Below are 144,179 nucleotides of genomic sequence, written 5' to 3'. Positions count from 1 at the left end.
TGGTGCAGTGTATAGAGAGGTTACTATATCGGTGTCCCTGGTGGTGTAGTGTATAGAGAGGTTACTATATCGGTGTCCCTGGTGGTGTAGTGTATAGAGAGGTTACTATAAGTGTCCCTGGTGGTGTAGTGTATAGAGAGGTTACTATATAGGTGTCCCTGGTGGTGCAGTGTATAGAGAGGTTACTATATAGGTGTCCCTGGTGGTGTAGTGTATAGAGAGGTTACTATATCGGTGTCCCTGGTGGTGTAGTGTATAGAGAGGTTACTATACCGGTGTCCCTGGTGGTGCAGTGTATAGAGAGGTTACTATATCGGTGTCCCTGGTGGTGTAGCGTATAGAGAGGTTACTATATCGGTGTCCCCGGTGGTGCAGTGTATAGAGAGGTTACTATATCGGTGTCCCTGGTGGTGTAGTGTTATAGAGAGGTTACTATATCGGTGTCCCTGGTGGTGTAGTGTATAGAGAGGTTACTATATCGGTGTCCCTGGTGGTGTAGTGTATAGAGGGGTTACTATAGGTGTCCCTGGTGGTGTAGCGTATAGAGAGGTTACTATATCGGTGTCCCTGGTGGTGTAGCGTATAGAGAGGTTACTATATCGGTGTCCCTGGTGGTGTAGTGTATAGAGAGGTTACTATATCGGTGTCCCTGGTGGTGCAGTGTATAGAGAGGTTACTATATCGGTGTCCCTGGTGGTGTAGCGTATAGAGAGGTTACTATAGGTGTCCCTGGTGGTGCAGCGTATAGAGAGGTTACTATATCGGTGTCCCTGGTGGTGTAGTGTATAGAGAGGTTACTATCGGTGTCCCTGGTGGTGCAGTGTATAGAGAGGTTACTATATCGGTGTCCCTGGTGGTGTAGTGTATAGAGAGGTTACTATATCGGTGTCCCTGGTGGTGTAGTGTATAGAGAGGTTACTATATCGGTGTCCCTGGTGGTGTAGCGTATAGAGAGGTTACTATATCGGTGTCCCTGGTGGTGTAGTGTATAGAGAGGTTACTATATCGGTGTCCCTGGTGGTGCAGTGTATAGAGAGGTTACTATAACAGTGTCCCTGGCGGTGTAGTGTATAGAGAGGTTACTATATCGGTGTCCCTGGCGGTGTAGCGTATAGAGAGGTTACTATATCGGTGTCCCTGGTGGTGTAGTGTATAGAGAGGTTACTATATCGGTGTCCCTGGTGGTGCAGTGTATAGAGAGGTTACTATATCGGTGTCCCTGGTGGTGTAGTGTATAGAGAGGTTACTATAGGTGTCCCTGGTGGTGTAGTGTATAGAGAGGTTACTATATCGGTGTCCCTGGTGGTGTAGTGTATAGAGAGGTTACTATCGGTGTCCCTGGTGGTGCAGTGTATAGAGAGGTTACTATATCGGTGTCCCTGGTGGTGCAGTGTATAGAGAGGTTACTATATCGGTGTCCCTGGTGGTGCAGTGTATAGAGAGGTTACTATATCGGTGTCCCTGGTGGTGTAGTGTATAGAGAGGTTACTATATCGGTGTCCCTGGTGGTGCAGTGTATAGAGAGGTTACTATATCGGTGTCCCTGGTGGTGCAGTGTATAGAGAGGTTACTATCGGTGTCCCTGGTGGTGTAGTGTATAGAAAGGTTACTATATCGGTGTCCCTGGTGGTGCAGTGTATAGAGAGGCTACTATATCGATGTCCCTGGTGGTGTAGTGTATAGAGAGGTTACTATACCGGTGTCCCTGGTGGTGCAGTGTATAGAGAGGTTACTATATCGGTGTCCCTGGTGGTGTAGTGTATAGAGAGGTTAGTATATCGGTGTCCCTGGTGGTGCAGTGTATAGAGAGGTTACTATATCGGTGTCCCTGGTGGTGTAGTGTATAGAGAGGTTACTATATCGGTGTCCCTGGTGGTGCAGTGTATAGAGAGGTTACTATATCGGTGTCCCTGGTGGTGCAGTGTATAGAGAGGTTACTATATCGGTGTCCCTGGTGGTGTAGTGTATAGAGAGGTTAGTATATCGGTGTCCCTGGTGGTGCAGTGTATAGAGAGGTTACTATAGGTGTCCCTGGTGGTCCAGAGTAGTGAAGGGCTAATGTTAATGTTATGTCCTCTTTGCAGGTGTGTGGTGTCCCGGTAGAGGAGGGGCCGGTATTTCGGACCGGAGCCGTGGGCGAGATCCATTCTGTGTATTTCCGGGATCCTGATCAGAACCTGATAGAAGTTTCCAACTATCCGGCGGATGTCAAGAAACCCTGAGTGTAGCGGCGCCTCGTGGGGAGGTACATCCCGTCCCCCACTTACACCCAAACCTCAGGGAGATGAGACTCTGCTGCTAAACAGATGCAAATGTTCTAGGGGCTCAGGTGCAGAGGGTGGAGGTTCCTCAGGGGCGGAGCCTCACGCGTCATCTCACAACAGCCAATTAGCTTTTACTCCCTGAATGACTGATGACACAGCCGCTGTATGGGGAGACCTGCAACCAGTGCGCTCCACGAGAGGCCGGGCGGAACCGAACACTGGACCGGAACCATGGACGCTGCAGGACATTGGTCTGCTCTGAATAAAACTGCTTTGTATTTATCTGTGTCATGTACATGACTGCAGCGCCGCCCTGCTGGACATTACTGAGCCTGCACATACATAGAGAATATAGCACAATAATCACCGGCAGCTCCGGCCCCATCACACCCAGAAATAACAATAACCCTTCACTGTCTGGTGATCGGGCCGCATCGGGATACACGGGGTGTCAGCTGCAGCCAATAGCTGACACCCCAGTGTAACACCCGCAGCCGGACTGGACTTTGATTGCGGGTGTTTAACCTGTTAAATGCAGGGGTCAGCGCGACCATTGCATTTAACGTTTTCGTACTGTCTTCGGGGAGGGGGGTGGCGTCCATCGCTGTCATGGCAGCCCTGAGGTCTGAAGCAGCACCAAACCAAGTCCCAAAACTTCAAGGGGATCCTGATGGAATTCAAAGGACCTAAACCCACCCCCAGATCCCGACTTGGGCAATCCCTGAGGGCCAGAGCCTTCTGGAAATGGGTCAACAGAACCCTCTTGTCAAGGACTTTCCTCGACATGGTCCTGATCTCCCACATTCCCAGACCCCACCGGCGAATCACCTTCAGAACCGGGGTAGCGTAAGCCGGAAGATGCCCATGCGGTGTGCGAAGATCCTTCACTTGTCCTCCTGTCTCCCATTCCTGGAAGAAAGGCCGAAACCATCCCCTGCAGGAGTATACCCACGGAGGAGCCCATCCCCTGCAGGAGTACACCCACGGAGGAGCCCATCCCCTGCAGGAGTATACCCACGGAGGAGCCCATCCCCTGCAGGAGTATACCCACGGAGGAGCCCATCCCCTGCAGGAGTATACCCACGGAGGAGCCCATCCCCTGCAGGAGTATACCCACGGAGGAGCCCATCCCCTGCAGGAGTATACCCACGGAGGAGCCCATCCCCTGCAGGAGTATACCCACGGAGGAGCCCATCCCCTGCAGGAGTATACCCACGGAGGAGCCCATCCCCTACAGGAGTATACCCACGGAGGAGCCCATCCCCTGCAGGAGTATACCCACGGAGGAGCTCATCCCCTGCAGGAGTATACCCACGGAGGAGCCCATCCCCTGCAGGAGTATACCCACGGAGGAGCCCTCTCTTTCCAGAGTTTTGCTACATTGATCTTAAGAAAGGTATTCGCTAGGAACACCACAGGGTTGACCATACACAACCCTCCTTGTCTCCTCGTGCGGTAAGTAACCTCCCTCTTGATTAGGTTCAGCCTATTCCCCCATAACAGCTGGAAGAACAGACTGTAGACCCGAGTCCAGAGGGGTTCTGGCAACATGCACACACTGCCCAGATAAATCATCAACGGGAGTAGGTAGGTTTTGATCAGGTTAAACCTTTCTCTGAGGGTCAAAGACCAACCCTTCCACTGGTCCACCTTCTGAGCGGCGATCTTAAGCCTGCCGTCTCAGTTTTGCATGGGGTAATCCCCCTGGCCAAATTCGATGCCTAGAACTTTGGCGGAGTCCTGGGGCCCTGGAAGAGTGTCCGGGAGATCAAAGCCTGGATCCCCCTCTCCCAGCCAGAGACTCTCACACTTATCCCGGTTGATCTTGGACCCAGAAGCCTCTGAGTAGCGGTCGACCTCTGACATCACCCATTGCGCCTCCCCTCCCGAGGACACGAAAACGGTGACATCATCGGCGTACGCTACCACCCCTAGAGTGGCTTCCGGTGCCGCCTGGTCCATCCCGACTCCCACTAACGGCCCACGATCAACCCTCCTAAGGAATGGGTCAATCGCGAACACATACAGTAGTGGGCTCAGAGGACAACCCTGGCCAACACCAGACCCGACCTCAAAAGAGCGGCCAATCCAACCGTTCACAAGCGGGAAACTCTCTGCCCCTGCGTACAAAACCTTTAGCCAATTGACAAACTCTCCCGGCAGGCCATACCTCAGAAGGACAGACCAGAGGTACTCGTGGTTAACCCGATCAAACGCTTTTGCCTGATCCAAGGACAGCAAGTACCCCTTCCAGTTACCAGCCCTGCCCTGCTCCACTGCCTCCCGGACACAAAGCACAGCACTAAATGTACTGCGGCCTGGAACAGAGCAGTGCTGGGTCCCCGAAAGGAGCCGGGGTGCAAACTGCACCAGCCGATTAAACAGCACCTTTGCCAAAACCTTTCTGTCGGTATTGAGAAGCGCTATGGGACGCCAGTTCTCAATACGAGATCGGTCCTTACCCTTTGACAGAATGATCAGGGCTGACCTCCTCATTGACTTCGGCAGAGCGCCCGAGGAAAGACACTCATTGAATACCTCAGTCAAGAGGGGAACCAAGGCTTCCACCTCCAGAACCCCATATTCATCCCGCCTTCCGAGAAGTCGATATCAACAAGGGTGAGGAACCGGGTGGAAAGCTCAACCAGCTTCCCCAGTTCTCTCCCTTTTTGTCTGGCTTCAAGCCGCCTCAACTGAGAAGGTGACTTATTCTTACTTTTCTTCACAGGCCCCTCAGCTCCTCCACCTCTGCTGGTACCTTCCCCAGCAGAAGCAACCTCATGGCTCTCCTCCACTGGGGTCACAACCGCATTGGCAAAGGAGCGAGGACAACGGCTGAAAGGGTGACCGAGCTCACCACACAGGTTACACCTAATGTCCTTACAGGATGCAGCGAGATGACCTAGCCCACCACACAAAGCGCACTTCTGCACTTGGCAGCTGGCGCTAAAGTGTGTGGGGTCACCGCACCTGTGACAGACCTTCGGCTGCCCCTGGTAGAAAATCAGGATTCTGTCCTGTCCAAGAAAGGCTGAAGAAGGAATGTGGGCGACTGTGCCGCCTGAACACTTCAACTTCATCATGAAGGTCCAGGCTCCAGACCAAATGCCAAATTCATCGCGGTTTTTCTGAGGTACCTGAACTACTTCGCCATAACGACTGAGCCAAGTCATGATGTCCATGCAAGAAAGTGACTCGTTACGGGTCAAAACGGTCACCTTCTTGACTGCGTTTTGGCGAGACACTGCTTGCACAGCAAAGTCTCGCCATGCGGGCTCGTTCTTTGCCAGCTCATAATTCGACCAGAAGAGCTCTAAGCCCTCCGGCCGAACAAAGCTGACATCGAACTCCGGAGTACCATAAGGATGTATCAGGGCAAAGATGTCACTAGCCCTGAAGTTCATCTTCAGGAGGAGCTCCACCACCCTTGACCTGGGTGGGCATGCGTCACTGCCCCTCCAGCGAAGACGAACCACATTCCTACGGGAGGCTCGGGGCCCAGTTGTGGGTAAAGACCATACAGTCTCTCCCCCCCTTTGCTCTTGGAAGGCTGCCAGGCCATGCCTGTCTGTCCAGAAGGACAGATCAACCTCTCTCCCCTCTACAGTGATTGACTTTTCCCCTCTCCTGAGAGCCTCCAGAAGACGCCTTTGCAAAACGCTATTCCCAGAGTCAGGAGACAAGGAGTTAACCCCACTTGCCCCAGCGGTGACACTCGCATAGCTCCTTATGGGAGCGGCCACCATCAGCACTCACACCAGGATCCCCCCTCAGCACCATTCACCACCCCCACATTCACCACACTATGTACATTACTGCCTCGCTTCCTTGCATCACTCACACCAGCTGGGCCAGGAGGACCTGGGGTTGCCTCGGCGTCACTGGACACTGGGGGTAGAGCCACCTCCATAGCTGATACAGCCTGAGAAGAGGCAGCTCCAACCCCGATCTTACTTGTGCCCTCTGCCTCATTGGCATTAACCCCTTGTTGACCAGCTGTTTTAATGTTTGTGCACCGCTGCTCGCTAGATGCATGAGGTCTCTTATCTTTATGAAGTCCGGACAGTCTCTTGTTACCATCTCCTGGGTCTGATGATCCAATGCAAAATAATATTTTTCCTGTGCCCTTTCCTGCAGGCTGTACAGGACGCTTGGGAGGCGCCGCACTACAAGCCCCAGCAGCCCCATCACACTGCCGCTGCTCACCGGAGCAAGCAACAGCCACAGTGCTAGGGGCCACAGGAGCCACCGCCACTGCCCCTGGCACTGGGCCACCCCCCCTCCCACTAGGGGGCAGCGCACAGTACCAGGACCTGCTGGATCGCCCTCACTGTCCGGCCTTTCGGCCGATGCCTTCCCTGCACCATCCTTGCTACTACAAACAAGGCTGGTGCTCTGCGCCATGATGGAACGTGGCTTTGCACTCTCCCCGCACCCTGGCACCGAGTCCACTGCAGGATTCGTGCTGGGCTGGGTAACGGGGCCTACACGAGAGGCTGGCACTGCTGCCCGCCCGGAGGGAACAGGGAGGGGACGAAACACCAGATTCACCTCCTGAGACGCCTTGGTCTTCTTGGGTCTCTTCTTTCTCTTTAGGTCGTCATCTGGCATATCATCACCAAAGGAAAAGTTCTGGAGGTGAACTGGGGACTCGAGCTGACGGATCTGAGCCATTAGCGCCCCCCCCTGGCCACTGTCATCACTTTCCTCCTCCAGGTTGGCAGAGCCGCAGCCTGATGGTAATGGCGATGGTAACGGTCGTGCGAGGCCTGCTGATGTTGGTGCAGGCCACCAGACGGACACGGCTGGTCTTCCTCATCCTCCTCATCATCGCCATCATCCGCCTGGACCTGAAGCCCCTTCTGCTTTCTCAGCTGCTCAAGGCGCATGTCATCAAACCTGGCGTCATTCTCCAACTTTTCCCTGAACGGACCGCTGTGCTCGCGGATTAGATGACGCTTCTCCTGCAGAGCGGTGACCTCGGCTTTTAGTCTGTCTATGGTGGTAAGAAGATCAGACTTTTTCTTCTGTGTAGCCACCCCCGCTAGGGCCACGGTTTCGCGTATCTCCTCCTGGAGCCTATTCATCGCCTTGCCAGCTTCCTCGTACTCACGGAGGTGCTCAGCAATCCGGGAGCCATAGATGGAAGCAGACTCCCGGGCCTTTAGATGTCCCCATGCTTTTTGCACACCTCCGTGAGCACCCAGCTTTCCAGCTGAACCACCCAGCTTTCCCGCACATACATCCAGCTTTCCAGGAGGAGCACTCAGGCTGATGTCACTTGCCTTGATCTTCTGTGTTCCGGAGACCTTGCGGCTTCCCTGGGTCTTGGGGGTGGCAGCCGAGGTCACATCGCTCCGTCCTTGGGTTCGGGCAGATCTTCTCACCCCCTCCATGTTGGCCGGTATCTGGCTTTTCCTGCCCCCCGCCGGCCTGGTCCGAGAGGCAGAAGCCTGGGATTTGCCTGGTTCACTCATCCCAGAAAACCCACTCCCTCCCTGGGGAGGAGAGAGCAGGCCTGGGTGGATTGGGTTTGCTCCAGGTGGTGCAGGAGCTCAGCAGAACACAACCACACCCGTCAGCAGTTCACAGCGGAATGAGCCAGCACTCACTATTCTGCTGCTGGTGCAGTCACTGTGTACATACATGACATTACTTATCCTGTACTCATCCTGAGTTACATCCTGTATTATACCCCAGAGCTGCACTCACTATTCTGCTGCTGGTGCAGTCACTGTGTATATACATGACATTACTTATCCTGTACTGATCCTGAGTTACATCCTGTATTATACCCCAGAGCTGCACTCACTATTCTGCTGCTGGTGGTGCAGTCACTGTGTACATACATGACATTACTTATCCTGTACTGATCCTGAGTTACATCCTGTATTATACCCCAAAGCTGCACTCACTATTCTGCTGCTGGTGCAGTCACTGTGTATATACATGACATTACTTATCCTGTACTGATCCTGAGTTACATCCTGTATTATACCCCAAAGCTGCACTCACTATTCTGCTGCTGGTGCAGTCACTGTACATACATGACATTACTTATCCTGTACTGATCCTGAGTTACATCCTGTATTATATCCCAGAGCTGCACTCACTATTCTGCTGCTGGTGCAGTCACTGTGTACATACATGACATTACTTATCCTGTACTGATCCTGAGTTACATCCTGTATTATACCCCAAAGCTGCACTCACTATTCTGCTGCTGGTGCAGTCACTGTGTACATACATGACATTACTTATCCTGTACTGATCCTGAGTTACATCCTGTATTATACCCCAGAGCTGCACTCACTATTCTGCTGCTGGTGCAGTCACTGTGTACATACATGACATTACTTATCCTGTACTGATCCTGAGTTACATCCTGTATTACACCCCAGAGCTGCACTCACTATTCTGCTGCTGGTGCAGTCACTGTGTACATACATGACATTACTTATCCTGTACTGATCCTGAGTTACATCCTGTATTATACTCCAGAGCTGCACTCACTATTCTGCTGCTGGTGCAGTCACTGTGTACATACATGACATTACTTATCCTGTACTGATCCTGAGTTACATCCTGTATTATACTCCAGAGATGCACTCACTATCTGCTGCTGGTGCAGTCACTGTGTACATACATGACATTACTTATCCTGTACTGATCCTGAGTTACATCCTGTATTATACTCCAGAGCTGCACTCACTATTCTGCTGCTGGTGCAGTCACTGTGTACATACATGACATTACTAATCCTGTACTGATCCTGAGTTACATCCTGTATTATACCCCAGAGCTGCACTCACTATTCTGCTGCTGGTGCAGTCACTGTGTACATACATGGCATTACTTATCCTGTACTGATCCTGAGTTACATCCTGTATTATACCCCAAAGCTGCACTCACTATTCTGCTGCTGGTGCAGTCACTGTACATACATGACATTACTTATCCTGTACTGATCCTGAGTTACATCCTGTATTATACCCCAGAGCTGCACTCACTATTCTGCTGCTGGTGCAGTCACTGTGTACATACATGACATTACTTATCCTGTACTGATCCTGAGTTACATCCTGTATTATACCCCAGAGCTGCACTCACTATTCTGCTGCTGGTGCAGTCACTGTGTACATACATGACATTACTTATCCTGTACTGATCCTGAGTTACATCCTGTATTATACCCCAGAGCTGCACTCACTATTCTGCTGCTGGTGCAGTCACTGTGTACATACATGGCATTACTTATCCTGTACTGATCCTGAGTTACATCCTGTATTATACCCCAAAGCTGCACTCACTATTCTGCTGCTGGTGCAGTCACTGTAGATACATGACATTACTTATCCTGTACTGATCCTGAGTTACATCCTGTATTATACCCCAGAGCTGCACTCACTATTCTGCTGCTGGTGCAGTCACTGTGTACATACATGACATTACTAATCCTGTACTGATCCTGAGTTACATCCTGTATTATACCCCAGAGCTGCACTCACTATTCTGCTGCTGGTGCAGTCACAGTGTACATACATGGCATTACTTATCCTGTACTGATCCTGAGTTACATCCTGTATTATACTCCAGAGCTGCACTCACTATTCTGCTGCTGGTGCAGTCACTGTACATACATGACATTACTTATCCTGTACTGATCCTGAGTTACATCCTGTATTATACTCCAGAGCTGCACTCACTATTCTGCTGCTGGTGCAGTCACTGTGTACATACATGACATTACTTATCCTGTACTCATCCTGAGTTACATCCTGTATTATACCCCAGAGCTGCACTCACTATTCTGCTGCTGGTGCAGTCACTGTGTACATACATGACATTACTTATCCTGTACTGATCCTGAGTTACATCCTGTATTATACCCCAGAGCTGCACTCACTATTCTGCTGCTGGTGCAGTCACTGTGTACATACATGACATTACTTATCCTGTACTGATCCTGAGTTACATTATGTATTATACCCCAGAGCTGCACTCACTATTCTGCTGCTGGTGCAGTCACTGTGTACATACATGACATTACTTATCCTGTACTGATCCTGAGTTACATCCTGTATTATACCCCAGAGCTGCACTCACTATTCTGCTGCTGGTGCAGTCACTGTGTACATACATGACATTACTTATCCTGTACTGATCCTGAGTTACATCCTGTATTATACTCCAGAGCTGCACTCACTATTCTGCTGCTGGTGCAGTCACTGTGTACATACATGACATTACTTATCCTGTACTGATCCTGAGTTACATCCTGTATTATACCCCAGAGCTGCACTCACTATTCTGCTGCTGGTGCAGTCACTGTGTACATACATGACATTACTTATCCTGTACTGATCCTGAGTTACATTCTGTATTATACCCCAGAGCTGCACTCACTATTCTGCTGCTGGTGCAGTCACTGTGTACATACATGACATTACTTATCCTGTACTGATCCTGAGTTACATCCTGTATTATACTCCAGAGCTGCACTCACTATTCTGCTGCTGGTGCAGTCACTGTACATACATGACATTACTTATCCTGTACTGATCCTGAGTTACATCCTGTAGATCTTTTATTTTATATAAAAGTAAAAAACATAACAATACAAACAAAACATAATATACAATCTCTTACCTGCTGGTCCAGCCCCATTCACACCTAGTAAAAACAATAACTTACAAATACACCAAAATGAATAAACACCAAATACCACAACCCCCACCCAACCGATTATTACATCCTAAACCAAACCAATAAACAAAGACAAGCCACACCCACAAATAAACATAAATGACTATAAATATACATAAACCCACCCCACACCCTCTAATAAAAAACCACCCCACACAGATCACATCCCACACCCATTTTTTTTTTTTTTAAATATAATAACAAATACACACAACACTACACTAAACTAAATCCCTCGCCCGCAGCCTCCCCTTCCCCCCAGACACTGGTCTAACGTCCAAAGTTTGCGTTAAGTAGTCCAGACCAGTGCCCAGGGTCATAGAGTCCAAGGTCAGTTCGTAAATCCCATCACCATCACCCCCCTCCCAACCTAACATTATGTCCCAAACCCCACTATATACAATACATACAATTGCAACATCCCCCACCGGGGCCTAGCCTTAAAGGGGAGGCCTGGAGACAGCCGGGGCCCGCTGTACCGGAGTGGCTGGCGGTTGCGGCCTAAGCATGCTATTGTCACGGTGCTTGGTACGGGGGAACCGGAGGGCTGTCCTACAGCCTGGCAGGTCTCCAGCAGGGTGGTGTTGGCAAGAAATGATGAGGGAGAGTCTGCTATAGCGGATCTCCCTGGGGCAACCCCTTAATGTCCCGAGTGTGAGTCTCTGGGTGATGGACAGGGTGCCGGTGATGAAGGCAGCCGTATTAGCAGGGACCAGACGGAGACAGAGGTTGAAGAAAACAACTTACAGTTCGTTTATTGCAACCGGCAGGAACTGCAGAAAACGTGTCTTTAACAGGTGGAGTACTGGAGAGGTATTTGGAGGGAGCCACAGGATGTAGTTCACCAGCCTGGATGTGGAGGGCAGGCTGGGAGGCAGCTGTGTCCTAGAGGATGCTTCAGCTCGGTCCTGGATCTCTTCAGGTATCACCCTTGAAGGTAGGATGATACCCCTTTCCTCACTACACTAGCTCTAGTCTAATCTTCCACTTCAGGCAGGGGCTAGGCTCTTCCTGCACTGGTCTGGTGTGCTAGAGTCTCTGAGCTGCTGCTCAGCTAACTACTCTCTGCTTGTGTCCTACAGACCCAGAGGGCCTGACTAGGACCGGTCTCTTCTCCCTTCTGGGAGAGACTGCTCTCCTCTCTCTCTGGGGAGAGACTTCTCCAGAACATTCTGGGCCAGAGGTTTTATTACCTCCCTTTGGTCAGGTGGTGGCTGCTCCTCCAATTACCTCTCAGTGCACAGAGACAGGATGTAACACAGACATTGGTCAATAGCATCTTGCATTATACAAAATACTTAACCTCTGCCTTGCCAGGCAGGATTAACCACTGCAATTTCCCCTTGATCCTATAAGGACCATGTAGTGTAATGCGGTGTTACCTACAGATGGGACGTATTCGCAAGCACTACCTCGCCATTGCATCGGCGAGGGTGTTGCATACCCCGGGGGCAATTGAAAGAGCCGCCCTCGGCTCGACTACAGATGGTTTGGGGCACAGAGGGGGCTAAGGGCACTTCTGGGAAGTGCAGGCTATGTGAGGTGTAGGGACAAACCGCCCATGGTCCTGGAGACAGGCACCTGGGTTGGTGTCGGACTAAGACAAAAACATGTAAGATCTGTATGACAGTTGGTCGCTGACGCCATTAAACCGAACTGTACAGTAGGAAAGGTGTGGTGTCATGTCCTGTAATCCACTCCTTGCACCAAGGCCTGTATATTTGTTTGATCAACGCTTCTTCCCTGGCGGCAATTATATGGTGTCTATCTGCATTGCATGAGCATATGCGACACGAGTACCTCCTGACTGACAACCTTACCCATGTATGAGTGGCATCCAGGTGCTATCTCTGTAACACCCCCGGTCCCCTAAAGACCCGCAGTTTACGGACTACCCCCCATGTGCAAACCTCAGTTTGAGGGATCAGGTAGCGGTCAGTGTTTTACAATAAAGACGGTCCGACACAGCCACACTACAACCTGAAAAGCCTATGAAAGGGTTAATGCAGACTACTGGCCTATCTTCTGACAGTGTGCAAACAGGTTAAGATCACATTGGCTTGGGAGCCCAATGGGTACACATCTTGAACGTTACAAACGTTGCAGAGGTAGATAGGCTACTCAGGGTAACACGGTAGCAAATGTCTCTTTTCCTGCAAAGGAAAGGCATAAAAAAGTGCAAACAGAATGTCCGTACCTAAAAAGGAAGGCATTAAGTGCAAAATAATAATAAATTACATTGCAACTTTTCCTGGAGATTGGCAAAAGTCTCTCAGAAGGTCTCTACTGACAAAGTCCATCTTCTGGGTACAGCCCTTGATGTGGGGAAAAGTGCAATGAAGAAGCAAAGGGTCTCCTCTATGTGTAGAGGGACAGAGTCCTTTGATGACATCTCTGCTGTGGCAGAGGAAGGGTGCTATCATAGCACATGACAGTGTATAATCTCTTGACTGAGATAAATAAGGATAAGAGTCTCAGGACAGTCTCTGGCTCTTTGGGGAAAATGGAGTTATACACAATATTTACAATGGACAAAGTACCTGGAGAGGGCGACAGCCCTTCAGGGATTAGTCAGTATCGCTGGGTTCAGCAAAGACAGGATCCAGCTCCTGCAGGGAATCCTGTGCATCCTCAGCGGGAGTAGGTGCCGGCTGGGGACACCCGGTGGCAGCAGTGGGTACTGCAGGTGCAGCAACATCCTCCGGACCTTCAGGGGGAGGAGCGCTGTCGCCCGGGGTGTCGGCTGTTCCAGCCGGGGGCTCAACTGAGCCAGGGACCACGGAGGGGTCCAGGAAAAAATAAACGGAGTCCAACGGCCGCGCCGCGGCTCCTTCCAGCTCCGGTTCTTCCGGGGCCGGGTCATCACCCCATTGGTAACCGGCAAGGGGAGATGCGGGCCTAGATGGAACCTCCGGACAAGGTTCACTAGCCGGGATGTCTTCTCCCACAGAGGAGCCGCGGGACCTGACAATGCTCCCAGCAGGGGAGCCGGTGGGGGTGGCGCCCTGTATCATGCCCGGCCCATGGATGGCAATGGGACCCGTACTCACGATTACCGTGGATGGGGCATTCACATGGGTCACCGCCCGGGGACTCGCAGCCGAGGAAGAGGAGGTGTTCGGGGACTCCGGCCACTCGTCGTCCTCATACCAGTCATCCTGCGGGTAGTAGCGGTCCTCATCGGAGTCGGGGATCCGGATCACACCAGCCGCCCAGGGTCCTCGGGGTCCTTCCTGCAGGGAGAACTCGATACACTCGCCTGGCTTGAGGTTGTGCAGGCTCTCCGGCAGAACAGGCCTCTTGACGGACCGGCGGGGTATAAATACTTCCCGTCCGGTATAGTCCTGGGTAGCGAAGCCATAGCCCTTCCGCTTGTCGAAGAACCGGACCATGCCGGTGGTGCGATTCTTCTCGACCCAAGCTCCAGCTGTAGATCGACCGGCCATGTACCGCTGGGCCTCCTTTTCTCGGCGTCGCTGGTCCGAGACAGCGTCTCGGAGTCGCCGGCGGGCGGCCTCACCTCGGCCTTGAGGCTGCGGAGGTTTCGGTGCTGGGGCTCGTGGCTCCGGTTCGGATCTCCTCGGACGACAGGTAGGTGCCGGAACAGGAGCAGGAACCACCGGAGGGTCAGGAACCACTACAGCGGGGCTAGCAGGCCGCGCAGCAGGAGGAGCAGGCCTCGGAGCAGGTGGAGCGGCAACCCTAGGCCCAGGCGTTGGCTCCGCAGGAGTCGGGGCCTCCCCACGTGGCGCCTCCACGTGGACCCGCGGTACCGGGATGGTAGCCGGGATAGGGACGAGGAACCGCCCGGGTGGAATTTGATACTGCGTCACCGTTTGGTAGCATGTCCTGGTGACGAAGGCCCGAGTCAATCCTCGGTGCAGCCGATGTCCAGCGGATGGTCTTCGGACAGGCTGCGCAGAGACCACCACCATAGTCTCCAATACCTCATAAAACTCTGGACGCTCCACAGGAGGGAAAGGCGGAGGACCCCACATGGCGTTGTCCTCGCTGCTCAAAGTCCACTCTAGTTCTGGCGCTTCTCTGAGGCAGGGCAGGAAGTCCGCCTCGAGCCAGTGGGAGGAGTCCAAGTCCTTCCCGCCAAGAGCTGTGGCGGGCTCTAATTTTTCCTGCGCCACAGGAGGCGGGGTTCGCGCCCTTCGCGCGTGGGTGGAGCTTGATGCGTCATCTGGGTTTCCCGCCAGTGAAGGTTTTGGCGGGCTTGAATTATTTGCTGCGCCACAGTTTCTGAGGTAAAAATCTTCGGGCGCGGCAGCGCCGGATGTAGCAGAGCTGGTACAGTTCTTGCCAGGATTAACCTCTGGAGTGCGGGAGCGGCGCTCGACCGCACGTGGCAGCAGTATAACACAGTTCATTCCAGAAACGTACAAGTCCTTAGGCCTAAACCCGGATGGCAGCAGGGTTAGGCAGCACAGTCTTTTAATAAAGGAAAGTCTTTAATGCCGTAATAAGGCACAGAAGTCTATATCCTGTTCGTGACGCCACTTGCAACATCCCCCACCGGGGCCTAGCCTTAAAGGGGAGGCCTGGAGACAGCCGGGGCCCGCTGTACCGGAGTGGCTGGCGGTTGCGGCCTAAGCATGCTATTGTCACGGTGCTTGGTACGGGGGGAACCGGAGGGCTGTCCTACAGCCTGGCAGGTCTCCAGCAGGGTGGTGTTGACAAGAAAAGATGAGGGAGCGGCTGCTATAGCGGATCTCCCTGGGGCAACCCCTTAATGTCCCGAGTGTGAGTCTCTGGGTGATGGACAGGGTGCCGGTGATGAAGGCAGCCGTATTAGCAGGGACCAGACGGAGACAGAGGTTGAAGAAAACAACTTACAGTTCGTTTATTGCAACCGACAGGAACTGCAGAAAACGTGTCTTTAACAGGTGGAGTACTGGAGAGGTATTTGGAGGGAGCCACAGGATGTAGTTCACCAGCCTGGATGTGGAGGGCAGGCTGGGAGGCAGCTGTGTCCTAGAGGATGCTTCAGCTCGGTCCTGGATCTCTTCAGGTATCACCCTTGAAGGTAGGATGATACCCCTTTCCTCACTACACTAGCTCTAGTCTAATCTTCCACTTCAGGCAGGGGCTAGGCTCTTCCTGCACTGGTCTGGTATGCTAGAGTCTCTGAGCTGCTGCTCAGCTAACTACTCTCTGCTTGTGTCCTACAGACCCAGAGGGCCTGACTAGGACCGGTCTCTTCTCCCTTCTGGGAGAGACTGCTCTCTTCTCTCTCTGGGGAGAGACTTCTCCAGAACATTCTGGGCCAGAGGTTTTATTACCTCCCTTTGGTCAGGTGGTGGCTGCTCCTCCAATTACCTCTCAGTGCACAGAGACAGGATGTAACACAGACATTGGTCAATAGCATCTTGCATTATACAAAATACTTAACCTCTGCCTTGCCAGGCAGGATTAACCACTGCAATTTCCCCTTGATCCTATAAGGACCATGTAGTGTAATGCGGTGTTACCTACAGATGGGACGTATTCGCAAGCACTACCTCGCCATTGCATCGGCGAGGGTGTTGCACAATATATACAGTATTTACAACATAACATAAAGAAAACAGAATACAAATAAAATCTCAACAACATCAATCCAAATCACATAAAGCCCAGGTTCGGCACCTGCAAGCCCCACATTACTATAACCTCAGGACACAAAACAAAAATCTACTGTGCAGCATCAGCCCAACACCAGGAGCGGAGATGACAGACTAAGGGAAACTAAAGGAGAACCCCCTCCAAAGGAGAGAGGCCCTCCCCGTGCCCAGCCTCTCATACTCCAGAGAGCGCACCTTCACCAGGTCACCCAGAATGTTCCTAACCACCTCATCCACCGGGAGGATTTTACGCTGCGTCGATACTAAACACCGTGCGTTCCACGTGTGGTACCTGACCACTAGACTGACTAGGAATAACGTGCAGCGGTCCCGGCCACCCAGGCCTCTGAATGCTCCATAGGCCCACTCCGCATAGGAGAGACCGGCCAACCCGGGCCAATGGATGGAAGCGCCCACCCGGTTGTACACCTCTGTGTTAAATGGGCACTGAAGCAGGAAGTGGTCCATGCTCTCCAGCAGGCCACCGCACTCCTCCCGGGGACAACCCCTTTCCTCAGAGCTCCTACACTTCAGATTGTCCCTCACACACAGCTTTCCATGGAAGCAGCGCCAAGTCACGTCCCAAAACTTCAAGGGGATCCTGATGGAATTCAATAAACTCAAACCCAACCCCAGATCCCGACTTGGGCAATCCCTGAGGGCCAGAGGCTTCTGGAAATGGGTCAACAGAACCCTTTTGTCAAGGACTTTCCTCGACATGGTCCTGATCTCCCACATTCCCAGACCCCACCGGTGAATCACCTTCAGAACCGGGGTAGCGTAAGCCGGAAGATGCCCATGCGGTGTGCGAAGATCCTTCACTTGCCCTCCTGTCTCCCATTCCTGGAAGAAAGGCCGAAACCATCCCCTGCAGGAGTATACCCACGGAGGAGCCCATCCCCTGCAGGAGTATACCCACGGAGGAGCCCTCTCTTTCCAGAGGTTTGCTACATTGATCTTAAGAAAGGTATTCACTAGGAACACCACAGGGTTGACCATACACAACCCTCCTTGTCTCCTCGTGCGGTAAGTAACCTCCCTCTTGATTAGGTTCAGCCTATTCCCCCATAACAGCTGGAAGAACCCAGAGGGGTTCTGGCAACATGCACACACTGCCCAGATATATCAGCAATGGGAGCAGGTAGGTTTTGATCAGATTAACCCTTTCTCTGAGGGTCAAAGACCAACCCTTCCACTGGTCCACCCTCTGAGCGGCGATCTTAAGCCTGCCGTCCCAGTTTTGCATGGGGTAATCCCCCTGGCCAAATTCGATGCCGAGAACTTTGGCAGAGTCCTGGGGCCCTGGAGTGTCCGGGAGATCAAAGCCCAGACCTCCCTCTCCCAGCCAGAGACTCACACTTATCCCGGTTGATCTTGGACCCAGAAGCCTCTGAGTAGCGGTCAACCTCTGACATCATCCATTGCGCCTCCCCTCCCGAGGATACGAAAACGGTGATGTCATCGGCATACGCTACCACCCTTAGAGTGGCTTCCGGTGCTGCCCGGTCCATCCCGACTCCCACCAACGGCCCACGATCAACCCTCCTAAGGAATGGGTCAATCGCGAACACGTACAGTAGTGGGCTCAGAGGACAACCCTGGCGAACACCAGACCCGACCTCAAAAGAGCGGCCAATCCAACCGTTCACAAGCGGGAAACTCTCTGCCCCTGCGTACAAAACCTTTAGCCAATTGACAAACTGTCCCGGCAGGCCATACCTCAGAAGGACAGACCAGAGGTACTCGTGGTTAACCCGATCAAACGCTTTTGCCTGATCCAAGGACAGCAAGTACCCCTTCCAGTTACCAGCCCTGCCCTGCTCCACTGCCTCCCGGACACAAAGCACAGCACTAAATGTACTGCGGCCTGGAACAGAGCAGTGCTGGGTCCCCGAAAGGAGCCGGGGTGCAAACTGCACCAGCCGATTAAACAGCACCTTTGCCAAAACCTTTCTGTCCGCATTGAGAAGTGCTATGGGACGCCAGTTCTCAATACGAGATCGGTCCTTACCCTTTGACAGGATGATCAGGGCAGACCTCCTCATTGACTTCAGCAGAGCGCCCGAGGAAAGACACTCATTGAATACCTCAGTCAAGAGGGGAACCAAGGCGTCCTTAAAGGTCTTATAAAACTCGGATGTTAAGCCATCCGGACCCGGCGATTTCTTGAGGGCGAGCCCTTCAATCGCCCGGCTGACTTCCTCTTCCCTGATAATCTCTGTCAAAACATCAAGAGAGGGGTCTACTCCTGGCTCAGGGACAGTTTCAGCCAGGAAAGCCAACATCACATCCCGATCTAGATCCTTCCTGCTCAAGAGGTGCGAGTAGAAGGATCTGACGACCTCCAGGATCCCTGATCTGGACCTTTTCAGGGATCCCGTACTGTCAACCAGTCCCGTGACAACTTTACCATTCACTGACATCTTGCAGTTTCTGTAAGGGTCGGGCGAGCGGTATTTCCCGTAATCCCTCTCAAAAACCAAAGATGCGTGTCTATCGTACTGACACCTTATCAGCAAGGATTTCACTCTGGAGATGTCCTCACGACTACCTCCAGTCGAGACGAGATGCTCGAGTTTCCTCCTCAGGCCCTGATACAGGCGGTACCTGTCCAGGCTCCTGAGGCTCGAGAGCTGGCGGAAGAATCTCGCTACCCTTTTCTTGAGCATCTCCCACCACTCTGACTTACTGCTACAAAGGCCCAGCAATGGTACCTGGCTCTGAAGAAAGTCCTCAAAGGATTGTCTTATCTGTGCTTCTTCCAGGAGAGACGAATTGAGCTTCCAGTAGCCTCTTCCCATCCGGGGGGTCTCTGTAACATTCAGAGAAAACAAAATTAAACAGTGGTCGGAGAACTCCACCTCAACAACGGACACTGGTGAAGAAATGGCTTCCTCCTTTAAATAAAACCTGTCTATTCTTGACCTGCAGCTACCCCTATAATAGGTGAACCCCGCGTGGCCTGGGGTGTGCCGGATGTGGACATCCACCAGGCAAGCCTCACTAGCTATGCTATTAAGAGCGACGCTATCATAAGTCAGCTTGTCTCTGGAACCTCCCCTATCCTGGGACCTCGTGACAGCATTGAAGTCCCCTCCAAAGACCACCTGCCGACTTGTAAAAAGGTAGGGCTTGATCCTCATAAAGAGACACTTCCTGTCCCATTTGGACTGGGGACCATAGATGTTAATAAGACGAAGTTCTTGTCCCTTCATGAGGACATCCAGGATCAGGCACCTCCCCATTTCTATCTCAATAACTCATCGGCATTCTACCGGTGCGGTAAAAAGGACCGCCACTCCGCTATACGGCTCGGCCGCAAGAGACCAATAGGAAGGCCCGTGTCTCCATTCCCTCTTAGCTTTAAACACGGCCGCCAAATCTGGCAGCCTGGTCTCCTGCAAAAATAAAATGTCGGCTTCAACGCGGCCGAGAAAATCAAAACCTTCCTTTGGCTTCTGAGTCAGGGTGAGAGAAGATTGTAAATCTCCCTTCTTTTTCTTTTTCCTTTTGCCCTGCTTGCGCTTTTCCTGTAGCCACGCCCGACTATCCTCATCCATACTCTCATAATGGGAGGATTCTGAGAGCGTGGCCGCTTCCTCCCTCTGGATCCTCCTGACCTCCTCATCCAACTCATCATTCCTCGGGGCCTCAGCAACAAGATTGGGCTGAAGGACAGGGCCGGGGGCAGTGACCCGTGACTCGCCCACCTCCCTGTCCCTTTGGCGCCTCTCCTGACGCCTCTGTCGTGATGGCGTCACTTTCTTATCTTTCTTCCCTGGCCCCTCAGTTCCTCCGCCTCTGCTAGTCCCCTCCCCAGCAGATTCGGCCTCATGGCCTTCACCCACCGGAGCCAGAACCGCATTAGCAAAAGAACGAGGACAACGGCTGAACGGGTGACCTAAGTCACCACACAGGTGACACCGAATCTGCTTACAGGATGCAGCGAGATGGCCGACACCCCCACACAACGCGCACTTCTGCACGGTGCAGTTTGCGCCGAAATGTGTGGGGTCACCGCACCTGTGGCACAGCTTAGGCTGACCCTGGTAGAAGATCTGGATGCGATCCCTCCCCAGGAAGGCTGATGAAGGGATGTGGGCAACTGAGTTACCTGAAACCTTTAACTTCATCATAAAGGTCCAGGCCCCTGACCAGATACCAAACTCGTCCCGATTTTTCCTTGGCGTCTCTAATACTTCACCATATCGCCCAAGCCAAGTCATGATGTCATAGCAAGAAAGTGATTCATTACGGGTTAAAACGGTCACCTTCTTGACCTGATTTTGGCGAGACACTGCCTGAACAGCAAAGTCTCGCCAACCAGGCTTGTTATTTTTCAGCTCATAATTCCCCCATGTGGGGAATTGCTCTGGTAGTTGACTGGTAGCAGTGCAGGAAGCAGTGACACACGCAGGTTTAAAAGTCCAACTTAAGTGTTTATTCACACTTGCAAAACAGAACACAAATTCAGCCTTGGTTTAGGCACATGCAAAAACATTATAAAAGTAATTCCTGCCCGGCTAGGCGCTGTCTAAAACATTTTGAGGACCCTAGCTTTCCGGGTACCAGGCTGCCTGGCACACGCTCTTGGCCAGCAGCAAGACAGGAGACCCTCAGTTACCTTTGCTGTGAGAATGCAATCTCGCTTTCAGCTCTCCAGGTAGGGCCTCTCCTACTGCTTCTGGCCTGCAGCCTAAATCAGGCCCTAACGAGGCCTGTGACCTGCACCTGTGGGCTATACAAAAGCCCAGGACCGAAGCCCGGGTGGAGTAGGAGTCCCACTACCAGCCTACCCCTACTCCATAATAAGCAGGCCCAGTACGGACATTACCAATGTGTCTGTGTTAGCGAGGCCAACACAGACAAAACAAACTATTCCTGCTTATCATGTCTGCATTAACCCTTGGGTTACTGCAGACAAACCCAGGGCTTTTACCACCAGTATTTCATCTGCCTGTAAGACAGATAGCGGTTTTCCCACACAACACCTCTCACTTTCTCACACCCAGAAGAGCTCAAGTCCCTCCGGGCGAACAAAACTGACATCGAACTCAGATGTACCATAGGGATGGATCAAGGCAAAGATGTCTATTGCCTTGAAGCCCATCTCTAGGAGGAGCTCAACCACCTTAGTTCTAGGTGGACACGCATCACTGCCCCGCCACCTAAGACGGACCACATTCCTACGGGCGCCACCTGGCCCGGCTGTCGGGAGGGACCATGCAGTTTCCCCCCCTCTATTTTCTCGGAAGGCTCCAAGGCCGTGCCTCTCTATCCAGAAGGACAGATCAACCTCTCCACCCTCTACAGTGATTGATCTTTCCCCTTTTCTCAGAGCCTCCAGAAGACGCTGCTGCAAAATATTGCCCCCAGGGCCCGAAGACGAGGAGGATGCGAAATCTCCCCCAGCAGTGACACTGGCATAACTTCTGCCACCGCTGGGGGTACAACAGGACCAGATCCCACCATACCCCCACTCATAACAGCCCTCTTATTACCTGCAAAACATCCCACAACACCATCACCTCCCACCATAGCATCACCACAAGTCCCAGCAACACCTCCAGCCACACCAGTATCTCTACTCACAGGAACCTCCCCAGTTACAGCAACACCTCCCACCATAGCAGCACCACTAGTCCCAGCAATACCTCTCTCCATACCACCATCTCCACTCACAGCAGCCCCGCCACTCACAACAGCCCCCTCATCCACAGCAACACTTCCACTCATAGTAACAACATCACCTCCCACCATAGCAGCACCACTAGTCCCAGCAATACCTCTCTCCATACCACCATCTCTACTCACAGCACCACCATCACTTGCATTTTCTCCCCCTGATAACGATCCTTCAGCCACAGCACCATTCACTCTCGCTGGACCAGCAGTAACGACGGACGGCAGGACAGCCTCAGCATCTTTGGCCATAGGGGCAGAGGCCACCTCCACAGAACCAATTCCCCCGGCCTGCATGATCTGTCCAGAGGTGACCCCAACCCCAGATTGGCTTTTGCCCTGCGCTTCTTCGGCGTCAGATGTCAGTTTGCGTTTGCTCGCCGTCCGTCTTTCACCAGTCTCTACAGAATGTCTATTTTCATTATTACCAATTCCAATACAAAACAGGACTTTTTTTTCCATGGAGAAATCGCCACCGCTGGGAGGACTGGGACTGGGACCCGTAACCGACGCTGACACCAGGCTTCCCCCCCCTCCCCCTGGGGAGCAGGCCACAGTGCCGGTGCTAGATGGAGCGCCCCCCGCATAAGCCGATGCTTTCCCTGCTCCATTTCCACTACTACAAGCAGAGATGGAGCCTTGCACCTCGCCACCTGGCTTTGTAATCTCCCTGCACCTTTGCACCGGGTCCACAGCAGAACTCGGGGGGGTTTGGGTAGCAGGGCTTGCACAGTGAGCTGACCCTGCGCTTTGCCCGGGGGGGTGTACAGGGAGGAGGGTAAAGATGAATCTTACCTCTTCTTGCTGCTTGGGCCTGGTCTTCTTACTCTTCCTCCGGCTGCTCTCCCCAGCGGCTTCCTCTGGGAGTTCATCACCAAAAGAAAAGTTCTCCATGCGCACTGGGGACTCGAGCAGCCGGATCTCTGCCATGAGCGCCCCTCCCGGGCTGCCGGAGTCACTGTCCTCCCCCGAGCGAGGTGTTACTGCTGGCTGTCCTGCAGGGGGCCCACTGCACGAGGCCTGCTGATCTTCCTGCAGGCCGCCAGGTGGGAACTGCTGCTCGTCATCATCATCATCATCCTCCTCCTCCACCTGGCTCGCAGGCTGCAACCCCTTCAGCCTTTGCTCTCTGTTATCAGCCATCTGAGCAAATCTGTCATCATTCAACAATTTTTCCTTGAATGGACCGCCGTTCTCACTAATAAAAGTCTTTCTTATAAGAAGCTTCTCAATGTCTGATTTTAGTCTTTTAATTTCACCGGTAATCTCTGACCTCTGCTTCCCCATTGCTGTATTCACCCTGGCACGGGCACAACGCAGCTCATCCCGGAGCCTCCTGATCTTAGTTGCCTCTTCGTACTCACAGAGGTGGCTCTGGACCCGGGAGGCATAGGTGGACAAAGACTCCCGGGGCCCCTGCACCGCCCAGCCTCCCCCCGCATGGTCAGCCTTACCTCTGTGAGCACTCCGCTTCATGGCTCCAGCCCCGGAAGGACCGCTCTCACCCGCACCGACTTGGGCATTCAGCTTCTGGGTTCTCCGCTTCTCAGGGGGAGCAGGAGCCGTATTGCTACGACTCCGGGTGGAACGTCTCACCCCTGAGTCCTCCATAGCGCTGGCCGGTTGCTGTCCTCTCCTGCCCCCCGCCGGCCTGGCCCGGGAAGCAGGAGCCTGGGACTTGGCTCCCTCACTCATCCCCAGGAACCTAACTCCCTCCCTGGGAGAGGAGAGAGCAGGCCCTGGGCGGGCAGATCTTCCTCCAGGAGCTCAGGAGCACAAGCACACAGCAGCTCCACACACAGCCACACCCTCTGCTAATGAGATAACGATCTCCAGAGATGCACGCACTATTCTGCTGCTGGTGCAGTCACTGTGTACATACATGACATTACTTATCCTGTACTCATCCTGAGTTACATCCTGTATTATACCCCAGAGCTGCACTCACTATTCTGCTGCTGGTGCAGTCACTGTGTACATACATGACATTACTTATCCTGTACTGATCCTGAGTTACATCCTGTATTATACTCCAGAGCTGCACTCACTATTCTGCTGCTGGTGCAGTCACTGTGTACATACATGACATTACTTATCCTGTACTGATCCTGAGTTACATCCTGTAAATCTTTTATTTTATATATAAAAATGAAAAACATTACAACAATAAACATAAATCAAGCCATAACTTCTGGCAAAACAAAACAATAATAATAATAATAACAAAACAATAATACAAACTAAAAGAGACTTACGAAAATCTCCTGGCCCAGCCACACACACACCACACAATCAGCATTATAAAACAAAACCTTCACCCAATCCCACCACCTAATTTATTTTTTTTTTTTTTTAATATAATTTTTTATAATTTTTTTTTTTTTTTTCCATAAATAACTAAAGAATACACAGCAAAAAAAAGACAAACAGGAAATAAAAACATTAAATATAACTAACTAAATCCCACGCCCATCACCCTCCCCCCAGACACTGGTCTAACGTCCAAAGTTCGCGTTATATAGTCCAGACCAGTGCCCAGGATCATATTGTCCAAATCCCGTCCACCCCCCTCCCAACCTAACACCCTAACACCAACACCCCAAAACCAACCAAGCTATATACACATTAACTATAACTACATATAACTATATACACACTGTACACAAAATACAAACACATTAAACATATCAACATATAACAAACCAACCACATAAAGCCCAGGTTCGGCGCCTGCAAGCCGCTACATCACTATAACCTCAGGACACAAAACAAAAATCTACAGTGTCAGCATCAGCCCAACACCGGGAGCGGAGATGACAGACTAAGGGACACTAAAGGAGAACCCCCTCCAAAGGAGAGAGGCCCTCCCCGTGCCCAGCCTCTCATACTCCAGAGAGCGCACCTTCACCAGGTCACCCAGAATGTTCCTAACCACCTCATCCACCGGGAGGATTTTACGCTGCGTCGATACTAAACACCGTGCGTTCCACGTGTGGTACCTGACCACTAGACTGACTAAGAATAACGTGCAGCGGTCCCGGCCACCCAGGCCTCTGAATGCTCCATAGGCCCACTCCGCATAGGAGAGACCGGCCAACCCGGGCCAATGGATGGAAGCGCCCACCCGGTTGTACACCTCTGTGTTAAATGGGCACTGAAGCAGGAAGTGGTCCATGCTCTCCAGCAGACCACCGCACTCCTCCCGGGGACAACCCCTTTCCTCAGAGCTCCTACACTTCAGATTGTCCCTCACACACAGCTTTCCATGGAAGCAGCGCCAAGTCAAGTCCCAAAACTTCAAGGGGATCCTGATGGAATTCAAAAGACCTAAACCCACCCCCAGATCCCGACTTGGGCAATCCCTGAGGGCCAGAGGCTTCTGGAAATGGGTCAACAGAACCCTTTTGTCAAGGACTTTCCTCGACATGGTCCTGATCTCCCACATTCCCAGACCCCACCGGCGAATCACCTTCAGAACCGGGGTAGCGTAAGCCAGAAGATGCCCATGCGGTGTACGGAGATCCTTCACTTGTCCTCCTGTCTCCCATTCCTGGAAGAAAGGCCGAAACCATCCCCTGCAGGAGTATACCCACGGAGGAGCCCTCTCTTTCCAGAGGTTTGCGATATTGATCTTAAGAAAGGTATTCACTAGGAACACCACAGGGTTGACCATACACAACCCTCCTTGTCTCCTCGTGCGGTAAGTAACCTCCCTCTTGATTAGGTTCAGCCTATTCCCCCATAACAGCTGGAAGAACAGACTGTACACTCGAGTCCAGAGGGGTTCTGGCAACATGCACACACTGCCCAGATATATCAGCAATGGGAGCAGGTAAGTTTTAATCAAGTTCACCCTTTCCCTGAGGGTCAAAGACCAACCCTTCCACTGGTCCACCTTCTGGGCGGCGATCTTAAGCCTGCCGTCCCAGTTTTGCATGGGGTAATCCCCCTGGCCAAATTCGATGCCGAGAACTTTGGCAGAGTCTTGGGGCCCTGGAAGAGTGTCCGGGAGATCAAACCCTGGATCCCCCTCTCCCAGCCAGAGACTCTCACACTTATCCAGGTTGATCTTGGACCCAGAAGCCTCTGAGTAGCGGTCAACCTCTGACATCACCCATTGCGCCTCCCCTCTCGAGGACACAAAAACGGTGACATCATCAGCATACGCTACCACCCTTAGAGTGGCTTCCGGTGCCGCCCGGTCCATCCCGACTCCCACCAACGGCCCACGATCAACCCTCCTAAGGAATGGGTCAATCGCAAACACGTATAGAAGTGGGCTCAGAGGACAACCCTGGCGAACACCAGACCCAACCTCAAAAGAGCGGCCAATCCAACCGTTCACAAGCGGGAAACTCTCTGCACCTGCGTACAAAACCTTTAGCCAATTAACAAACTCCCCCGGCAGGCCATACCTCAGAAGGACAGACCAGAGGTACTCGTGGTTAACCCGATCAAACGCTTTTGCCTGATCCAAGGACAGCAAGTACCCCTTCCAGTTACCAGCCCTGCCCTGCTCCACTGCCTCCCGGACACAAAGCACAGCACTAAATGTACTGCGGCCTGGAACAGAGCAGTGCTGGGTCCCCGAAAGGAGCCGGGGCGCAAACTGCACCAGCCGATTAAACAGCACCTTTGCCAAAACCTTTCTGTCCGTATTGAGAAGCGCTATGGGACGCCAGTTCTCAATACGAGATCGGTCCTTACCCTTTGACAGAATGATTAGGGCAGACCTCCTCATTGACTTCGGCAGAGCGCCCGAGGAAAGACACTCATTATATACCTCAGTCAAGAGGGGAACCAAGGCGTCCTTAAAGGTCTTATAAAACTCAGATGTTAAGCCATCCGGACCTGGCGATTTCTTGAGGGCGAGCCCTTCAATCGCCAGGCTGACTTCCTCTTCCCTGATCATCTCTGTCAAAACATCAAGAGAGGGGTCTACTCCTGGCTCAGGGACAGTTTCAGCCAGGAAAGCCGACATCACATCCCGATCTAGATCCTTCCTGCCCAAGAGGTGCGAGTAGAAGGATCTGACGACCTCCAGGATCCCTGATCTGGACCTTTTCAGGGATCCCGTACTGTCAAGCAGTCCTGTGACAACTTTACCATTCACTGACATCTTGCAGTTTCTGTAAGGGTCGGGCGAGCGGTATTTCCCGTAATCCCTCTCAAAAACCAAAGATGCGTGTCTATCGTACTGACACCTCTTCAGCAAGGATTTCACTCTGGAGATGTCCTCACGACTACCTCCAGTCGAGACGAGGTGCTCGAGTTTCCTCCTCAGGCCCTGATACAGGCGGTACCTGTCCAGGCTCCTGAGGCTCGAGAGCTGGCGGAAGAATCTCGCCACCCTTTTCTTGAGCATCTCCCACCACTCTGACTTACTGCTACAAAGGCCCAGCAATGGTACCTGGCTCTGAAGAAAGTCCTCAAAGGATTGTCTTATCTCTGCTTCTTCCAGGAGAGACGAATTGAGCTTCCAGTAGCCTCTTCCCATCCGGGGGGTCTCTGTAACATTCAGAGAAAACAAAATTAAACAGTGGTCGGAGAACTCCACCTCAACAACGGACACTGCTGAAGAAATGGCTTCCTCCTTTAAATAAAACCTGTCTATTCTAGACCTGAAGCTACCCCTATAATAGGTGAACCCTGCGTGGCCTGGGGTGTGCCGGTTGTGGACATCCACCAGGCGAGCCTCACTAGCTATGCTATTAAGAGCGACGCAATCATAAGTCAGCTTGTCTCTGGAACCTCCCCTATCCTGGGACCTCGTGACAGCATTGAAGTCCCCTCCAAAGACCACCTGCCGACTTGTAAAAAGGTAGGGCTTGATCCTCATAAAGAGACACTTCCTGTCCCATTTGGACTGGGGACCATAGATGTTAATAAGACGAAGTTCTTGTCCCTTCATGAGGACATCCAGGATCAGGCACCTCCCCATTTCTATCTCAATAACTCATCGGCATTCTACCGGTGCGGTAAAAAGGACCGCCACTCCGCTATACGGCTCGGCCGCAAGAGACCAATAGGAAGGCCCGTGTCTCCATTCCCTCTTAGCTTTAAACACGGCCGCCAAATCTGGCAGCCTGGTCTCCTGCAAAAATAAAATGTCGGCTTCAACACGGCCGAGAAAATCAAAGGCCGCAAATCTAGCCGCATCAGACTTAATGCTGGCGACATTAATGGACGCCAGTGTCAACGGAGTGGGTGCCGCCATCATGAGTGATTAAGTTAGACGGCTTTTTTCTTACTATTTCCCTTCCCCCGACTCTCCTTTGAAGATGATGCCTTTTCCCTTTTCCCTTCAGAATTGGGGCAACTTCTTTTTAACGAAATTGAGGTGTCCATGTTATTACTGGCCCCCAAGGACCCACCCGGACCACCCTCTCCTTCGTCCTTGTCTCCTGACTCTGAGTCAGTCTCCCACTCTGAGGACCCGGCTTCCCCAGAGGATAGAGACTCGGCGCCCCCTGCAGGCTGCTCCGCCGCCACCTCCAGAACCCCACCCTCAGCCTCTCCTTCCGAGGAGGCGATCTCATCGAGGGTGAGGAACCGGTTGGAAAGCTCAACCAGAGGGGAGGAAGTTTTCCCTTCCTTAGGTACCTTAGATACGCCGCGTTTTTTCTTTTTCTGCTTGCGCTTATTTTCTAGCCAAATCCTGTTATCCTCATCCATACTCTCATAATGGGAGGACGTGGAGGACATGGCACCTTTCTCGCGCTCCATCCTCCTGACCTCCTCATCCAACTCATCATCCCTCAGGGCCTCAGTAGCATGACCAGCCTCTGAGGAAGGACCAAGGGTCACCCCAGCAACCTGAGGCTTCCCCAGTTCTCTCCCTTTTTGTCTGGCTTCAAGCCGCCTCAACTGAGAAGGTGACTTATTCTTACTTTTCTTCACAGGCCCCTCAGCTCCTCCACCTCTGCTGGTACCTTCCCCAGCAGAAGCAACCTCATGGCTCTCCTCCACTGGGGTCACAACCGCATTGGCAAAGGAGCGAGGACAACGGCTGAAAGGGTGACCGAGCTCACCACACAGGTTACACCTAATGTCCTTACAGGATGCAGCGAGATGACCTAGCCCACCACACAAAGCGCACTTCTGCACTTGGCAGCTGGCGCTAAAGTGTGTGGGGTCACCGCACCTGTGACAGACCTTCGGCTGCCCCTGGTAGAAAATCAGGATTCTGTCCCGCCCAAGAAAGGCTGAAGAAGGAATGTGGGCGACTGTGCCGCCTGAACACTTCAACTTCATCATGAAGGTCCAGGCCCCAGACCAAATGCCAAATTCATCGCGGTTTTTCTGAGGTACCTGTACAACCTCACCATAACGACTGAGCCAAGTCATGATGTCCATGCAAGAAAGTGACTCGTTACGGGTCAAAACGGTCACTTTCTTGACTGCGTTTTGGCGAGACACTGCTTGCACAGCAAAGTCTCGCCATGCGGGCTCGTTCTTTGCCAGCTCATAATTCGACCAGAAGAGCTCTAAGCCCTCCGGCCGGACAAAGCTGACATCGAACTCCGGAGTACCATAAGGATGTATCAGGGCAAAGATGTCACTAGCCCTGAAGTTCATCTTCAGGAGGAGCTCCACCACCCTTGACCTGGGTGGGCATGCGTCACTGCCCCTCCAGCGAAGACGAACCACATTCCTACGGGAAGCTCCGGGCCCGGTTGTGGGTAAAGACCATACAGTCTCTCCCCCCCTTTTCTCTTGGAAGGCTGCCAGGCCATGCCTGTCTGTCCAGAAGGACAGATCAACCTCTCTCCCCTCTACATTGATTGACTTTTCCCCTCTCCTGAGAGCCTCCAGAAGACGCCTTTGCAAAACGCTGTTCCCAGAGCCAGGAGACAAGGAGTTAACCCCACTTGCCCCATCGGTGACACTCGCATAGCTCCTTATGGGAGCGGCCACCACTGGGGGTGCAGATGGATCAGCACAAACCACATGATTAACCCCCTCAGCACCATCCACCACTCCCACACTCACCACACTATGTACATTACTGTCTCGCTTCCCTCGCTTCCTTGCATCACTCACACCAGCTGGGCCAGGAGGACCTGGGGTTGCCTCAGCGTCACTGGGCACTGGGGGTAGAGCCACCTCCATAGCTGATTCAGCCTGAGAAGAGGCAGCTCCAACCCCGATCTTACTTGTGCCCTCTGCCTCATTGGCATTAACCCCTTGTTGTCCCGCAGTTTTTATAAGGTTGGAGCATCGCTGCTCGCTGGATGAAAGAGGCCTCCTGTCTTTATTTACTCCGGACAGTCTCTTTGTGCCATCTCCAGGGTCAGATGCACCGATACAAAATAAAACCTTTCCTGCGCCCTTTCCCGCAGGCTGCACAGGACGCTTGGGAGGCGCCGCACCACAAGCCCCAGCACACTGCCGCTGCTCACCGGACCTAGCAGCAGCCACAGTGCTAGGGACTACAGGAGCCACCGCCACTGCCCCTGGCACCGGGCCACCCCCCCCTCCCACTGGGGGGCAGCGCACAGTACCAGGACCTGCTGGATCGCCCTCACTGTCCGGCCTTTCGGCCGATGCCTTCCCTGCACCATCCTTGCTACTGCAAACAAGGATGGTGCTCTGCGCCATGATGGAACGTGGCTTTGCAATCTCCCCGCACCCTGGCACCGAGTCCACTGCAGGATTCGTGCTGGGCTGGGTAACGGGGCCTACACGACAGGCTGACACTGCTGCCCGCCCGGAGGGAACAGGGAGGGGACGAAACACCAGATTCACCTCCTGAGACGCCTTGGTCTTCCTGGCTCTCTTCTTTCTCTTTAGGTCGTCATCTGGCATATCATCGCCGAAGGAAAAGTTCTGGAGGTGAACTGGGGACTCAAGCTGACGGATCTGAGCCATTAGCGCCCCCCCCTAGCCGCTGTCATCACTTTCCTCCTCCAGGTTGGCAGAGCCGCAGCCTGATGGTAATGGCGCTTGCTCCGCAGGCAGCCTGTCGTGCGAGGCCTGCTGGTGTTGGTGCAGGCCACCAGACGGACGCGGCCGATCTTCCTCATCCTCCTCATCATCGCCATCATCCGCCTGGATCTCAAGCCCCTTTTGCTTTCTTAACTGCTCCTGGCGCATTTCCTCAAACCGGGCGTCGTTTTCCAACTTTTCGCGGAACGGACCGCTGTGCTCGCGGATTAGATGTCGCTTCTCCTGCAGAGCGGTGACCTCGGCTTTTAGTCTGTCTATGGTGGTAAGAAGATCAGACTTTTTCTTCTTAGTGGCCACCCCCGCTAGGGCCAAGGTCTCCCTTATCTCCTCCTGGAGCCTCCTCAGCGCTTTTCCGGCTTCCTCGTACTCACGGAGGTGCTCAGCAATCCGGGAGCCATAGATGGTAGCAGACTCCCGGGCCTTAAGATCACCCCATGCCTTTTGCACACCTCCGTGAGCACCCAGCTTTTCAGCTGAACCACCCAGCTTTCCCGCACAGTCACTCAGCTTTCCAGGAGGAGCACTCAGGCTGATGTTACTTGCCTTGATCTTCTGTGATCTGGAGACCTTGCGGCTTCCCTGGGTCTTGGGGGTGGCAGCCGAGGTCACATCGCTGCGTCCTTGGCTCCGGGCAGATCTTCTTACCCCCTCCGCTTTGGCCGGCAACTGGCTTCTCCTGCCCCCCGCCGGCCTGGTCCGGGAGGCAGAAGCCTGGGATTTTCCTGGCTCACTCATCCCAGAAACCTACTCCCTCCCTGGGGAGGAGAGAGCAGGCCTGGGTGGATTGGTCTTCCACCAGGTGGTGCAGGAGCTCAGTCACAGACAACCACACCCGTCAGCAGTTCACAGCAGAATGATCCAGCACGAACTATTCTGCTGCTGGTGCAGTCACTGTGTACATACATGACATTACTTATCCTGTACTGATCCTGAGTTACATCCTGTATTATACTCCAGAGCTGCACTCACTATTCTGCTGCTGGTGCAGTCACTCTGTACATACATGACATTACTTATCCTGTACTGATCCTGAGTTACATCCTGTATTATACTCCAGAGCTGCACGCACTATTCTGCTGCTGGTGCAGTCACTCTGTACATACATGACATTACTTATCCTGTACTGATCCTGAGTTACATCCTGTATTATACTCCAGAGCTGCACTCACTATTCTGCTGCTGGTGCAGTCACTGTGTATATACATGACATTACTTATCCTGTACTGATCCTGAGTTACATCCTGTATTATACCCCAGAGCTGCACTCACTATTCTGCTGCTGGTGCAGTCACTGTGTACATACATGACATTACTTATCCTGTACTGATCCTGAGTTACATCCTGTATTATACCCCAGAGCTGCACTCACTATTCTGCTGCTGGTGCAGTCACTGTGTACATACATGACATTACTTATCCTGTACTGATCCTGAGTTACATCCTGTATTATACCCCAGAGCTGCACTCACTATTCTGCTGCTGGTGCAGTCACTGTACATACATGACATTACTTATCCTGTACTGATCCTGAGTTACATCCTGTATTATACTCCAGAGCTGCACTCACTATTATGGAAATGAGTAGGAGGCGTCTTGTGTAATAATCGGGACTTTATAATGTACAACACTCAGTCCTGAGGAAAGACAAGAATTGGGAAATACAAAAAAATCTGCTTCACAAAAGCGAAAAACCTCCATGTATAGAAATACAGTGAGTGTCGCCACCTGCTGGCCATGAGGGGGCGCTGCGGCTACCAGAAGGTCCATGGCGGCTGTCGCAGCTGGAAGGTGGGGATGCTGCTGACGTTCACCGGGATGGAGATGACGGCCCAGGGGAGGCCGTGCTGCTCCAGGGAGCGCTGGATCATGTACCTGCAGGGAGAGAGGGATAGTCAGGGGGATGCAGCTCTGGAGGTTACTGGAGTACAGCTGGCTCCTCCCCCATGTCCCAGGCCCCGCCCCCAGTACACACCCATCTTTCCCCAGCAGGAAGAGGGCGGGGATGTCGGCCGTGCGCCCCGAGTTGTCCTGGATCATCTCCACGTAGACGCTGTCGTTGTCGGAGGCGTTGTCAGCGATGATGACTGCGCGGCCCCCGAGCTCCTGGATCACCCGCGTCTTAGACAGGAAGGAGCAGCCCCTGGGAACACACAAGAGACCCCTGTAATAGCACCTCTGCATGCTGTCAGTGACTGGAAACCACATCCGTCCTGTAACCCCTCGCTGAGGATCTGTTACAGTCTAATCACATTGTATCAAACCTGCAGCTCACACATTGTACCAACATCTACATGTAGGGGGCGCCGTCACCGTGCAGACTCTCCTGTCACCCGGACGAGGGAGGGGAGGGGAGGGGGGGAAGGCGGCGTCACCCGGACGAGGGAGGGGAGGGGGGGAAGGCGGCGTCACCCGGACGAGGGAGGGGAGGGGGAGGCGGCGTCACCCGGACGAGGGAGGGGAGGGGGGGGGAGGCGGCGTCACCCGGACGAGGGAGGGGAGGGGGGGGGAGGCGGCGTCACCCGGACGAGGGAGGGGAGGGGGGGGGGAGGCGGCGTCACCCGGACGAGGGAGGGGAGGGGGGGGGGAGGCGGCGTCACCCGGACGAGGGAGGGGAGGGGGGGGAAGGCGGCGTCACCCGGACGAGGGAGGGGAGGGGGGGAAGGCGGCGTCACCCGGACGAGGGAGGGGAGGGGGGGGAAGGCGGCGTCACCCGGACGAGGGAGGGGAGGGGGGGGAAGGCGGCGTCACCCGGACGAGGGAGGGGAGGGGGGGGAGGCGGCGTCACCCGGACGAGGGAGGGGAGGGGGGGGAAGGCGGCGTCACCCGGACGAGGGAGGGGAGGGGGGGGAGGCGGCGTCACCCGGACGAGGGAGGGGGGAGGCGGCGTCACCCGGACGAGGGAGGGGAGGGGGGGGGAGGCGGCGTCACCCGGACGAGGGAGGGGAGGGGGGGGGAGGCGGCGTCACCCGGACGAGGGAGGGGAGGGGGGGGAGGCGGCGTCACCCGGACGAGGGAGGGGAGGGGGGGGAGGCGGCGTCACCCGGACGAGGGAGGGGAGGGGGGGGAGGCGGCGTCACCCGGACGAGGGAGGGGAGGGGGGAGGCGGCGTCACCCGGACGAGGGAGGGGAGGGGGGAGGCGGCGTCACGGATTAGGGGAGGGGGTTCACTGCTCGGTCCCTGGGGTCTCACCCGCGCTCCACCAGTGCGATCTGTCCCTGGATGAAGGCGCCATTGTTCAGCTCTCCGCAGGCCTCGGGCGGGTCGGCCGGTACCAGGTGGATCTGGTCGTATCTCTGGCTCTGGCAGAAAGACCCGGAAGAACCAATCAGATACAAAGTAACAATCAGTAACTTGTGTCACATGACGTCTACTCACAAAGGCCCCTCCAAAGTCCTTGGCCGGGGTCGCCGTGAAGATGTAGCGGATGTCGCCCGGACTCAGCACCTGGAAGTACAAGTAATCCTGGATCCGGAGACCTGAGGGCGAGAAGAGGGCGATCAGTGACCCCAATATACATGTGCACCCCCATATACCTGGGAGCCCCTCCACACTGCACCCCCAGAGCTGTACCCCTGTTATATCTACTACACCCCAGCAGGGGGAGCCCCTCCACACTGCACCCCCAGAGCTGTACCCCTGTTATATCTACTACACCCCAGCAGGGGGAGCCCCTCCACACTGCACCCCCAGAGCTGTACCCCTGTTATATCTACTACACCCCAGCAGGGGGAGCCCCTCCACACTGCACCCCCAGAGCTGTACCCCTGTTATATCTACTACACCCCAGCAGGGGGAGCCCCTCCACACTGCACCCCCAGAGCTGTACCCCTGTTATATCTACTACACCCCAGCAGGGGGAGCCCCTCCACACTGCACCCCCAGAGCTGTACCCCTGTTATATCTACTACACCCCAGCAGGGGGAGCCCCTCCACACTGCACCCCCAGAGCTGTACCCCTGTTATATCTACTACACCCCGGCAGGGGGAGCCCCTCCACACTGCACCCCCAGAGCTGTACCCCTGTTATATCTACTACACCCCGGCAGGGGGAGCCCCTCCACACTGCACCCCCAGAGCTGTACCCCTGTTATATCTACTACACCCCAGCAGGGGGAGCCCCTCCACACTGCACCCCCAGAGCTGTACCCCTGTTATATCTCCTACACCCCAGCAGGGGGAGCCCCTCCACACTGCACCCCCAGAGCTGTACCCCTGTTATATCTACTACACCCCAGCAGGGGGAGCCCCTCCACACTGCACCCCCAGAGCTGTACCCCTGTTATATCTACTACACCCCAGCAGGGGGAGCCCCCACACTGCACCCCCAGAGCTGTACCCCTGTTATATCTACTACACCCCGGCAGGGGGAGCCCCTCCACACTGCACCCCCAGAGCTGTACCCCTGTTATATCTACTACACCCCAGCAGGGGGAGCCCCTCCACACTGCCCCCCAGAGCTGTACCCCTGTTATATCTACTACACCCCGGCAGGGGGAGCCCCTCCACACTGCACCCCCAGAGCTGTACCCCTGTTATATCTACTACACCCCAGCAGGGGGAGCCCCTCCACACTGCCCCCCAGAGCTGTACCCCTGTTATATCTACTACACCCCGGCAGGGGGAGCCCCTCCACACTGCACCCCCAGAGCTGTACCCCTGTTATATCTACTACACCCCGGCAGGGGGCGCCCCGGCTGCTGCAGTACGTACCCCCGGCCAGCAGGGGGAGGCAGAGCAGGATGAGGCCGCTGCTGTACATTCTGCCCCCGCGCTTCTCTCCCTCCGCTCCGGGGACATATGCGGCTCCTCTCCGGCAGCAGCTTTCAGCTGGACACAGCTCCGCCCACACTGCTTTTCTATTGGTAGAGGCTATGGTGACTGTTATTGGTTCCTCTAGATGTCAATCAATCCCTCTAGGAGTAATGAGTGTAATAGACGCGCATTGTCGTTCTGTCCATATAGAGTAATGGTCGAGGACTGCCGGCCTTAGACCCGCCCCCTTTAGGTAAGAGCCAATAGGAATTGAGGCAACGGTAAGGAACGACCAGTGAGGGTTTACTTCTTGTCATCACGAGGCGGGAAAAGCGCTTTCGGTTTCCATAGTAACTGATACATCCGGCTCAGATGTGACATCGGACCAATAGAATCTATGAGGACAGGTGAGCGGCCAATGAGCAGTCGTACATAATCCCGGGGGCGTGTCACGGGCTGGAGACTCCGCCCGGCGGCGGTTGGAAGGTTCCGGAAGGCTGCGCGCGGTGCATTGTGGGAGCAGTGAGCCGGCTCTGTCCTGAGACATTACACAAGATGATGGTGAGTGACGGGATCCGCCGCCATCCGGGGCCGGGAGAGGAGCGCCGGGGCCTGCGGGGGGAGGAGGAGGTGCCCAGGCCCCTGCCTTCTGCGCTGAGGGTCTGGTGCAGTGTATGGGGGGACATGTGCTGGCTCCCGGTGTCCTGAGGGTCCGGTGCAGTGTGTGGGGGACATGTGCAGGCTCCCGGTGTCCTCCTCCCTGCCCCAGCCCTGTGTGTGCGGGGGTTACATCACAGCTGAGGGTCCGGTACAGTGTATGGGGCGACATGCGCAAGCTCCCGGTGTCGTCATTCCTGTGCTGCAGTGTGAGCCGCAGCCCAGCGTTACATCGCAGCTGAGGGTCCGGTGCAGTGTATCAGGAACCGCCCTGACGGCCACTGACACAGTGTAACAAAGCGGAGTATAGGAGTAATGTGTCTCCCCTGTACATACAATGCCCCTCTGCCTGGGGGTATCCGTCACCTGTACAGAGGCTTATATATCTACATAGGGGGTCTCCCAGCAGTGACCCCTGACCTACTATATCCCATAGTAATCAGTGTCATGTCATCTCTCCGGATGTTGGTGGTTGTAGTCCTGATGTGCTGGTCCAGAGATCTTAATCCGGATGCCCCAGTGCTCTCTCCTTCCTTACATGACCCCGGTGTGTTGTCCTGAGTGTCACATGACCAGTCACTGTCCCCCCTGCCCCCCGGTGTGTTGTCACATGACTAGTCACTGTCAATCCCCCCCCCCCCCCCCGGTGTGTTGTCCTGAGTGTCACATGACCAGTCACTGTCCTCCCTGCCCCCCGGTGTGTTGTCACATGACTAGTCACTGTCAATCCCCCCCCCCCGGTGTGTTGTCCTGAGTGTCACATGACCAGTCACTGTCCCCCCGGTGTGTTGTGGTGTCCCCTGACCCCGGTGTGTTGTCCTGAGTGTCACATGACCAGTCGCTGCCCCCTGACCCCGGTGTGTTGTCACATGACCAGTCACTGTCCCCCTCCCCCCGGTGTGTTGTGGTGTCCCCTGACCCCCGGTGTGTTGTCACATGACCAGTCACTGTCCCCCTCCCCCCGGTGTGTTGTGGTGTCCCCTGACCCCCGGTGTGTTGTCACATGACCAGTCACTGTCCCCCTCCCCCCGGTGTGTTGTGGTGCCCCCTGACCCCCGGTGTGTTGTCACATAACCAGTCACTGTCCCCCTCCCCCCGGTGTGTTGTGGTGCCCCCTGACCCCGGTGTGTTGTCTCCCCGCAGCCCACCCCCGTCATCCTCCTGAAGGAGGGCACAGACACGTCTCAGGGCGTGCCGCAGCTGGTCAGTAACATCAATGCCTGCCAGGTGATCGCCGAGGCCGTGCGCACCACCCTGGGCCCGCGGGGCATGGACAAGCTCATTGTGGATGACAGAGGTAAGTGCCCCCCTCCCCCCCTCTCCATCCTCTATGATTAGACCGAGGAGATTAACCCTCGCCTCCCCCTTCATCACAGGTAAAGCCACAATCTCCAATGACGGGGCCACAATCCTGAAGCTCCTGGACGTCGTCCATCCGGCCGCCAAGACCCTGGTGGACATCGCCAAGTCCCAGGATGCGGAGGTGAGGTCCTGGGAGGAGCCGCTCCTCTCCTCTGGGTCCTCCATGTGACCTCTTACACTGGACCCTTCTGTATCCTGCAGGTCGGGGACGGGACCACCTCTGTGACCCTGCTGGCCGCTGAGTTATTGAAGCAGGTGAAGCCCTACGTGGAGGAGGGTCTGCACGCCCAGGTCATCATCAGGGCCTTCCGCACGGCCACTCAGCTGGTGAGTACTGGCCGGGTGACTCCTCTCATGCCCAGGGTTATTCGTGTTGTACTCAGGTTTTCTCATGTTCCCTCAGGCTGTCGGTAAAATTAAAGACTTGGCGGTGACTGTGAAGAAGGAAGACAAGGAGTAAGTGCCATCCCCTGACCTCTGACCCCTGAGCCGGTGTCAGGCCTGTCCTAATCCCTCTCCATCACTTGCAGAGAGCAGCGGCGCCTCCTGGAGAAGTGTGCCGCCACCGCCCTCAGCTCCAAGCTCATCGCCATGCAGAAGGGCTTCTTCTCTAAGATGGTGGTGGACGCCGTGTGTTTACTGGACGAACTGCTGCAGCTCAAGATGATTGGAATCAAGAAGGTCCAGGGAGGGGCTCTGGAGGTAGGTGTCACTGCACCCGTCTGATACAGCAGGTCCGATAGGTCCTGCAGGTACTAACGTCCTCTGCTCGCAGGATTCCCACCTCGTGGCCGGAGTTGCATTCAAGAAAACCTTCTCCTATGCCGGCTTCGAGATGCAGCCCAAGAAATACGAGTCTCCCCGGATCGCTCTGCTGAATGTGGAGCTGGAGCTCAAGGCCGAGAAGGACAACGCTGAGGTCCGGGTCAACAATGTGGAGGTAAGAGGTCAGGACCGGGCGTGGGCAGGGAGGGCGAGGAGAACAGCGGTGCCAACATGTTGTCCCATCACAGGAGTACCAGGCCATTGTGGACGCAGAGTGGAACATCCTCTACGATAAACTGGACAAGATCTGCAAGTCCGGGGCCAAGGTCATCCTCTCCAAGCTGCCCATCGGGGACGTGGCCACTCAGTACTTCGCTGACCGCGACTTGTTCTGTGCCGGCAGAGTCCCCGAGGAGGACCTCAAGAGGACCATGATGGTAGGAGGCGGTTACATTGTGCATACATTGTTCCCCTACTCCCTGTATGTAACACTGCGGGGGTCTCTCTCCAGGCCTGCGGCGGCTCCATCCAGACCAGTGTCAATGCGCTGACGGAGGACGTGCTGGGCCAGTGCGCGCTCTTCCAGGAGGCCCAGGTGGGCGCAGAGAGGTGAGTGCCTTAGTTTTATGAATGGCTCCAGGGGTGGAAGGGTTACATTGAGCGCCCTGTCCCGTCCCGGGTGTTTTCCTCCCTGACTTCTTGGCGCTCTGCAGGTATAACTTCTTCACCGGATGCCCGAAGGCCAAGACCTGCACCATCATCCTGCGCGGTGGAGCCGAGCAATTCATGGAGGAGACGGAGCGATCTCTGCACGACGCCATCATGATCGTACGGAGAGCCATCAAGGTGAGAGTCCGCACTGCGGCCGGCAGACTTCTTCCCACAATGCTTTGCTGCAGATCTTGTAACCGTCCTGATCTCTCCTAAGAATGACTCTGTGGTCGCGGGGGGCGGAGCCATTGAGATGGAACTTTCCAAGTACCTGAGGGATTACTCCAGGACCATTCCCGGAAAACAGCAGCTCCTGATCGGCGCTTACGCCAAGGCCCTGGAGATCATCCCCCGGCAGCTGTGTGATAACGCCGGATTCGATGCCACCAACATCCTGAACAAGCTTAGAGCCAAGCACGCCCAGGTGAGTGCGGACAGCAGCAGGGGGCGCTGTGCACATCATGGGGTCACTGCAGGGGAGGGGGCGCTGTGCACGTCATGGGGGTCACTGCAGGGGAGGGGGCGCTCACCATGGGGGTCACTGCAGGGGAGGGGGCGCTGTGCACGTCATGGGAGTCACTGCAGGGGAGGGGGCGCTGTGCACGTCATGGGGGTCACTGCAGGGGAGGGGGCGCTGTGCACGTCATGGGGGTCACTGCAGGGGTGCTCACCTGTGCACATCATGGGGTCACTGTGGAGAGGGGGCGCTCACCATAGGGTCACTGCAGGGGAGGGGGCGCTGTGCACGTCATGGGAGTCACTGCAGGGGAGGGGGCGCTGTGCACATCATGGGGGTCACTGCAGGGGAGGGGGCGCTGTGCACGTCATGGGGGTCACTGCAGGGGAGGGGGCGCTGTGCACGTCATGTGGGTCACTGCAGGGGAGGGGGCGCTGTGCACGTCATGGGGGTCACTGCAGGGGAGGGGGCGCTGTGCACGTCATGGGGGTCACTGCAGGGGAGGGGGGCTGTGCACGTCATGGGGGTCACTGCAGGGGAGGGGGGCTGTGCACGTCATGGGGGTCACTGCAGGGGAGGGGGCTGTGCACATCATGGGGTCACTGCAGGGGAGGGGGGGCTGTGCACGTCATGGGGGTCACTGCAGGGGAGGGGGCGCTGTGCACGTCATGGGGGTCACTGCAGGGGAGGGGGGCTGTGCACGTCATGGGGGTCACTGCAGGGGAGGGGGCGCTGTGCACGTCATGGGGGTCACTGCAGGGGAGGGGGCGCTGTGCACGTCATGGGGGTCACTGCAGGGGAGGGGGCGCTGTGCACGTCATGGGGGTCACTGCAGGGGAGGGGGCGCTGTGCACGTCATGGGGGTCACTGCAGGGGAGGGGGCGCTGTGCACGTCATGGGGGTCACTGCAGGGGAGGGGGCGCTGTGCACGTCATGGGGGTCACTGCAGGGGAGGGGGCGCTGTGCACGTCATGGGGGTCACTGCAGGGGAGGGGGCGCTGTGCACGTCATGGGGGTCACTGCAGGGGAGGGGGCGCTGTGCACGTCATGGGGGTCACTGCAGGGGAGGGGGCGCTGTGCACGTCATGGGGGTCACTGCAGGGGAGGGGGCGCTGTGCACGTCATGGGGGTCACTGCAGGGGAGGGGGCGCTGTGCACGTCATGGGGGTCACTGCAGGGGAGGGGGCGCTGTGCACGTCATGGGGGTCACTGCAGGGGAGGGGGCGCTGTGCACGTCATGGGGGTCACTGCAGGGGAGGGGGCGCTGTGCACGTCATGGGGGTCACTGCAGGGGAGGGGGCGCTGTGCACGTCATGGGGGTCACATACAAGCAGGATCGGATTCTCTGACATTATCTGATTGGTGACGTTTTCTCTCCTTGCACAGATTGGAGATGATGTTGTAGGTCACAGAATCTAAAAAATAATTGTGTATAAATAATGAATTTACATTTTGTTGCTTGAATTAATATCTGGTCCAAAAAGATAATGGAATAGAAAGAAAAACACAAGTTACTATTGGGCGCAGACCTTGTCTCCTGCCCCTCCCCCACACTGATCTTCTCCACATCTTTCAGGTTTTGGGCTGTTGTTGGGCAGAGATTTGGCTCCTCTGTGGGTTGTGGATGAGTTTCGGGCTTGGATACTGGTGAGGCCACTCCAGGCCCTTGGGGTGCTGCGTACGGAGCCGCTCGGTGTGTTCCGTGTCATTGTCCTGCTGGAAGAGCCCGGTCATGACCCGTCTACCCTGCTCTTACTGAGGGAAGGAGGTTGTTTTGTTCCCTTTGCAGAATAGACCCTGAACTATAACTGTGAAGACGGTGGGTGGAGTTAATTCTAAAAAGTTTTTCTTTGGTTTCTTCTGTCCACGTGACCTTCTGATGCCTCCTGAAGGTCACTGGGTCTGGACATGAGCCGGTGTGAGCGGGGGGGCCTTGTGTGTCCTGCAGGATAATCCATGACATGTAGGTCGGTGACCCGGTCCTCCCGCGTCGTTCTGGGCTGATTCCTGACCCTCGAGATCTTGTATGGAGCCCCAGACCGGGGAAGATTGTCAGTCCTCTTGTGGTGTTGTATTGTCCTGCAGCCTGCCCCGGCCTTGTGCCCCGGGTGTCCTGCAGCCTGCCCCGGCCTTGTGCCCCGGGTGTCCTGCTCTCTGGTCCTGGTGGAGAGGAGGGAATGTGATTGTGTGGACAGGGGTCAAACGGGTGCAGTTATCACAGGGATGGAGGGGACGAGGAGGAGGAGCGTCTTAAAACCTGAAAGGTCAGGGGGTCAGAGTTCCTGCAGGCTGGTAGATAAAATAGATTTCATTACACAAAATTACTTATCCAGAGAAATCGCATTTTATGTAAATTTTTTCTTAGATTCTGTCTCTGATCTATGATAACCATTACAGACCTCTCCATTCTTCGTAGGTGGGGTAACTTAGTCTTGTTGTTGGGGGATTGTCTCTCCCCCCTTTCCCATATTACGGGATTATTTATAGATTGGACTTGTCTGATGGTGTAAAGGACTCCTCACGTATCAGACATCTCGCGTCTCCTGCCCTTTGTGTCGGGCGCCCGCTGATCACTGATAAATGGCAGAGTAATGTCAGGGCTCTCTGTGAAATGTCGCTTGTCGTGCCGCGCGTCTCTTTAACCCTTCTTCTGCTGGGCTCCTCACAGGGCGGCGTGTGGTACGGAGTGGATGTGAACAGTGAAGACATCGCTGATAACTTTGAGGCCTGCGTCTGGGAGCCGGCCATCGTGAGGATCAACGCCCTGACCGCAGCCTCGGAGGCCGCGTGCCTCATCCTGTCTGTGGACGAGACCATCAAGAACCCGCGCTCTACCGTAGACTCATCTGGAGGAGGTCGCGGCAGGGGGAGGCCGCACCATCACTAACCCCCTGGAGCAGAAGATTGCACGTTGTCAGGGACTCCAGAATCGCGGGTCTGGGTGTGACACGGTTGGCGAGTATTTGTAGTGATTCGGGGGCAGGAGGCGCAGATCCTCACGCTCCTCCTCCGCTCACGTTGCTCTGATGTCCCCATTTTTTTGTTACTGTATTTATTTTCATTGAACAAAAGCAAATCGCTAATAAACGCACTTCACTGAGTAAGCGAGCGCCGTGTGGTGTCATGTCTGTTCCCCTGGAGACTTGCTCCAAATCTGTGCAGATGTTCTCACTGACGACCCGTGTGACACGTAAGAGCTGCCCTCTCCTCCCATTCCTTGACCCATGTGACTCGTAAGAGCTGCCCTCTCCTCCCATGCCTCGACCCAGGTGACGCGTAAGAGCTGTCCTCTCCTCCGCTGCCTCGACCCGGGTGACGCGTAAGAGCTGCCCACTCCTCCCATTCCTCGACCCGTGTGACGCGTAAGAGCTGTCCTCTCCTCCGATGCCTCGACCCAGGTGACGCGTAAGAGCTGCCCATTCCTCGACCCGGGTGACGCGTAAGAGCTGCCCTCTCCTCCGATGCCTCGACCCAGGTGACGCGTGAGAGCTGTCCTCTCCTCCGATGCCTCGACCCGGGTGACGCGTAAGAGCTGCCCACTCCTCCCATTCCTCCCCCCTTGTGACGCGTAAGAGCTGTCCTCTCCCCCGATGCCTCGACCCAGGTGACGCGTAAGAGCTGCCCACTCCTCCCATTCCTCGACCCGCGTGACACGTAATAGCTGTCCTCTCCTACGCGTCACCCGGGTCGAGGCAGCGGAAGAGCTGCCCTCTCCTCCCATTCCTTGACCCATGTGACTCGTAAGAGCTGCCCTCTCCTCCCATGCCTCGACCCAGGTGACGCGTAAGAGCTGTCCTCTCCTCCGATGCCTCGACCCGGGTGACGCGTAAGAGCTGCCCACTCCTCCCATTCCTCGACCCGTGTGACGCGTAAGAGCTGTCCTCTCCTCCCATTCCTCGACCCGGGTGACGCGTAAGAGCTGCCCACTCCTCCCATTCCTCGACCCGTGTGACGCGTAAGAGCTGTCCTCTCCTCCGTTGCCTCGACCCGGGTGACGCGTAAGAGCTGCCCACTCCTCCCATTCCTCGACCCGTGTGACGCGTAAGAGCTGTCCTCTCCTCCGATGCCTCGACCCAGGTGACGCGTAAGAGCTGCCCACTCCTCCCATTCCTCCACCCGGGTGACGCGTAAGAGCTGCCCACTCCTCCCATTCCTCGACCCGGGTGACGCTTCAGAGCTGCCCTCTCCTCCGATGCCTCGACCCGGGTGACGCGTGAGAGCTGTCCTCTCCTCCGATGCCTTGACCCGTGTGACATGTAAGAGCTGTCCTCTCCTCCGATGCCTCGACCCGGGTGACGCGTAAGAGCTGCCCACTTCTCCCATTCCTCGACCCGGGTGACGCGTAAGAGCTGCCCACTCCTCCGATTCCACGACCCGTGTGATGCGTAAGAGCTGCCCGCTCCTCCCATGCCTCGACCCGTGTGACACGTAAGAGCTGCCGGCTCCTCTCCAGCTACACAAGTTCTACAACTAGTACTATAATATTTAGCTGCGATCCCTTCAGGAAGTGATTTGCCTTGAAGAACAACCAGCGGCTTCTCTGGGCACGGGCCTGAGCGGCACTACCTGCGCAGGAAGCCATCACTGAGGTCCACTGCACTTATACTATAGGTGATGTTCCATATACGGGGTCTCTGTTCCCAATGTGTCCTGTAGGTTTTGCAGAATAGAACGGAATCTGCGTTGTTTATACACCTGAAATAAACCATAAAACCTTCTAAAATTTATATTCTACTGGAAAACCTGAAGGATCTGTAACACATCACAATGTCACTCCAGATCACTGGCACCAGCGGGATCTCATCCTGTGCATCCTCACTGATTGTGACTCCATGTCTCCTGCTGTTGTGCAAAGGGAACGGGTAGAAATGACGACAACCCCCATAAATTAGTGGTTCTGTAGGTGGTGACCACAGACAATTTCTCTGTCCTCATCCTTTTTGGCTGTTTTGATTCCTTTTTGTGTTTGTTTATTGCTTTCACCCATGTATGTAGCATGCGGGTAGCAGAACCTACTCGGGTAGTGCAGCACCCGCAGGGCGTTGGCTTTGGTTAGGTTAGTGGTGTCTGTCCGCAGCATGAAGGAGATGCTAGGAAACAGGCCAGGACTAATATCCATGTGTCTGCTCAAAGTATCAGAAACCAACTCCACGAGGGCCCAAAGTCCACAAGTCAAACACTGCCGGGCGATTTGCTGGAGATTGGCGCTCTGAGCTCTTCACGGATGAGACGTTCACACTGAGCACATGAGGCAGACGCTCCCGGCAACATCCTCCAGCGTGACCAGACGTCCTGATGCAGGAGCGTGCTAGGCCTGGTGTGGCTGCAGTGTCAGCACTTCCTGCACGATGAAGACGTTGCGGGTCATCAGGCTCTTTGGGACAGTTCTAGGCCTTATTTTCAGATTCCTGCGGCTGCCCATCAGATTTAAGTGTTTTTGGCCCTTTTAATAAATGTTCTTATCTTCTACTTGTTGGCTTATAGCAAAAGCCCCAGGTTGTGATTGTGGCTCTGCAGGACGCTGCGCTCCCGGTACTTCTATGTTTATGCCAAATTAGTGACAGAAATTGTCCTGTGTAAATGTATTGCAGTGAAAACTCACAAAAATCTCAATGCAACTTTTTTGGAACCTTTTTTGTTGGCGTTGACATAAGAACCAATGATCCATAACTCCCATTGATGCTGTGGACTGTCCTGCCCATTCCCCAGACCTGAGGCTCATCCAGCACCACAACATTGTACCACAGACTGGCCACATAATGCCGGCTGCTGTATCCGGGTCTGGGAGGAGATGAGCCAAGGAGTCCACACACTGCCCCGAGCCTCACTGACTATGCAACATCCCCCACCGGGGCCTAGCCTTTTCTTGGGGCCTGGAGTCAGCCGGGGCCCGCAGTACCGGAGTGGCTGGCGGTTGCGGCCTAGGCACGCTAGTGTCACGGTGCTTGGTATGGGGAACCGGAGGGCTGTCCTACAGCCTGGCAGGTCTCCAGCAGGGTGGTGTTGGCAAGAAATGATGAGGGAGAGGCTGCTATAGCGGTTCTCCCTGGGGCAACCCTTTGGTGTCTAGAGTATAAGTCTCTGTGTAGTGGACAGGGTGCCTGTGATGATGGCAGCCGTAGCAGCAGGGACCAGACGGAGGCAGAGGTTGAACAAAAACAACTTACAGTTCTTTATTGGAACCGACAGGAACCACAGCAACGTGCCTTAACAGGATGGTGGAATGCTGGAGATGCAGTTGGAGGGAGCCACAGGATGTAGATCACCAGCTTGGATGCAATGGCGGGCTGGGAGGTAGCTGTGTCCTGGAAGGATGCTTCAGCTTGTCCTGGGTTGCTTCAGGTATCACCCTTAAAGGTAGGATGATACCCCGTTCCTCACTATACTAGCTATTAGTTCCACTCTTCAGGCAGGGGCTAGGCTCTTCCTGCTCTGGTCTGGTATGCTAGCTGCACAGACTCCACAGAGACTGTACTGGAGTAACTCCAGTCTGCTTCTGAGCTACTGCTGAGCTAACTGCCCTCTACTTCAGACTCCTGGGTCTGACTGGAACTGAACTCTAGAAGTTTCTTGAACAGGGATCTTGTCCCCCTGGTCAGGTGGTGGCTGCTCCTCCAATTACATCTCAGCTCACAGAAACAGAGTGTAACACATGTGATTGGCTGACACATATGACATCACATAAAACAATTAACTCCTGCCTTACCAGGCAGGTCCTACCACTGCAGTGTTCATCTGTGTGATCTAGTGTTATGTAGTGACATGCTGTGGGGCTAGTCAGACCCTACACAGGCTGCAAGCTACATGGTGGGACGTATTCGCAACTACTCCTCTGCCTTGCATCGGAGAGGGTGTTGCATACCCCCGGGGCAATTGAAAGAGCCGCCCTTGGCTCGACTACAGACTTATTGGGGCGCAGAGGTAGATAGGGGCACTTCTGTGAAGTGCAGGCTACAGGATCTGTAGGGACAAACCGCCCATGGTCCTGGAGACAGGCACCTGGGTTGGTGTCGGACTAAGACAAGGACATGTAAATGCGAAGTATGACAGTTGGTCGCTAACGCCATTAAACCAAACTGTACAGTTGGAAAGGTGTGGTGTCATGTACCGTAATCCACTCCTTGCACCGGGGCCTGTATATTTGTTATATAAACACTTCTTCCCTAGCGACAAATATATAGTGTGTGTATATGCATTACATTGGCATATGTGACACAATGAGACATTATACAAATGTATAAGTACCTGCCGACTGACATTCTTACCCTTGTATGAGTGGCATCCAGGTGCTATCTCTGTAACACCCCCGGTCCCCTAAGGACCCGCAGTTTACGGACTACCCCCACTTACAAACTTCGGTTTGAGGCATAAGATAGCGGTCAGGGTTTACATATTGGACGGTCCGACACAGCCACACTACAATCTGAAAAGCCTATAAAAGGTTAGTGCAAACTACTGGCATCAATGGGTACACATCTTATAACATAACGTTGCAAACGTTACAGGAGGTAGGCTACTCAGCGTAGCAGGATAAAATGTCTCTTTACCTGAAAAGGAAAAGGCATAAAAGTGCATGCAGAATGTCCGTACCTAAAAGGAAGGCATTAAGTGCAATATAATAAGTCAATGAGGGAGCAACTTTTCCTTGGAGTATCTGGCAAAAGTCTCACAGAAGGTCTTTAATAGCAAAGTCCATCTTCTGGGTACAGCCCTTGATGTGGGGAAAAGTGCAATAAAAGAAGCAAAGGGTCTCCTCTATGTGTAGAGGGACAGAGTCCTTTGTAGGAATCCCTGCTGTGGCAGAGGAAGGGGCGCTATCATAGCACATGACAGTGGTCAGTTCAAGGAGAATCTCTTGACTGAGATAAATAATTAGGGGAAGAGTCTCAGGACAGTTTCTGGCTCTTTAGGGATAGGGGCGCTCAGCCCAAATGGGATAACAGAAATAATATTTACAATAGGCACAGTACCTGAAGAGGGCTACAGTCCACCAGGGGTTAATCAGCATCTTCTTTCCCAATAACAGCAGGATCCGGGATCAGAGCAGGATCCTGTGTAGGAGAATCAGTAGAAACCGGCTGCGGACACCCGGTGGCAGTTGCAGGTACTGCAGGCTCAGCAGCATCCTCCTGACATTCAGGGGGAGGGGCGCTGTCGCCCGGTGTGTCGGCTGTTCCAGCCGGGGGCTCAACAGGGCCGGGACCAAGGAGGGATCCAGGAATAAATAGATGGGAACCTGCGACAGCGCCGCGGCTCCTTCCAGCTCCAGTTCTTCTGGGGCCGGGTCATCACCCCACTGGTCACCGGCAGGTGGAGATGGAGGTCTAGTTGGATCCTCCGGATAAGGCTCACCAACCGGGATATCCTCCTCCACGGAGGAACTGCGAGATCCAGCAACGCTCCCTGTAGGGGAGACGGTGGGGGTGGCTCCCTGGATCATGCCCGGCCCATGGATAGCAATGGGGCCTGTACTCACGATTATCGTGGATGGAGCATTCACGTGGGTCACCGCCCGGGGACTCGCAGCCGAGGAAGAAGACGTGTTCGGAGACTCCGGCCATTCGTCGTCCTCATGCAGCTCGTCACATGATGGGTAGCGGTCCTCATCAGAGTCCGGGATCCGGATCACGCCAGCTGCCCACGGCCCTCGAGGTCCCCCCTGCATGGAAAACTCGATACATTCCCCCGGCCTCAGATTATGGAGTCTCTCCGGCAAATCAGGCCTTTTGACGGACCGGCGGGGAATAAATACCTCCCGTCCGGTGTAGTCTTGAGTGGCGAAGCCATAGCCACGCTGCCGGTCAAAGTACCGGACCATGCCGGTGGTGGGGTTCTGCTTTACCCAGGCGCCTTCTTTAGATCGGCCGGCCATGTAGCGCTGGACCTCCTTTTCTCGGCGTCGCTGTTCTGAGACAGCGTCTCGGAGTTGCCGTCGGAGGGCCTCACCTCGGCCTCGAGGCGGCGGAGGTGCTGGAACCACAACAGCAGGTATGGCAGGCTGGTCGGCAGTAGCAGAAGGCCTCGGTGCAGATTGCACAGCAGCCGTAGGCCTAGGCGCTGGCTCGACAGGAGTCGGGGCCTCCCCACGTGGCGCCTCCACGTGGGCCCACGGTACCAGCATGGTAGCCGGGAGAGGCACTAGGAACCGCCCGGGTGGTGCTTGGTGCTCCGTCACCGTCTGGAGGTACGTCCTCGTGACGAAGGCTCGGGTCAGTCCACGATGCAGCCGGTGCCCAGCGAAGGGCCTCCGGACCGGCTGAGCAGAGACCACAATCATGGTCTCAAGAACTTCCAGAAACTCCGGTTGTTCCAAGGAGGGGAATGGCCGAGGACCCCACATGGTGTTGACCTTACTGCACAAGATCCACACTAGTTCTGGCGTTTCGTTGAGGCGGGGCAGGAAGTCCGCTTCGGGACAGAGGGAGGAGTCCAAGTCTTTCCCGCCAAGAGTTGTGGCGGGCTCTATTTTTTCCTGCGCCACAGGAGGCGGGGTTTGCGCCATTCGCGCGTGGGTGGAGCTTGGTGCGTCATCTGGATTTCCCGCCAGTGCAGATTTTTGGCGGGCTGGAAATACTTGCTGCGCCACAGCCTCTGAGGTAAAATCTTCAGGCGCGGCAGCGCCGGATGTAGCAGAGCTGACAAAGTTCTTTGCAGGGTTTAACCTCTTGAGTGCTGGAGCGGTGCTCGACAGCACGTGGCAGCAGTAGGGAGCTGGAATACCTGAGTGGCTGGCGGTTGCGGCCTAGGCACGCTAGTGTCACGGTGCTTGGTATGGGGAACCGGAGGGCTGTCCTACAGCCTGGCAGGTCTCCAGCAGGGTGGTGTTGGCAAGAAATGATGAGGGAGAGGCTGCTATAGCGGTTCTCCCTGGGGCAACCCTTTGGTGTCTAGAGTATAAGTCTCTGTGTAGTGGACAGGGTGCCTGTGATGGTGACAGCCGTAGTAGCAGGGACCAGACAGAGGCAGAGGTTGAACAAAAACAACTTACAGTTCTTTATTGGAACCGACAGGAACCGCAGCAACGTGCCTTAACAGGATGGTGGAGTGCTGAGATGTAGTTGGAGGGAGCCACAGGATGGATCCTCAGCCTGGATGCAAAGGGCAGGCTGGGAGGTAGCTGTGTCCTGGAAGGATCATAGTATCATAGTATATATAGCTGGAAGGAGACGCAAGTCCATCAAGTCCAACCTTCAAGAATTAAATAAATGTTTTATCCCCATAACCCGTGATAATTTTTCTCTCCAGAAAGTCATCCAGGCCTCTCTTGAACATGTACATAGAGTCGGCCATAACAACCTCCTGCGGCAGAGAGTTCCATAGTCTCACTGCTCTTACAGTAAAGAACCTTTGTCTATGGTGATGGTAAAATCGCCTCTCCTCTAGGCGTAGAGGATGCCCCCTCGTCCTGGTCACAGGCCGAGGTATAAAAAGATCTTTGGAGAGATACTTGTACTGTCAGTTCAGGTATTTGTACATTGTAATGAGGTCTCCCCTCAGTCGTCTTTTTTCTAAACTGAATAATCCCAAACCAATCCTGGTTGCTCTCCTCTGCACCCGTTCCAGCTCTACTATATCCTTTTTATACACTGGTGCCCAAAACTGTACACAATATTCCATGTGTGGTCTGACCAGGGATTTGTATAAGGGCAGAACTATGTCTTTATCATGAGAATCTATTCCTCTCTTGATACATCCCATAATTTTATTTGCTTTAGCAGCAGCCTCCTGGCTCTGGTCACTAAAATTAAGTTTACCATCCACCAATACCCCCAAGTCCTTTTCAGCTTCAGTTTTACTAAGTAATTGACCGTTTAGAACATAATTATACTTTTTGTTTCCGTGGCCCAAGTGCATAACTTTACATTTATCTACATTAAACCTCATCAACCATTTCTCTGCCCACTCCTCAAGCTTCCACAAATCCCTCTGTAATGCTAAACTATCGACCTCAGTATTTATTACTTTACACAGCTTAGTATCATCTGCAAATATTGAAACTTGACTGTGTAAACCCACTACAAGGTCATTAATAAAAATATTAAAAAGAAGTGGCCCCAATACTGACCCCTGTGGCACTCCACTGGTAACATCAACCCAATCTGAGAATGTGCCATTAATGACCACCCTCTGTTTTCTATCACTAACCCAATTACTTACCCAGATACACAGATTTTCTCCTATTCCCAGCAGTCTCATTATATATACCAACCTTTTATGTGGCACGATGTCAAATGCCTTTGAAAAGTCCAGATATGGATGCTTCAGCTTGTCCTGGGTTGCTTCAGGTATCACCCTTAAAGGTAGGATGATACCCCGTTCCTCACTATACTAGCTATTAGTTCCACTCTTCAGGCAGGGGCTAGGCTCTTCCTGCTCTGGTCTGGTATGCTAGCTGCACAGGCTCCACAGAGTCTGTACTGGAGTAACTCCAGTCTGCTTCTGAGCTACTGCTCAGCTAACTGCCCTCTACTTCAGACTCCTGGGTCTGTCTGGAACTGAACTCTAGAAGTTTCTTGAACAGGGATCTTGTAACTCCCCCTGGTCAGGTGGTGGCTGCTCCTCCAATTACATCTCAGCTCACAGAAACAGAAAGTAACACATGTGATTGGCTGACACATATGACATCACATAAAACAATTAACTCCTGCCTTACCAGGCAGGTCCTACCACTGCAGTGTTCACTGCAGTGGGGCTAGTCAGACCCTACACAGGCTGCAAGCTACATGGTGGGACGTATTCGCAACCACTCCTCTGCCTTGCATCGGCGAGGGTGTTGCAACTATAACACAGAAGTATTATATATATCTCTATCTTACCTCACACCTAACTGTGTTATATGCATTGCCTATAGTAACCAATCACAGCTCAGAGCTCATATTAATGACCTGTGGCAGAATAGTAGCTGAGCTCTGGTTGGTTGCTTACTGCCACAGCAGCAGACAATGGCTCCCGTAAATGGTGGGTAAGTGGATTTTGGAAAGCGCGGGGTGAAAATTTCTGCTCGAGTCTAGGACGTTCCCTGAGTCACAGAGAGCGGCTGTGCAAAATATGGTGATTGTAAACCTGACGGTGCAGATTCCTTTAGCGGACAGGCATAATGTATATATATATATACTAGCTGTAGCTCCCAGCGTTGCCCGGGATAGTAAATAACTGCTCTTGGCTGTAACAAAATAGAAGGGGTTAAAAATATTTTAAACCCAATCTATAGACTCACCGACAGTCTTTTTCAGTGACTCGGTGACGGTCTGTCTTTCTTGACAACCTCATTCCATAGACTGTCTCTGACACTCTCATTTCAATGACTGTCTCTGACTGTCCCTTTGTCTATGGGAGATTTATCGGAAGTGTCTGAGAGCAGAACTGCTCTAGTTGCCCATGGCAACCAATCAGAGCTCAGCTTTCGTTTTCTCATAGCTGGTTATAAAATTACAGCTGATCTCTGATTGGTTTCATGAACTGGAACAGTTTTACCTCAGACACTTCTGATAATATCCCCCATATCTGTATCCCTATCCATCTTACCTCACACAAACGTCTTATACTCCTTGCCTGTAGTAATGTGCGCGTCGTCCTGCGGGGATGTGCGCGTTGTCCTGTGGGGATGTGTGCGGTGTCCTGCGGGGATGTGCGCCTCGTCCTGTGGGGATGTGTGCGTCGTCCTGCGGGGATGTGCGCCTCGTCCTGTGGGGATGTGTGCGGTGTCCTGCGGGGATGTGCGCCTCGTCCTGCGGGGATGTGCGCGTCGTCCTGTGGGGATGTGCGCGTCGTCCTGCGGGGATGTGCGCCTCGTCCTGCGGGGATGTGCGCGTCGTCCTGTGGGGATGTGCGCCTCGTCCTGTGGGGATGTGCGCCTCGTCCTGTGGAGTCTTGTGCCTTGTCCTGCGGGGATGTGCGCCTCGTCCTGTGGAGTCTTGTGCCTCGTCCTGTGGGGATGTGCGCCTTGTCCTGTGGGGATGTGCGCCTCGTCCTGTGGAGTCTTGTGCCTCGTCCTGCGGGGATGTGCGCCTCGTCCTGTGGAGTCTTGTGCCTCGTCCTGCGGGGATGTGCGCCTCGTCCTGTGGAGTCTTGTGCCTCGTCCTGCGGGGATGTGCGCCTCGTCCTGTGGGGATGTGCGCCTCGTCCTGTGGATTCTTGTGCCTCGTCCTGTGGATTCTTGTGCCTCGTCCTGTGGATTCTTGTGCCTCGTCCTGTGGAGTTTTGGCCAGATGGAGCAGTTCCTGTACGGCACGTGGGCTCCGGCGCAGGATCCTCTGAGTAAAACAATAATCACAGGTGGTGACACCGGACGGTGAAGTATCTTTTGTGGACATAAAGTCGTATTCGGCTTCTGAGATCATCGTTGACCTTCCAGGAGCTTAAGCCTGTGCCCCCTGTCTCCTGCCCCCTGCCCCCTGCCCCCTGTCTCCTGCCCCCTGCCCCCTGCCTCCTGCCTCCTGTCTCCTGCCCCCTCCCTCCTGTTGGCTCTTACAAGCAGGAGGCAGCTGCATCTGTGAGGATACTCTGGAGCATCTGCACACAGCAGGGGCCATGGGTGGAGCAGGTCAAGGTAGTAGGGACTCGCTGGTCTCCAGTACTGGCAGGTAAGTGCACACCTTTGTGCTCCTGCTGTGTGGGGGGCGATTGGCTTCACCCAGGGCTCAGCGCCGTCTCATTGGCTCATACACTGCACCCACTGACGTCCCCCGGGAGAGAAAGGAACAGAAAGGAATCAACTTTTATTAAATTCAAGAAAACATGTTTTTTTCTCATGTACATCAGAGGGACAATCAATGGTTAAGAACTCGGGAACAGTCCAACGTTTACTCACCGACTCGTGAGCCGGAATCACAGGCTCAGGGGGGAAACCGCAAATCATAAGAAATATTAGTGCAAATGTATGAAATGACCTCGGATCCCGTATAGAACAGGGGGAGGTCCTCAAAATCCATGGACCACCCCCCCCTATAGCAACTCAAGATTCATGAGGGTCCAAAGCAGCAGCTAACCGCTATACAGTAGACTGCCTCTCCATGAAGACTTGTCGTGTGTCTGATAACCATACAGTAGACTGCCTCTCCATGAAGACTTGTCGTGTGTCTGATAACCATACAGTAGACTGCCTCTCCATGAAGACTTGTCCTGTGTCTGATAACTATACAGTAGACTGCCTCTCCATGAAGACTTGTCGTGTGTCTGATAACCATACAGTAGACTGCCTCTCCATGAAGACTTGTCCTGTGTCTGATAACTATACAGTAGACTGCCTCTCCATGAAGACTTGTCGTGTGTCTGATAACCATACAGTAGACTGCCTCTCCATGAAGACTTGTCCTGTGTCTGATAACCATACAGTAGACTGCCTCTCCATGAAGACTTGTCCTGTGTCTGATAACCATACAGTAGACTGCCTCTTCATGAAGACTTGTCCTGTCTGATAACTATACAGTAGACTGCCTCTCCATGAAGACTTGTCGTGTGTCTGATAACCATACAGTAGACTGCCTCTCCATGAAGACTTCTTCTATGTCTGATAACTATACAGTAGACTGCCTCTCCATGAAGACTTGTCCTGTGTCTGATAACCATACAGTAGACTGCCTCTCCATGAAGACTTGTCCTGTCTGATAACCATACAGTAGACTGCCTCTCCATGAAGACTTGTCGTGTGTCTGATAACCATACAGTAGACTGCCTCTCCATGAAGACTTCTTCTATGTCTGATAACCATACAGTAGACTGCCTCTCCATGAAGACTTGTCCTGTGTCTGATAACCATACAGTAGACTGCCTCTCCATGAAGACTTGTCCTGTCTGATAACCATACAGTAGACTGCCTCTCCATGAAGACTTGTCCTGTCTGATAACTATACAGTAGACTGCCTCTCCATGAAGACTTGTCCTGTGTCTGATAACCATACAGTAGACTGCCTCTCCATGAAGACTTGTCCTGTGTCTGATAACCATACAGTAGACTGCCTCTCCATGAAGACTTGTCCTGTGTCTGATAACCATACAGTAGACTGCCTCTCCATGAAGACTTGTCCTGTCTGATAACCATACAGTAGACTGCCTCTCCATGAAGACTTGTCCTGTGTCTGATAACCATACAGTAGACTGCCTCTCCATGAAGACTTGTCCTGTGTCTGATAACCATACAGTAGACTGCCTCTCCATGAAGACTTGTCCTGTGTCTGATAACTATACAGTAGACTGCCTCTCCATGAAGACTTGTCGTGTGTCTGATAACCATACAGTAGACTGCCTCTCCATGAAGACTTGTCCTGTGTCTGATAACCATACAGTAGACTGCCTCTCCATGAAGACTTGTCCTGTGTCTGATAACCATACAGTAGACTGCCTCTCCATGAAGACTTGTCCTGTCTGATAACCATACAGTAGACTGCCTCTCCATGAAGACTTGTCCTGTGTCTGATAACCATACAGTAGACTGCCTCTCCATGAAGACTTGTCCTGTGTCTGATAACTATACAGTAGACTGCCTCTCCATGAAGACTTGTCGTGTGTCTGATAACCATACAGTAGACTGCCTCTCCATGAAGACTTGTCCTGTGTCTGATAACCATACAGTAGACTGCCTCTCCATAAAGACTTGTCCTGTCTGATAACCATACAGTAGACTGCCTCTCCATGAAGACTTGTCCTGTCTGATAACTATACAGTAGACTGCCTCTCCATGAAGACTTGTCCTGTGTCTGATAACTATACAGTAGACTGCCTCTCCATGAAGACTTGTCCTGTGTCTGATAACCATACAGTAGACTGCCTCTCCATGAAGACTTGTCCTGTGTCTGATAACCATACAGTAGACTGCCTCTCCATGAAGACTTGTCCTGTGTCGGATAACCATACAGTAGACTGCCTCTCCATGAAGACTTGTCCTGTGTCTGATAACTATACAGTAGACTGCCTCTCCATGAAGACTTGTCCTGTGTCGGATAACCATACAGTAGACTGCCTCTCCATGAAGACTTGTCCTGTGTCTGATAACCATACAGTAGACTGCCTCTCCATGAAGACTTGTCCTGTGTCTGATAACTATACAGTAGACTGCCTCTTCATGAAGACTTGTCCTGTGTCTGATAACCATACAGTAGACTGCCTCTCCATGAAGACTTGTCCTGTCTGATAACTATACAGTAGACTGCCTCTCCATGAAGACTTGTCCTGTGTCTGATAACCATACAGTAGACTGCCTCTCCATGAAGACTTGTCCTGTGTCGGATAACCATACAGTAGACTGCCTCTCCATGAAGACTTGTCCTGTGTCTGATAACTATACAGTAGACTGCCTCTCCATGAAGACTTGTCCTGTCTGATAACCATACAGTAGACTGCCTCTCCATGAAGACTTGTCCTGTGTCTGATAACCATACAGTAGACTGCCTCTCCATGAAGACTTGTCCTGTGTCGGATAACCATACAGTAGACTGCCTCTCCATGAAGACTTGTCCTGTGTCTGATAACTATACAGTAGACTGCCTCTCCATGAAGACTTGTCCTGTGTCTGATAACTATACAGTAGACTGCCTCTTCATGAAGACTTGTCCTGTGTCTGATAACCATACAGTAGACTGCCTCTCCATGAAGACTTGTCCTGTCTGATAACTATACAGTAGACTGCCTCTCCATGAAGACTTGTCCTGTGTCTGATAACTATACAGTAGACTGCCTCTCCATGAAGACTTGTCCTGTCTGATAACCATACAGTAGACTGCCTCTCCATGAAGACTTGTCCTGTGTCTGATAACCATACAGTAGACTGCCTCTCCATGAAGACTTGTCCTGTGTCTGATAACCATACAGTAGACTGCCTCTCCATGAAGACTTGTCCTGTGTCTGATAACCATACAGTAGACTGCCTCTCCATGAAGACTTGTCCTGTCTGATAACCATACAGTAGACTGCCTCTCCATGAAGACTTGTCCTGTCTGATAACCATACAGTAGACTGCCTCTCCATGAAGACTTGTCCTGTGTCTGATAACTATACAGTAGACTGCCTCTCCATGAAGACTTGTCCTGTGTCTGATAACCATACAGTAGACTGCCTCTCCATGAAGACATGTCCTGTCTGATAACTATACAGTAGACTGCCTCTCCATGAAGACTTGTCCTGTGTCTGATAACCATACAGTAGACTGCCTCTCCATGAAGACTTGTCCTGTGTCTGATAACTATACAGTAGACTGCCTCTCCATGAAGACTTGTCCTGTGTCGGATAACCATACAGTAGACTGCCTCTCCATGAAGACTTGTCCTGTGTCGGATAACCATACAGTAGACTGCCTCTCCATGAAGACTTGTCCTGTGTCGGATAACCATACAGTAGACTGCCTCTCCATGAAGACTTGTCCTGTGTCGGATAACCATACAGTAGACTGCCTCTCCATGAAGACTTGTCCTGTGTCGGATAACCATACAGTAGACTGCCTCTCCATGAAGACTTGTCCTGTGTCGGATAACCATACAGTAGACTGCCTCTCCATGAAGACTTGTTCTCAGGGATATTTGTGCCTTCTGAGTTACTGAGCTTTCATATCGAGCTGCAGGGTTTGGGGGCTCCAGATAACAATGGGTGGTGTTGGGCCATGGCTTGTGGCTGGTCGCCTGTAGTCGGAACTTCTCCATGGTCTCTGCTCCCCCATAGACTTGTATACGCTTTACGAAAAAACCTGCGCGCATGAGCAAAACCGACAAAACCCATGGAATACAATGTTTCTTTAGACATAAAAAGTTGCACAGGGCAATTTATTCCACTTATACAATGGAACTGTGTTGGGACAATCGTATAAATCCGCTGCAATGTGCATGGTCAGATTTAGGAACTGCGAGTCGCATAAAATGTCGCAGAGCCGCTCCAGTCCTCCTGGTGTATGGGATGCATTAAAAGCCCAGATACGACCAAAAACACTTCTCAGCAGAAGAACACGAGGCCGGATCAATGAAACGGATAAAGCCACCATGGAGCCTCCGATGGCCGGCGGGGCACCTTAAACAGTCCTAAAATAGTCACAAGACTATTTATTAATGTCCCCCAAAGAAACACTTGTGTGAGAGGAGCCTTAGAAAGTACAACTAGGAGCAAAAACACACATGTGCTCAGTCCATGGATCACAGTCGGGGGTGGAGGGATTTCACGGACTGAACCATGTGCCGGGACGAGACTTACGAGCATCGTACACAAAGCTGCCACAAAACCCTAGAACCAAAGTGCCAAATTGTAATCCTGTTCTCCATATGGCGAAGCCGTTCCAGGGGAAGCGGGAATCCTTGCATCATGTATAACTGCGATGCTTGGACTTCTGTCTCCACCAATGTGGCCACAACATGATCCCGGATCCACTGAATGACAACATTGCCGAGTTTTAACCCTCACTGGGGCCCGGACGTCATTGGACACCCCGATCAGAGCCCCGTGCCCTCCATAAATATCTTACTCCAACATAGAAGTCTCTATATAAAAATAAAGATAATCTCAGCCCCGCGACTCGCTATATAACATCTAATATATCTATAAAGGATTTGGCTACGGAACTAAAAATGAGCTCATAGAGGGGAGTGTGGAACACATGGACGGCGCACAGAGATGTAGCGTGTGGCTCCCGCTGTCCAGGGGTGTATGGTGTGTACACCTCCAGAGGCGCACCCTCTCCGCCCTGAAGACTTATTGGCTAAACTTGTGCTTGGCATCTGTAAGATGCTTCATTTTCTAGGGCCATATTTGGGATGCGTCGTCAGGAGGGTCCTCAGTGGTTCTTCTCATACACTAGAACGGGCCGGGAGCCTTAAATATAAAGTGACAAGCAAAAGCAGGTGAGGATCACAGCCAAGGAGAGAAACCAATATATAGTGAAGAACGGTGATCACATGACACGTGGGCTGCACAGTCGCTTGGAGTATCCGTACCCCACAGCACAACGAGGCTGCACCACTGGGCTGCCCAAATTGTAAGCATCAACACTGGGGCCGGGAGTGACAGGGGAACAAGCAAGATAGTGATTGTACAGGACCCACAAGATCACCACTGGTGACCCAATCCGAGGACTATGAGACATCAAAGTAGCACATGCAATCTAAATAAAGTGACAAAGTTGCAGGGTGACGCTCTGGTTCAGGACTGGAATATCCATCTAAGACTTGGAAAAGGCCTCAAATATTCTGTACTAAGCAGGATACAGGGTGTAACAAGATGGAGAGGACGGTATCATATCTCATGAAACACGTGTTTTCCAAAAATCTGACCAATGAGACTAAACTCCTATTCCCACCCCCTGGGGGCGGGGCAACTGAAATGGGAACCGCCAAAGTTCATTGATTCAATCTACGATTTAAGTAATTTTCATTGATAGATGGCGCCGTAATCACTAAAAATGAAAATGGGTCTATTCAATTCTAATGAAGTTGACCCTGTTTTCTCCCCACTAGAGGTTAAGTGTTGTACTAGAAGTACAATAGTCTTCTGTTCTCTTTGGGCGCTGGTGTAATACGAGTCCCCGCCTCTCACACATCGGGGGCTGGTGTAATGTGAGTCCCCGCCTCTCACACATCGGGGGCTGGTGTAATAAGAGTCCCCGCCTCTCACACATCGGGGGCTGGTGTAATAAGAGTCCCCGCCTCTCACACATCGGGGGCTGGTGTAATAAGAGTCCCCGCCTCTCACACATCGGGGGCTGGTGTAATAAGAGTCCCCGCCTCTCACACATCGGGGGCTGGTGTAATACGAGTCCCCGCCTCTTACACATCGGGAGCAGGTGTAATACGAGTCCCCGCCTCTTACACATCGGGAGCAGGTGTAATACGAGTCCCCGCCTCTTACACATCAGGGACAGGTGTAATACGAGTCCCCGCCTCTTACACATCGGGGGCAGGTGTAATACGAGTCCCCGCCTCTTACACATCGGGGGCAGGTGTAATACGAGTCCCCGCCTCTTACACATCGGGGGCAGGTGTAATACGAGTCCCCGCCTCTTACACATCAGGGACAGGTGTAATGCGAGTCCCCACTTCTACTGTAGGATTACGGAAGATACAGCGACGTGTCACATATTGGGGAGGAGTAAAACAGAAATGGAGCATTTGTTCCATCCACGAGGTCATTGCAGAGGGTTTTTGGCCACCAGTCGCCTCTTCTGAATGAGCCTCACATTATGGATCCCTTCCGCCATGACACGAAGCGCCATCTGTGACGCATTCGTTTGGTTCAGACTTAATTTGCTTAATTTTTTTGCAGAATTTTCTGTGTTTTTCAAGTGAATCTCTTATGTACAGATCAATGTAATCTGTGGGGTGATATGAATATCAATAAAGACTCAACAACTCGAGATGCGTACAGCTCACTGTGCACCTGGGACGGGCGCAGTCACACGGGAATGAGACGCTACATGATGCATCGTGCCAGAATACGGTGTAACTTCCATGGACCGTGCACAGTCATGTGCTGATACTTGGCCATATAACCCTTCCGGATATTACACTGCTCTCTGTGCGAATCTATGAACCAGAAGACCAGGAGTGGAATGAATGAACAAAGTTGCAGGAAGGTGCAGTCATAAAATACTGAAGATTAGACTGTTCCTTTATGGAATCAGGATGGATTATGATCTGTGCCTTTAACCGTCTCCTAATCTGTAAGAAGAGAGTCAGGAGGAGGGGTTGGGGGGGGGGTGTAATTATTTGGGAAACACTGATGAGTATGGCACAGGACGGGACACTCACCAATCCCCTGCCTAGTCCCTGCTGCCGTCTTGGCTGGGCTTAGCGTCAGGAGCCAGGGGATCAGCGAGTATCACTGTCATTTGTTTGTTACTTTAGGCAAAATCCCCCCCTCCCCTCCACAAAACCTTTCCAAATACTCAATTACTTGCTGGCCATAAAGTGCTTCTCATTAGCCGGTGCTGCACGACGGGACCTGAACCCCCTTCCCTAGGAGCCCACGGATGGATGTACCATATGGAGAAAGAGGTCGGTGAAGACAAAGCCTCTTGTAGCACCTGGAACCGACAAAGGGCAACAAAACGTCCACGTAAAGTCTACGAGGTCCGTGCTCCGTCATGGCTGAGAGATGGCACGTGGTGGCCACCATTGTGGCTCCTCATCGCTCCGGTGGCCTGTAGATATGTATTGTAGTAACTGTGTATTATTGCTGCCCCCGGGGAGGGGATGAGCGCCCAGTCTTGTCCTCTTCATAAATAACATTATAGATATATTTCTCAATAAAATATGGATATATATATAATATACAGATCTATATGGATATCTCACTGGACTCGAAACACAAAGATCAACATGGACATGGGGCCCCCTCACAGGTCTCTGGCCTCTGCCCCTGGAGGGAGTTTCTTGGCGATGAACTCACACGTGACGAGGAGAAGGAATAGGAATAACCCTGGAGATAGTCCTGATAGATGGGACCTTGTCCTGACGCCGCCTTGTCTGCGCGACCATCTGCAGCCGTTCCTCAAACACTCCTGGATACAGAGATTTGGCAAAAGATCTTTGCGGCGTTGCCCATGGCGAGATGGCACATTTACTTCCGAGGAGACCTGGAGTCTGTGTTGTAGGGGTTAGCAGCCTTCCTCCACCTTAATGTGTAAGATCTTGGAGAATCCCGGCCTCTTCTTAAGAGCCTGGAACACAAGAACGGTCAAGTAGTCCAACAATACGTCTCCACAAGTGGCCGAGGTATCAGGCAAAAGAGCCAAGGTAACGTAGACCACGTGAGGACATGCCTGACAGATGTACTTACCTGCAGCTTGTTGACCATCTCCTCAAACAGTTTCTGGGCCTCTGTGCTACTTGGATCCTTAAAGTAGTCAGCGATTCCAACCTGCACCACAATGGACTTCAGATTGCGGCATACACCTATGGAAGGGAACAAGCAGGTAAGTGGCCTGTGCTGTGCACCTTATGGTTATCACTGCACGGAGGAGATACTGACTGTTGAAGTGCAGGAGGGCTTTAGGAGTGACGGGTGTGGACGTTAGGACCAGCATCTCCAGTCCTTTCAGACCCTCCCTGCAGACCTCTGCTGCCACCTCCTGGTTAATCTCAGTGACGTGGTCCAACTCCAGCACCTGCAGACGCATGCAGTTCCTTGCTGTGGGGGACATGAACAATAAAATGAGCTGAATGCATCATGCACTACATTACACTGCACATTACACCGGATATGCTCCCGTCGCTGCACATCACACTGGACCTGCTCAGGTCGCTGCACATCACACTGGACCTGCTCAGGTCGCTGCACATCACACTGGACCTGCTCTCGTTGCAGCACATTACACCGCCCCTGCTCCTGTCGATGTGCATCACACTGGACCTGCTCTGTCGCTGCATATTACTGGACCTGTTCCCGTTGCAGGACATCACACTGGACCTGCTCCCAATGCTACACATTACACCGCCCCTGCTCCAGTTGCAGCACATCACACTGGACCTGCTCCTGTTGCAGCACATCACACTGGACCTGCTCCCGTTGCTTCACACCGTTCCGCCCCTGCTCCCGTCACCGCACTGGACCTGCTCAGGTCGCTGCACATCACACTGGACCTACTCCCGTTGCAGCACATCACACTGGACCTACTCCCGTTGCAGCACATCACACTGGACCTACTCCCGTTGCAGCACATTACACCGCACCTGCTCCCGTTGCAGCACATTACACCGCACCTGCTCCCGTTGCAGCACATTACACCGCCCCTGCTCCGATCGCTGCACATCACACCGGACCTGCTCCCATCGCTGCACATTACAATGGACCTGCTCCCGATGCTGCACATCACACTGGACCTGCTCCCCTTGCAGCACATTACACCGCCCCTGCTCCCGACGCTGCACATCACACCGCCCCTGCTCCCATCGCTGCACGTCACACTGGTCCTGCTCCTGTTGCAGGACATTACAACGGACCTGCTCCCGATGCTGAACATTACTCCCCCCCCGCTCCAGATGCTGCATATTACACCGCCTGTTGATGCGCATTACACTGGACCTGCTCCCGATGCTGCACATTACACCCCCCCCGCTCCAGATGCTGCATATTACACCGCCTGTTGATGCGCATTACACTGGACCTGCTCCCGATGCTGCACATAACACCCCCCCGCTCCAGATGCTGCAGACCTGCCCCCGACGTTGTGCATTATACCTTATACATTATACTGCACCTCAATGTTATTGTAATGATCATTAGTATGTGGTGCCCATACCTAATGAGGAGAGCCCCTGCACCCCACAGCCAGCTCCCCCGACGCCCAGCGCCCTGAGGTGAGGCCAGCATCGTCCAATCATCTGCAGGCAGCGGTTACTGAAACGCGTTGGCTGTTGGCTGTGGAGAGATAAGAATATCACGTGAGCAGCAACATGACAAATAGATGTCATCTCATGATGGTGATCACTCCCTCTCTAAGTACCCATGACATAGAGGGCAGGGATCATACATGGTCAGAATGGGCCATGGTCATAACAGGGATCACTATAAACGCTCAAGGAGGTAAGTGAGCTGGAGACCATGACCTTATCTTGGTCGCTGGACAGAGATGTTGTTTCACCAGAACTGGTGCCACCAAGATGATACGGGAAGGATCAATGGTATGTTCCACAGATGGACCAGAAGATACATGTCACCACAGGACAGAAAAGTTCAGAAAAGAAGGCCCAGGGGACAAGGTTTCCCGTAGAGCGTTTTTTGGGAGAGTAATGATCCAGGACCCATCAGCTTCCATCTCTACTTGGTGATGTAACCGTGATGAAAACGTCCTTGGCTCTGAAGTCCAGTTCTAAGCCTTTTGTGGTCAGGGAAACTCTTGGAGATATCACAGAAGAGACATTTGGAATGAACAGTCCAAACCTTGTGGATGTCACGTAAGATGCCACGTAAGAAACTTGTCAGATCTAGGCAGAGGATGTCGTCCAGATATGACTCCATGTAGACGTTAGATGGAAACAGAGCTGGAGCTCTGCAGAGACCACAACATGTTCCTAGTCACAGGTGTAGGCCGTCTGCTCTACGGGAACTTAATCATTTCATGGTCATAGAAGGAGGAACCTTTCCCCATGGAGGAGTCCTGGGCATCACTCGTATTGGTGAGGATGAGGCAGGGGCTCAGCTTCGTTCTTGCATTGGCATGTGGTGGAGGTAGGACAGTAAGACTTAAAGGTACTAAACCTGGTACCGCTGGGTCTCTTTGATACGGACATCTGTGCGAACCCCATCAAAGATTAGGAGTGCGTTTGTTTCAACATTGCCTGTTAAGGTTGATTATCAATGCTAATGAGAGGTTGGCAGCTGCGTGATGCTATGTATAGAACTCCTATAGCTGGATCACATTGAATCATAGTACCGTAGTACTAGTATAATGCTAGTACGTAGGGCGTAACACAGGATGTACAGCGCAGGACGCTGCACGGGATGTACGGCACAGGACGATGCACGGGATGTACAGCGTAGGACGATGCACGGGATGTACGGCGCAGGACGATGCACGGGATGTACGGCACAGGACGATGCACGGGATGTACGGCGCAGGACGATGCACGGGATGTACAGCGCAGGACGATGCACGGGATGTACGGCACAGGACGATGCACGGGATGTACAGCACAGGACGATGCACGGGATGTACAGCACAGGACGATGCACGGGATGTACGGCACAGGACGCTGCACGGGATGTACGGCGCAGGACGCTGAACGGGATGTACGGCACAGGACGGTGCACGGGATGTACAGCACAGGACGATGCACGGGATGTACAGCACAGGACGATGCACGGGATGTACGACACAGGACGATGTACGGGATGTACGGCACAGGACGGTGCACGGGATGTACGGCACAGGACGATGCACGGGATGTACGGCACAGGACGATGCACGGGATGTACGGCACAGGACGATGCACGGGATGTACGGCACAGGACGATGCATGGGATGTACGGCATAGGACGCTGCACGGGATGTACAGCACAGGACGATGCACGGGATGTACGGCACAGGACGATGCATGGGATGTACGGCATAGGACGCTGCACGGGATGTACGGCACAGAACGTGGTATTAGATACGGGGTGTACGGGGTGTATAGGACGGGCCTGTACTGACTCACCAGGGATGCAAGGGCGCCACCTGGAGGGAAATAATGTCTCGGCATCCAGCACCCAAAGCCCATATGACTTCATGTCCCACGGGGTCGGTGGCACTTCTGTGAGGGCAACAAGACACACGAGAGTCACAGAGAGAAGACAGATTGTAAGAACCTGACATAAAGCGGCTCAGCACCTGTATGTGACGGCCTGCAGCGCCCGGCAGTAGCAGCTCGCCAGCCACAGGGAGCGGTCCGTCAGGATGTTCGGACAGTGCGATATCCGCAGGATCAACAGGTTACCGCCTGTCGCTTTGAGGAGAGATTCAAGGCCGGTCTCAAGACAGCCCCTAGTCATGTATAATACAGAGCGTCACACAATCAGCAGCCACAAGGGGCAGCACTGCCATGTATAATAATGTCACATGTAACGGTATAATATCACATATAATTGTATAATATCACATATAATAGTACATCACATACACTAGTATAATATATATAACAGTATAATACCACATTTTATAGTATACACTATGTTCCAAATGTTATGCAAATGATATTTATCTCTGATTTTCCTAAATGATCGATGCAAATGGCAGCCACTATGAAAATCAGATATAAATATTGTTAGCATAATAATTTGGAACATGGTGTAATATATCATATAATAGTATAATATCACATGTAATAGTATGATACCACATATACCCGTATAATATCACCTTATGCTTTTCATGTATTCCTCCTTAGTCTCCTTCTTCCCTCTCTGCCGAGGTTTGAGGTTCTGCAGGGTCAGGGAGTGGGTTTGTTTGCACCACTGGGAGAGGGTGACCAGGAACTGTTGGAGAAGACAGATATGTAGGTATATATATACTGTATATATACTTAAAGGGCAACGGTAAAGTATGAAAACTTTTGCTTAATTCTGCTCTAAGCTAAAATAAACAATTCTCTAATTTACTATAATTATCTATCTGCAGCTGTTTGGCATCTAGCAGAGGTTTTACATTGCCCCTCCAGGCTAATCTCCATTTGCCATGCTTTTTTGGTTGCCATGGGAAACCGTATAGAACAACTAGAGAGGACAGGAGGCTTGTTGAGAGGGGCTTTAGGGCCTGTAGAGATGTCACAAGCATGTGACTCATCACATGCTTCAAGCCGGCCAATTGCAAACAAGCTGTCCTGAATTATTTGAAAGTACTTAGTTAGATGAAAAGGACCTTCAGTGATGTCACAAGCATGTGACTCATCACATGCTTCAGATCAGCCAATTACAAGCATGCTGTCCTGTTCTGGCTTCATTGCCGAGCTGATGTCACAACCAGGACGTCTCCACCCACATCAGGAAGAGCTGAATCGGAATCTTATTTTCTATACACCAGATATATCTCAGGCTAGGAAGAAATTGGAATTGTTATCTAAGGCTCTATCCAGCTGGGCTAAAACTATTTTTAGTCAGTAACTTTACAGTTATGCTTTAAGGACAGAGAGTAACCTCTCTGGATGCTACTATAGTCCCAGGCTACACTGATCAGCTGTAAGGTTCTGTAATTACATTTTATTGATAATCCTTGGTCCTTGAAAATCCATTTTTTTATCTAGAGCTATATATATATATATATATAAATATAGTATAAAATCTAAAGTTTCAACTTGCATATAACAAACCTACAGAACCTATACATAAGTTACAACTGCCTGTGTGTATATATTTATATATATATATGATTGTAGGATCTGTCTGCTCTGTATAACCTGTGTCCAGATGTAGTGAAGACCTTGGATTAGTCTCTCCCATCTCCATCCACACATGACCTGCAATACTCTGCACTCCATCCACTGCAGATCATCGCGACTCCTCCCTTATGTGTGATCAGATAGTACATTGATTTGTGCCTATGGCCTAAGAGCTGGCGATTGAGCTATTACATGTATTCGCTGGTGACACCTAATCAATACCATCAGAGTAACAGAGGAGCGGCCATGTTATCTCCAGCTCGAGGGGACGTGCAGGATCCTGGACCCTATCTGACCGCTTCTTGTGGAAGTTACCCCCCTGAGACCTGTCACTTACCTTGGGGGACACCCTGGCATTCTCTAGGAACACTCGGGTCCACACAGCCGGATGGCGAGCCACAAACTTCCAGTCCCTGCTGACCTCAGCCACCCGCAGCAGGGTCTTGGTATCGAGGTAGGTGAATATACAGAATAGTGCGGCCCGCATCTTCAGGACCTCGGGGCTGATGACTTCATTGGCTCGGGATGGGCTGCCCTTCTCCGGCCTCGGCATCCTCCCATCACAGCGGCCTGCCGGGTATATAAGGTACAGGACATGGTTAGCTCCTACCCCTGCCATGTGCCGACCATTGGGATCAACCTCGGGAACACTACTTGGCCCTACGAGACCTCCTAAAGGATGGAGCACACTTACCTTTTGGGTGGCAGGCCCCAGAAGAGCCGATACTCTCCTGCTCCCATACTTCGGCCTCAGACTCGGTGGTCCGGGATCCCACATCTGAGATGTCCCCCTCCTCGCCCTCAGTGCTGTTCCGGTAGGGCCGGCGGTGCCAGTTCTGGATGGCCTGCCTGCGCAGTCCAGAACTTCGGCTGTTGTTCCTCTCGGCACTGCTGTCGGCGGTGTAACGATGCGGGTCCAGGACGTCATCCACTTGGGTCTGTTCTGGCCCATCACTGTCATAACATCCCGAGCTCTGGGAGACGGTCTTCACCCTGCCCGGGGCCCTGCAGACAATGGTGACGTGTCACCAGATACACTGCTACAGGTGTAAGGTGATGCTGATGAAATCAGAGGAAAGACTCACCCGATACACGAGGAGGAGCGCTGGGTTATGGGGTAGGATCCGTGTGTGGAGGAGCCGGGACCCTGGTGCCTGTCCGCCCTCTACAAGGAGACATGGAAGACATCAGCACTGATCCCAAGATACAATTACAATTACTTCTCAGAGCTGAGGGTCTGATACTGTGTAAGGTGTCTGAATCATGTGAGTGTACAGTCAGTATCACCAGCTGTATCTTCTCAATCCTGTATAAGGGATGCCCTGGCTGGGTCAACCTACCTGCCTGCACATCCTGCCTGCAGAGCCCAACTTCCTGCACATCCTGCCAGCAGAGCCTAACTTCCTGCACATCCTCCCTCCCAGCAGAACCTACCTGCCTGCACATCCTCCCTCCCAACAGAACCTACCTGCCTGCAGATCCTCCATCCCAGCAGAACCTACCTGCCTGCACAACCTCCCTCCCAGCAGAGCCTACCTGCCTGCACAACCTCCCTCCCAGCCGAGCCTACCTGCCTGCACATCCCCCTGTTAGAAGAACCTACCTTTCTGCACATCCTCCCTACCAACAGAACCTACCTGCCTGCACATCCTACCTCCCAGCAGAGCCTACCTGCCTGCACATACTCCCTGCCAGCAGAGCCTACCTGCCTGCACATCCACCCTGCCAGCAGGACCTACCTGCCTGAACATCCTCCCTCCCAACAGAACCTACCTGCCTGCAGATCCTCCCTACCAGCAGAGCCTACCTGCCTGCATATCCTCATCCCAGCAAAGCCTACCTGTCTGCACATCCTCCCTGCCAGCAGAGCCTACCTGCCTGCACATCCTCCCTGCCAGCAGAGCCTACCTTCCTGCACATCCTCCCTCCCAGCAGAGCCAACCTGCCTGCACATCCTCCCTGCCAACAGAGCCTACCTGCCTGCACATCCCCCCTGCCAGCAGAACCTACCTGCCTGAACATCCTCCCTCCCAACAGAACCTACCTGCCTGCAGATCCTCCCTACCAGCAGAGCCTACCTGCCTGCATATACTCATCCCAGCAAAGCCTACCTGTCTGCACATCCTCCCTGCCAGCAGAGCCTACCTGCCTGCACATTCTCCCTCCCAGCAGAGCCTACCTGCCTGCAGATCCTCCCTCCCAGCAGAGCCTACGTGCCTGCACATCCTCCCTCCCAGCAGAGCCTACGTGCCTGCACATCCTCCCTCCCAGCAGAGCCTACGTGCCTGCACATCCTCCCTCCCAGCAGAGCCTACCTGCCTACACATCCTCCCTCCCAGCAGAGCCTTCCTGCCTGCACATCCTCCCTCCCAGCAGAGCCTACGTGCCTGCACATCCTCCCTCCCTGCAGAACCTACCTGCCTGCACATCCTCCCTCCCAGCAGAGCCTACGTGCCTGCAGATCCTCCCTCCCAGCAGAGCCTACGTGCCTGCACATCCTCCCTCCCAGCAGAGCCTACGTGCCTGCACATCCTCCCTCCCAGCAGAGCCTACGTGCCTGCACATCCTCCCTCCCAGCAGAGCCTACGTGCCTGCACATCCTCCCTCCCAGCAGAGCCTACCTGCCTACACATCCTCCCTCCCAGCAGAGCCTTCCTGCCTGCACATCCTCCCTCCCAGCAGAGCCTACGTGCCTGCACATCCTCCCTCCCTGCAGAACCTACCTGCCTGCACATCCTCCCTCCCAGCAGAGCCTACGTGCCTGCAGATCCTCCCTCCCAGCAGAGCCTACGTGCCTGCACATCCTCCCTCCCAGCAGAGCCTACGTGCCTGCACATCCTCCCTCCCAGCAGAGCCTAACTGCCTGCACATCCTCCCTCCCAGCAGAGCCTACGTGCCTGCACATCCTCCCTCCCAGCAGAGCCTACGTGCCTGCACATCCTCCCTCCCAGCAGAGCCTACGTGCCTGCACATCCTCCCTCCCAGCAGAGCCTACCTGCCTGCACATCCTCTCAGGCCGAAGGTTCACTGCCTGCAAGACCTACCGCATCTCTGTCTCTGCCTACAAGGCACCGGCCTACCCACCTGCACAACCTACCAGTCTACAAAACTTCTTTGCAATCATGGATACCCTACTGCAGAGCCTGGTTGTAGGTCCTATGTCCTATGAACCCTCTTGGCACCTACTTGTCTTGATCCCTGGCCACGGGCGTCAGTCACTTTATATCCGGGGATGCTGCAGCGGCTCAGGCTTCCGTTGGGGGTGGTCCCGCAGCTGCTGATGATCTGCAGCTGTTTCTCTGCGCGGTCGGCGCGGTCCAGGAGCTCCTCTATGAACTGCTGCAGCCGCACCTTGGCATTGGCTTCGCGGCTCGCAGTCTCCTTCAGGAATAGGTCAATCTCCACCACTTCCCTGTAAGATGGAGAAGAGTGAGCGGGTCACAACGGACACACTTATAGATCCTATGCTATAGGGCTGGGTTTGTTACAATGTGTCAGTGCAGCTACATTGATCCATTCTATCAGCATTGTAACAAGCTGCAGCACATACAGATTCTGATGAGTAATGTGGGCACAGACCCGTCCACCATACCCATGGCAATCCTTTGCTGTGTTACCGCTGCTGCCCTGGCACTGAGGGGTTAAGTCTTTCCTCTTTCCGTCGCTCTCGGAGTGCACTTATTTTTAATCCCGTTAAACCTGCGCTGACAATGGCGAGCGGCGGGACACGAGCTCGCACCTTCCTCTAAGTGTTTGTTCCCACATAATGAGGAGCGGGGAGCATGCGGCTGCCAGTCACGTTCCTATACATTTGGATCACTGCAGGCGACCGGCCCACAGCAGGGGAAGCCATTGTGGTCCGAAAATGGAAGAAGACCCCCGGAGGACGCGGAAAGCAGAAACGGGAGAGAACGGGGGAGGGGACTGGTCCTAAAATATTGTTCTGACATCGCAGAGTCCAGTGATCCTGTTATATATAAGCCTGGGGGGTGTGAGGGGTCAGGTCAGGTCAGGGGTAGCCCCCTGCACATTCATGTCATGTGTGGTAATACTGACTTCTCCCCAGCAGGTGGCACCATTGTATCACTGTGTAACTAGAAGTATATGTCGTGTAGCAGCGCAGTGTGTCAGGACTAGATGTGACCCACAATCACCATTGTATCACTGTGTAACTAGAAGTATATGTCATGTAGCAGCGCAGTGTGTCCAGACTAGATGTGACCCACAATCACCATTGTATCACTGTGTAACTAGAAGTATATGTCGTGTAGCAGTGCAGTGTGTCAGGACTAGATGTGGCCCACAATCACCATTGTATCACTGTGTAACTAGAAGTATATGTCATGTAGCAGCGCAGTGTGTCCAGACTAGATGTGACCCACAATCACCAGTGTATCACTGTGTAACTAGAAGTATATGTTATGTAGCAGCGCAGTGTGTCCGGTCTAGTTGTGACCCACAATCACCATTGTATCACTGTGTAACTAGAAGTATATGTTATGTAGCAGCGCAGTGTGTCCAGACTAGATGTGACCCACAATCACCATTGTATCACTGTGTAACTAGAAGTATATGTTGTGTAGCAGCGCAGTGTGTCCGGTCTAGTTGTGACCCACAATCACCATTGTATCACTGTGTAACTAGAAGTATATGTTGTGTAGCAGCGCAGTGTGTCAGGACTAGATGTGACCCACAATCACCATTGTATCACTGTGTAACTAGTATATGTTATGTAGCAGCGCAGTGTGTCCAGACTAGATGTGACCCACAATCACCATTGTATCACTGTGTAACTAGAAGTATATGTCGTGTAGTAGCGCAGTGTGTCAGGACTAGACGTGACCCACAATCACCATTGTATCACTGTGTAACTAGAAGTATATGTTATGTAGCAGCGCAGTGTGTCAGGACTAGATGTGACCCACAATCACCATTGTATCACTGTGTAACTAGAAGTATATGTTGTGTAGCAGCAGAGTGTGTCAGGACTAGATGTGACCCACAATCACCATTGTATCACTGTGTAACTAGAAGTATATGTCGTGTAGCAGTGCAGTGTGTCAGGACTAGATGTGGCCCACAATCACCATTGTATCACTGTGTAACTAGAAGTATATGTTATGTAGCAGCGCAGTGTGTCCGGTCTAGTTGTGACCCACAATCACCATTGTATCACTGTGTAACTAGAAGTATATGTTATGTAGCAGCGCAGTGTGTCCAGACTAGATGTGACCCACAATCACCATTGTATCACTGTGTAACTAGAAGTATATGTTGTGTAGCAGCGCAGTGTGTCCGGTCTAGTTGTGACCCACAATCACCATTGTATCACTGTGTAACTAGAAGTATATGTTGTGTAGCAGCAGAGTGTGTCAGGACTAGATGTGACCCACAATCACCATTGTATCACTGTGTAACTAGAAGTATATGTTGTGTAGCAGCGCAGTGTGTCCGGTCTAGTTGTGACCCACAATCACCATTGTATCACTGTGTAACTAGAAGTATATGTTGTGTAGCAGCGCAGTGTGTCAGGACTAGATGTGACCCACAATCACCATTGTATCACTGTGTAACTAGAAGTATATGTTGTGTAGCAGCAGAGTGTGTCAGGACTAGATGTGGCCCACAATCACCATTGTTTTACTGTGTAACTAGAAGTATATGTCGTGTAGAAGCGCAGTGTGTCAGGACTAGATGTCACCATTGTATCACTGTGTAACTAGAAGTATATGTCGTGTAGAAGCGCAGTGTGTCAGGACTAGTTGTCACCCACAATCACCATTGTATCACTGTGTAACTAGAAGTATATGTCGTGTAGCAGCGCAGTGTGTGCAGACTAGATGTGACCCACAATCCCCATTGTATCACTGTGTAACTAGAAGTATATGTCGTGTAGCAGCGCAGTGTGTCAGGACTAGTTGTCACCCACAATCACCATTGTATCACTGTGTAACTAGAAGTATATGTCGTGTAGCAGCGCAGTGTGTGCAGACTAGATGTGACCCACAATCCCCATTGTATCACTGTGTAACTAGAAGTATATGTTGTGTAGCAGCGCAGTGTGTCCGGTCTAGTTGTGACCCACAATCACCATTGTATCACTGTGTAACTAGAAGTATATGTCGTGTAGCAGCGCAGTGTGTCCGGTCTAGATGTGACCCACAATCACCAGTGTATCACTGTGTAACTAGAAGTATATGTCATGTAGCAGCGCAGTGTGTCCAGACTAGATGTGACCCACAATCACCAGTGTATCACTGTGTAACTAGAAGTATATGTTATGTAGTAGTGCAGTGTGTCCGGTCTAGTTGTGACCCACAATCACCATTGTATCACTGTGTAACTAGAAGTATATGTTATGTAGCAGCGCAGTGTGTCCGGTCTAGTTGTGACCCACAATCACCATTGTATCACTGTGTAACTAGAAGCATATGTTGTGTAGCAGCGCAGTGTGTCCGGTCTAGTTGTGACCCACAATCACCATTGTATCACTGTGTAACTAGAAGTATATGTTGTGTAGCAGCGCAGTGTGTCAGGACTAGATGTGACCCACAATCACCATTGTATCACTGTGTAACTAGAAGTATATGTTGTGTAGCAGCGCAGTGTGTCAGGACTAGATGTGGCCCACAATCACCACTGTATCACTGTGTAACTAGAAGCATATGTTGTGTAGCAGCGCAGTGTGTCCGGTCTAGTTGTGACCCACAATCACCATTGTATCACTGTGTAACTAGAAGTATATGTTGTGTAGCAGCAGAGTGTGTCAGGACTAGATGTGGCCCACAATCACCATTGTATCACTGTGTAACTAGAAGTATATGTCGTGTAGAAGCGCAGTGTGTCAGGACTAGATGTCACCATTGTATCACTGTGTAACTAGAAGTATATGTCGTGTAGCAGCGCAGTGTGTCAGGACTAGTTGTCACCCACAATCACCATTGTATCACTGTGTAACTAGAAGTATATGTCGTGTAGCAGCGCAGTGTGTGCAGACTAGATGTGACCCACAATCACCATTGTATCACTGTGTAACTAGAAGTATATGTCGTGTAGCAGCGCAGTGTGTCAGGACTAGATGTGACCCACAATCACCATTGTATCACTGTGTAACTAGAAGTATATGTTGTGTAGCAGCGCAGTGTGTCAGGACTAGATGTGACTCACAATCACCATTGTATCACTGTGTAACAAGAAGTATATGTCGTGTAGTGGCGCAGTGTGGCAGGACTAGATGTCACCCACAATCACCATTGTATCACTGTGTAACTAGAAGTATGTGTCGTGTAGTGGCGAAGTGTGTCAGGACTAGATGTGACCCACAATCACCATTGTATCACTGTGTAACTAGAAGTATATGTCGTGTAGCAGCGCAGTGTGTGCAGACTAGATGTGACCCACAATCACCATTGTATCACTGTGTAACTAGAAGTATATGTCGTGTAGTAGCGCAGTGTGTGCAGACTAGATGTGACCCACAATCACCACTGTATCACTGTGTAACTAGAAATATGTTGTGTAGCAGCGCAGTGTGTCAGGACTAGATGTGACTCACAATCACCATTGTATCACTGTGTAACTAGAAGTATATGTTATGTAGCAGCGCAGTGTGTCAGGACTAGATGTGACCCACAATCACCATTGTATCACTGTGTAACTAGAAGTATATGTTGTGTAGCAGCGCAGTGTGTGCAGACTAGATGTGACTCACAATCACCATTGTATCACTGTGTAACAAGAAGTATATGTCGTGTAGTGGCGCAGTGTGTCAGGACTAGATGTGACTCACAATCACCATTGTATCACTGTGTAACAAGAAGTATATGTCGTGTAGTGGCGCAGTGTGGCAGGACTAGATGTCACCCACAATCACCATTGTATCACTGTGTAACTAGAAGTATATATTCCGTAGAAGCGCAGTGTGTCAGGACTAGATGTCACCCACAATCACCATTGTATCACTGTGTAACTAGAAGTATATATTCCGTAGAAGCGCAGTGTGTCAGGACTAGATGTGACCCACAATCCCCATTGTATCACTGTGTAACTAGTATATGTTATGTAGCAGCGCAGTGTGTCCAGACTAGATGTGACCCACAATCACCATTGTATCACTGTGTAACTAGAAGTATATGTCGTGTAGTAGCGCAGTGTGTCAGGACTAGACGTGACCCACAATCACCATTGTATCACTGTGTAACTAGAAGTATATGTTATGTAGCAGCGCAGTGTGTCAGGACTAGATGTGACCCACAATCCCCATTGTATCACTGTGTAACTAGAAGTATATGTCGTGTAGCAGCGCAGTGTGTCCGGTCTAGATGTGACCCACAATCACCATTGTATCACTGTGTAACTAGAAGTATATGTTATGTAGCAGCGCAGTGTGTCAGGACTAGATGTCACCCACAATCACCATTGTATCACTGTGTAACTAGAAGTATATATTCCGTAGAAGCGCAGTGTGTGCAGACTGGAGGTGACCCACAATCACCATTATATGGGCGCTGTTGGACATTATAGGAGCTCAGTACCGCTGGTCATTATACTGGCACAGCTGGGCATTACCTGGGCACTGCTGTATATTCACCCACATCCGTCTCCCCAGAGAGGATTATAGACAGTGGACGGCACAGGCCCATGTGCTGTGAGGGGTGCGCCGCCCCCTTGTCTGGGTATATATATAGCATGTGGTGAGGATGGCACCTTCTACCATCTGCGTCACACACGTCAGGTGAGGTCTCACATCCGGGGGGAGGACAAAACTGGGATTGTCTGTCGTGTGTTAACCCTTCCCTGACACGGCAGGTTTAAGTCAGCTGCACATCACATCACTACATCGTTATACTCCAGTCACCACTAAAGCTGCACCAACAACGATACCGACTGTGTGGCCATTATAATAATCTGCATGTGGTGCCTGGTGCTGCCTCCCCATCTACATAACGTCCCCTGTGTCCCCGCCCCTCCTAATACACAGTCTGTTCTGTCCTGCAACTGGGAGATAATTCCATATCAGAACCTTGTCCTCACCCTGTACAGGGCTGCAAAGAGCACCCAGGACATGCACCCCCGACTACAGTGCACCCAGGACATGCACCCCCTACTACAGTGCACCCAGGACATGCACCCCTACAACAGTGCACCCAGGACATGCACCCCCTACTACAGAGCACCCAGGACATGCACCCCTACTACAGTGCACCCAGGACATGCACCCCCTACTACAGTGCACCCAGGACATGCACCCCCTACTACAGAGCACCCAGGACATGCACCCCCTACTACACTGCACCCAGGACATGCACCCCCGACTACAGTGCACCCAGGACATGCACCCCCTACTACAGTGCACCCAGGACATGCACCCCTACAACAGTGCACCCAGGACATGCACCCCCTACTACAGAGCACCCAGGACATGCACCCCTACTACAGTGCACCCAGGACATGCACCCCCTACTACAGTGCACCCAGGACATGCACCCCCTACTACAGTGCACCCAGGACATGCACCCCCTACTACAGTGCACCCAGGACATGCACCCCTACAACAGTGCACCCAGGACATGCACCCCCTACTACAGAGCACCCAGGACATGCACCCCCTACTACAGTGCACCCAGGACATGCACCCCCTACTACAGTGCACCCAGGACATGCACCCCCTACTACAGAGCACCCAGGACATGCACCCCCTACTACAGTGCACCCAGGACATGCACCCCCTACTACAGTGCACCCAGGACATGCACCCCCTACTACAGTGCACCCAGGACATGCACCCCTACAACAGTGCACCCAGGACATGCACCCCCTACTACAGAGCACCCAGGACATGCACCCCTACTACAGTGCACCCAGGACATGCACCCCCTACTACAGTGCACCCAGGACATGCACCCCTACAACAGTTCACCCAGGACATGCACCCCCTACAACAGTGCACCCAGGACATGCACCCCCTACAACAGTTCACCCAGGACATGCACCCCCTACAACAGTGCACCCAGGACATGCACCCCCTACTACACTGCACCCAGGACACGAGACCCCCTACTACAGAACACCCAGGACATGCATCACCTACTACAGTGCACCCAGGACATGCACCCCCTACTACAGTGCACCAAGGACATGCATCACCTACTACAGTGCACCCAGGACATGCACCCCCTACTACAGTGCACCAAGGACATGCACCCCCTACTACAGTGCACCCAGGACATGCACCCCCTACTACAGTGCACCCAGGACATGCACCCCCTACTACAGTCCACCAAGGACATGCACCCCCTACTACAGTGCACCCAGGACACGAGACCCCCTACTACAGTGCACCCAGGACATGCACCCCCTACTACAGTGCACCCAGGACATGCACCCCCTACTACAGTGCACCCAGGACATGCACCCCTACAACAGTGCATCCAGGACACAAGACCCCCTACTACAGTGCACCCAGGACATGCACCCCCTACTACACTGCACCCAGGACAGGAGACCCCCTACTACAGAACAACCAGGACATGCACCCCCTACTACAGTGCACCCAGGACATGCACCCCTACTACACTGCACCCAGGACATGAGCCCCCCCTACTACACTGCACCCAGGACATGCACCCCCTACTACACTGCACCCAGGACATGCACCCCTACTACAGAGCACCCAGGACATACACCCCTACTACAGTGCACCCAGGAAATGAGACCCCCTACTACACTGCACCCAGGACAGGAGACCCCCTACTACAGAGCACCCAGGACAAGAGACCCCCTACTACAGAGCACCCAGGAGATGCACCCCCAACTACAGAGCACCCAGGAGATGAACCCCTTCTACACTGCACCCAGGACATGCACCCCTACTACAGAGCACCCAGGACACGAGCCCCCTTACTACAGAGCACCCAGGACATGCACCCCTACTACACTGCACCCAGGACATGCACCCCCTACTACAAAGCACCCAGGACATGCACCCCTACTACACTGCACCCAGGTCTTGATCCCCTACTACAGAGCACCCAGGACATGAGCCCCCCTACTACAGTGCACCCAGGACATGAACCCCTACTACACTGCACCCAGGACATGCACCCCTACTACAGTGCACCCAGGACATGCACCACCTACTACAGAGCACCCAGGACATGCACCCCTACTACAGTGCACCCAGGACATGCACCCCTACTACAGAGCACCCAGGAGATGAACCCCTACTACACTGCACCCAGGAGACGACACCCTCTACTACAGAGCACCCAGGACACGAGACCCCCTACTACAGAGCACCCAGGACATGCACCCCTACTACACTGCACCCAGGACACGAGACCCCCTACTACACTGCATCCAGGACACAAGACCCCCTACTACAGTGCACCCAGGACACGAGCCCCCCCTACTACAGTGCACCCAGGAAATAAATCTCCCTACTACTGTGCACCCAGGACACGCCCCCCCCCCCCTACTACACTGCGCCCAGGACATGCATCCCCTTACTACACTGCACCCAGGACACAAGCCACTTACTACACTGCACCCAGGACACGAGACCCCCTCTACTACAGTGCACCCAGGCCATGATCCCTGACTTTCTCTTCTTCCTAATCTTCCTGATGACGCCCCTGGTACAGTCTGGACTTACTGTTGCTTCTTGGTTAGCTCCTGCTCCTTCTGCACCAGGTCCTGCTTCAGAGAGGCGAGCATCTCCACACTGACGTCCACCTGCCGGGTCAGCTCCGAGGCCCTGTCCTCCAGCTCCTGCTTTTCCTGGCCCAGCCGTACACTTTCCTGCTTGGCCTTCTCCAGCTCCGAGCTCTTCCTCTCCAGCTCCACCTGCAGCCGCCCCACCTGGGTGGCGATTTTCTGCTCCACCTCCTCGGTCAGCTTCTCCAGGCGTTTGTCCACCTCCAGCTTCTCGAAGGCTCTGACCTTTAGTCTGGCCAGACCTTCCTCATAGGCTGCGTCCACTGCTGCGGAGGCTGCGGCGGCTGCTGCCACTGCGGCCGGAGGGGGCGAGGGAGACGCCATGGTGGTCTTGGTGAAGATTTCTCCCAGTGGGATCTCCACCTCTTGGGTGAAACGCGTGGACACTTGGCTGCAGTCTTCTGCTTGGACTAAGTCCCTGGTGAACCTCTGCTCCTTGCCCTGGAATGAGGTGCTCTCAAAGACCTCCCGGCGGTGGGCAGGGGTCAGCAGGGCCGCCTCGCTGCTCAGGGGGAAGATGGTGGCGTCACAGATACTGTTGGTCTTGGACAGGACATAGAGGGTCTCGTAGGTGTGGTTGTACTCCAGGTGGGCCCTCAGGGAGGACAGGCTCCGGAAACGCTTGTGCTCGCCGCACCGTGGACACCGATATGGCAGATCCAAAGAGGCCATGCCTCAGCTCATACAGTGGCGCTGGTCCGACAGCCCTAAACCCAGCAGGACGCCGCTCTGGGTCATGGTGTACCGGGGACTCTGGACGGGTCACAAATGTGGGGACTGCAACACTTCAACAGGTTCTGCAAGAAGGAGCTCATCTCTGAGGTCAGAGGGCGAGGGAAGCCAGGAGGTCACTCACACGAGACGGGGACCGCCACATCAGACTGCAGAGAGAGGAAGAGACAGTCACATAGACATCTTATCACTGCTGATCATCTGTTACAATTGTATCCAGCCTACACAGAGACATAATGTATGAACCCGACCCCAGGGGAGGCTTATCCTCCATCCTCCACATAGTCACACAGGTGCACGGCTCGTTATATCACACAGCTCTGATTACCCTGTGATATAATGAGCCGTGCACCTGTGTCACATTACATGACCAGGGATACAATGAGCCGTGCACCTGTGTGACATCACATGACCAGGGATACAACGAGCCGTGCACCTGTGTGACATCACATGACCAGGGATATAATGAGCCGTGCACCTGTGTCACATTACATGACCAGGGATACAATGAGCCGTGCACCTGTGTGACATCACATGACCAGGGATACAACGAGCCGTGCACCTGTGTGACATCACATGACCAGGGATATAATGAGCCGTGCACCTGTGTAACATCACATGACCAGGGATATAATGAGCCATGCACCTGTGTGACATCACATGACCAGGGATATAATGAGCCGTGCACCTGTGTGACATCACATGACCAGGGATATAATGAGCCGTGCACCTGTGTGACATCACATGACCAGGTATATAACGAGCCGTGCACCTGTGTGACCAGGGTCAGATCTCTGCTCACTGGAAGTAACATAGAAGCTTTCTATAGAAGGACAGCAAGCAGAGATCTAGAAATCAGTGAGATATTTGGGAAATTGTATAATTTTTCAACATACAAACAATCACATTAATTTGCCGAAATGGGAACATCCCTTTAAGTCTCAAGCAGTGGAGAAGCCAGAACATGGATGTGCGAGGGGGTTGGGTGGCCGCGGGCTCAGATATTCCGGTGTCAGGACCGCTCTATGGAATATTTACAGGAATAACCTTTAGTGAGTGGTGGATGCAGCGCCTGAGGGGAGACAAGATGCTGCGTGACAGCCGCGGACAGAAGAGCCTCCGGAACCTGCTCCGACCCACCCCCACAGCCTCTACAGGGGCTCCCGACCCACCCCCACCATCCTCTACAGGGGCTCCCGTCACTGCTCCGACCCACCCCCACCATCCTCTACAGGGGCTCCCGTCACTGCTCCGACCCACCCCCGCTATCCTCTACAGGGGCTCCCGTCACTGCTCCGACCCACCCCCACCATCCTCTACAGGGGCTCCCGTCACTGCTCCGACCCACCCCCACCATCCTCTACAGGGGCTCCCGTCACTGCTCCGACCCACCCCCACCATCCTCTACAGGGGCTCCCGTCACTGCTCCGACCCACCCCCACCATCCTCTACAGGGGCTCCCGTCACTGCTCCGACCCACCCCCACCATCCTCTACAGGGGCTCCCGTCACTGCTCCGACCCACCCCCACCATCCTCTACAGGGGCTCCCGTCACTGCTCCGACCCACCCCCGCCATCCTCTACAGGGGCTCCCGTCACTGCTCCGACCCACCCCCGCCATCCTCTACAGGGGCTCCCGTCACTGCTCCGACCCACCCCCGCCATCCTCTACAGGGGCTCCCGTCACTGCTCCGACCCACCCCCGCCATCCTCTACAGGGGCTCCCGTCACTGCTCCGACCCACCCCCGCCATCCTCTACAGGGGCTCCCGTCACTGCTCCGACCCACCCCGCCATCCTCTACAGGGGCTCCCGTCACTGCTCCGACCCACCCCCGCCATCCTCTACAGGGGCTCCCGTCACTGCTCCGACCCACCCCCGCCATCCTCTACAGGGGCTCCCGTCACTGCTCCGACCCACCCCCACCATCCTCTACAGGGGCTCCCATCACTGCTCCGACGCACCCCCGCCATCCTCTACAGGGGCTCCCGTCACTGCTCCGACCCACCCCCACCATCCTCTACAGGGGCTCCCGTCACTGCTCCGACCCACCCCCGCCATCCTCTACAGGGGCTCTCGTCACTGCTCCAACCCACCCCCACCATCCTCTACAGGGGCTCCCGTCACTGCTCCGACCCACCCCCACCATCCTCTACAGGGGCTCCCGTCACTGCTCCGACCCACCCCCGCCATCCTCTACAGGGGCTCCCGTCACTGCTCCGACGCACCCCTGCCAGCCTCTACAGGGGCTCCCGTCACTGCTCCGACCCACCCCCACCATCCTCTGCAGGGGCTCCCGTCACTGCTCCGACCCACCCCCACCATCCTCTACAGGGGCTCCCGTCACTGCTCCGACCCACCCCCACCATCCTCTACAGGGGCTCCCGTCACTGCTCTGACCCACCCCCGCCATCCTCTACAGGGGCTCCCGTCACTGCTCCGACGCACCCCTGCCAGCCTCTACAGGGGCTCCCGTCACTGCTCCGACCCACCCCCACCATCCTCTGCAGGGGCTCCCGTCACTGCTCCGACCCACCCCCACCATCCTCTGCAGGGGCTCCCGTCACTGCTCCGACCCACCCCCACCATCCTCTACAGGGGCTCCCGTCACTGCTCCGACCCACCCCCACCATCCTCTACAGGGGCTCCCGTCACTGCTCCGACCCACCCCCACCATCCTCTACAGGGGCTCCCGTCACTGCTCCGACCCACCACCGCCAGCCTCTACAGGGGCTCCCGTCACTGCTCCGACCCACCCCCGCCATCCTCTACAGGGACTCCCGTCACTGCTCCGACCCACCCCCGCCATCCTCTACAGGGGCTCCCGTCACTGCTCCGACGCACCCCCACCAGCCTCTACAGGGGCTCCCGTCACTGCTCCGACCCACCCCCCCATCCTCTACAGGGGCTCCCGTCACTGCTCCGACCCACCCCCACCATCCTCTACAGGGGCTCCCGTCACTGCTCCGACCCACCACCGCCAGCCTCTACAGGGGCTCCCGTCACTGCTCCGACCCACCCCCGCCATCCTCTACAGAGGCTCCCGTCACTGCCCCAGCAGTGATGGGAGTCCTGTAGAGGATGGCGGGGGTGGGTCGGAGCAGTGACAGGAGCTCCTGTAGAGCCTGGCGGGAGTGGTTTGGAGCAGTGACGGGAGACATCCTCTACAGGGGCTCCCGTCATTGCTCCGATCCACCCCTGCCATCCTCTACAGGGGCTCCCATCACTGCTCCGACCCACCCCCGCCAGCCTCTACAGGGGCTCCCATCACTGCTCTGACCCACCCCAGCCAGCCTCCACGGCGGCTCTGGTCACTGCTCCCACCCACCCGCCAGCCTCCACGGCGGCTCTGGTCACTGCTCCGACCAACCCCCGCCAGCCTCTACAGGGGCTCCAATCACTGCTCCGACCCACCCCCGCCAGCCTCTACAGGGGCTCCAATCACTGCTCCCACCCCCGCCAGCCTCCACGGAGGCTCTGGTCACTGCTCCCACCCATGCCTGCCTGCCTCTACAGGGGCTCCTGTCACTGCTCGGACCCACCCACACAGCCTGTACAGGGACTCCCGTCACTGCTCCGACCCACCCCCACCATCCTCTACAGGGGCTCCCGTCACTGCTCCGACGCACCCCCGCCAGCCTCTACAGGGGCTCCCGTCACTGCTCCGACCCACCCCCACCATCCTCTACAGGGGCTCCCGTCACTGCTCCGACCCACCCCCACCATCCTCTACAGGGGCTCCCGTCACTGCTCCGACCCACCACCGCCAGCCTCTACAGGGGCTCCCGTCACTGCTCCGATCCACCCCCGCCATCCTCTACAGAGGCTCCCGTCACTGCTCCCACCCACCCCCGCCATCCTCTACAGGGGCTCCCGTCACTGCTCCCACCCACCCCCGCCAGCCTCTACAGGGGCTCCCGTCACTGCTCCGACCCACCCCCACCATCCTCTACAGGGGCTCCCGTCACTGCTCCGACCCACCCCCACCATCCTCTACAGAGGCTCCCGTCACTGCTCCGACCCACCCCCGCCATCCTCTACAGGGGCTCCCGTCACTGCTCCGACCCACCCCCACCATCCTCTACAGGGGCCCCCGTTACTGCTCCGACCCACCCCCACCATCCTCTACAGAGGCTCCCGTCACTGCTCCGACCTACCCCCGCCATCCTCTACAGGGGCTCCCGTCACTGCTCCGACCCACCCCCACCATCCTCTACAGGGGCTCCCGTCACTGCTCCGACCCACCCCCACCATCCTCTACAGAGGCTCCCGTCACTGCTCCGACCTAACCCCGCCATCCTCTACAGGGGCTCCCGTCACTGCCCCAGCAGTGATGGGAGTCCTGTAGAGGATGGCGGGGGTGGGTCGGAGCTGTGACGGGAGCCCCTGTAGAGGCTGGCGGGAGTGGTTTGGAGCAGTGACGGGAGACATCCTCTACAGGGGCTCCCGTCATTGCTCCGATCCACCCCTGCCAGCCTCTACAGGGGCTCCCATCACTGCTCCGACCCACCCCCGCCAGCCTCTACAGGGGCTCCCATCACTGCTCTGACCCACCCCAGCCAGCCTCCGCAGCGGCTCTGATCACTGCTCCCACCCACCCGCCAGCCTCTACAGGGGCTCCAATCACTGCTCCGACCAACCCCCGCCAGCCTCTACAGGGGCTCCAATCACTGCTCCGACCCACCCCCGCCAGCCTCTACAGGGGCTCCAATCACTGCTCCCACCCACCCCCGCCAGCCTCCACGGAGGGTCTGGTCACTGCTCCCACCCATGCCTGCCAGCCTCTACAGGGGCTCCTGTCACTGCTCGGACCCACCCACACAGCCTGTACAGGGCTCCCATCACTGCTCCGACCCATCCCTGCCAGCCTCTACAGGGGCTCCCGTCACTACTCCGACCCGCTCCTGCTCCCACCCCCTTCAGCAGAGGGGCTCCTGACACTTCTCCAAACCCTCCCATTACTGCTCCTGGTGCCCTCCAGCCAGTACAGGGCTCCTGTCACTTTTTGGAAGCCACACATCCTACATGGGCCCCCATCACTGCTCTGACCCGCCTCCAGCCACAACAGGGGCTCCTGTCTAAGCTCCGATCCCCCTCTAGACACAACAGGGGCTCCGATTACCGTTCCCACTCTGGTCTAGCCTATACAGGGGCTCCCATCACTGCTCCCACCCCCTCCAGCCTATATAGGGGCTCACATTACTGCTTGGAAGACCCACATCCTACAGGAGCTCCAGTTTCTGCTCTGACCCACTCCTTCCAGCCACTAAAATGAAACCTCCAGCATCAAGCACCACTGCTCCGAGTCCCCCCCACCAGCCTGAACAGAGGCTCCAGTCACTGCTCCAACCCTGAACACCCCCCCCCCCCAGGCTTTACTGGGGCTCCCGTCACTGCTCTGACCTGTCCCTACAGCATCTACAGGTTCAACATGGCTGTGCTCTGATGAGATACTCCAGCTTCAGCTGCCTTCCTTCTTTATTATCAGATGTGACCTAATGTCACTAATCCACAACCATGACTCCTCCACACAAGACCCCCGAAGCCTCATCCTCAGTGCAGGGACCACCAACACAACAACAAGACAATGTAAAGACGAAGAAAAAAGGTATTTGGAGCAGATGTGTCTTCCTAGCAGTGTAACCACGTGACGGCTCTATGGCTGTGAAAGGTTCTCATCTTATTTATACTTCATGCATCTACAATTTACACGTAGAAACATCAAATATCATCAGAGAGAAGAATTATCCATATAAATAACCCAGTTACCATGGCAGGAGTGCTGCGTACAGAACACGGGACCGAAAGCTGCTACTAGATGATGAGATCCTACAGGGAGGAAACCTGACACAGAGAGATATGAGATGGATAGAACCAGACCACCACAGCTATAAGTCCTGGAGAATACCCCCTGCCCCACACAGGGACATATGGAGAAGGCAGAGAGGATGTCATGTGACTGGACAGAACCACCAAATACAGCAACCAGTCCAAAATGCAGATTAGATCTACAGACAAGCAAAGACTAAAGAATATAGAAACATGGACCAGGATAGAGAATGAATCCCAGAAAAATCACAATGAGCGGCGCCGGAGCCCAGGAGAAATAATATGGTACAAAGACAAGCTCCATGGTACGTGACACCAGACACATATGGATGTGAAGCCAGAAGCCCCTCACTTCACGTCTGAGGCTCCTACTGCATTCCAGAGGCCACCCCCTACTGCACGCCAGAGGCCACCCCCTACTGCACGCCAGAGGCCACCCCTTACTGCACGCCAGAGGCCACCCCCTACTGCACGCCAGAGGCCACCCCCTACTGCATGCCAGAGGCCACCCCTTACTGCACGCCAGAGGCCACCCCTTACTGCACGCCAGAGGCCACCCCCTACTGCACGCCAGAGGCCACCCCCTACTGCAAGCCAGAGGCCACCCCCTACTGCATGCCAGAGGCCACCCCCTACTGCACGCCAGAGGCCACCCCCTACTGCACGCCAGAGGCCACTCCCTACTGCACGCCAGAGGCCACTCCCTACTGCACGCCAGAGGCCACCCCCTACTGCACGCCAGAGGCCACCCCCTACTGCACGCCAGAGGCCACCCCCTACTGCACGCCAGAGGCCACCCCCTACTGCACGCCAGAGGCCACCCCCTACTGTACCCCAGAGGCCACCCCCTACTGTACGCCAGAGGCCACCCATACTACACGCCACAGGCCACCCCCTACTGTACCCCAGAGGCCACCCCCTACTGTACGCCAGAGGCCACCCCCTACTGCACACCAGAGGCCACCCGTACTGCACGCCAGAGACCACCCATACTGCACGCCATAGGCTACCCCCTACTGCACGCCAGAGGCCACCCCCTACTGTACGCCAGAGGCCACCCCCTACTGTACGCCAGAGGCCACCCCCTACTGCACGCCAGAGGCCACCCCCTACTGTACCCCAGAGGCCATCCCAACCAACCACACAACTATCCAACCAAAGATGAAACCAACCAGACACTATCAAATCAAAGATGCACCCAACTAGAGAAAACTATCCAACCAAATATCCAACCAAACAACTATTTAAAAAAACAGTTAACAATCCAATAAAAAAACAATAAGACAACAACCAGACAACCATCCAAAGAGCCAACTATTCAACCAATGATGAACATTCAGAAACTATCCACCTGTCCATGGAAAGAATGGTGGCCAAAGACCATGATACGTACAATTCCTTTCACAAGACTTAGTGTACATCACCGCCATCACAGGACGTGTGCGGAGCTCTCCATGGTGCACGGCGCCATCACAGGACGTGTGTGGAGCTCTCCATGGTATACTTGCCATCACAGGACATGTGCAGAACTCTCCATGGTGCACGCCGCCATCAGAGAACGTGTGCAGAGCTCTCCATGGTGCACGGTGCCATCACAGGACGTGTGCAGAGCTCTCCATGGTGCACGGTGCCATCACAGGACGTGTGCAGAGCTCTCCATGGTGCACGGTGCCATCACAGGACATGTGCGGAGCTCTCCATGGTGCACGGCGCCATCACAGGACGTCTGCGGAGCTCTCCATGGTGCACGGCGCCATCACAGGACGTGTGCGGAGCTCTCCATGGTGCACAACGCCATCACAGGACGTGTGCGGAGCTCTCCATAGTGCACAGTACCTAAACAGGACGTGTGCGGAGCTCTCTATTTTCACGGCGCCATCATTCTGTTGTGTCATTACATACACTCACCGGCCACTTTATTAGGTACACCATGCTATCCACCTGTCCATGGAAAGAATGGTGGCCAAAGACCATGATACGTACAATTCCTTTCACAAGACTTGGTGTACATCACCGCCATCACAGGACGTGTGCGGAGCTCTCCATGGTGCACGGCGCCATCACAGGACGTGTGCGGAGCTCTCCATGGTACACTTGCCATCACAGGACATGTGCAGAACTCTCCATGGTGCACGCCGCCATCACAGAACGTGTGCAGAGTTCTCAATGGTGCACGGCGCCATCACAGGACGTGTGTGGAGCTCTCCATGGTGCACGGCGCCATCACAGGACGTGTGTAGAGCTCTCCATGGTGCACGGCACCATCACAGGGCGTGTGCAGAGCTCTCCATGGTGCACGGTGCCATCACAGGACGTGTGCGGAGCTCTCCATGGTGCACAACGCCATCACAGGACGTGTGCGGATCTCTCCATGGTGCACGGCGCCATCACAGGACGTGTGCGGAGCTCTCCATGGTGCACGGCGCCATCACAGGACGTGTGCGGAGCTCTCCATGGTGCACGGCGCCATCACAGGACGTGTGCAGAGCTCTCCATGGTGCAGGCGCCATCACAGGACGTGTGCGGAGATCTCCATGGTGCACAACGCCATCACAGGACGTGTGCGGAGCTCTCCATGGTGCACAGTACCTAAACAGGACATGTGCGGAGCTCTCTATTTTCACGGCGCCATCATTCTGTTGTGTCATTACATACACTCACCGGCCACTTTATTAGGTACACCATGCTAGTAACAGGTTGGACCCCCTTTTGCCTTCAGAACTGCCTCAATTCTTCGTGGCATAGATTCAACAAGGTGCTGGAAGCTCCTCAGAGATTTTGGTCCATATTGACATGATGGCATCACACAGTTGCTGCAGATTTGTCGGCTGCACATCCATGATGCGAATCTCCCGTTCCACCACATCCCAAAGATGCTCTATTGGATTGAGATCTGGTGACTGTGGAGGCAATTTGTGTCCAGTGACCTCATTGTCATGTTCAAGAAACCAGTCTGAGATGATTCCAGCTTTATGACATGGTGCATTATCCTGCTGAAAGTAGCCATCAGATGTTACAGGGTACATTGTGCTCATAAAGGGATGGACATGGTCAGCAACAATACTCAGGTAGGCTGTGGCGTTGAGTATCCAAGAGTGCCAAGAAAATATTCCCCACACCATGACACCACCACCACCAGCCTGAGCCGCTGATACAAGGCAGGATGGATCCATGCTTTCATGTTGTTGACGCCAAATTCTCACCCTACCATCCGAATGTCGCAGCAGAAATCAAGACTCTTCAGACCAGGCAACGTTTTTCCAATCTTCTACTGTCCAATTTCGATGAGCTTGTGCAAATTGTAGCTTCAGTTTCCTGTTCTTAGCTGAAAGGAGTGGCACCCGGTGTGGTCTTCTGCTGCTGTAGCCCATCTGCCTCAAAGTTGGACGTACTGTGCGTTCAGAGATGCTCTTCTGCCTACCTTGGTTGTAGCGGGTGGCGATTTGAGTCACTGTTGCCTTTCTATCAGCTCCAACCAGTCTGCCCATTCTCCTCTGACCTCTGGCATCAACAAGGCATTTCCGCCCACAGAACTGCCGCTCACTGGATGTTTTTTCTTTTTCGGACCATTCTCTGTAAACCCTAGAGATGATTGTGCGTGAAAATCCCAGTAGATCAGCAGTTTCTGAAATACTCAGACCAGCCCTTCTGGCACCAACAACCATGCCACGTTCAAAGGCCACAAATCACCTTTCTTCCCCATACTGATGCTCGGGAGAACTGCAGGAGATTGTCTTGACCATGTCTACATGCCTAAATGCACTGAGTTGCCGCCATGTGATTGGCTGATTAGAAATTAAGTGTTAACGAGCAGTTGGACAGGTGTACCTAATAAAGTGGCCGGTGAGTGTAAGTGGTAATAGAGAATCTGCATGATACAGAATTCACGCGTTATTCCAGTTATTAATTCCTCATGTATTCACAGCGACAGCCTAAATATATCAGTTCACCTGCCACCAGGGCTGTAATCCACTAACAGGGATGTAACCACCAGACACCAGGGCTGTAATTTTTAAACCACCAGACACCAGGGCTGTAATTCACTAACCACCAGGGCTGTAATCCACTATCCTGCAGACACCAGGGCTGTAATCCACTATCCTGCAGACACCAGGGCTGTAATCCACTAACCGCTGACCACCAGGGATGTAATCTACTAACCGCTGACCACCAGGGCTGTAATCTACTAACCACCAGACACCAGATCTGATAGTGTACACTGTAGTAACCAGTGACAACATTGAGGCCTAATACCAGTGATATGTAGATATGGGGGAGCGTTATACCCCCTGCTTCTCACTTGGTGACAAGTGGTCATTCCCACTGAATGTCCATCACATTGCTGCAGATTTTTAGTAGAGACTCTCAGATAGTTCCAAAGCCCCAGGAGCGGGGGACGGGTCCTATAATCCACCTGCTGAATCTGCTCTCATTTCCGAAACCTACAAGAGTCTCGTTATGTAAAAATGAATCAAACTCTCCGGCGGAGGAGATGATGTGTGCGGGGAGAAGGCTCCTGGGATAAGGTGCGTCACCCAGTACATAGGGATCAATAGGGAGCGCTATCATCTTATATAATGGCTGACTCACAGGACCCCCTGATCTAGCGGTGCCAGTATATAGGTCACACGGGGGCCTATAATTAGTAGGGTGCCTATAGCGCTCGGCCTGCACAATCCTGACTCCACACAAGTCTCCGAGCTTCTAAGATCTCGCCGGGTTCCACTTCTAGGTTGCCATGGTGACGATTGTATTCTGCCATGTTTGCTGGGGTTAACCCTCTCCTCTCCGGTGACGTTATATCCATAGAATATCGTATGCACGTGCTGCTGCCACAAGACAGGAGAGAGTCAACGCTGATCCTCCAATGACCCAATTCACTACCGAATTCATAGGATCTGCTAATCTAAGGCTGCGTTCACACGCTGCAGTTATAACAGCTCTGATTACTGGTTACCAGCTGGGAGCCAGCCGGATGGGGAGGGGGGGGGGATCCGAATGTCATGGCCAAAAGTATGTGCCCCCCTCAACATGTGCTTCTGGGAAATCTCACTTACAAACACTTTGGATGTTAAAGGGTTATTCCCAATGTATCACTCAGGTCTATCTTATCTTGCAGGCCATTTGGCTCCTCCCACCTGACTCTCCAGAGGAGTCACCACCACTGGACCACATTTATCACGGCTTCTACACCTTCTACACAGGCCTAGAATCCGTGATTTAGGTGCAATTCCCTGTCCAGGGTCAGAGGCAGACTTGGCGTAGAAGTTCCCTACCAGCGGAGCCTCCGATATATCCGGCGTCGGCACCATCATACGCTACAAAAGAAACTAACCCAACACCCCAAAGGTCAGCTTCAAAAACTACTGTGTCCCACCGGATACAAGGTGGACTGTACAGGCAGATCAACGCGTTTCGTCAGGTTATGTCTCACTGGTGCTCGTAGGGCCAGCATATGATATAATGTGCCCCAATGCCAGGCATAACAACTCACACAGCCTCGCGGGTGCATCACACGACCTCACAGGGGCATCACACGGCCTCACAGGGGCATCATGTGGCCTCACTGTCGCATCACACGGCCTCACGGGGGCATCACGCGGCCTCACAGGGGCATCATGTGGCCTCACTGTCGCATCACACGGCCTCACGGGGGCATCACACGGCCTCACACTGCCTCACTGTCGCATCACACAGCCTCACTGTCGCATCACACGGCCTCACTGCCGCATCACACGGCCTCACTGCCGCATCACACGGCCTCACTGTCGCATCACACGGCCTCACGGGGGCATCACGCGGCCTCACTGTCGCATCACACGGCCTCACTGTCGCATCACACGGCCTCACTGTCGCATCACACGGCCTCACAGGGGCATCATGCGGCCTCACTGTCGCATCACACTGCTAAATCACATGACCTTCCTGACATCACATAACTTTACATCACATGACCTCATCTATGTCATTACATGTTATATGTTACATCAGTATTGAAATTTTCCACCTCAATTAACATTGTAGCTTAGAATAGGATGTAAGTACATTACTGAGGGTGAAGACACACGTGGCGTTTTTAGGCCGTTTTTGGGCCGTTTTTAGAAATTGCATTAAGAAACACTAATCAAAGGCTGCGGGGAGGAGCTTGGCCCAATCACATATGTGTTATCACAGAAACGTTTGGGATCGGGATGTAGAATAAACACGTAGTCCTCGTTCCCGATCACAAGCATTCCAGTGCAAGAGCATACGCACTTGCACCAAGTTCCTCCTTGTGTTTGAATTGCGTTTCAAAACACAATTCAAGCGCACAGTGTAAACATAGTCTAAGGGTGCTTTCTATGGAAACACATGCAATCGGTAACCAGCACCCAGTGTCTTGTATTGTTTAAACGCAAGACACCGGGTGCTGGTTACCGATTTCCATTTCATATCTCCGTTAGGCTGTGTTCACATTTAGCTTTTGAATAGCAATTTCAAACACAATTCAAAGGCTGCAGGGAAGGGTTTGGCCCGATCAAGATCCGCTTCTACTGAAAAACTTATGATTGGGAACAAGCGTTTTGCATTGTTCACGTGGTGCTTGTTCCCAATCGCCGGCTTTTCAATAGTAAAGTATCCGGATCGTGCCAAACCCCTCACTGCAGCCTTTCTATTGTGTATTGTGAGCCAAAACCCGGAGCGGATGGGCAGACAGAAGAGGTGAGAGTGTTACCAGCACTATACAGAGGTAAGAGCTATAATGCACCTGTGTATAACTACTCCTAGCATAATAACTGATAACACCACAGAGATGTGAACTGGGCCTTAGGGTGATGTCACACATGGCGTTTTGAACCAGTTTTTGGTCCGTTTTTAACCCCTTAAGGACTTGGCCTTTTTTAGTTTTTTCACTTCCATTTTTCACTCACCACCTTCAAAAATCTATAAGTTTTTTATTTGTCCATATACAGAGCTGTGGGAGGGCTTATTTTCTGCGTAACAAATTGCACTTCATAGTGATGGTATTTAATATTCCGTGTACTGGGAAGCGGGAAAAAAATTCCAAATGCAGTGAAGATGGTAAAAAAAAAACAGATTTGCGATGTTTTCTTGTGGGCTTGGATTTTACAGCTTTCACTGAGCGCCACAAATGACAGGTCTACTTTATTCTTTGGGTCGGTACGATCACGTGTTTTCATAGTAAAAAAAAATTAAAACCTCCTGTACAAAATTTTTTGGGGGGATTTTTCCATCTTCTGGCGCCAATAACTTTTTCATACTTTGATGTCCGGCGCTGTGGGTGGTGTAATTTTTTGCGAAATTTGATAATATTTTCAATGATATCATTTTTAGGACTGTACGACCTTTTGATCACTTTTTATAGATTTTTAAATATTTTTCAAAATGGCAAAAAAATGCCATTTTCGACTTTGGACGCTATTTTCCGTTACGGGGTTAAACGCAGTGAAAAAACGTTATTATATTTTGATAGAACGGACATTTTCGGATGCGGCAATACCTAATGTGTTTATGATTTTTACTGTTTATTTATATTTATATCAGTTCTAGGGAAAGGGGGGGGGATTAGAATTTTTATTTTTTTTTATTATAATTTTTTTTTTAACTTTTTTTTATTTTTATTTTTACTATTTTTGCAGACTCCCTAGGGTGCTTTAACCCTAGGTAGTCTGATTCATCCTATCATATACTGCCATACCACAGCATGGCGGTATATGGGGATTCTACTGCCCATGCATTACAATGTGCAATTAGCACATTGTAATGAATTGGTTAAAACGAAGTAGCCTCGGGTATTCGGAACACCCGAGGCTACCATGGCGACGGATCGCCGCTCCCCGTGAGCTCATCGGGGAGCGACAATCCCCGGCAAGATGAAGCCGCCAGCAGCATTGCCGGCGGTGATCCCTGTCTTTTTGAAGCCGCCGGCAGCATTGCCGGCGGCGATCAAGGTGAAAACACCAATTGCGGGTGTTACCGGTATGCCTTTGCTGCAATATGCAGCAAAGACTCACCGGCTATGAAGAGGGCTCGGCCCGCGAGCCCTCTCCATGCACCGAGACCCGGCGCGCGTCAGGAAGGGGTTAAGCAACCTGTTAAAAAACGCATCTGTTTTTGACCATTTTTAATTGCGTTTTTTAACTGACTGCTTAAAAACGGGCCAAAAACGGGTTGAAAACGCCATGTGTGGCATCACCCTTATACTACCAAGTTGAACCCCTGAGATCTGCCCCTACTCCTGCGCTCAGCTCATTACTGGCTGATGAATCCTCCTCCTGACCCCGCTGTTCCCTTGTTGTGAGTCTGTGCTGTTTGGTTCTGATCTATTTGGACCTTTGGCTATTCTTGATGGTTCTTTTGGTACAAAGACTGACCTGTAGGATTTTGTGATTATGGTGCACCTCCAGCAGACTACCACTGCTCTACGGGGGCGTCCCCAGCCGCAGGGTCTGCACCAGGACCTGCTTGATGGTTTTTCGGGAGTTTGTAAATCCTTCGTGGCCTTTTGTGGAAGCGTCAGGCTCAGTCTTTAGGTTTAGTACCAGCAGTCAGGGATCATAGGACCTTGCGGTGAGGGGACCCTCTGAATCAGACTTTGTCTCTTCCCCTGAGTCACATGTATTGCCGACTGTTGATGGATATTTTACAACACTTGGGTTGTTGTTCGATGAATATGACAGGACAGCTTTAGCAGGTACTAGAGTAATGATATATTGGTAGCTTTTCTACATTCACACGTGGCGTTAACGCATTTGTTTTGTAAACACAATGTTAACAGCAATGTAATTAGGCAAATCTCCTCTTCTCAGCTGTGTGAATTCAGCCCGACTCTTTAGAGACGTATCCATTCCAGCTCCTGCTCCACATCTTGTGTCGGCTCCAACTAACTCGGAAGAACTCAGGTATTTAGGAATCTTCCAATCTCCAGCCACCTGCCGAGAGGTCCGCCGAAATAGAGGAGCCTCTGCTCTTACTGTGGATCCACTCAACATCTCATACAGAAATGTGCAAGTCACCAGGAAGAAACCTTCAGCGCGGCGATAGCTGCAGGAGAGTCCATATAGAGGCCATATACAGTAGAGTCCATATAGAGTCCATATAGAGTCCATATAGGCGAGCAGGTACTCCCCCGCTAGGCCCAGGTTCAGCCGGTTACTGTACCCCCACTATAACTACAAGTAGTGCTCATCAGGAAAATGCTATCTTTGGCCATACAAGGGCTCCATCTGAGGTTGTGCTGGAGTTACCAGAGCAACAAAACCCAAAACTGCTCCTCTGCTGATGTGGTCCGGTGGGACCTGGGTGGTTCTGGTGAGAGTAGATCTGTCTGCCAGCTTGAGGTCACGGATATGAAATATAAGAAGATACCACAGTCGCAAGTAAGTGTCCCTGGTTTATCCTGATGGATTGATGGTGGGTTCCCTGTAATGAAGGACATTGTACGCCTCTATAGGTGATCACAGCATATAGGTGGCATCTGGTGGAGGCCTATATACATGGGCTGGTAGAGAACCAAGTGTGGTCATGGGGGCACCATCCGAAATACATGAATGGCGAAACTCTGAGAAAAAGCTGAGAACTTTCTGCAGCAGAAATGGACACCAGGAAAATATATGACAGATAAGGTAAGTACCCAAACATCAGAAGCCCGCCACAGTGCCCCCCCCTGCTCCCTCCCGCCATCTTGCCAGGGGCCTGCACGTCTGTATGTCAGGGATGTGATCTGATGTCTGTAAGCCCCGTGCAGTACACGGCTGAGAGGATATATTTAGTATCTGACAACTGTGGCTCATGACGGGGACATCACAAGATGCTGCTGTCCTCACACATCCCCCTGCCGTACCCCGGCATCCCCTCGCCCGTACCCCGGCATCCCCTCGCCGTACCCCGGCATCCCCTCGCCATACCCCGGCATCCCCTCGCCATACCCCGGCATCCCCTCGCCATACCCCGGCATCCCCTCGCCCGTACCCCAGCATCTCCTCGCCCGTACCCCGGCATCCCCTCGCCGTACCCCGGCATCCCCTCGCCGTACCCCGGCATCCCCTCGCTGTACCCCGGCATCCCCTCGCCATACCCCGGCATCCCCTCGCCGTACCCCGGCATCTCCTCGCCGTACCCCGGCATCTCCTCGCCGTACCCCGGCATCTCCTCGCCCGTACCCTGGCATCTCCTCGCCGTACCCCGGCATCCCCTCGCCCGTACCCCGGCATCCCCTCGCCCGTACCCAGGCATCTCCTCGCCGTACCCCGGCATCCCCTCGCCGTACCCCGGCATCCCCTCGCCGTACCCCGGCATCCCCTCGCCGTACCCCGGCATCCCCTCGCCGTACCCCGGCATCCCCTCGCCGTACCCCGGCATCTCCTCGCCCGTACCCTGACATCTCCTCGCCATACCCCAGCATCTCCTCGCCCGTACCCCGGCATCTCCTCGCCGCACCCCAGCATCTCCTCGCCCGTACCCCGGCATCTCCTCGCCGCACCCCAGCATCTCCTCGCCCGTACCCTGACATCTCCTCGCCGTACCCCAGCATCTCCTCGCCCGTACCCCGGCATCTCCTCGCCCGTACCCTGGCATCTCCTCGCCCGTACCCTGACATCCCCTCGCCGTACCCCGGCATCTCCTCGCCGTACCCCGGCATCTCCTCGCCCGTACCCCGGCATCTCCTCGCCGTACCCCGGCATCTCCTCGCCGTACCCCTGCATCTCCTCGCCGTACCCCGGCATCTCCTCGCCGTACCCCGGCATCTCCTCGCCGTACCCCGGCATCTCCTCGCCGTACCCCGGCATCTCCTCGCCGTACCCCGGCATCTCCTCGCCGTACCCTGGCATCTCCTCGCTGTACCCCGGCATCCCCTCGCCGTACCCCGCATCCCCTCGCCGCACCCCAGCATCTCCTCGCCGTACCCCATTTCAGCATATCCCAGCATCTCCTCGCCGTACCCCAGCATCCCCTTGCCGTACCCCAGCATCTCCTCGCCGTACCCCATTTCAGCATATCCCAGCATCCCCTCGCCGTACCCCATTTCAGCATACCCCAGCATCCCCTCGCCGTACCCCAACATCCCCTCGCCGTACCCCATTTCAGCATACCCCAGCATCCCCTCGCCGTACCCCAGCATCCCCTCGCCGTACCCCATTTCAGCATACCCCAGCATTCCCTCGCCGTACCCCATTTCATCATACCCCGGTATCCCCTCGCAGTACCCCATTTCATCATACCCCGGCACCTCCACCCCTAACATTCAGCTAATATCCAACGCTTACCTCATTATTTTTACGTTATGACATCATCCATCATAATCTCTCTACATACAGATATCATTCAGCAGCAGCTGCTCCCTCATCACCCGACCCATAGATCATTTTATACCTCACTATTACATACCAGTAATATTATACCAACTAGACTTCATTATAACCTCACTACTTACTAATTATTACTTAACTCCTACCTCATTATTGGCTTCCAAATACTTCATTATTAGTTCACAGCAACAAATTACCTCACTACATCATTATTATTTCCTCACTAATACCTAATAATTATCTCATTATTATTACACCACTATATTGTTTCCTCACTCATATATAATTACTACCTCACTTATACCTCATTACTATGTCATTATTACCTCACCATTACCACACCGTTACCTCACTATGAGCACACTATTACCTCACTTATACCTCATTACTATGTCATTATTACCTCACCATTACCACACCGTTACCACGCCGTTACCTCACTATGAGCACACTATTACCTCACTTATACCTCATTACTGTCATTATTACCTCACCATTACCACACCGTTACCACGACGTTACCACACTATGAGCACACTATTACCTCACTTATACCTCATTACTATGTCATTATTACCTCACCATTACCACACCGTTACCACGCCGTTACCTCACTATGAGCACACTATTACCTCACTTATACCTCATTACTATGTCATTATTACCTCACCATTACCACACCGTTACCACGCCGTTACCTCACTATGAGCACACTATTACCTCACTTATACCTCATTACTATGTCATTATTAGCACACTATGAGCACACCACGGTATGGTTACCTCACTATTACCTCACTATTAGCACACCACGGTATGGTTACCTCACTATTACCTCACTATTAGCACACCACGGTATGGTTACCTCACTATTACCTCACTATTAGCACACTATCACCTCACTATTAGCACACCACGGTATGGTTACCTCACTATTACCTCACTATTAGCACACCACGATATAGTTACCTCACTGTTAGCACACTATCACCTCACTATTAGCACACCACGGTATGGTTACCTCACTATTACCTCACTATTACCTCACTATTAGCACACCACGGTATAGTTACCTCACTATTAGCACACTATCACCTCACTATTAGCACACCACGGTATAGTTACCTCACTATTAGCACACTATCACCTCACTATTAGCACACCACGGTATGGTTACCTCACTATTACCTGACTATTAGCACACTATCACCTCACTATTAGCACACCACGGTATGGTTACCTCACTATTATCTCACTATTAGCACACCACGATATTGTTCCTTACTGTTAGCACACTATCACCTCACTATTAGCACACCACGGTATGGTTACCTCACTGTTAGCACACTATCACCTCACTATTAGCACACCACGGTATAGTTACCTCACTGTTACCTCACTATTACCTCACTATTAGCACACCACGGTATGGTTACCTCACTATTACCTCACTATTAGCACACCACGGTATGGTTACCTCACTATTACCTCACTATTAGCACACTATCACCTCACTATTAGCACAGCACACAACATTATGGTTACCTCACTATTAGCACACCACGGTATAGTTACCTCACTGTTAGCACACTATCACCTCACTATTAGCACACCACGGTATGGTTACCTCACTATTACCTCACTATTAGCACACTATCACCTCACTATTAGCACACCACAGTATGGTTACCTCACTATTACCTCACTATTACCTCACTATTAGCACACCACGGTATAGTTACCTCACTGTTACCTCACTATTAGCACACCACGGTATGGTTACCTCACTATTACCTCACTATTACCTCACTATTAGCACACCACGGTATGGTTACCTCATTATTACCTCACTATCACCTCACTATTACCTCACTATTAGCACACCACGGTATGGTTACCTCACTATTACCTCACTATTAGCACACCACGGTATGGTTACCTCACTATTACCTCACTATTAGCACACCACGGTATAGTTACCTCACTATTACCTCACTATTAGCACACCACGGTATAGTTACCTCACTGTTACCTCACTATTACCTCACTATTAGCACACCACGGTATGGTTACCTCACAAACCTTATTTATTCCTCATATAAATATTATTTCCTCACAAATTCATTGATATAACCACGATCAGCAGATAATTACCTCACTAAAGTAGACCGGTGTTCATTAACCCTAAAGACTGGGGAACCTTCATGGAAAGGTAAGTGACTATTCATTCGCCAGTATAATCTAAACCATAAATAATGTAATCTAATATATGCAAAACTCACATGTAGGGGGTATATGGAGATTACATATATCATATACTATAACACTCACATGTAGGAGGTATATGGGGATTACATATATCATATACTATAACACTCACATGTAGGGGGTATATGGGGGATTACATATATCATATACTATAACACTCACATATAGGGGGTATATGGGGGATTACATATATCATATACTATAACACTCACATGTAGGAGGTATATGGGGATTACATATATCATATACTATAACACTCACATGTAGGGGGTATATGGTGATTACATATATCATATACTATAACACTCACATGTAGGGGGGTATATGGGGATTACATATATCATATACTATAACACTCACATGTAGGGGGTATATGGGGATTACATATATCATATACTATAACACTCACATGTAGGGGGTATATGGGGGATTACATATATCATATACTATAACACTCACATGTAGGGGGGTATATGGGGATTACATATATCATATACTATAACACTCACATGTAGGGGGTATATGGGGGATACATATATCATATACTATAACACTCACATGTAGGGGGTATATGGGGGATACATATATCATATACTATAACACTCACATGTAGGGGGTATATGGGGGATTACATATATCATATACTATAACACTCACATGTAGGGGGTATATGGGGATTACATATATCATATACTATAACACTCACATGTAGGGGGTATATGGGGGATACATATATCATATACTATAACACTCACATGTAGGGGGTATATGGGGGATTACATATATCATATACTATAACACTCACATGTAGGGGGTATATGGGGGATTACATATATCATATACTATAACACTCACATGTAGGGGGGTATATGGGGATTACATATATCATATACTATAACACTCACATGTAGGGGGTATATGGGGGATTACATATATCATATACTATAACACTCACATGTAGGGGTGTATATGGGGGATTACATATATCATATACTATAACACTCACATGTAGGGGGTATATGGGGATTACATATATCATATACTATAACACTCACATGTAGGGGGTATATGGGGATACATATATACTATAACACTCACATGTAGGGGGGTATATGGGGGATTACATATATCATATACTATAACACTCACATGTAGGGGGTATATGGGGGATTACATATATCATATACTATAACACTCACATGTAGGGGGTATATGGGGATTACATATATCATATACTATAACACTCACATGTAGGGGGTATATGGGGATTACATATATCATATACTATAACACTCACATGTAGGAGGTATATGGGGATTACATATATCATATACTATAACACTCACATGTAGGGGGTATATGGGGATTACATATATCATATACTATAACACTCACATGTAGGGGGTATATGGGGATTACATATATCATATACTATAACACTCACATGTAGGGGGTATATGGGGATTACATATATCATATACTATAACACTCACATGTAGGGGGTATATGGGGATTACATATATCATATACTATAACACTCACATGTAGGGGGTATATGGGGATTACATATATCATATACTATAACACTCACATGTAGGAGGTATATGGGGATTACATATATCATATACTATAACACTGACATGTAGGGGGTATATGGGGATTACATATATCATATACTATAACACTCACATGTAGGGGGGTATATGGGGATTACATATATCATATACTATAACACTCACATGTAGGGGGTATATGGGGGATACATATATCATATACTATAACACTCACATGTAGGGGGTATATGGGGGATTACATATATCATATACTATAACACTCACATGTAGGGGGGGTATATGGGGATTACATATATCATATACTATAACACTCACATGTAGGGGGGTATATGGGGATTACATATATCATATACTATAACACTCACATGTAGGGGGTATATGGGGATTACATATATCATATACTATAACACTCACATGTAGGGGGGTATATGGGGGATACATATATCATATACTATAACACTCACATGTAGGGGGTATATGGGGGATACATATATCATATACTATAACACTCACATGTAGGGGGGTATATGGGGGATTACATATATCATATACTATAACACTCACATGTAGGGGGGTATATGGGGATTACATATATCATATACTATAACACTCACATGTAGGGGGTATATGGGGGATACATATATCATATACTATAACACTCACATGTAGGGGGTATATGGGGGATTACATATATCATATACTATAACACTCACATGTAGGGGGGTATATGGGGGATACATATATCATATACTATAACACTCACATGTAGGGGGTATATGGGGGATACATATATCATATACTATAACACTCACATGTAGGGGGTATATGGGGGATTACATATATCATATACTATAACACTCACATGTAGGGGGTATATGGGGGATACATATATCATATACTATAACACTCACATGTAGGGGGTATATGGGGGGATTACATATATCATATACTATAACACTCACATGTAGGGGGGATATATGGGGGATTACATATATCATATACTATAACACTCACATGTAGGGGGGTATATGGGGGATTACATATCATATACTATAACACTCACATGTAGGGGGTATATGGGGGATTACATATATCATATACTATAACACTCACATGTAGGGGGGTATATGGGGGATTACATATATCATATACTATAACACTCACATGTAGGGGGGTATATGGGGATTACATATATCATATACTATAACACTCACATGTAGGGGGGTATATGGGGATTACATATATCATATACTATAACACTCACATGTAGGGGGGTATATGGGGGATTACATATATCATATACTATAACACTCACATGTAGGGGGGTATATGGGGATTACATATATCATATACTATAACACTCACATGTAGGGGGTATATGGGGATTACATATATCATATACTATAACACTCACATGTAGGGGGGTATATGGGGATTACATATATCATAAACTATAACACTCACATGTAGGGGGGTATATGGGGGATTACATATATCATATACTATAACACTCACATGTAGGGGGTATATGGGGATTACATATATCATATACTATAACACTCACATGTAGGGGGGTATATGGGGGATTACATATATCATATACTATAACACTCACATGTAGGGGGTATATGGGGGATTACATATATCATATACTATAACACTCACATGTAGGGGGTATATGGGGGATTACATATATCATATACTATAACACTCACATGTAGGGGGGTATATGGGGGATTACATATATCATATACTATAACACTCACATATAGGGGGTATATGGGGGATACATATATCATATACTATAACACTCACATGTAGGGGGTATATGGGGGATACATATATCATATACTATAACACTCACATGTAGGGGGGTATATGGGGATTACATATATCATATACTATAACACTCACATGTAGGGGGGTATATGGGGGATTACATATATCATATTCTATAACACTCACATGTAGGGGGTATATGGGGATTACATATATCATATTCTATAACACTCACATGTAGGGGGTATATGGGGATTACATATATCATATACTATAACACTCACATGTAGGGAATCCTGTACGTATAGATATTATTACTACTGCTGGCGCTATACGTGTCCAGTACATATAGATATTATTACTAGTGCTGGAGCTATACGTGTCCTGTACATATAGATATTATTACTGGTGCTGGAGCTATACGTGTCCTGTACATATAGACATTATTACTAGTGCTGGAGCTATACGTATCCTGTACATATAGATATTATTACTAGTGCTGGAGCTATACGTGTCCTGTACATATAGATATTATTACTAGTGCTGGAGCTATACGTGTCCCCTATATATAGATATTATTACTAGTGCTGGAGCTATACGTGTCCCACACATATAGATATTATTACTAGTGCTGGAGCTATACGTGTCCTGTACATATAGATATTATTATTAGTGCTGGAGCTATACGTGTCCCACACATATAGATATTATTACTAGTGCTGGAGCTATACGTGTCCTGTACATATAGATATTATTACTAGTGCTGGAGCTATACGTGTCCTGTACATATAGATATTATTACTAGTGCTGAACCTATACGTGTCCTGTACATATAGATATTATTACTACTGCTGGAGCTATACGTGTCCTGTACATATAGACATTATTACTAGTGCTGGAGCTATACGTGTCCCACACATATAGATATTATTACTAGTGCTGGAGCTATACGTGTCCTGTACATATAGACATTATTACTAGTGCTGGAGCTATACGTGTCCTGTACATATAGATATTATTACTAGTGCTGGAGCTATACGTGTCCTGTACATATAGATATTATTACTAGTGCTGGAGCTATACGTGTCCCACACATATAGATATTATTACTAGTGCTGGAGCTATACGTGTCCTGTACATATAGATATTATTACTAGTGCTGGAGCTATACGTGTCCTGTACATATACATATTATTACTAGTGCTGGAGCTATACGTGTCCTGTACATATACATATTATTACTAGTGCTGGAGCTATACGTGTCCTGTACATATAGATATTATTACTAGTGCTGGAGCTATACGTGACCTGTACATATAGATATTATTACTAGTGCTGGAGCTATACGTGTCCTGTACATATAGATATTATTACTAGTGCTGGAGCTATACGTGACCTGTACATATAGATATTATTACTAGTGCTGGAGCTATACGTGTCCTGTACATATAGATATTATTACTAGTGCTGGAGCTATACGTGTCCTGTACATATAGATATTACTAGTGCTGGAGCTATACGTGGCCTGTACATATACATATTATTACTAGTGCTGGAGCTATACGTGTCCTGTACATATAGATATTATTACTAGTGCTGGAGCTATACGTGACCTGTACATATAGATATTATTACTAGTGCTGGAGCTATACGTGTCCTGTACATATAGATATTATTACTAGTGCTGGAGCTATACGTGACCTGTACATATAGATATTATTACTAGTGCTGGAGCTATACGTGTCCTGTACATATAGATATTACTAGTGCTGGAGCTATACGTGGCCTGTACATATAGATATTATTACTAGTGCTGGAGCTATACGTGACCTGTACATATAGATATTATTACTAGTGCTGGAGCTATACGTGTCCTGTACATATAGATATTATTACTAGTGCTGGAGCTATACGTGTCCCGTACATGTAGATATTATTACTAGTGCTGGAGCTATACGTGTCCTGTACATATAGATATTATTATTATTAGGACTGGAGCTGTACGCATATATAATATGAGTAGGAGGGTTTATACATTGTGGGGAGGAGGAGATATATACATTATATACATATATATGGGGGGAGGGGTATATACATGATATACACTAATATATGGCTACAGAAATATTCAGACCCCTTTAAAAAAAATGAAATGGCAAGATAAAAAAGTATTGTTTGCTCATTAATGAACACTCTGCTCCCCAGACAAATAAACTGAAATGTAGATATTTTTGCTAAGTATTCAGTCCCTTTGCTGTGACTCACAAGCTGTCCAATTCCTTCTAAACCTCCTTGAGATGGTTCTACTCCTTCATTGGAGTCCAGCTGATCCTCCTTGATTAGGAAAGGTGCACACCTGTGTATATAAAACCTTACAGCTCTCAGTGCAGTCACAGCACGTGAGAATCATGAGGTCTAAGGAACTGCCCAAGGAACTCAGAGACAGAATTGTGGCAAGGCACAGATTGGCCAAGGTTACAATAGAATTTCTGCAGCACTCAAGGTTCCTAAGAGCACAGTGGCCTCCATAACCTGTACATGGAAGAAGTTTCTACGACCGGAACTCTTCCTCGACCTGGCCGTCCAGACAAACTAAGCAATCGTGGGAGAAGAGCTTTACTGAGAGGTAACAGGACCCCAAGATCCCTGTGGCTGAGCTTCAGAGATGCAGGAGGGAGATGGGAGTCACCTATCACTGCAGCCTGCAGCAGTCGGGGCTTTGACGGAGTCTACTGGTGGAAGCAAGACATATGAAAGCTGCAAACAGTGAGCAAAACACATGAAGGATCCGGACCATGAGGAATAAGATTCTCTGCTCTGATCAGACCCAGATTGAACTTTTTGGTGAAGAAAACCAGGCGCCGCTCATCACATGCCGAATACAATCCCAACAGTGTAACATGGTGGTAGCAGCTACATGCTATAGGCTGGGGGGGGGGGGCAGCACAGTGCCCCCGTGTACAGGTGTCCCCGGTGATGTAGATGGCAGTGCCCCCGTGTACAGGTGTCCCCGGTGATGTAGATGGCAGCGCCCCCGTGTACAGGTGCCCCCGGTGATGTAGATGGCAGTGCCCCCCGTGTACAGGTGCCCCCGGTGATGTAGATGGCAGCGCCCCCCGTGTACAGGTGCCCCCGGTGATGTAGATGGCAGTGCCCCCGTGTACAGGTGCCCCCGGTGATGTAGATGGCAGCGCCCCCCGTGTACAGGTGCCCCCGGTGATGTAGATGGCAGCGCCCCCGTGTACAGGTGCCCCCGGTGATGTAGATGGCAGCGCCCTCCGTGTACAGGTGCCCCCGGTGATGTAGATGGCAGTGCCCCCGTGTACAGGTGCCCCCGGTGATGTAGATGGCAGCGCCCCCGTGTACAGGTGTCCCCGGTGATGTAGATGGCAGTGCCCCCCGTGTACAGGTGCCCCCGGTGATGTAGATGGCAGTGCCCCCCGTGTACAGGTGTCCCCGGTGATGTAGATGGCAGTGCCCCCGTGTACAGGTGCCCCCGGTGATGTAGATGGCAGTGCCCCCCGTGTACAGGTGCCCCCGGTGATGTAGATGGCAGTGCCCCCGTGTACAGGTGTCCCCGGTGATGTAGATGGCAGTGCCCCCCGTGTACAGGTGCCCCCGGTGATGTAGATGGCAGCGCCCCCCGTGTACAGGTGCCCCCGGTGATGTAGATGGCAGTGCCCCCCGTGTACAGGTGCCCCTGGTGATGTAGATGGCAGTGCCCCCCGTGTACAGGTGCCCCCGGTGATGTAGATGGCAGCGCCCCCGTGTACAGGTGCCCCCGGTGATGTAGATGGCAGTGCCCCCCGTGTACAGGTGCCCCCGGTGATGTAGATGGCAGCGCCCCCGTGTACAGGTGTCCCCGGTGATGTAGATGGCAGCGCCCCCCGTGTACAGGTGCTCCCGGTGATGTAGATGGCAGTGCCCCCCGTGTACAGGTGCCCCTGGTGATGTAGATGGCAGCGCCCCCGTGTACAGGTGTCCCCGGTGATGTAGATGGCAGTGCCCCCCGTGTACAGGTGTCCCCGATGATGTAGATGGCAGTGCCCCCCGTGTACAGGTGCCCCCGGTGATGTAGATGGCAGTGCCCCCCGTGTACAGGTGCCCCCGGTGATGTAGATGGCAGCGCCCCCGTGTACAGGTGCCCCCGGTGATGTAGATGGCAGTGCCCCCGGTGATGTAGATGGCAGTGCCCCCCGTGTACAGGTGCCCCCGGTGATGTAGATGGCAGCGCCCCCGTGTACAGGTGCCCCCGGTGATGTAGATGGCAGTGCCCCCTGTGTACAGGTGCCCCCGGTGATGTAGATGGCAGTGCCCCCCGTGTACAGGTGCCCCCGGTGATGTAGATGGCAGCGCCCCCGTGTACAGGTGCCCCCGGTGATGTAGATGGCAGTGCCCCCCGTGTACAGGTGCCCCCGGTGATGTAGATGGAAGCGCCCCCGTGTACAGGTGCCCCCGGTGATGTAGATGGCAGTGCCCCCCGTGTACAGGTGCCCCCGGTGATGTAGATGGCAGCGCCCCCCGTGTACAGGTGCCCCCGGTGATGTAGATGGCAGTGCCCCCGTGTACAGGTGCCCCCGGTGATGTAGATGGCAGCGCCCCCGTGTACAGGTGTCCCCGGTGATGTAGATGGCAGCGCCCCCGTGTACAGGTGTCCCCGGTGATGTAGATGGCAGCGCCCCCGTGTACAGGTGTCCCCGGTGATGTAGATGGCAGTGCCCCCGGTGATGTAGATGGCAGTGCCCCCCGTGTACAGGTGTCCCCGGTGATGTAGATGGCAGTGCCCCCGGTGATGTAGATGGCAGTGCCCCCGTGTACAGGTGCCCCCGGTGATGTAGATGGCAGTGCCCCCTGTGTACAGGTGCCCCCGGTGATGTAGATGGCAGTTCCCCCCGTGTACAGGTGCCCCCGGTGATGTAGATGGCAGTGCCCCCCGTGTACAGGTGCCCCCGGTGATGTAGATGGCAGTGCCCCCCGTGTACAGGTGCCCCCGGTGATGTAGATGGCAGTGCCCCCTGTGTACAGGTGCCCCCGGTGATGTAGATGGCAGTGCCCCCCGTGTACAGGTGTCCCCGGTGATGTAGATGGCAGTGCCCCCTGTGTACAGGTGCCCCCGGTGATGTAGATGGCAGTGCCCCCGTGTACAGGTGCCCCCGGTGATGTAGATGGCAGTGCCCCCCGTGTACAGGTGCCCCCGGTGATGTAGATGGCAGTGCCCCCGTGTACAGGTGTCCCCGGTGATGTAGATGGCAGTGCCCCCGTGTACAGGTGCCCCCGGTGATGTAGATGGCAGTGCCCCCCGTGTACAGGTGCCCCCGGTGATGTAGATGGCAGTGCCCCCGTGTACAGGTGTCCCCGGTGATGTAGATGGCAGTGCCCCCCGTGTACAGGTGCTCCCGGTGATGTAGATGGCAGCGCCCCCCGTGTACAGGTGCCCCCGGTGATGTAGATGGCAGCGCCCCCCGTGTACAGGTGCCCCCGGTGATGTAGATGGCAGTGCCCCCCGTGTACAGGTGCCCCTGGTGATGTAGATGGCAGTGCCCCCCGTGTACAGGTGCCCCCGGTGATGTAGATGGCAGCGCCCCCGTGTACAGGTGCCCCCGGTGATGTAGATGGCAGTGCCCCCCGTGTACAGGTGCCCCCGGTGATGTAGATGGCAGCGCCCCCGTGTACAGGTGCTCCCGGTGATGTAGATGGCAGTGCCCCCCGTGTACAGGTGCCCCTGGTGATGTAGATGGCAGCGCCCCCGTGTACAGGTGTCCCCGGTGATGTAGATGGCAGTGCCCCCCGTGTACAGGTGTCCCCGATGATGTAGATGGCAGTGCCCCCCGTGTACAGGTGCCCCCGGTGATGTAGATGGCAGTGCCCCCCGTGTACAGGTGCCCCCGGTGATGTAGATGGCAGCGCCCCCGTGTACAGGTGCCCCCGGTGATGTAGATGGCAGTGCCCCCGGTGATGTAGATGGCAGTGCCCCCCGTGTACAGGTGCCCCCGGTGATGTAGATGGCAGCGCCCCCGTGTACAGGTGCCCCCGGTGATGTAGATGGCAGTGCCCCCTGTGTACAGGTGCCCCCGGTGATGTAGATGGCAGTGCCCCCCGTGTACAGGTGCCCCCGGTGATGTAGATGGCAGCGCCCCCGTGTACAGGTGCCCCCGGTGATGTAGATGGCAGTGCCCCCCGTGTACAGGTGCCCCCGGTGATGTAGATGGCAGCGCCCCCGTGTACAGGTGCCCCCGGTGATGTAGATGGCAGTGCCCCCCGTGTACAGGTGCCCCCGGTGATGTAGATGGCAGCGCCCCCCGTGTACAGGTGCCCCCGGTGATGTAGATGGCAGTGCCCCCGTGTACAGGTGCCCCCGGTGATGTAGATGGCAGCGCCCCCGTGTACAGGTGTCCCCGGTGATGTAGATGGCAGCGCCCCCGTGTACAGGTGTCCCCGGTGATGTAGATGGCAGTGCCCCCGGTGATGTAGATGGCAGTGCCCCCCGTATACAGGTGTCCCCGGTGATGTAGATGGCAGTGCCCCCGGTGATGTAGATGGCAGTGCCCCCGTGTACAGGTGCCCCCGGTGATGTAGATGGCAGTGCCCCCTGTGTACAGGTGCCCCCGGTGATGTAGATGGCAGTGCCCCCCGTGTACAGGTGCCCCCGGTGATGTAGATGGCAGCGCCCCCGTGTACAGGTGCCCCCGGTGATGTAGATGGCAGCGCCCCCCGTGTACAGGTGCCCCCGGTGATGTAGATGGCAGTGCCCCCTGTGTACAGGTGCCCCCGGTGATGTAGATGGCAGTTCCCCCCGTGTACAGGTGCCCCCGGTGATGTAGATGGCAGTGCCCCCCGTGTACAGGTGCCCCCGGTGATGTAGATGGCAGTGCCCCCCGTGTACAGGTGCCCCCGGTGATGTAGATGGCAGTGCCCCCTGTGTACAGGTGCCCCCGGTGATGTAGATGGCAGTGCCCCCCGTGTACAGGTGTCCCCGGTGATGTAGATGGCAGTGCCCCCTGTGTACAGGTGCCCCGGTGATGTAGATGGCAGTGCCCCCCGTGTACAGGTGCCCCCGGTGATGTAGATGGCAGTGCCCCCCGTGTACAGGTGCCCCCGGTGATGTAGATGGCAGCGCCCCCGTGTACAGGTGCCCCCGGTGATGTAGATGGCAGCGCCCCCCGTGTACAGGTGCCCCCGGTGATGTAGATGGCAGTGCCCCCTGTGTACAGGTGCCCCGGTGATGTAGATGGCAGTGCCCCCCGTGTACAGGTGCCCCCGGTGATGTAGATGGCAGTGCCCCCCGTGTACAGGTGCCCCCGGTGATGTAGATGGCAGCGCCCCCGTGTACAGGTGCCCCCGGTGATGTAGATGGCAGCGCCCCCCGTGTACAGGTGCCCCCGGTGATGTAGATGGCAGTGCCCCCTGTGTACAGGTGCCCCCGGTGATGTAGATGGCAGTTCCCCCCGTGTACAGGTGCCCCCGGTGATGTAGATGGCAGTGCCCCCCGTGTACAGGTGCCCCCGGTGATGTAGATGGCAGTGCCCCCCGTGTACAGGTGCCCCCGGTGATGTAGATGGCAGTGCCCCCTGTGTACAGGTGCCCCCGGTGATGTAGATGGCAGTGCCCCCCGTGTACAGGTGTCCCCGGTGATGTAGATGGCAGTGCCCCCTGTGTACAGGTGCCCCGGTGATGTAGATGGCAGTGCCCCCCGTGTACAGGTGCCCCCGGTGATGTAGATGGCAGTGCCCCCCGTGTACAGGTGCCCCCGGTGATGTAGATGGCAGTGCCCCCGTGTACAGGTGCCCCCGGTGATGTAGATGGCAGTGCCCCGTGTACAGGTGCCCCGGTGATGTAGATGGCAGCGCCCCCGTGTACAGGTGCCCCCGGTGATGTAGATGGCAGTGCCCCCCGTGTACAGGTGCCCCCGGTGATGTAGATGGCAGTGCCCCCCGTGTACAGGTGCCCCCGGTGATGTAGATGGCAGTTCCCCCCGTGTACAGGGGGTGGGTGCTGCCCCCTGTGCAGGTGGTGGATGCTGTCCCCGGTGCTATATCCCTGGTGCTGTCCCCGGTGCTATGTCCCCGGTGCTGTATCCCTGGTGCTATATCCCTGGTGCTGTCCCTGGTGCTGTATCCCCGGTGCTATGTACCCGGTGCTGTATCCCCGGTGCTATGTACCCGGTGCTGTATCCCTGGTGCTGTCCCCGGTGCTGTATCCCCGGTGCCGCAGGCCCGGCCGCTCACCTTGTGCCGCTGCTCCCGGTGTTTGGCTCCTCCTCCTCCCGCAGCCGCCGCAGTGTCTCCGCCAGTCCCGGGCTCCGGCGCTCCCTGATGCGCCGCACACTAAGGCACCGGGTGTAAAGAGCCGCCCGCGTCCTCCGCCGCAGCCCCGCACCTCACAGCCGCAGCATCAGCAGCCCGGGCACCGGCGGCCAATGAGAGGAGCCGCACACGGGGGAGGGAGAGGCGGGCACCGAGCAGCATCATCCTCTGCCCGGAGTCACATCACAGCACAGAGGGGATGGAGTGCACCCTGCACACAGCACCACTGCACACAGCACAGCACCACTGCACACAGCACCCCGAGCACTGCACGCACTACCCCTGCACACAGCACAGCACCCCCAGCACTGCACACAGCACCCCGAGCACTGCACACAACAGCCCGAGCACTGCATGCACTACCCCTGCACACAGCACCCCGAGCACTGCACGCACTACCCCTGCACACAGCACCCCCAGCACTGCACACAGCACCCCTGCACACAGCACCCCGAGCACTGCACGCACTACCCCTGCACACAGCACCCCCAGCACTGCACACAGCACCCCTGCACACAGCACCCCGAGCACTGCAGCCTGCACACAGCACCCCGAGCACTGTACACAGCACCCCGAGCACTGCACGCACTACCCCTGCACACAGCACAGCACCCCGAGCACTGCACGCACTACCCCTGCACACAGCACAGCACCCCTGCACACAGCACCCCGAGCACTGCACGCACTACCCCTGCACACAGCACAGCACCCCCAGCACTGCACACAGCACCCCGAGCACTGCACACAACAGCCCGAGCACTGCATGCACTACCCCTGCACACAGCACCCCGAGCACTGCACGCACTACCCCTGCACACAGCACCCCCAGCACTGCACACAGCACCCCTGCACACAGCACTCCGAGCACTGCAGCCTGCACACAGCACCCCGAGCACTGTACACAGCACCCCGAGCACTGCACGCACTACCCCTGCACACAGCACAGCACCCCGAGCACTGCACGCACTACCCCTGCACACAGCACAGCACCCCGAGCACTGCACGCACTACCCCTGCACACAGCACAGCACCCCTGCACACAGCACCCCGAGCACTGCACGCACTACCCCTGCACACAGCACAGCACCCCCAGCACTGCACACAGCACTCCGAGCACTGCACACACTACCCCTGCACACAGCACAGCACCCCTGCACACAGCACCCCGAGCACTGCACACAGCACCCTGCACACAGCACCCCCAGCACTGCACACAGCACCCCTGCACACAGCACCCCGAGCACTGCACGCACTACCCCTGCACACAGCACCCCCAGCACTGCACACAGCACCCCTGCACACAGCACCCCGAGCACTGCACACAGCACCCCGAGCACTGCACGCACTACCCCTGCACACAGCACCCCGAGCACTGCACACAGCACCCCGAGCACTGCACACAGCACCCCCAGCACTGCACACAGCACCCCTGCACACAGCACCCCGAGCACTGCACACAGCACCCCGAGCACTGCACGCACTACCCCTGCACACAGCACCCCGAGCACTGCACGCACTACCCCTGCACACAGCACCCCGAGCACTGCACACAGCACCCCGAGCACTACACGCACTACCCCTGCACACAGCACCCCCAGCACTGCACACAGCACCCCGAGCACTGCACACAGCACCCCGAGCACTGCAGCCTGCACACAGCACCCCGAGCACTGCACGCACTACCCCTGCACACAGCACAGCACCCCTGCACACAGCACCCCGAGCACTGCACGCACTACCCCTGCACACAGCACAGCACCCCCAGCACTGCACACAGCACCCCGAGCACTGCACACACTACCCCTGCACACAGCACAGCACCCCTGCACACAGCACCCCGAGCACTGCACACAGCACCCTGCACACAGCACCCCCAGCACTGCACACAGCACCCCTGCACACAGCACCCCGAGCACTGCACACAGCACCCCGAGCACTGCACGCACTACCCCTGCACACAGCACCCCTGCACACAGCACCCCGAGCACTGCACACAGCACCCCGAGCACTGCACGCACTACCCCTGCACACAGCACCCCCCGCACTGCACACAGCACCCCGAGCACTGCACACAGCACCCCCAGCACTGCACACAGCACCCCTGCACACAGCACCCCGAGCACTGCACGCACTACCCCTGCACACAGCACCTCGAGCACTGCACACAGCACCCCGAGCACTGCACGCACTACCCCTGCACACAGCACCTCGAGCACTGCACACAGCACCCCGAGCACTGCACGCACTACCCCTGCACACAGCACCCCGAGCACTGCAGCCTGCACACAGCACCCCGAGCACTGCACACAGCACCCCGAGCACTGCACGCACTACCCCTGCACACAGCACAGCACCCCGAGCACTGCACGCACTACCCCTGCACACAGCACAGCACCCCGAGCACTGCACGCACTACCCCTGCACACAGCACAGCACCCCTGCACACAGCACCCCGAGCACTGCACGCACTACCCCTGCACACAGCACAGCACCCCGAGCACTGCACACAGCACCCCGAGCACTGCACACACTACTCCTGCACACAGCACAGCACCCCTGCACACAGCACCCCGAGCACTGCACACAGCACCCTGCACACAGCACCCCCAGCACTGCACACAGCACCCCTGCACACAGCACCCCGAGCACTGCACACAGCACCCCGAGCACTGCACGCACTACCCCTGCACACAGCACCCCCAGCACTGCACACAGCACCCCTGCACACAGCACCCCGAGCACTGCACACAGCACCCCGAGCACTGCACGCACTACCCCTGCACACAGCACCCCCAGCACTGCACACAGCACCCCTGCACACAGCACCCCTGCACACAGCACCCCGAGCACTGCACACAGCACCCCGAGCACTGCACGCACTACCCCTGCACACAGCACCCCCAGCACTGCACGCACTACCCCTGCACACAGCACCCCGAGCACTGCACACAGCACCCCGAGCACTGCACGCACTACCCCTGCACACAGCACCCCCAGCACTGCACACAGCACCCCGAGCACTGCACACAGCACCCCGAGCACTGCAGCCTGCACACAGCACCCCGAGCACTGCACGCACTACCCCTGCACATAGCACAGCACCCCAAGCACAGAACCCCAAGCACTGCACACAGCACCCCGAGCACTGCACACAGCACCCTGCACACAGCACCCCGAGCACTGCACACAGCACCCTGCACACAGCACCCCGAGCACTGCACACAGCACCCCGAGCACTGTACCCTGCACATCGCACCCCCAGCCCTGCACCCTGCATACTGCACCCTGCATACAACACCCCAGCACTGCACTCCCAGCCCTGCACCCCAGCACTGCAGCCTGCACACAGCACCCCGAGCACTGCACGCACTACCCCTGCACACAGCACCCCCAGCACTGCACACAGCACCCCGCGCACTGCACGCACTACCCCTGCACACAGCACAGCACGCCTGCACACAACACCCAGAGCACTGCACACAGCACCCGCAGCACTGCACACACTACCCCTGCACACAGCACAACACCCCAAGCACTGCACACAGCACCCTGCACACAGCACCCCGAGCCCTGCACACAGCACCCCGAGCACTGTACCCTGCACACCGCACCCCCAGCCCTGCACCCTGCATACTGCACCCTGCATACAACACTCCAGCACTGGACTCCCAGCCCTGCACCCCAGCACTGCACACAGCACCCTTTACACAGCACACTGAGCACTGCACCCTTTACACAGCACCCCGAGCACTGCACCCTTTACACAGCACCCTGAGCACTGCACCCCCAGCTCTGAAACCCTTTACACAGCACCCCGTGCACTGCACCCTTTACACAGCACCCCGAGCACTGCACCCTTTACATAGCACCCCCAGCACTGCACACAGCACCCCAGCACTGCACGCACTACCCCTGCACACAACACAGCACCCTAGCACTACACACGGCACCCTGAGCACTGCACACACAACAGCACCCTGAGCACTGCAACCCTGCACACAACACCCCTGCACACAGCACAGCACCCTGAGCACTGCAACACTGCACAGCACTGCACACAGCACCCCTGCACACAACACTGCACCCTGCGCACAGCATCCCGAGCACTGCAACCCTGCACACAGCACCCCCAGCACTTCACACAGCACCCCTACACACAGCACCCCCAGCACTGCACACAGCACCCCCAGTACTGAAACCCTGAACCTAGCGACCCCAGCACTGCAGCCCTGCACACAGCACCCCCAGCACTGCAGCCCTGCACACAGCACCCCCAGCACTGCAGCCCTGCACACAGCACCCCCAGCACTGCAGCCCTGCACACAGCACCCCCAGCACTGCAGCCCTGCACACAGCACCCCCAGCACTGCAGCCTTGCACACAGCACCCCCAGCACTGCAGCCCTGCACACAGCACCCCCAGCACTGCAGCCCTGCACACAGCACCCCCAGCACTGCAGCCTTGCACACAGCACCCCCAGCACTGTACACAGCACCCCCAGCACTGCAGCCTTGCACACAGCACCCCCAGCACTGCAGCCTTGCACACAGCACCCCCAGCACTGCAGCCCTGCACACAGCACCCCCAGCACTGCAGCCTTGCACACAGCACCCCCAGCACTGCAGCCCTGCACACAGCACCCGCAGCACTGCAGCCTTGCACACAGCACCCCCAGCACTGTACACAGCACCCCCAGCAATGCAGCCCTTCACACAGCCTTGCACACAGCACCCCCAGCCCTGCAGCCCTGCACACAGCACCCCCAGCACTGCAGCCTTGCACACAGCACCCCCAGCACTGTACACAGCACCCCCAGCACTGCAGCCTTGCACACAGCACCCCCAGCACTGCAGCCTTGCACACAGCACCCCCAGCACTGCAGCCTTGCACACAGCACCCCCAGCACTGTACACAGCATCCCCAGCACTGCAGCCCTTCACACAGCACCCCCAGCCCTGTACACAGCACCCCCAGCACTGCAATACATTCCAGCTCACACTCATAATCTCTACCTGACAAAACATTATAACGGTTAGATAGGACCATGACCCTACATCACCCCTGGCTTAGGCTCTGCACTGCACTGCTCCTCAGGCTTACAGGAGCATTTATCTTTTTTCTTATTCTTCTTAGCCTCCTCGTATTCAGCAGGTGTTACAGAGGTGGTTACCTGAGACACTCAGCGCTCCCCTGAGCAGCTCAGACTCTGGTACTGTAGCAGCTGACCCCTGTTGTACCTCCCACCTTGTCAGTATTAGACCTGACACCAGGGCCTCCTCCTCAAAGGCGTCCGCTCCTGCATCTCATCATCTGAGAAGTCCCCGGCGATGTTGTGCCAGGCCACCGGGCAATCCTTGTGTGGGTGCCCAATCTCTCCACAGAGGTTACATCTAACCATCTCACAATTCACTGAGATGGCCGACCTCCCCACACAGGATACACTTCACCACTGCACATATTTTGGCCACGTGACTGATCTCACCACACCTGAAGCAATTTCATGGTTGCCCGGGATAGAAACAGACTAGAGATGAGCGAACACACTCGTCCGAGCTTGATGCTCATTCGAGCATTAGCGTACTCGAAACTGCTCGTTGCTCGGACGAGTATTTCGCCCGCTCGAGAAAATGGCAGCTCCCGCCGTTGTGATTTTTGGCGGCCAGAAACAGAGCCAATCACAAGCCAGGAGACTCTGCACTCCACCCAGCATGACGTGGTACCCTTACACGTCGATAGCAGTGGTTGGCTGGCCAGATCAGGTGACCCTGGAATAGACTAGCCCCTGCCCGCGCTGCTCGGATCATTCTGTGTCTGGATGCCGCTAGGGAGAGAGCTGCTGCTGGTCAGGGATAGCGTTAGGATGTTCTATTAGCTTACTGTTAGGCAGGAGTGATTCTACAAGAACCCAACAGCCCTTCTTAGGGCTAGAATATTTTTTTTGTTTGCTTGTGGCTGGGCTTGCTGGCACTAGTAGTGCAGCTAGTACCATATTGTGAGGAATTTGCAGGGGGACTTGCTACCGTTGTGTTTAGCTCTTAGTGACACACATATCCACCTCAAACACCTAAGTGGGACAATTTATTAGGGGTTTGATTGAAAAAAAAAAAAAAATCGGCAGACTGTGCCTAATTCAAAACTGAAAGTCATCACAGGCACAGCACAAAATCCAGGTGTGTGCTGTCAGTGTAGGTTAGAAACTAGCCATAGCAATCATAATCTTCTGTTGTTGCTGTGTGATTGTTTTGTTAAAAAAAAAACGCAAAAAAAATTTACAGTTTACACTTTAATTTTGAAAATGTTGAACCCTAGGGGTAGGGCTAGGGGTAGAGGACGAGGGCGGGGACGTGGGCGTCCAACTACTGCAGGGGTCAGAGGCCGTGGTCCTGGGCGGGGTGAGACACCACCTGCTGATGAGGGAGCAGGGGAACGCCGCAGAGCTACACTCCCTAGGTTCATGTCTGAAGTTACTGGGACTCGTGGTAGAGCACTGTTGAGGCCAGAACAGTGCGAACAGGTGATGTCGTGGATTGCCGACAATGCTTCGAGCAATTTGTCCACCAGTCAGTCTTCCACGCAGTCCACCCACGTCACCGAAATCGGCACTCCTCCAGCTCCTGCACCTCAGCCTCCTCCCCCCCAGTCTGCCCCCTCCCAGGAAAATTTGGCATTTGAACCGGCATACTCTGAGGAACTGTTTTCTGGACCCTTCCCACAGTCACAAACTACTTGTCCGGTTGCTGCTGAGCTATTTTCCGATGCCCAGGTTTTCCACCAGTCGCAGTCTGTGGGTGATGATGACCTTCTTGACGTAGTGGAAGAAGTGTGTAAAGAGGTGTCGGACGATGAGGAGACACAGTTGTCAGACAGTGGGGAAGTTGTTGTCAGGGCAGGAAGTCCGAGGGGGGAGCAGACTGAGGGATCGGAGGATGATGAGGTGACAGACCCAAGCTGGGTTGAGAGGCCGGGTGAACACAGTGCTTCTGAGACGGAGGAGAGTCCTCGACCAGAACAGGTTGGAAGAGGCAGTGGTGGGGCCAGACGGAGAGGCAGGGCCAGAGCTGGTGCATCAGCGCCAAATGTTTCATGTAGTGAAGCTCCCCTGGCGAGGGCTAGATTTTCAGAAGTCTGGAGGTTCTTTAAAGAAACACCGGAAGACCGACGGACTGTGGTGTGCAACCTGTGCCAAACCAGGATCAGCAGGGGTTCCACCACTACTAGCTTAACTACCACCAGTATGCGCAGGCATATGAATGCTAAACACCCCACTCAATGGCACCAAGCCCGTTCACCTCCGGCCGGGCACACCACTGCTCCTTCCCCTGTGTCATCTGCTAGTCAGCCCCCTGCCCAGGACCCTGGCACAAAAACCCCATCGTCACCTCCACGATCCTCCACAGCATCCACCAGCGTTCAGCTCTCCATACCCCAGACGCTGGAGCGCAAGAGGAAGTATAGTGCAACCCACCCACACGCCCAAGCCCTCAACGTCCACATCTCCAAACTGCTTAGCCTGGAGATGCTGCCCTAGCTGCCCTATTTGCCCTGCAAATGTGCAGGGAATGGTAAGTATATGTGCCCCAATGTGTTGTTTGGAGCACAGATGATACCCCTAAAAACACAGCCCACAAGAAAATGCCAATTTTTTTGTAAATTTCACTGCAGTTGGAATTTTTTTCCAGCTTTCCAGTACATTGCATGCAATATATAGTTATTAATATATAGTTACTGATCCTGGGATGCAAGAGGCCTTAAGTCCTGTCTGACAAACACTGCCCTTGGGTGACGGCAAGGGTGCCCATAGAGATGGCTCTGAGTGCCACCTCTGGCACCTGTGCCATAGGTTTGCCACCACTGCTCTATATAGACACTGAACCAGCAGAGGGCAGCAGTATATGCTCTATATAGACATTGAAGCAGCAGAGGGCAGCAGTATATGCTCTATATACACTCACCGGCCACTTTATGCTAGTAACGGGTTGGACCCCCTTTTGCCTTCAGAACTGCCTCAATTCTTCGTGGCATAGATACAACAAGGTGCTGGAAGCTCCTCAGAGATTTTGCTCCATATTGACATGATGGCATCACACAGTTGCCGCAGATTTGTCGGCTGCACATCCATGATGCGAATCTCCCGTTCCACCACATCCCAAAGATGCTCTATTGGATTGAGATCTGGTGACTGTGGAGGCCATTTGTGTCCAGTGACCTCATTGTCATGTTCAAGAAACCAGTCTGAGATGATTCCAGCTTTATGACATGGCGCATTATCCTGCTGAAAGTAGCCATCAGATGTTACAGGGTACATTGTGCTCATAAAGGGATGGACATGGGCAGCAACAATACTCAGGTAGGCTGTGGTGTTGTACCAAGGGGCCCAAAGAGTGCCAAGAAAATATTCCCCACACCATGACACCACCAGCCTCAGTTTCCTGTTCTTAGCTGAAAGGAGTGGCACCCGGTGTGGTCTTCTGCTGCTGTAGCCCATCTGCCTCAAAGTTGGACGTACTGTGCGTTCAGAGATGCTCTTCTGCTTACCTTGGTTGTAACGGGTGGCGATTTGAGTCACTGTTGCCTTTCTATCAGCTTGAACCAGTCTGCCCATTCTCCTCTGACCTCTGGCATCAACAAGGCTTTTCCGCCCACAGAACTGCCGCTCACTGGATGTTTTTTCTTTTTAGGACCATTCTCTGTAAACCCTAGAGATGGTTGTGCGTGAAAATCCCAGTAGATCAGCAGTTTCTTAAATACTCAGACCAGCCCTTCTGGCACCAACAACCATGCCACGTTCACAGGCCACAAATCACCTTTCTTCCCCATACTGATGCTCGGTGTGAACTGCAGGAGATTGTCTTGACCATGTCTACATGCCTAAATGCACTGAGTTGCCGCAATGTGATTGGCTGATTAGAAATTAAGTGTTAACGAGCAGTTGGACAGGTGTACCTAATAAAGTGGCCGGTGAGTGTAGACACTGAACCAGCAGAGGGCAGCAGTGTATGCGCTATATAGACCCTGAACCAGCAGAGGGCAGCAGTGTATGCTCTATATAGACACTGATCCAGCGGAGGGCAGCAGTGTATGCTCTATATAGACACTGAACCAGCAGAGGGCAGCAGTATATGCGCTATATAGACACTGAACCAGCAGAGGGCAGCAGTGCATGCTCTATGTAGACACTGATCCAGCAGAGGGCAGCAGTGCATGCTCTATGTAGACACTGATCCAGCAGAGGGCAGCAGTGCATGCTCTATATAGACACTGATCCAGCAGAGGGCAGCAGTGTATGCTCTATATAGACACTGATCCAGCAGAGGGCAGCAGTGTATGCTCTATATAGACACTGATCCAGCAGAGGGCAGCAGTGTATGCTCTATATAGACACTGATCCACCGGAGGGCAGCAGTGTATGCTCTATATAGACACTGAACCAGCAGAGGGCAGCAGTGTATGCTCTATATAGACACTGATCCAGCAGAGGGCAGCAGTTATTGCTCTATATAGACACTGATCCAGCAGAGGGCAGCAGTCATTGCTCTATATAGACACTGAACCAGCAGAGGGCAGCAGTGCATGCTCTATGTAGACACTGATCCAGCAGAGGGCAGCAGTGTATGCTCTGTATAGACACTGATCCAGCAGAGGGCAGCAGTGTATGCTCTATGTAGACACTGATCCAGCAGAGGGCAGCAGTGTATGCTCTATATAGACACTGATCCAGCAGAGGGCAGCAGTGTATGCTCTATATAGACACTGATCCAGCAGAGGGCAGCAGTGTATGCTCTATGTAGACACTGATCCAGCAGAGGGCAGCAGTGTATGCTCTATATAGACACTGATCCAGCAGAGGGCAGCAGTGCATGCTCTATGTAGACACTGATCCAGCAGAGGGCAGCAGTGCATGCTCTATGTCAGTGATGGCGAACCTTTTAGAGACCGAGTGCCCAAACTGTAACAATGACCCGCTTATTTATCGCAAAGTGCCAACACAGAAATGTAATTTGTGATTTATACTCCCTGCTCTGTCACAGTTTTCATTGATACCGGCACCTGAGGACACCAATAAAGCAGAAAATAGTCCCAGGTAGCGCTGTCACTTTAAAATAGCTCAGTGCACTGCAAGTCCTGGGCTGTCTGGGACTGCAGGAAGATACCTGGAGTCATCTCTGGTGATGGCCTGAGTGCCCACAGAAAGGGCTCCGAGTGCCACCTCTGGCACCAGTGCCATAGGTTAGCCATCACTGCTCTATGTAGACACTGATCCAGCAGAGGGCAGCAGTGTATGCTCTATGTAGACAATGATCCAGCAGAGGGCAGCAGTGTATACTCTATGTAGACAATGATCCAGCAGAGGGCAGCAGTGTATGCTCTATATAGACACTGATCCAGCAGAGGGCAGCAGTGTATGCTCTATATCAGTGGTTCTCAACCTGTGGGTCGGGACCCCAGCTGGGGTCAAACGACCAAAACCGGGGGTCGCCTAAAGCCATTGGAGCCGCAATTTTACAGTGTTTTTACAGCGACCTGCATGGTTTGGGGTCACCACAGCATGAGGAACTGTATTGCGGGGTCACAGCATTAGAAAGGTTGAGAACCACTGCTCTATATAGACACTGATCCAGCAGAGGGCAGCAGTGTATGCTCTGTATAGACACTGATCCAGCAGAGGGCAGCAGTCATTGCTCTTTATAGACACTGAACCAGCAGAGGGCAGCAGTGCATGCTCTATGTAGACACTGATCCAGCAGAGGGCAGCAGTGCATGCTCTATGTAGACACTGATCCAGCAGAGGGCAGCAGTGCATGCTCTATGTAGACACTGATCCAGCAGAGGGCAGCAGTGCATGCTCTATGTAGACACTGATCCAGCAGAGGGCAGCAGTGCATGCTCTATGTAGACACTGATCCAGCAGAGGGCAGCAGTGCATGCTCTATGTAGACAATGATCCAGCAGAGGGCAGCAGTGCATGCTCTATGTAGACACTGATCCAGCAGAGGGCAGCAGTGCATGCTCTATGTAGACACTGATCCAGCAGAGGGCAGCAGTGCATGCTCTATATAGACACTGATCCAGCAGAGGGCAGCAGTGTATGCACTATATAGACACTGATCCAGCAGAGGGCAGCAGTGTATGCTCTATATAGACACTGATCCAGCAGAGGGCAGCAGTGTGTGCTCTATATAGACACTGATCCAGCAGAGGGCAGCAGTGTATGCTCTATATAGACACTGATCCAGCAGAGGGCAGCAGTGTATGCTCTATATAGACACTGATCCAGCAGAGGGCAGCAGTGTATGCTCTGTATAGACACTGATCCAGCAGAGGGCAGCAGTGTATGCTCTATATAGACACTGATCCAGCAGAGGGCAGCAGTGCATGCTCTATATAGACACTGATCCAGCAGAGGGCAGCAGTGTATGCTCTATATAGACACTGATCCAGCAGAGGGCAGCAGTGCATGCTCTATATAGACACTGATCCAGCAGAGGGCAGCAGTGTATGCTCTATATAGACACTGATCCAGCAGAGGGCAGCAGTGTATGCTCTATATAGACACTGATCCAGCAGAGGGCAGCAGTGTATGCTCTATATAGACACTGAACCAGCAGAGGGCAGCAGTGTATGCTCTATATATAGACACATTTTTGCACAATTGTGAAAAGTTGCAATTTTCCTGCAAATAACCTCTATTCCAGAGCAGGGGTGGGCCAGAGGGCGCTGGTACATTTGAGACTTTTGGGCAACATTTCAGACAAAAGTAAAAAAAAAAAAAAACTGTTTATCACCCACTAAAATAAATCAGGGGGGTAGTTACTCTGTAAGGGCAGACCCTAGATATCTACCTATCTACAATGCATATGTATATATAACGCTATAGCACCCCATTCACACTTGTACAGCCGCATGGAAGGATTTATTGGGTGCCAGTTGCAGCAGACTCCAGCAGATGGCGCCCTTGGACCAGCTCCTGCAGAGCATCTCACTCCTGGGCATAGACCTGGGTGACATGGTTAATACATAACCAGCCTCATCCATCTCCCTGTAATACATGGCTGCCAGTGCTGCTCTGGATATGGGGGGCTTACAGTGGGGTTAATGGATAACCGGACCCCTGTGCTCTCAATGTCCATATCCCATCAATACATGGGGTGACAGCCCTGGGCAGCGCTCAGGACAGGTCTAACACCAAGGCAATGACTGATGGATATCATCTCCTCATCATCATCCTGGCACTGCCCAGAGTCAGAGATAGCAATGGCTGATAACAGAGAACAGTAGCTGATATATATACTGCACCAGAAATATGTGTAGTCATCATGTTACAAGGTGATACAGTCGTGTCATGAAAACATCTGGAACTTTAGACTTTGTTTTCTCATCTTTTTACCATCTCACCAAGATCTCTGCTTGCTCGCAGTGAATGGGATAAGTCGTATCCACAAAGAGATTAATACACCCTCCTGGCCTGATACAACTCCCTGCTGAGGGTTTGTCACAATTGTATCATCAGTGTGCACATACATATTACCTGCACTGATACATTGTAACATGAGGACTAGTCAGGGGCAGGTTTGGGGGTCCCTGTTACCTCCCCCCAGTATATAACATTGTACTAGTCTTGTACGATCCATTTGCAGCCTTTGATCCTGTCCCTTGCTACTTGTGTTGTTGGGCCCCCTGCGGTGTGGACACAAACACTTAGGGGCCCCAGTGTCAGGCCCCGGCCGGGGGGTTCCTGGGAGCAGCTTTGCTTCTTTGTATCAGGCTCTTGGTGAGACATGGAGCAGCTGTATTAGTGTTCATGATGAATAGCCCCTCCGATCACAATTAGTAACAATGTATCATTTACATCTCTCTGCAGCCTGGACCCCCGGCTGGGGGCTATTCACTAGTAAGATGGAAGCTGCAGGGGGCGCCAACCAGCTCTCCCACTCCCACTGCAGGTACAAGAGCTGGGGGGATGTTACAGTGTGTCAGGCAGGGGTGTAGTGTACCTGGGACTACATACACGAAAATATGTAACAAAAGGGAAGCCCCAAAAGAGGGAGGTACCAGGAGCCTCGCACCTCATGATAGGGTTATATGTATGTGATCCACAAGCTCCTATTCATCTCAAGTGCGTGAGTGGACGTCATACACCGACATCATGGCACACGGGCGCCACAGGTCCAGGGAGCCCAGCTGTGGGGGGGGATTGGTTTCACAAAAAATATTCTAACAGCAGGATTAACTGAAAGACAATAACTAAAAATAACAATAGAATAAAACAGGAAGGAATAGAAAGAGCAAAGTAAGATAAGATACAGTATAAGAAGGAAAACTGGTAGATAAATGTCAGCCTGAGGTGTCCAGGATGTAACGCTACAGGTGGAACGCGTTTCGAGTATTGAGTCTGCAGGATCTTCTGTTACACCTGTAGATATTGGATGGAATATGACTATATAATATGAGCCCAGGGGAGTCAGAGAAGTACAAGGCTGGGGATCTCGGGTACAGAGGTGACCCCCTTGCTCTTCTTCTGATGAGGAGGGGGGCGTCTAGTCTAAGGTTTATTGGTTTGGTGGAAAGTTTAGGTTCCATCTTCCTCTGTCCTTGTGCATGTTTTGGGCGGCACAATTCACCATCTCCTGTACAATGGCACAGATAGGACTCCCATAAACCCAGCTGTGCCATTAATACAGGGAAGGGGACCGGATCAGCATCACAGGGGGCGGTGTGTGCCCCTCTGGCATCACCCTCTACACAGCGGCCATGGAGGTTACACGTAGCTAGGAGCAGCCATGACATATCATTTAGTTGTTATAATATGGACTCCTCAGTGGAAGCTTTTGATCAGGACTTGTAGGACAGTATACATCACTATTATGGTCTCTCCAGTCCCCCATGACAGTAATCCATGAAGCAGAAGCCCCTCTGTCCTGCCCCCTTATAGTTACAGGACTTGTAGGACAGTATACATCACTATTATGGCCTCTCAAGTCCCACATGACAGTAATCCATGAAGCAGAAGCCCCTCTGTCCTGCCCCTTATAGTTACAGGACTTGTAGGACAGTATACATCACTATTATGGCCTCTCAAGTCCCACATGAAGCAGAAGCCCCTCTGTCCTGCCCCCTTATAGTTACAGGACTTGTAGGACAGTATACATCACTATTATGGCCCCTCTGTCCTGCCCCCTTATAGTTACAGGACTTGTAGGACAGTATACATCACTATTATGGCCTCTCCAGTCCCACATGAAGCAGAAGCCCCTCTGTCCTGCCCCCTTATAGTTACATTCATGTGTCCAGGCTCAATCCATCTTCTCCTCATACAAAGCCCCCTCTCCCATCTCTGTAGCCGGGTTAATCTTTAATCCCCCTCCCAATTCATCTCCACTCCTTGAACTGTACTTGGGGGCTAATGGGGGGATCCGTCATCCTGTAACTGAGGATGTGGGGATCAATCTTCCCTCATGTAATAAGGTCTGGTGTAAGGAGCAGACACTTACTGATGTGATAAATGGATGATCTGATGTGGTATCAGGGCAGGAGCGGCCACGTGGGCTCTCACTATTGGGGCATCTAATAGAGGGGGGGGGGGCAATGATGTGGGTAATTATTAATAGGATGAACACTTTTCCCTATTAATTCATTATGAGGAGCTGACAGCAAACACGAGAGCAGCGGCCGCTCCAGACGAGAGTCATAAATCTGCTACAGGAAGCCAAGTCTGCACACAGCGACCATAGGGGGCGCACGTGCCAGAGATTTACACACTGATAGGGCAATCCCTGGAAACAGAAGAGGATGGACAAGCAATATGGCTCCCACACCAATACAGACCCCTGCCCAGCAAGGCCACATCCCATTATACTGGATCGTACTGGAGAGTGGACCCCAGTGAGGACTGTCATGGCTGCCCTCTTGTTTGTCACTCAATAACAGAAGGGTATACATGGGGGTTACAGCCATAGCCAAGTCCTAGAGTCTGAGAAGGATTGAGGGCAAAGTCCCTTCCCATAAATGTGAATATTTTATCTATAATAACTACAGGCGGTCCCCTACTTAAGTACACCTGACTTATAGATGACCCTTGGTTACAGACGGACCCCTCTGCCCCCTGTGACCTCTGGTGAAGCTCTCTGGATGCTTTACTTTAGTCCGGGACTGGAATGGTCAGCTGTGAGGTGTTTGTAATTTTACAGCTAAAATTTTGAAAATCCAATTGTCACTGGGGCAAAAAATTTTTGGAACTACAATTATAAAATATTCAGTACCGACTTACATACAAATTCAACTTAAGAACAAACCTCCGGACCCTATCTTGTACATAACCCGGGGATGCCTGTATATAATAAGACATGATGGCTGCGGGTCTGGTGCAGAGAAGAGGTGAATCTTATGAAGATTCTGTTTTTTTAGGCAGAGATTCCCTTTAAGTTTTATACCCAATAATTAAAGCTGATATTGAAGGTCAAAGTGCAGGGGGCAAAAGGAAGTCGGGAAGTGAAGGGTACAAGGTGTCCTCAGGCCTGTAGGTCATATGGAAACCCCAAGTCTTAGTGTATAGGATCTGAATGGCAGGAGGTGGCCTTGGTCTTAACCAACAGCAGAGGGTGGACCTCAGTTTGGGTCTATAGGGTAGAAGGTGACCACGGGTGTGCAGAACGAGCCACACAATTGTCACACCTCAGGTTTGGTTGTGTGGTTGACTCCAGGCAAGAGTTGACCAAAACTCTGTGAGATCTCAGTTTTGGTTGTGTATAGTATTAGTTTGAGGCCAAGTTTGGGACAGAGGTGACTCCAGTCCTGGATGTGTAGGGCAGGAGATGACCTCTTGTCTCCAGCACTAGACCAAACATCTACCATCCTTTATCCCATAGTAAATGGTTAACACGTCTGTGATGGCCGCCCAGTCATTACACGGCTTCATGGGATCATTAGACTTTGTTTAGTCTGTGTCTGGATTGTCCACCAGTGATTTACAGCCCAGTCTGGACGGAGGAGCCTTATAATGTCAAGTGTCCCTGAGAGACCGGAGCCCCACGTCTCAGTGATCCTACAAGACCCTGTGATCCTGGGATGGCAGGACATTGTGGGGGTACTGATCATACTGTACAGGTGGTGGGTCACGGGCAGCCTGGTACATCACGTCATGGGGCAGTAAGGGGTATTAGGGACTCCTCTGGGCTCCTGACTCCTTCATGGTGACACCCAATGATATCGGGGTCAATCTTCTTGTTATTGAGAAGATATAATCAGTACAGTAAAGGTTGTGACACCCAACAATGATAACCACAACCCATTAATAGGTGCAAGCAACATTAACTACCATTACAGCGGCCGCACCCAGGACATACAGGATCTTCAGGACACACAGTCACAATATTTATAGACATAAATTTGAAAAAAAAACTAACATTTTTAAAAAAGAAAAAAAAAATTGGGAAAAAAATGGTCAAAAATAAGATGAATTTCTTACGATTATCTTATTTTGTCTTTTTATTCATTTTATTATTTTCCATAACTATTCTTTTCTATTTTTTCCTTTTCAAATCTTTTTATTGATTTTTTTTTTTAAGATTACAAATATATCAAACAAATAGTTCCGTAAAGTCGGGGCAGAAAAGATTACAGAGACCTCAGCGAACGTACAATGTTTGGACAAACAATTATTCTGTATTACTAATATAAAAATCCTAACAAATCCTGACTAGCTTTTGTATTATTATATATTTTTTATATTTTATTAAAGGTTATTAGTCATTGTTTTTTTGTTATTGTATATTTGCTATTATTATTTTAAAAAAGTTACTAGTAATATGAAGTTACCAATGTTCCAAGTTCCGTGAATGAGGCAATTGCTAATGTACTTTTCCTCCCATTTGGTAACTTTGTGTATGTATACATTGTATATATTGTCTATAATCCTGGAGCCTCCAGTGCACATGGACATCAGCCCCCGCCCTGTCCTCTAGGCTCTTGATGGATTCAGTAATCAGCCTCCATCCATCTTCCTTACACCTTGTACAAAGCCCCTTCCCCTTCACCGCCACCTCCCAAAGTGACCGGGTTAAACTTTAATCCCCCTTCCCAATCCATCTCCCCTCATAGCGGGCTCAGGGCATTGAGATGGGGGGTTAATAGTTAACTTGGGGGATCAGTCATACTGTAAGTGGAGCAATGCCTCATCCTTCCACATGTAGGGATCAATCTTCCCTCCTGTAATAAATCTGCTCCAAGGAAATCAGCTCTGACAGCGACTATGAAACGCGTCCATCTACGGCCACAGAGTCCATCCATCCCCTGCGAGCGAGCCTTATCCATACACAACACTCATCATCACACCCACACCTCCTGGGCTCGTCTTTGGTTGTTTTTTTATTTTTCCAAATTTTATATTTCTTTAATTATTATTATTATTGAACATAAAATAATCGAGCGAGAACCAAAACGACAAAAAGTATAACAACCTATAATAGAATCAGGATATAATGTATCCGTTCTTATAGATATTCTAAGCGTCACAACGTTATAGTTATAGGATTTATTTACATCATTTATTAATATTCGGCCAAAATCATGAAAACACACACGGATGATGGCGACCCAAAAGTATAAAAAGACATTTATGGAGCTTGACGAATCTTATAAATAGAAAACTTTACAAATAAACAACAACAATAAAAACATTGTACACATTATATATACAAATACATTGTACACATTATATATACAAATACATTGTACACATTATATATACAAATACATTGTACACATTATATATACAAATACACTGTACACATTATATATACAAATACATTGTACACATTATATATACAAATACATTGTACACATTATATATACAAATACATTGTACACATTATATATACAAATACATTGTACACATTATATATACAAATACATTGTACACATTATATATACAAATACATTGTACACATTATATATACAAATACATTGTACACATTATATATACAAACACATTGTACACATTATATATACAAACACATTGTACACATTATATATACAAATACATTGTACACATTATATATACAAATACATTGTACACATTATATATACAAATACATTGTACACATTATATATACAAATACACTGTACACATTGTAACACTTTTAGTAAAAAAAAAAAGTGGAACTAGATGAAATACAGAGGAAAATGTAAAGTATAAAGGCGCCAGAACATGATTATGAGTTTGTCATCGCCATCTTCTCTGGAGACATCCCTCCACCCATATTGTGTCTATGTGTAGGTCTGTCACGGGTGCTCCTGCCACCCACCTCCAGGGTCCCAGGCGCACCAGTGCCCCTCTCCACTGGCCTGGTCCCCTGCTGCCTCACTTACCTCGGCGTGATCCAGCGCTGACTCCGGCTGTAAGGCGCCCCCTTCCCTGTCTCCTAATAATCTCCTGACCTACCGCTACATCTCTGACTCTGATCCCGTGCTGCCTGTCCTGACCTACCACTACATCCCCAACTCTGATCCCATGCTGTCTGTCCTGACCTACTGCTACATCCCTGAATCTGATCTCGTGCTGCCTGTCCTGACCTTCCGCTACATCCACAACTCTGATCCCATGCTGCCTGTCCTGACCTACCGCTGCATCCCTGACCCCGTGCTGCCTGTCCTGACCTACCGCTACGTCCCTGACTCTGATCCCGTGCTGCCTGTCCTGACCTACTGCTACATCCCCGACTCTGATCCTGTGCTGCCTGTCCTGACCAACCCCTACATCCCTGATTCTGATCCTGTGCTGCCTGTCCTGACCTAAAGCTACATCCCCGACTCTGATCCTGTGCTGCCTGTCCTGACCTAAAGCTACATCCCCGACTCTGATCCTGTGAGGCCTGTGGGGCGACCTGGTGGTACCACGCCGCATCAAGTTCTGCCTGCTTTGAGGCGGGCTCTGGTGAAAACCGGGTTCTACTTAGACTCTGGTCCCAGGTGTCGGCTTACGTCATTCCCCGCGGCGGTCCACTGGGTCCACTACCCCTGGTGTCTGAATACAGATTTCTTCTACAATGAGATTTTATCTTTTCTATATGAATGTTCCTGCAGTGATGTCTGATACAGGAGACAATATACTGCAATGGGGTAAAATACATTAAATAAATACCACAATATATATTTTTATTTTATATCGTTTTTTTTCTATTGTCTTATTAAGAACCAAAAACCCTTACAAAGATTTGAGGAAATGTTCATTGTGTATCATAACTCTCCAGCAAAGTGTGTGATATCTACCATCAAGATCCATCCGGATAAACCAGGGACATCCATGTCCTCCGTCCTTCTAATATCAACTGTTACAATTATGCTATACAGGTTCTGGGGGTGTTACCAGAGCCCTTCTATTCACAAGCTGTTACACTATACAAAGAGCAAGTCTTCCCCTCCCCCCTCAGCACTTCTCTTCATCTGCCAATCCTCATGAAGGAAGGGGGAGGGTAGTGCTTCTGCACAGTGTAGCAGCCTGTGAAGCTACAACACAAAGGGGTTCTGGTAACGCCCCCCCAGAGCCCTTCTGTCTCATTAGCATAATTATAAAAGTTGATTTTAGAAGAAAGGATGCCATGAATAACAAATATAATATGATGAACACAGTCCCTGTAAGTGTCCCTGTTCTTTTATGATGGTTTTGATGGTAGGTTACCTTTAACGCTACATTCACACGGACGTATGAAAACGGCCGTATCCGTACCGTACCGTACCGTTTTTTTACGGATTACATACGGCCACATTCATTTCAATGGACAATACGTCTGACCATTTATATTGCCGTTGTTAAATCCGTTCCGTACCGTATACTAGCCGTATAAAAATATAGAGCATGTCCTATTTTCTCCCGTATTTCAGTTCCGTATGCCCTAGAAGTCTATGGGGACGTATAAAATACGGGTTACATACGGGTTACATACATGCTGCATACGGATGAAAAACGTCACGTATATACGGCCTGTAAATACGGGACTGGAGAAATCATACGGTCGTGTGAATGTAGCCTAAGGAGAGGTATATAATAACTCAGGGTGATGTATGATAACTCGGGCTTTGTGCTGCATGATTCAGGAGAGGTGGGGGATAACCATGCGGGAAGTATATGGTAACTCAGGGGTGGTGCCTGATAATTCAGGTTTGTTGTATGATACCTCGGGGGCAGGGCTTGCATTCTCCTCATATTTCCCAGCATTCATCAGGCAGATATTGATACAGAGTAACGTAATGAAGATGTAATGGTGGTTAGCGGGACCACTCGCTTGATGCAGTGGATGTGGACCCAGCGTGTCCCTCAGCGGCTGTGATGTGGACCTTCCCCTAGGGGGTGGTCTCAGTGACCCCCTAGTTCGTCCCTATAGAGGGGGGAGGACAAGGAACCAATAGGTGACAGTCCTAGTTTAATGGCAGCTGAGCGTGTGAGATACATTGATGTGAGGTAACAGAATCTATAAGACTGGAGACGTCTTGGCTCCATCTATCACCAGGAAGACCCGGATGAGCTCCCACAAGCTGCGCTCAGGTTAAGGTTACATGACAAAGCCAAAAATCTCAGCATCCAGGAATTTTTTCCCTGTTGTCATGGTGATTTGATGTAAGCCGGGTGGTTACGACTCCGATAATAAGCGACTCGTTAAAGACTCGGAGCTGTGTTCCTGGTTCTGCTCTTATCCGAGGAATAGTGGATGGGTCGCCTCCAAATATGGACAGATCCAGGACAAGCTCCTCCTACTCATTAAAGGGATCCCCTGGAACGCGATACAACTCATCCAATGACACCGAGAAGACCCGGCGTCACCTGGTCCTGCCGGGCCGAGCACACGGAGCGCCTGTGTCCATGAGGCTGCTACATCACAGGTCATAAGAGGTTAATTGTAGGGAACGTTCCATGGATCCTGTTACCACAGATCTCAGCAGCCGAGGTGATAGAGCAGCCTCGTTATTATTCACAGCGAACAGATGACAATCCAGGATCATTTACATAAGAAGAGACCTCCCGAAATAGATCTGCACAACCCTGCACTGACTGACAATGTACTATACATAGGGGGCAGTATTATAGTAGTTATATTCCTGTACATAGGGGGCAGTATTATAGTAGGTATATTCTTGTACATAGGGGGCAGTATTATAGTAGTTATATTCCTGTACATAGGGGGCAGTATTATAGTAGTTATATTCCTGTACATAGGGGGCAGTATTATAGTAGGTATATTCTTGTACATAGGGGGCAGTATTATAGTAGTTATATTCCTGTACATAGGGGGCAGTATTATAGTAGTTATATTCCTGTACATAGGGGGCAGTATTATAGTAGTTATATTCCTGTACATAGGGGGCAGTATTATAGTAGTTATATTCCTGTACATAGGGGGAGTATTATAGTAGTTATATTCCTGTACATAGGGAGCAGTATTATAGTAGTTATATTCCTGTACATAGGGGGCAGTATTATAGTAGTTATATTCTTGTACATAGGGGGCAGTATTATAGTAGTTATATTCCTGTACATAGGGGGCAGTATTATAGTAGTTATATTCCTGTACATAGGGGGCAGTATTATAGTAGTTATATTCTTGTACATAGGGGGCAGTATTATAGTAGTTATAGTCTTGTACATAGGGGGCAGTATTATAGTAGTTATATTCTTGTACATAGGGGGCAGTATTATAGTAGTTATATTCCTGTACATAGGGGCAGTATTATAGTAGTTATATTCCTGTACATAGGGGGCAGTATTATAGTAGTTATTTTCCTGTACATAGGAGGCAGTATTATAGTAGTTATATTCCTGTACATAGGGGGCAGTATTATAGTAGTTATATTCCTGTACATAGGGGGCAGTATTATAGTAGTTATATTCTTGTACATAGGGGGCAGTATTATAGTAGTTATATTCCTGTACATAGGGGGCAGTATTATAGTAGTTATATTCCTGTACATAGGGGGCAGTATTATAGTAGTTATATTCTTGTACATAGGGGGCAGTATTATAGTAGTTATATTCTTGTACATAGGGGGCAGTATTATAGTAGTTATATTCCTGTACATAGGGGCAGTATTATAGTAGTTATATTCCTGCACATAGGGGGCAGTATTATAGTAGTTATATTCCTGCACATAGGGGGCAGTATTATAGTAGTTATATTCTTGTACATAGGGGGCAGTATTATAGTAGTTATATTCCTGTACATAGGGGGCAGTATTATAGCAGTTATATTCCTGTACATAGGGGGCAGTATTATAGCAGTTATATTCTTGTACATAGGGGGCAGTATTATAGTAGTTATATTCTTGTACATATGGGGCAGTATTATAGTAGTTATATTCTTGTACATAGGGGGCAGTATTATAGTAGTTATATTCCTGCACATAGGGGGCAGTATTATAGTAGTTATATTCCTGCACATAGGGGGCAGTATTATAGTAGTTATATTCTTGTACATAGGGGGCAGTATTATAGTAGTTATATTCCTGTACATAGGGGGCAGTATTATAGCAGTTATATTCCTGTACATAGGGGGCAGTATTATAGCAGTTATATTCTTGTACATAGGGGGCAGTATTATAGTAGTTATATTCTTGTACATATGGGGCAGTATTACAGTAGTTATATTCTTGTACATAGGGGGCAGTATTATAGTAGTTATATTCCTGTACATAGGGGGCAGTATTACAGTAGTTATATTCTTGTACATAGGAGGCAGTATTACAGTAGTTATATTCTTGTACATAGGGGGCAGTATTATAGTAGTTATATCCCTGTACATAGGGGCAGTATTATAGTAGTTATATTCCTGTACATAGGGGGCAGTATTATAGTAGTTATATTCTTGTACATAGGGGGCAGTATTATAGTAGTTATATTCTTGTACATAGGAGGCAGTATTATAGTAGTTATATTCTTGTACATAGGGGGCAGTATTATAGTAGTTATATTCTTGTACATAGGGGGCAGTATTATAGTAGTTATATTCTTGTACATAGGGGGCAGTATTATAGTAGTTATATTCCTGTACATAGAGGGCAGTATTATAGTAGTTATATTCCTGTACATAGGGGGCAGTATTATAGTAGTTATATCCTTGTACATAGGGGGCAGTATTATAGTAGTTATATCCTTGTACATAGGGGGCAGTATTATAGTAGTTATATACTTGTACATAGGGGGCAGTATTATAGTAGTTATATCCTTGTACATAGGGGGCAGTATTATAGTAGTTATATTCTTGTACATAGGGGGCAGTATTATAGTAGTTATATTCCTGTACATAGGGGGCTATTTTTATTAGTAAAAACAAACAAAATACATTATACATTCTTATCAGAATTTACAAGAAATCATATATCAAAATTACATTTGTAATAACTTAAATGTCCATCACTGGTTTAAGGGAAAAAAGTCAGAAATAAACAGAATTACATGATGCATCAGTATAGACATAAATTCCTCCATAACTTCCTATTCTCCTCCTTTTTCCCTATCTCTATGGATCGGATCCACCTGAGCTCAGACATGATGAGTGTGACTGCGGTCATGTGCTGGAAGGACTCGCTGTGGATGGAGACTCGGGTCCTGTTGTGCCAGTGATAATACTTAATGATGGTTATAATGAGGTACATGGTCCCCCGGTCAATGTCCGTTATATGTGGTGTTACCCCATAGATGATATCTGGGTATCTAAAAGAGACTGTAGACGTGGTATTCTGAGCCTGTGGGACACCTCCTGCCATATCTGCCTCCCTCCCTGGCACTCGGTGGTAAAGTGCTCCATGGTCTCCTCTTGTTGACATCCTAGGGGGCACAAACGGTCAGAAAGACTCAGGAATTTTAAATTTCCTCTAACAAAAAGCTTCCCATGCAGAGACAACCAGGCGATATCAAAGAATTTGGCTGGAAGCCTCGGTCCATTAAGGAACCTCAGACTCTCCTGCAGGGTGGCCGTTGTGCAGTCCCTCATAGCTGGCTGTAATGTATAGAATGATCTACAGACACTCATATAGAGGTCCTTCCTGGTCTTATTCTCCAGATAGGTCTTATCTATTCTCCACTTTTTCAAACACCTGAGACCAGGCTAAAGAGCCCAGCGGAGAAAGATTCTGGCAAAGGAAAGACGACAGAGACGTAGAGGAAGACAGGGACCAGGTAAGTCTTCATCAGAGTAACCCTTTCTCTATAGGTCAGCCTCCAGTTCTTCCATCGCTGAACCTTTACATTTCCGGTTTCCAACTTCTCTTCCCAATTTAGTTTGGCATTGTCTTCCCTCCCAAATTTAACCCCAAGGATCTTAATATGGGTGGAGGCCTTGGCGAATTGTGGCAGATCAAAGCCAGGAGCAGTATCCAATGTCCAGAAAGCCTGACTCTTCTCAAGGTTGACCAGAGACCCGGAGGCCTCTGAGTAACTTCTGATGGCTGCAGACAACATCTCCACCTCACGAGGTTCAGATATCACCACAGTCACATCATCCGCGTAGGCGACTACCTTCAAAGGCAAGCAATGGGGGACCGGCACCCCCTGAAAATCGCACCGCTGCAGTGATCGCAGAAACAAGTCTATGGCAAACACATACAGCAGTGGACTCAGGGGGCAGCCCTGTCGCACCCCCGCCTCTACTTCAAAAGTGTCCCCCTGCCAACCATTGATCAGAGGAAAGCTCTTCGCCTCTCTGTACAAAGTTCTCAGCCAATCTATAAATTGTCCCGGAATACCGTACTTTGACAAAGTGGCCCATAGATAATCGTGATCAACCCTGTCAAAGGCTTTAGCCTGGTCCAGACCTACAACATATCTCCCACACCTCAGAGCTTTACATCTCTCAAACATCTCCCTTATCGAGATGACTGCTCCAGAGATGTTCCGCCCTTTTACCGTGCTGTACTGAGAGCCTGCCAACAGTGCCGGGGACAAACAGACTAATCTAGAGAATAGAATTTTTGCCAAAATCTTCCTGTCGACATTCAAGAGGGCGATCGGCCTCCAGTTCTTGATGTCACTAGTCTCCTTACCTTTAGACAGCAGAATAAGGGAGGACACTCTCATGGATGGAGGCATCAGGTGATTCTCTAGACAATTTCTGTAAACATCCACAAGGATTGGGGCTAAGAGGTCTCTGAACTTCTTATAGAATTCACATGTTATTCCATCAGGACCTGGTGCCTTCTTCAGATGTAATTTATTGATGGCCTCTTTAACCTCCTCCTCTGTTATTTCTGCTGTCAAAGGAGAAAAATCCAAATCTCTAGTGTCAGGGCCTGGAGTTGCCTCCAAGAATTGAGCCATTTTCTCTTTATCCAAAACCTTCTTCTGAAATAATTCAGCATAGTAGGATCTCACCACCCCCAGGATACCCTCCCGAGATTCCTGTAAAACTCCCTGGGAGTCAGTGAGACCTGTGATCGATTTCTTGGCCACACGTTCCCGGCAATTTTCATAGGGATCGGGAACTCCCAGTTTTCCGTAATCTCTTTCTATTACCAGGGACGTGTAGCGGCTGTACTGATACTGCTTTATCTCAGATTTCAGTGGGTCTATCTTTTGTTTGTCCCCCCCTCCCGCCGAATAGAGTGACTCCAATTCTTTACGCAGCCTGAGATACTGGCTGTACTTGCTCTTACCCTTCTTCACTGACAGTCTCTTTAAGAGGGACCTGATCTCCTCCTTGACGTTCTCCCACCAGTCAGATATGTTGTCATAAAAGTCCTGTCTCTGGAGCTGGTCCTGAAAAAGGGAGTGGATACAATTCTGGACATAGACATCATCCAGGACGCTGGAATTAAGCCTCCATAACCCCCGACCAATATCCGAGCGGTTAGTGGCTCCCATGGAAAACAATAAGGCCAGATGGTCAGAATATGGGACAACTCTCTCGCTCATCCCACTTAGATTCTCTGAGGGACTGACAAAAGCCATATCAATCCTGCTATGTCTGTCAGCACAGGAGTAGGTGTATTTAGGTGTCCTACCATCCAGGGTGAACACATCACATAGATCGGCCTGTGATATGATGCTCTTTAGGACTTTGGAGTCTCTGACCACTGCTCTGCCCGAGGACCTGTCACCTGATGTCATGGTAACATTAAAGTCGCCCACCATTACTACAGGGATCGAGGTAAATAGATACTGCCGTACCTCATTGAACAGCTGGATTCTCTCTGTAACTGTCTGTGGGCCATAGATGTTGATCAGCCGGAGCCGCCTACCATGGATGGTCACCTCTAGCACCAGACACCTCCCCATAGCGACCTCCGTCAGCCTGTGCACCGTCACGTCTGTGGTGTTAAACAGTATGGCGACCCCGGCGTACGGCTCCACAGCCAGTGACCAGTAAGAAGGACCAGACCGCCACTCACGCTCAGCCTCACGGAGATGCCCTAAGGTGGTCAGACGGGTCTCCTGCAGGAAGATGACATCAGCGTCCAGATATCTCAGGTGGTCATATACTGCGTGTCTGGTCCTTCTTACTTTAATGCTGTTGACGTTGCTAGAAGCAACTTTTAGAGAGAACCCAGCCATCACAATGAGAAAAAGCAGAGCAGTGACCCCCATCATCATGAGTCAGAGTCAGTGTCCCCCTGTCTTCCACCTATCTCCATGTCTGACTCTACAGCGGTATCTTCAGGAGGGGGCTTCTTTTTAGTTGGGGGGTCCCCTATGTCCACCTCACACTCATTATCAATACGTTCCAGCTCTCGTTCATAATCCCCATCTGACTCTGACAGAGCATCAAACCGGTTGGAAAGGACCATGACCCCGTTATCACCAATGGACTTTCTCCTGGTCTTAGGCTCTGCACTGTACTCCTCAGGCTTTCGGGAGGATTTGTCTTTTTTCTTCCTTTTATTCTTTTTCACCTCCTCATATTCAGTAGATGTTACAGAGGTGGCTGCCTGAGGCTTCTCCTGGGTTACAACCTCCACACTCCCCTGAGCGCTGTCTGACTGCTGCGGTGCCGGTACTGTCTCACCTGAGCCCTGTTGTACCTCCCGCCTAGTCAGAATTTGCCCCGACACCAAGGCCTCCTCCTCTAAGGCGTCTGCCTCCTGCACCATCTCATCATCTGAGAAGTCCCTGGCGATGTTGTGCCAGGCCTCCGGGCAGTCCTTGTGCGGGTGGCCCATCTCACCGCATAGATTACACTTGACCTTCTCACAGGTGGCACTGAGATGGCCGACCTCCCCACACAGGTTACATTTTACCACAGTACATATTTTGTCCACGTGACCAATCCTACCGCACCTAAAGCACTTCCGTGGCTGCCCTGGGTAGAAACAGACACCTTTCTCTCTCCCTATAAAGAAGGAGTTGGGGAGGTGCAGGGTGATATTGTTATATTGGCGCAGTTTTACCAGCACCTTCCACCCTCCAGTCCAGATACCGTCAGTGTCCCTGTTCTTAGTGAGGTCAGACAGCAGATCACAATGGCGCCTGAGCCACACTATAATATCCTGAGGGGGAACAGACTCATTCCAGAATATTATATTAACTACCACAGTACCTGGTCTGGATATGGGGACAAATGTAAACTTATTCCAGCCGTCCTTGTCCCCAAGCCGGGGTAATTTATCCCAAAACCTATCCAGACTGGACATAAGCTTAAAGCTGACATCATAGCCCTGTCTGTCTGGCAGGATGATGACTGCCAGGATATCATCAGGCGTGAACCCCATCTGGCGGCACAGGAGATCCCGCACCACAAACCTCCTATCCGGGAGATCTTCCTTTGCGCCTCTGTTCTTAAAGCGCACCACGTTCCTCCTCTTAAACGCCTGCCCTGTGTAGTGTGCGCCGGGGGTGAAGGAGGGAGCGTCGCGGCTCCAGGCGTTTTTGGGAGGTTCCTGACGGGTCTCACTCTGGGTATTGGGGGGAGGGTCAGCTCTAGAGGGACCTGACTCTTCTGGGGGGCTCGATGTTAGTGGGGGAAAATCACACACATTATCCTGTACCCCCTGCCCCCCATCCACCTCTACATTATCCTCCGGTGGCTGCACCTCCCAGATAGACTCTGAGTCCCCTCCATCCCCCGACCCCTCAGACACATCAAGATGTCCACCAGTGTCCCCAGTCTCTGCCACAACAGTGAAGTTCTCCTGGGTCACCGCATCACCATGATGCATGGATGGAAGTCCGCTCTCCTGCTGCTGCATAGTCTCTGCTGGGTCCTGTGGTACTACAGCATTTTCCTCTGCTGCGGGGATCTGCGGCTGCTCTTGTGTTTGTCCCTTCTGGAAAGAAAAGCTTGCAGGTTTCAGTACTTGCACTGACATTTTTTGGGGTGCATCTGGGGGGACGGGTTCTGCTTGTGCTGCAGGGGCCCGGGGTCCAGGGTTATAGCTCTGCTTCTGCTGGGCAAAGCGCTCCCTGTTCTTATAGGACTCAGCCAGGGGTCCCATCCTCTCCAGAACACAGTCCATGTCCCTCACCACCACAGCAAGTTCCTTACTTAGCGCCTGCAGCTTACTATTGTACAGGGCGCTGCTCTCAGGGTGCGCGGTCTTCAGGCTATACATACAGTCTATCTGCATCTGCAGCATCTGCTTATGGTGACTTAGCTCCCCCATCCTCCTTACCAGTGCCGGGATCTCCTCCGCCATCTGCAGCTCAGGCGCTCGTGTGCTCTCCTTCACCTGCCGTGCTGGTCTCTGTAGTCCTCCTCCTGTCTCTGGCCTTGGCTCCCCAGGCTTGCTGCTTGTACCAGCAGTGGCTGTGGCTGGTGCACACTGTGCAGGCCTGGTCTGTGGCTTTACAGCAGATCTGGTGCGGCCTGTGCAGGACATGCTGGACAACACATCCCTCTGCTGCAGATTTTCTTGCAGGGTTTGTCTTTCCAATGATGTTCTGCTCTGTCTGGGTGCAGGAGTGGGGGGCTGTGCACCTGCTGCTGATCTCACACTCTGCATCACCTGAGCTCCTTTATGCTGGATGGACATGGGACTCACTGCTTTCACTGTTGTACTCACTTCCTTGTCTTGTTTCTTCTTTAATAAATCAACATTCTGTCCACAAACTTCTCTGTTAGTAACATTGGGATTTGCATCCCTAGTAGAAAGCTTTTGGGAGTTCACTCCCGGTGTAGGCCTGGAAGCCTGGGCCTTGCTTGGGGAATCTCCCGACCCAGGGTGGCCCCGCCCTGGGCTGTCTCCAGGCATCAGGAGACTTCAGGAGCTCTGCTCTCACACAACCTCCCAGCAAGGGGGCAGTATTATAGTAGTTCTATTCTTGTACATAGGGGACAGTATTATAGTAGTTATATTCCTGTACATAGGGGGCAGTATTATAGTAGTTATATTCTTGTACATAGGGGGCAGTATTATAGTAGTTATATTCTTGTACATAGGGAGCAGTATTATAGTAGTTATATTCTTGTACATAGGGGGCAGTATTATAGTAGTTATATTCTTGTACATAGGGGGCAGTATTATAGTAGTTATATTCCTGTACATAGGGGGCAGTATTATAGTAGTTATATTCCTGTACATAGGGGGCAGTATTATAGTAGTTATATTCCTGTACATAGGGGCAGTATTATAGTAGTTATATTCCTGTACATAGGGGCGGTATTATAGTAGTTATATTCTTGTACATAGGGGGCAGTATTCTAGTAGTTATATTCTTGTACATAGGGGGCAGTATTCTAGTAGTTCTATTCTTGTACATAGGGGACAGTATTATAGTAGTTATATTCCTGTACATAGGGGGCAGTATTATAGTAGTTATATTCTTGTACATAGGGGGCAGTATTATAGTAGTTATATTCTTGTACATAGAGGGCAGTATTATAGTAGTTATATTCCTGTACATAGGGGGCAGTATTATAGTAGTTATATTCTTGTACATAGGGGGCAGTATTCTAGTAGTTATATTCTTGTACATAGGGGGCAGTATTCTAGTAGTTATATTCTTGTACATAGGGGGCAGTATTATAGTAGTTATATCCCTGTACATAGGGGGCAGTATTACAGTAGTTATATTCCTGTACATAGGGGGCAGTATTATAGGAGTTATATTCTTGTACATAGGGGGCAGTATTATAGTAGTTATATTCTTGTACATAGGGGACAGTATTATAGTAGTTATATTCCTGTACATAGGGGGCAGTATTATAGTAGTTATATTCTTGTACATAGGGGGCAGTATTATAGTAGTTATATTCTTGTACATAGAGGGCAGTATTATAGTAGTTATATTCCTGTACATAGGGGGCAGTATTATAGTAGTTATATTCTTGTACATAGGGGGCAGTATTCTAGTAGTTATATTCTTGTACATAGGGGGCAGTATTCTAGTAGTTATATTCTTGTACATAGGGGGCAGTATTATAGTAGTTATATCCCTGTACATAGGGGGCAGTATTACAGTAGTTATATTCCTGTACATAGGGGGCAGTATTATAGGAGTTATATTCTTGTACATAGGAGGCAGTATTATAGTAGTTATATTCCTGTACATAGGGAGCAGTATTATAGTAGTTACATTCTTGTACATAGGGGGCAGTATTATAGTAGTTATATTCCTGTACATAGGGGGCAGTATTACAGTAGTTATATTCCTGTACATAGGGGGCAGTATTATAGGAGTTATATTCTTGTACATAGGAGGCAGTATTATAGTAGTTATATTCCTGTACATAGGGAGCAGTATTATAGTAGTTACATTCTTGTACATAGGGGGCAGTATTATAGTAGTTATATTCCTGTACATAGGGGGCAGTATTATAGTAGTTATATTCTTGTACATAGGGGGCAGTATTATAGTAGTTATATTCTTGTACATAGAGGGCAGTATTATAGTAGTTATATTCCTGTACATAGGGGGCAGTATTATAGTAGTTATATTCTTGTACATAGGGGGCAGTATTATAGTAGTTATATTCTTGTACATAGGGGGCAGTATTCTAGTAGTTATATTCTTGTACATAGGGGGCAGTATTATAGTAGTTATATCCCTGTACATAGGGGGCAGTATTATAGTAGTTATATTCATGTACACAGGGGGCAGTATTATAGTAGTTATATTCTTGTACATAGGGGGCAGTATTATAGTAGTTATATTCTTGTACATAGAGGGCAGTATTATAGTAGTTATATTCCTGTACATAGGGGGCAGTATTATAGTAGTTATATTCTTGTACATAGGGGGCAGTATTATAGTAGTTATATTCTTGTACATAGGGGGCAGTATTCTAGTAGTTATATTCTTGTACATAGGGGGCAGTATTATAGTAGTTATATCCCTGTACATAGGGGGCAGTATTATAGCAGTTATATTCTTGTACATAGAAGGCAGTATTATAGTAGTTATTCTTGTACATAGGGGGCAGTATTATAGTAGTTATATTCTTGTACATAGGAGGCAGTATTATAGTAGTTATATTCTTGTACATAGGGGGCAGTATTATAGTAGTTATATCCCTGTACATAGGGGGCAGTATTATAGTAGTTATATCCCTGTACATAGGGGGCAGTATTATAGTAGTTATATTCATGTACACAGGGGGCAGTATTATAGTAGTTATATTCTTGTACATAGGGGGCAGTATTATAGTAGTTATATTCTTGTACATAGGGGGCAGTATTATAGTAGTTATATTCTTGTACATAGGGGGCAGTATTATAGTAGTTATATTCTTGTACATAGGGGCAGTATTATAGTAGTTATATTCCTGTTCATAGGGGGCAGTATTATAGTAGTTATATTCTTGTACATAGGGGCAGTATTATAGTAGTTATATTCTTGTACATAGGGGGCAGTATTATAGTAGTTATATTCTTGTACATAGAGGGCAGTATTATAGTAGTTATATTCCTGTACATAGGGGGCAGTATTGTAGTAGTTATATTCTTGTACATAGGGGGCAGTATTATAGTAGTTATATTCCTGTACATAGGGGGCAGTATTATAGTAGTTATATTCTTGTACATAGGGGGCAGTATTATAGTAGTTATATCCCTGTACATAGGGGGCAGTATTATAGTAGTTATATTCTTGTACATAGGGGGCAGTATTATAGTAGTTATATTCCTGTACATAGGGGGCAGTATTATAGTAGTTATATTCCTGTACATAGGGGGCAGTATTATAGTAGTTATATTCTTGTACATAGGGAGCAGTATTATAGTAGTTATATTCCTGTACATAGGGGGCAGTATTATAGTAGTTATATTCTTGTACATAGGGGGCAGAATTATAGTAGTTATATTCCTGTACATAGGGGGCAGTATTATAGTAGTTATATTCTTGTACATAGGGGGTAGTATTGTAGTAGTTATATTCCTGTACATAGCGGGTAGTATTATAGTATTATATTCCTGTACATATGGGGCAGTATTATAGTAGTTATATTCTTGTACATAGGAGGCAGTATTATAGTAGTTATATTCCTGTACATAGGGGGCAGTATTATAGTAGTTATATTCCTGTACATAGGGGGCAGTATTATAGTAGTTATATTCCTGTACATAGGGGGCAGTATTATAGTAGTTATATTCCTGTACATAGGGGGCAGTATTATAGTAGTTATATTCTTGTACATAGGGGGCAGTATTATAGTAGTTATATTCTTGTACATAAGGGGCAGTATTATAGTAGTTATATTCCTGTACATAGGGGGTAGTATTATAGTAGTTATATTCTTGTACATAGGGGGCAGTATTATAGTAGTTATATTCCTGTACATAGGGGGCAGTATTATAGTAGTTATATTCCTGTACATAGGGGGCAGTATTATAGTAGTTATATTCTTGTATATAGGGGGCAGTATTATAGTAGTTATATTCCTGTACATAGGGGGCAGTATTATAGCAGTTATATTCTTTTATATAGGAGGCAGTATTATATGTTCAGCCCTGTCGCACCCCTGCCTCTACTTCAAAACAGTCACCCCGCAAACCACTAATATGAGGAAAGCTCTTCGCCTCTCTGTACAAAGTTCTCAGCCAATCTATAAATTGTCCCGGAATTGTGGTCAACCCTGTCAAAGGCTTTAGCCTGGTCCAGACCTACAACATATCTCCCACACCTCAGAGCTTTACATCTCTCAAACATCTCTCTTATGGAGATGACTGCTCCAGAGATGTTCTGCCCTTTAGCTGTGCCGTACTGAGAGCCTGCCAACAGTGCCGGGGACAAACAGACTAACCTAGAAAAGAGGATTTTTTCCAGAATTTTCTGTCGACATTCAAGAGGGCGATCGGCCTCCAGTTCTTGATGTCACTAGGCTCCTTACCTTTAGACAGCAGAATAAGGGAGGACCCTCTCATGGATGGAGGCATCTGATGGTTTTACAGACACTTGGTATAAACATCCACAAGGATCGGGGCTAAGAGGTCTCTAAACTTCTTATAAAATTCTGCTGTTATCCCATCAGGACCTGGTGCCTTCTTCAGGTGTAACTTATCAATGGCCTCTTTAACCTCCTCCTCTGTTATTTCTGCTGTCAATGGAGAAAAATTTAAATTTCTAGTGTCAGGACCTGGAGTTGCCTCCAAGAATTGAGCCATTTTCTCTTTCTCCAAAACCTTCTTCTGAAATAATTCAGCATAGTAGGATCTCACCACCCCCAGGATACCCTCCCGAGATTCCTGTAAAACTCCCAGGGAGTCAGTGAGACCTGTGATCGATTTCTTGGCCACACGTTCAATACAATTCTCATATGGATCAGGGACACCTAGTTTCCCGTAATCTTGTTTAATTATCAGGGACACATAGTGGCTGTACTGGTAATGCTTTATTTCGGTCTTTAGTCGGTCAATTTTATGTTTGTCATCTCCACCTCCCAAATACAGTGACTCCAATTCTTTCTGCAGCTTGAGATACTGGCTGTACTTACTCTTACCCTTCTTCACTGACAGTCTCTTCAAGAGGGACCGGATCTCCTCCTTGACGTTCTCCCACCAGTCCGATACACTCACCGGCCACTTT

The 144,179-nt window shown here is 51.9% G+C and overlaps 4 protein-coding genes across 8 annotated transcripts in view; 2 read left to right on the top strand and 2 right to left on the bottom strand.

Annotated features, from left to right (window-relative positions):
• Nucleotides 1-2,546, top strand: part of GLOD5 (glyoxalase domain containing 5) — a 34,550-nt gene extending 32,004 nt beyond the window's left edge. Inside the window, exon 4 of the mRNA XM_072132656.1 lies at nt 2,085-2,546. Coding sequence (XP_071988757.1) covers nt 2,085-2,222 — 138 coding nt within the window. The 3' untranslated portion in view covers nt 2,223-2,546. The remainder of the gene's footprint in view (nt 1-2,084) is intronic.
• Nucleotides 2,547-32,803: 30,257 nt separating this feature from the next.
• On the bottom strand, nt 32,804-36,278 carry PRADC1 (protease associated domain containing 1). The gene is made up of 5 exons (XM_072126426.1): nt 35,922-36,278; nt 34,587-34,687; nt 34,401-34,510; nt 33,183-33,350; nt 32,804-33,082 (listed from the first exon to the last, which is right to left on the bottom strand). Exons 1-5 carry the CDS (start codon nt 35,968-35,970, stop codon nt 32,962-32,964), a joined length of 549 nt encoding a protein of 182 aa, XP_071982527.1. The 5' UTR covers nt 35,971-36,278; the 3' UTR covers nt 32,804-32,961.
• Nucleotides 36,279-36,376: 98 nt separating this feature from the next.
• CCT7 (chaperonin containing TCP1 subunit 7) lies at nt 36,377-43,023 on the top strand. Its single transcript, XM_072126425.1, has 12 exons — nt 36,377-36,524; nt 37,764-37,917; nt 37,997-38,103; nt 38,184-38,309; nt 38,386-38,438; nt 38,513-38,684; nt 38,758-38,922; nt 38,996-39,184; nt 39,259-39,356; nt 39,461-39,593; nt 39,676-39,882; nt 42,584-43,023. The coding sequence occupies exons 1-12, from the start codon at nt 36,519-36,521 to the stop codon at nt 42,800-42,802; spliced, it is 1,629 nt and encodes a 542-aa protein (XP_071982526.1). The 5' UTR covers nt 36,377-36,518; the 3' UTR covers nt 42,803-43,023.
• Nucleotides 43,024-53,613: 10,590 nt separating this feature from the next.
• FBXO41 (F-box protein 41) lies at nt 53,614-110,393 on the bottom strand. Of its 5 annotated transcripts, none has more exons than XM_072126419.1 (13): nt 110,168-110,393; nt 78,391-79,333; nt 69,924-70,149; nt 67,823-67,902; nt 67,432-67,742; nt 67,075-67,307; nt 65,723-65,838; nt 65,195-65,347; nt 65,022-65,117; nt 63,125-63,243; nt 61,855-62,013; nt 61,663-61,778; nt 53,614-61,543 (listed from the first exon to the last, which is right to left on the bottom strand). In XM_072126419.1, the coding sequence occupies exons 2-13, from the start codon at nt 79,122-79,124 to the stop codon at nt 61,481-61,483; spliced, it is 2,406 nt and encodes an 801-aa protein (XP_071982520.1). In that variant the 5' UTR covers nt 79,125-79,333; nt 110,168-110,393; the 3' UTR covers nt 53,614-61,480. The 5 variants fall into 5 exon arrangements, with proteins under 5 accessions (XP_071982520.1, XP_071982523.1, XP_071982522.1 ...); XM_072126422.1 differs by lacking the exon at nt 110,168-110,393 and adding an exon at nt 110,102-110,120; XM_072126421.1 differs by lacking the exon at nt 110,168-110,393 and adding an exon at nt 98,476-98,552.
• Between the last annotated feature and the right edge of the window lie 33,786 nt (nt 110,394-144,179).

The sequence above is a fragment of the Engystomops pustulosus genome, chromosome 1 (genome assembly GCF_040894005.1).
Source record: "Engystomops pustulosus chromosome 1, aEngPut4.maternal, whole genome shotgun sequence".
In the NCBI taxonomy this organism is placed as follows: Eukaryota; Metazoa; Chordata; class Amphibia; order Anura; family Leptodactylidae; genus Engystomops; species Engystomops pustulosus.
The sequence above is the reverse complement of the archived record's forward strand: the minus strand, read 5'-3'. Positions and strand labels throughout refer to the sequence as shown.

What these genes read in the sequence shown, in the direction of transcription:
- FBXO41 (XM_072126419.1), bottom strand. Translation starts at nt 79,124, where the DNA reads ATGGCCTCTTTGGATCTGCCATATCGGTGTCCACGGTGCGGCGAGCAC. An exon ending in ATGCCAGGGTGTCCCCCAAG is followed by an intron (nt 65,839 to 67,074) that starts GTAAGTGACAGG and finishes CTTCTCCAACAG; the next exon opens with TTCCTGGTCACCCTCTCCCA. An exon ending in AGCCCTCCTGCACTTCAACA is followed by an intron (nt 61,779 to 61,854) that starts GTCAGTATCTCC and finishes TCCCTTCCATAG; the next exon opens with GTGTATGCCGCAATCTGAAG.
- CCT7 (XM_072126425.1), top strand. An exon ending in TCCAGGGAGGGGCTCTGGAG is followed by an intron (nt 38,685 to 38,757) that starts GTAGGTGTCACT and finishes CTCTGCTCGCAG; the next exon opens with GATTCCCACCTCGTGGCCGG. An exon ending in GCCCAGGTGGGCGCAGAGAG is followed by an intron (nt 39,357 to 39,460) that starts GTGAGTGCCTTA and finishes GGCGCTCTGCAG; the next exon opens with GTATAACTTCTTCACCGGAT.
- PRADC1 (XM_072126426.1), bottom strand. Translation starts at nt 35,970, where the DNA reads ATGTACAGCAGCGGCCTCATCCTGCTCTGCCTCCCCCTGCTGGCCGGG. An exon ending in CCTCCCCCTGCTGGCCGGGG is followed by an intron (nt 34,688 to 35,921) that starts GTACGTACTGCA and finishes TCTCGCCCTCAG; the next exon opens with GTCTCCGGATCCAGGATTAC. An exon ending in AGGACTTTGGAGGGGCCTTT is followed by an intron (nt 34,511 to 34,586) that starts GTGAGTAGACGT and finishes TCTTTCTGCCAG; the next exon opens with AGCCAGAGATACGACCAGAT.